Raw genomic sequence first — 144,179 nt, forward strand, 5'->3', positions numbered from 1 at the left:
AACAACTAAATTGAAAAATCAGCAAAATACTTGAACTGGCAATTTAGAAAAGAGGACGTCCAAATGCCAATAAATACAAACAGGGGCTCATTGGTCAACAGGGAAATGCATTAAAACTACAATGAGATACTACACAACTACAAGATAGACAAAAAATTATAAGTCTGATAAAACCAAGTATTAGCAAAGATGAGGAACAGTGGAAATTTGTATACCCTGCTAGTAGGAGTCATAAAAGGAGACAAGTTTGGGAAACAGTTTACTAATGTCTAATAAAGTTGACTGTGCACATATATATCCTACAGTCCAGCAATTTTACACCTAAGAATATACCCTAGGGAAAGTCTTGTGCATGGTCCCCAGGAGATATGTACAAGCATGTTCACAGTAACACTGTTTCTGACAACCGAAAACTAGAAACAGCTCATATGTTCATCAGCAGTAGAATGAATAATTGTGAAGCACTATTCATCAAATAAAATAAATGAGCCACAATTGCAAAGGTCATGGAGATGTCTCTCAAACACAATTTTAACAGAAGAAACAATCACCAAACTAAATACATAGTAGCTTTCTATTCTATATAAAGTCCAAAAAATAGACAAAACTAAATAATGTATTATTTAGGGATGCCCATGTAGGTTGTGCTATTATTTATTGCTGCCATTAACAAACCATACAAAAACTTAGTAGCTTAAAACAACCATGATTCTATTTGCTCACAATTCTATGGGCCAGGGATTTGCACAGAGCACACCAAGAATCACTCACCCCTGCTCCATGATGTCTGGAGCTTCATCTGGGTTGCCTCAAATATCTGAGGTCTGGCTGTAACAGCTTGACTGGGTCCATAAGTAAGGGGCCTTGGTTCTGGCTCTCAGCTAGGTTCCTCAGATCTCCTCCTTTCCACCTGGCTAGCTTGAGCTTCCTCACAGCATGGTGGTCTCAGGGCTCCAAGAGGGAATATTCCCAAAAAAAACTTATCCCAATGTGCAAGGACTTATCAAATCTCTCTGCCATGCTTGTTAATGTCCCATTGGCCAAAGCAAGTCATATGGACAAACTCAGAAGTCACTGTGAGAGGGGACTTCACTGGGGCAGAATAGAGGGAGCCATGGTTCATTTAGAGGGACCCCAAAGTAATGGTCCTCTACAGCTGGAAGAAAATAATATTCTCAAAAATAGTGGTCACCCTTCAAGCTGAAAGGGGGATTCAATCAGGTAGGAGCACAAAGTGAGCTTTCTAAAATATTAACAATGTTCTATTTCTAAACTGACTGGTAGTTAGCATACGTTATATTTTATTCTTCTTTAAAATGTCAGTTCCACCTGACTCAATATTATGCAGGTATTAAAGTTTTATTTGTATACTTGCGAATCATTTACAATTTTCATTACAAGATAAGAAACAGAGAAATATATATGTATTCTACAAAGATTCACACTATTTATTACAGCCGTTGGAAAGAGAGTTAGAAGTAAACCTCCATGAGTGGTTGTGTCAGAGCAGTAGTAAAACTATGATTAATATAAATTTTATTTTTATATTTTTCTATGTTTTCCAAATTTTCCATAATAAACACATGTCGCTTTTTAGAATCACTAAAACTTTTGGGGGGTAAAAACCAGACTCGCACCTCCCACAAAATGTTGTCTAGGCAATCTGAAGAAACATCGAACATAGTATCTCATGAGGAATTCCAGTAACCTCTGCACTTCTCCTGACTGGCTTCGCTTTGTCATTCCAGTACTTTTCCATTGTGGCTACCAGAAGTTAATTTCTGGAGCACAAGGTATCCCAGGCTTTTCAGAGTAGACTCTGATAAAATTAAATTAGAACCACTTGAATTCATTCTTGGACATGAATAGTATTGCTAAGCCCTTGATTCGGTGCTCAAATGGAAACTGTCAGTCAGAAATGAAAGGGGCAAAAGGGGACAGAGAGTGATGAATTGAGGTGTCTTGCAGCCTCTCTGTTTTGAATCACAAGATACTGAGAATTTGGCAGAGTGGACTTTTCCTGCAAGTGATCTACAAATGTTCCTTCTTCTCTGATTTAAAATCATAATTGGAGGAAGTTGACTCTAAGACCTGCGAGAAGTTACAGAGGAGGAGGGGAAAGCAACCAACACCTAAAACCTTAAGAACTTGGACTCTGCTGTCCACCTTACCGTACGACCTTGTACAAGTTCCTCCACCTCTCCAGGCCTCAGTTTCCTCATTTCTAAACTAGGGACTTAATAGTGCTATCCCTTAGGGTTGCTGTGAGGAGGGAATGAAATGAAATGAAATGATTTGCACAGAGTCCAGAACATGAAAAGCTCTCAATAAACTATAGCATCTCCCACTGCCAGGCCAGGTGAGGCACCCACACAGGTTGCAGCAGATGCCTAGGTCTGGGCCAGCACTCTGCTGAGCGCTTCACATATAGTCAGCATTTTATATCACATCTGACCCTCATGGTACCTAGAGATTAGATATTTTCCCCATTTTACAGATGAAAAAACAAACAGAAGATCTGAGCGTCTATAACCCACCCCAGGCCGCAGATCTCCTGAATAGCAGAGCAATAGTTGAAGTTAAAGCTGTTTCCAAGGCTTCTCAGAATCTAGTGGACAGGAGAGGAAGGCTATATGCTTTGAGAAAATACTCCCACTTCTTTTTGTTCACAGTACCCACCACAGAAAGTAAAACTCTGAAATGTTTTTGGTTGATGTGAATACATGTAAGTAACAGGCACTGTGGAATCAGAAGACTAAGAAACACTACTAATGTCTGCAAATTACAATTTTGAAGGTGGCCAGCCCTAAAGACTGAACTTCAGCGTGGAGGGGTCTTTAAAACCTCGAGGATCTGTTCCCAGACCTACTTACATGGAGAAAAACGCTGCCTGGGTCATCTCAGAATCTTGTAAATGTTTACATTGGCTTTGGACCTGATATTCCTTTCATATGATGGGATGGAGCGAGGAAAGGAGCACAGAGGACAGACAGAGGCAAAATTGCTCCCCTTCACCAAGGCTTATGGGGAGAAAGAAAATGAACTTGCCTTTCCCAAGGAGTCCCACCTCCTCACAGGCCAGGAACTATTCCATTCGTAGGCAGGATTTTATGAGAAACACGTCTTCCTGGAACAAGGTTGGGTACAAAGAAATAAAACAATGAGCACAGACCTACCTTTTTCTTTCTTTTCCTCATCCATTTTCAGTATGACTTCGCTGGCAATACAGAACTGGAAAGCAAGAACGTATGCAGCTTTGCACCATTCAAAATTGTTGTTAAGACTGCAAGCTGGCTCAGGCCCTTCTTTCTGGTGTTCTCTAGTGCCTCAGTGTGCTCCTGGGAGCTAAAGCCAGAAAGGTTAAACTGCCTCACTCTCCAGGCCTAAATGACTTCTCCCACCCTCTGCCATCAGTCACCCTACTGAGGGCAGAAATTGGAGAAGGGCATTTGCCCTAAGGCTCACAGAAACCCCACCTTTAAAAAAATTCTCCACAACCAGAGTATGATCCCTCCAAAAAACATTCATTTTACATCTTTAAGGAATTTCATCTTCCTCAGTTCCTTCGCTCAGCCTTAAGCACACCTTCAAATCCTTTTGCAAAGGACTTGGGGAATTCAGGTGAGTTCCCCTGAGCCATGGTTTCCTCTAAGGAGCAGATGTTGCACATTAGAACGAATAGGCTTCAAGTAACAGCAGCAAGACTAATACCTTCTGCTAATAATGCTATAAGTGACTTGAGTTTCCAATGAGCTATTATTTGTAGAAAGACATTGACTTTACTCTTGGATTCTCAAAGTACTTGACTGATCTGAGTTAAGCCACATAAGCCTCCTGAAGGGCAGAGAAAAGAACCAGGAACAAAAAGAGGAGGGAGAAGAACAGGAAAGCATTGACTAACACTGTGATGCACTTCCCTGCTGGTCCAATAATGTTATAGCAAGTGGATCTCACTACTGCAGCCAGTGAAACCCCACGGAAATTTACAGGTCCTTTGTAACAACAGAAATTGACAGTGATTAAAATATTAGAATCATAAAATACTTAGAGCTCAAAGTGTCCTTAGAGACCATCTGGTATAATGCCTCATTTGAAGACTGAAAAAAGACAGCTGTTTCACTAAGTGAGAAGGGAAGACAGCCCTGCTGACCCTCAAGACTCTTTCTGGGCTGCTGGCAATGAGCTAGCTGGGACCTTGGACTGATACTCCTCGCAGTAGGAGTGGCTGTGCCCAAACCAACTTCCCCCAGGACCAGGGGAGCCAAAGACTCCAGGGGCTTCAGTAAGCTCCCTAAAGAGCTGCACCTAAACATAGACCTGGTTTAGCATCTGAATGGAAAGTATTTGTTACTCAGTAACAAGGCTGGCCCATTAAAAAGGAGAGCAACAGAGGGTGAGGTTCTTTTGCTAGAGCTCAGTCCCCAAATGCATCCAGCTGCACCTTGGCCCAAGATTGGGTGCTGGAGATGAGTGGGTGCCTCTTCTCACCCTTCTCCCAGTCAGTTCCAGCCCCTGCCAGAAATGCTTGCTGGTGTTCACCTATAGCCTTTGTATGACACCCATTGACACATTAGCCCTTCCAGTCCTTTCCTGTGGTTTTCACTGAATACCTCATGACTATCTTTCTACATAAGTAACCATTACACAGGTAAACATTGCCTTTTAAAAAATGACTGCATAGACATACTAGAAGATAATCAACCAATCCCCACTGACCAGATGTTTCCAGTTTAGGTCCTTCCAATTTTTCACAATTAAATGCAATACAGTATGGCAGTAAACAATGCAGATGTTATAACGGACCGAGCAAGACAAAAGGATGCCAAATTGCAGAGTTTATTGCCGGCGACCACGGAGGACTCACGTCTCTCCAACCCGTGGCAGAGAAAGAAGGGTGACAAGACCTTTTTATGCCCGTAAAACCAACTTGGGAGTGGGGGTGAGGAGCGGGGTTGGGGATGAAAGGCTTCAAACATTTTGAGGGCTTAGTGAATTCTGTAAATCACCTCCTGGGCCAAAAGGAGGGTGTTGGGGGGGGGCTCCGGACATTCCAAGGGCCAGGGGACTTTTGTCATTCCAATTGTTACTTAAGTGGTTTACAGAAGTTAGGATAAACATTAGTTTACACATTGTCTGGGCAGAGGTGGGATCCACAGATTTTTAGTTACTTATTACAAGCCGTAGGAGCCAGGATGGAATTAACTTGGGTTGCTTATTCTGGTTATTACTGGTAAACAAAGGCCAGCAATTCTGGCAGTTACTGATAAGAGAAGGTAAACAGCTCTACCTCTTAGCATTCTGCAAAGTAAACTAGCAGTTTCACAGAAGCCAAGGTTAGCAGTCACTGTGAGGAGAATGGAGCAGCCTTCACAACTTATTTTAAAAACAGTTTTGTCTTTTATAAAATGGCATTGTTCAGGTTCTAACTCTAGGCCAGCTATATCACATAAGAGACATCTTTGCATGTTTTCTAATCATTTCTTTTGTAGAAGTTTTTAGAAGTGGAATTGCTAATTCAAAGAATATGGACTTTTAAAAGGCTTTTGATATGATCTGCCAATTTTTTTTTTTTTTTAGAAAAATGGTGTCAGGGTAGGTTCCCACCATGATTTTTGAGATAGATCATTATTGACTTCAAATAGGTTCCTTGTGTTTCATTCACTTGCATTCAAATAGAAGCTAATAGCCTAGTCAAATGCCAAATAGTACATTTCCCAGAAGTATGAATAAGTTGGATAACTTTCCTCACATTGTGACAATTTTGGAGAAATAAACCCAGGTCATGACTGTCTTCATAACTCACTACAGTGAGATAAAGGGGCTTTTTCTTTATAACTCATCTTAATTTTGATAAAGATAGTTTTGGATAGTGATAACTCCTGCATGGTGAAATTATGGATAATGGTTACTTTAGTTTATCTGTATTTTCTTTCTTTCTTTTTTTTTTTTTTTTTTTTGAGACAGAGTTTCGCTCTTGTTACCCAGGCTGGAGTGCAATGGCATGATCTTGCCTCACCACAACCTCCGCCTCCTGGGTTCAGGCAATTCTCCTGCCTCAACCTCCTGAGTAGCTGGGATTACAGGCACATGCCATCATGCCCAGCTAATTTTTTGTATTTTTAGTAGAGATGGGTTTTCACCATGTTGACCAGGATGGTCTCAATCTCTTGACCTTGTGATCCACCCGCCTCGGCCTCCCAAAGTGCTGGGATTACAGGCTTGAGCACTGCACCCGGCCTTAGTTTATCTGTGTTTTCAAATATTTTTTGCAATGTCCTACTAACACTACTGCAGTTTCTCAATCTCAGCACTACTGACATTTGGATCCAGATAATTATTTGCTGTGGAACTGTCCTCTGCAGCAGAGCTATTTAGCAGCATCCCCGGTGATATGGTTTGGATCTGTGTCCCCACCCAAATCTCATGTGAATTGTAATTCCTACTATTGGGGGAGGGACCTGGTGGGAAGTGATTGGATTATGGGGGCAGATTTCCCCTATACTGTTCTCATGATGGTGAGTTCTCACAAGGTCTGATGGTTTAAAAATATGTGGCACTTCCCTGCCCCTTCTCTCTCCTGCCACCATGTGAAGAAGGTGCTTGGTTCCCCTTTGCTTTCCTCCATGACTGTAAGTTTCCTGAGGCCTCTCCAGAAGCAGAAGCCTGTACAGCCCATGGAACCATGAGCCAATTAAACCTCTTTTCTTTATAAATTGCCCAGTCTCAGATAGTTCTTTATAGCAGTGCAAGAATAGACTAATACACCTGACCTCTGCCCACTAGATGACAGCAGCACCCCTAGTTGCAACAACCAAAATGTTTTGCAAATTTCCAAATGTCTCCTACAAAGTCATAATTACTCCCAGTTGAATACCACTGAACTAATGTAATAGACAATACTAAGTAATACAATAAGATATGATATAACATTACATGATAGTATATAGTAATAATTAACACTTGTAGTGCTCTGTGCCAGACACTCTTCCCAGTGCTTCAGAAATATCCTCTTGTTGATTCTCTTCAACAATCCTTTGAGGTAGCTACTATTATTCTATCCATTTTACTTAAAAGGAAACTGAGAACAGAGAGGTTGAGTAACTTGCCCAAGGTCGCACAGCTAGAAAGTACAGGATCCCAGATTGAAACCCAAGAAACTTGAGAGCCCATGCTCACAATCATTTCGTGCAGCTGTCTCCCATCAGAAGTCTTTTTACTTAATTTACTTAAATTTTCCAACAAATCTCATCATTTTTTCAAAGACACATAATAATCCAATGAATGTCTATATAGTCATCACCTAAATTTAATATTAGGTTGGTGCAAAAATAATTGCGGTTTTTTGCCATTGAAAATTTCAATTTCAGAGGAGCTGTACGTGGTCTGGGCTGCAAATGAAAGGAGAACACAGAGTTCCCAATAACCATAAGAACCTTGCTGTTGCTTTGGGATATGAGTCTTAACATGATAAGGAACCTGGTTGATCATTAAAGTCAATTTTAATAACAGCAGGGAACTGGGGCCAACCTTCCGAGCTCCTCAACTCAGCTTTCTCAATGCATATTTATGATTTCATTTTAGAGCTTGTTGATTTACTTCCATTAGCCCATAAAAACCCTGACTCTTTCTGTTGTCTTTGTTACACAGTGGAAATTTCTCATGAGTCTGTGGTTAAGGATTGGCCTCCAAGGGGGGTGAAGACAGCACAGATTGGTCCTATATTATTTGAGGACAGCAGGATGAGGAGTGAGCAGGATTCTCTGGAGACAATGGAAATTACTGATACCCCGTTCGCCCCACGCTGCCACCTGCTGGAGTTGGTTGGGCACAACAAGCAGGACTCCCCTAGTAGTTTCCTATGGCAGCTGTAAAGAGCTTGGTGACTTAAAACAAGACATATTTATTCTCTTACTGTTACAGGTGTCGCAAGTCCAACACCTAGATTTTGTCCAGTGAAAATAATTTTGCACTTCTGTTTGTTTACCTTTTCCAGCTTGCATGTCTTGAACTCCTTGCTGGCCACTGCGTCCATCTTCTAAGTCAGCAGTGCAGCATCTTGCTTTGGTCGTCACATTGCCTTCTTCTGGGTCAGGCCTCTCTCTGTCTCCCTCTTACAAGGACCCTAGTGGTTACATTTAGAGCCTACTGGGATAACCTATCTCATGGTTGTTAGTCACATTTGCAAAGCCCGTTTTGCCCTATAAAATCACATTCACAGGTTTGGACATGAGGACCTGGATATCTGTGGGGATCATTATTCAACCTACCACACTTCTCTTGAGAACAACTCATGCCCAGAGTAACGCCACTTATATTTTTAGACTCAAAGCCTTTTGTTAGTGTTTTTCACTTGATTATCCCAACAATCTTTTAAGGTAGGCAGGATCTGGGTTCCCCAGAAGCAAGGCCCTAACGCAGGGAGTTAAGTGCAGGTGGTTTATTTAGGAGGTGACCCTAGGCAGGGTATGGGAAAGTAAGATAGAGAGGGGAAGGAAACCAACCTGGGGTAGGAAATCAGCCAGTTACCACTGGGAAATGGGAGCACACATTCCCCTGGAGAATCTGAGATACAGTATAGTAGCCTATTTATCCCAACCATGGACTGAAGAAGCTGGGGTTTTATCCACCGACTCCCCCCAATCCTTGGTTGAGGGCAGCTCCACGACCCCCATTCACTCTGGCACATCCAGCTTTCCTTGCCCTCAAGGCCAGTGTTCTCCCTCAGCCAGAAAAAGAGCTCAGAGTGACAGGAGTTTTCAGGAAGCAGCCTAAGTGGAGAGGCGAATGCCAAGGGGTTAGCCCGGGCACCCGCAGTGTCTGCTAGGATCCCCATATACCAATGAGACTCACTCATTCTTTCACCAAACACGTATTGAGTGCTTGCTTACTGTGGGCCAGACAGCATGTCAAGTGCTGGAGCTCACACACAGAGGAGGCCCTGAGCCTGAGAAGCTCATGGTCTATACAGATGTGCAGAGAGATTAAATTGTCATACACTATGGTAAGTGCTATGCCAGAACTCTAAGTATTTGTGCCAATAAAGGGTGAGCAATTAAAATGAGTTTTTAAAAATAAGGCCTTCTAAAACATTATCATGGAAGACCTATAAATAGACCATAAATAATATATGGAAAACCTCTGTCTAGAGGAGTCAGACAAATTCCCCTCCATCATCATAGCCAGACACCCAAATAAGGCACTTAAGTAAAACAAGGTAAAATACCAAGTGACAGGGTCAGGTCACCTGGCTGGGCAACAGCAGAGCCAGGAGAAGCAGCTGCATTTTCTGACTCTAATGGCCTCTTTTTTTCTGACTCAGGCTAGCTCTCGTTACATTACTACAACCAAAAGAGCATTCCTAACACAGCGAGAAGGTAGGCAGCGTCCATGTTTCACGGGTTTTCAGGCTCCAGAACTAAAAATTCAAACCCAGATGAGACAGAAAGGCTAGAAGAGGGCACAGAGAAGGAACAGGCTAAAACAGGCCCAGGCTTTATTTGGCCATCACACCTTCCATCACACTAGGAAAGGACTGAGCCTACACTGGGGAGTAAGACCTTTGATGCAAAATGTGAAACATCTGTCAGTCTCAGAGACAACAACCACAGAATTTTTATGGCACTAGACAAAAATTCCCATCTTTAGCCTTCAAAGTTTCAGGAGTTCCAAAGACTACTCTCCTTGGAGATGGAATCTCACTCTATCACCCAGGCTGAAGTGCAATGGCACTATCTCAGCTCGCTGTAATTTCTGTCTCCCAGGCTCAAGCGATTCTCCTGCCTCAGCCTCCCAGGTAGCTGAGACTACAGGCACATGCCACCACACTCGCTAACCTTTGTATTTTTTGTAGAGACAGGGTTTCACCATGTTGGCCAGGCTGGTCTCAAACTCCTGATCTCAGGTGATCCGCCCATCTGAGCCTTCCAAAGTGCTGAGATTATGGGTGTGAGCCACCACGTCTGACCTCTATCATCCCTTTAAGGTTAGATAGCTGAAATGAAGAAGTGAAGTAAAAGGAAGAGGAATCTGAAAGATGGGGGTGATGACAAAGTCTAGGGAATACGCTTTACCCTACAGCATGCAGTTTGCCCTGTTCTTTTGTCCCTCTGTTACAAGATTGGCCATGTCCCAAATGGAAGCTGCTCTGTCAATCTGAATGTCAGAGTGAAGATGACATGGAGAAGGGCTGCAGCTGGCCCATTACAGACATGTATAATACTGTGAGCATGTAGTTTTTGCAGAACTGGAGGCCTTTTGTTGTCACCACATAATCTATCTTATCCTGTCACACACACAACTGGCTCTGAGAGTGTGAGTTCTATAAAGGCAGACCATGTCATATTTGACTTGTCCCCCTGGCACCCAGCACAATGCCAAGCACACAGTAAATACTCAAGTAATATTGGACGAATGTAACCTTTCTGGATTTCATCTGTACAATAAAGAAGTTGAAGTAGATATTCTACAAGGTATCTTCAAATGCTAGCATGTCATGATTTCCATAATTTCAGAAATAAAAGGTTCTGCATCCTTCTGAAACATCCACAGGCCAAAGTCTCATTTCAGCCTGAATTTTGCTCTTCTAATAAAAACCCTTGTACTTAGCTGTATATGCTTATGAGTTTGCAAGAACTGCTTAAGGTTTTAAAATCCAAGTGCAATCAGTCTGTACAGGCAAGAATAAATACTAGGAATGCCTTATCTGTCTCTGAGTATTGTGACCCTGAGTGATGTCTCCAATCCCTACCCTCTGTTGCTGCTGACTTGGGCAAGTATACCTGCTGTTCAAAGACCATCTGAAATTACCTCTAAGAAGGAATTGCTTTGAAAATGTGGCTTATAATTAAACAGTAATTGAAGTTTCCTGTGGTTTTATGCATGAGTATTATATAATGCCTAAGTAGATAAACTGCATGGCTTAAAAATCAGAAAAGAATTAGATGTTTGTATAAGTAAGAAGAGGTCTCCACTCAGCAATCTTCCTTCTTTAGGACCCAATTGATTTCCAGCACTATTTTCGAAACACCTCCACAACACTGACATCAGCTCAACCCTGCAGAAGTAACAACTAGAGAACCAAAGAATACTAGAGCTAAAATGAATCTTACCCAGCACCTCATTCAAAGTCTTTGTTTCATTAAGAAGTTGAAATCCAGGAAGGTAAAGTTCTTTTCCCAGGGTCACCACTAGAAGAGGGGATAATAAAGGGACTTAGGAGGTAAAACTATAATGACTTGGGTGACTTACTGGATATAGGCTGCCAGGGAGAGAAAGGAGTAAAGGACAATTGCAAATATTCTCAGTTGGCAAATGGAAGGAATGATGGGGTTGGGTTTAGAACATAATCCCAAAGGACACAATCCCAAACCCCATATCCCTAATGTTGAAATCCCCATAGATCAAAATAGCTAAAGTCTAAATCCCTGAAGTCTAAAATCCCTAAAAAGTGTGAAGTGTCTGCATAGCATCCACATTAGAGATATCAAGCAGACAGCTGGATATTATAGATTAATAATATCCATATTATAATCTATGGGCCAAGGGAAAAGGACAAAGCTAAAGAGAGTCATCAACCTACCCAGGCTGTTTGGGGCTGTTATAGAATGAGAAGGAAGAGAAATCAGGAAAGGGGGAAGCAAGAACAGAACTCACAGAAAATCAGTATCTAAGAGGTTTGTTAAAATAAAAAGAAACAAAATAGGAGTATACAAAGTAGGCTACAAATGAGTGACCAGGGAGATGGGAAGAAAACCAGGATAGAATGGTGTCAGTAAAAGAGAGGGTTTTAAGAAGGGAAACATTTTCAATACTTGTAACACATGCAGCGAGCTGCTTCCCCAGTATTCATTCTCCCTTTCTCTTTATTAACAAAACCCTTTTTTCAGAGCATCAGTGGACCTGGTAAACAAATAAACAACAATTTCCCAGGTTCCTTTGTATCCCAAAGCTCATCCATCTTTTGTCGATTATAAGCAGATGCCTATCTACTTGGTGGGGCTGCCAGGAAAATTATTATTGTCCTCATACAAGTGGCCAAAGAACTGGCACCCCACTTTTACCCTTTGCATTTTCGCCTTTCTTCCCTCCTAAATTATTCTGTGCCTAAAGGTGCAGCAGCTGTTTAATGATCATGAGTACAAAAGACACAAAATAAATGATGGAATGGAAAATGACAAGGATTGGCCCCTGATCCACCCCTTTGAAAGTGAGAAAGCTCGGAGTAGACCTTGGCTTCTCCCTTCATCTCACTTCACTGTGCTCCAAGACACTTCAACCCTTACATACCCTCAGATCTGCTTTCTTCTAACCTCCCCTTCCAGTCCGACTTTTTTAAGGCCACATCCTGTCTTGCTGGGCTCACTGAACTGCTCAGCTTACTGAACTGCCCTCCTAACAAGACTCCAGGCTTGCAGACTTACCACCTCGGACCTGTTCTCTCACCTGCCTTCCCTTTCAGTCAAAAACAGAATGTTTTTATATTGATCTCTGCTTAAAATACTTCCAGGGTTCCTAGTAGATTAAAAGTCATTAGTCTCACAGCTTTTATGATTTGGCTCCTGCCGTACCTGATGAGGACACTAATTATGATGACAAACATATATACATATGCATGTGTATGTGTGTGCATGTGTGTGTAATTTTTGGACATGGACTATGTGCCAAGCATTGTGCTAGAAACTTTACATTTATTTAATGCTCACAATGTTCCCTCATATATTTGGCATCAATCTCATTTTACAAATAGGACAACTGATTCTCAGAGACGTTAAGTCACTTGCCCAGCAACACACAGCTAGTTTAAGTGGGGAAAGCCTGGATGTGAACCGCTCACCACCCTCTTCCCCCCACCCCCACCCCCGCCTTCCTGTATCCTAAAGGGTAGCCCTGTTGAAGAATCACAGCCAAAGCCAGTCTTGCCCCCGGGGCCAGCGGAACCCATCTGCCTCTACCGACAACCAGAGCAAGGGAGGAGAGAATCGTTCAGAGTTGGAGCCGCGCTGCGGGACAGTGGTTCTGACAGGTCAAGGCCCCTTCTCCTCGCAAACTAGGAGACAGGGAGCCCTTCTCCCTTGCCCAGTCTACCTGGCACCACGGCGCTGTGGAAGTGAAATCCAAGCTCCAAGGTCATCCTTTCCTAGGCTTGGAGCTGGAAAGCCACTGGGACTCCGGTGACCCCTCAAGGCCCGGACTAGCCCGGCACCCGCCCCTCAACACTAACCCACTCCGCCTGGGCGCTGGTTCTGTGCGCTCCCGAGGCGCAATCACTCCGCTGCAAGAGCGCTTTGGCTTAACGACACCGCCCAGCGCCGGGACCAGCGCAGTTTTCCGGCACCGGCTTCCCGAGGGAAACTCCCCTCCGCGCCCTGAGTCGAGGGGTGGAGAGAAGGGCGCCCGGGGAGCCCCCTGGGCCTGCCGTCAGTCACCCGGATTTGTAATTGACGAAGGGTGCGGGTCCCCGAGGGACACCTCCAGCTGGCACCTAACCTTTCGGATCCCAGACTGGAGCCCGAGCTCCGACATTCCAACGGAATCCCCGTGGGCAAACCGACCCTGGTTCCCGACTCCGGCCACCAGCAGCCTCGCGCCCCAGACCCTCCCCGGGCACCGAAGCAGGTCAGGTCGCCCTGCTCAACCTCCCGGGCGGCGGCGGCACCAACCCCGGCGGCTCCCAGCAGCCCCGACGAGATCCCGCGCAGCGCCTGCCTCCGGGTGGCCTCTCTCCGGGACTGACCCCCTCGCGCCCCCGCGCGTCCTCTGCATTTCTGAGCCTGCTCTGACAGTGATGTAACGAGGCCAGGCTCTCGCCGCGTCCCCTCTTTCCCAGACTCAGTGCTTCCTCCCCGCGCGCCCCGCGCTCTGCGCCCTGAGCTGGCGCCGGTCTCCGCTTGCACAGCACCGGGACCGACGGGCATCGCTAGGAGAGCCGCTTTCCCCCGTTCCACCTCCCGGATGCAGAGTTCGTGGGGGAAACCAGGCTTTCCTCCCAGAACCAGGGAACGAGCCGAGAGGGCAGCTGCTTTAGAGGCTTCTGAGGAGACAGCCTGGCTTCTTTCCCTACTTCCTGGAGAGGGCAGGAAACCTCAGGTACCTGGTAACCCCAGCCGGTGCGTGTTGATTTGAGAAAGAGGGACAGAGGTTGCAATAGTGAGAGGGAGGGAGGAAGGGTACGAGGGAGAAAGGGAGGGAGGTAGAAGGGACGGAGAGGAAGAGTGAGAAATAGAAACAGGGAGAGATTGCAAGAGAAACTCGGAGAGAGACAGAGATTGCAAGAGAGATACAGAGGCAGAGACCAAGACTGTAAGTCAAGAAGAGTGTCAGAGACAAAGAGCAAGAGAGAGACAAGAGTTGGTGGGTGGGAGCTTGACCTGGATTTTTTTTAAACGCGCTGTGGTTTCACCTCTACAGAATAGAGGAAGGCTGCTCCCTGGCCAGCAAGCAGCCCCCAACCTGGATGGAGTGAAAGATGCGGCCTGATGACATTAACCCGAGGACTGGGCTGGTGGTGGCCCTGGTCAGTGTCTTCCTGGTCTTCGGTTTCATGTTCACCGTCTCTGGGATGAAAGGGGAGACTTTGGGAAACATCCCCCTCCTGGCCATCGGGCCGGCCATCTGCCTACCGGGCATCGCAGCCATTGCCCTGGCCAGGAAAACCGAGGGATGCACCAAGTGGCCGGAGAACGAGCTGCTGTGGGTCCGCAAGTTGCCCTGCTTCCGGAAACCCAGGGACAAGGAGGTGGTGGAGCTGCTGAGGACCCCTTCAGACCTGGAGTCCGGCAAGGGGAGCTCAGATGAGCTGGCTAAGAAGGCGGGCGTCAGGGGGAAGCCTCCCCAACAAGGCCAGGGTGAGGTGTCTGTGGCCAGCTCCATCACCGCCCCCACACCCACGGAGGAAGGAGAATGCCAGAGCCTGGTCCAGAGTGGGCATCAGGAGGAGACGTCCAGATACCTGGACGGCTACTGCCCCTCAGGGAGTTCCCTTGCCTACAGTGCCTTGGATGTCAAATGCTCAGCCTGGGACAGATCTGAGTGCCCTGAGCCTGAGGACAGCATCTTCTTTGTGCCCCAGGACAGTATCATCGTTTGCTCCTACAAGCAGAACAGCCCCTATGACAGATACTGTTGTTATATCAATCAGATACAAGGCAGGTGGGACCACGAGACCATCGTCTAATCTGTGCATACAAAGATCACTGGATTGACAGAAACATGACTATGCCCAGCTCCCCATGGAAGGAAATTGCTCTGCTTGGAGAGCCTTCACACTGTTAGAAATTGACCTGGTATGTGATGGGTGTGATAACCTCCGGTGCCCGAGAGTCATGTAAATAGGCATGTTAGGGACACATCCCCTTTAGGGAGGGGTGATAAGAGTTAAGGACACTGGAAGAGGCAGTGGGTAGGAAAGGAAGCTACTCCAGTTGCTTCTTAACAATTTACACAATGTTGAATGTTTTGTAAAATAACCCAAAAGTGCTATCCAGGACCAGCTGAAAGCAAGATAAATCTAGAGTGGGCTGCAGATGTGAGGCATCAAACGATGCGTGAGCTGTCCATAGGGCAACTGAGCTGCTTTGTTTTTGAAGAAATTGAAAAAAAATTAATGATCTGTTACAATTGATCATAAATGATCTGTGATAATCTGAAATAATTTTTGTCTGGCGAAAAGCTTATCTTACTTGGTATTTGCTGAAAGAAAAAATCAAGATAGAAGAGTTAAACCCTCTTTAGATGGGATGGCTTTTGGGAAAAGAGGAGTAAAAGAGAGTTGGATTATGTAACTGAGTCTTGTGGCATTATTATCAGACAAGATCATGGTTTCTAATAAAGTAAAATAAGTGTGACCAGCTATGTGAAGAGTTAACATATTTACATGGCTATGTTACTTCTTAAACTCTTTGTTTAAATTCATTTATTGTGTCTTTATCTGAAATGTTTTTTTTTTCAGATTTTTACTATCATTCATTATTTACTATCATTCATTATTATTTCCTTACCAGGTGCAAAATTACTTGATATGATACTTTCATAGATTAGAATTTGTTTTCATCAAGAAAAAATGAATTTTACATTGGCAGCCATGTACTGATAATTACCATTCCTATAGACCTTTTAAAATCTGACAACTATAAAGTCTACACATTAGCCCTGAACATTGTGCATAATTTGTATGAAATGCAATGATTAAACCTTTGGAAGTGTCATTATTTGTAAATTTGTTCAACTCCTCTCACAAATAGTAAATGCCAGTGAAACAAGAGCTAATCTACTAAATTTAACTGAAGCCTAGATTTTATTAAGTTAATCTGATCAGTGAACAAAGTCTGTTAAAAAAAAAAAGTTTCTTTATTTCATACATTTTTGCTGCTGAAGAAAACAACAAATCACAGTGATATCCTAAAATGTGCTTTCTATTTCACTTGCTCAACTGCAATAGACAAGAAGGCTACCAAGCAGAATGCCATTTGATCCCTGGTAAAGAAAAATATTGAATTATATATAGGAATGATGAAAGAGTTCATCTTGAAGATCAGAAGTATTCTGTATCCTTCAAAGAATAATCATTTTAAGTAATCATAATCTTAGTCACTTTCTCCCAAAAGGGGAATTGAGGACAAAATTTGGACATACTTTTTTTGGGTATTTCAATACCAACTCTGCAATTCTTTAAGTATAGCAATTGTGTTCTGTCTTAAGAATCATGCTCTTAAAAAAAATCATAATTTTCAAGTCAAGTTCAAGATCAAAAATATGTATTTTAGGAGGGCTTAAATGTCAGAAATGATACGCAGGATCTTGGGCAAATTTTATCTTCTTACACCTGAGTTTCTCACTCTGTGAAGCAAGGGGGAACTGATTTACACTCAATTATTTCTATCATTCATTTTCAGTTTAAATATTCTATGGTATTATGTCAAAGGCACTTTATATATTGCCAGGAAATGAGTTACAGCAAAATGCATGCCAAAGTTAAGAAATTTATGATAATTATGTGAAATAGATTGCATTGCTACTATTCAAAAAAGAATTTTGTAGATGTATGAAACCAGATGTTATATCACCAAATATTATTTATTCAATACAACACATTCCTGAGAATACATTAACATAATCAGAGTTTTTGAGGAGAAAATTTAACATGTTGGTATAACTCAAAGTAATCAAATACATAACCTTGCACTAAATGTGATTGACTTTGGATTTGGGATGGGAAGAGCTAGTTCCCTAAAATCACAATAACTTTTAATATACTTTGAAAACAGGAAATCATATTTTTATAATGGTGACAACTATTGGATGACTCTTAGGAATAAAAACTTTCTTTAAAATGTTAGCCACTGTTAGAGGTGAGGAGATAGTGAGACACAGAGGTTTTCACAGAGACTCAGCAAATCTTACACAATAATACTGTAATTTTCTGAAGAAAGATGCCTGCAGAGTCAGGTATGGTTTGGCGGTTGGAAAAGTTACTTTCTGACTTCTTGGAACCATTTCAAACTTCTTCGTATCATTCTCTCTCTTTCCCAATTGAGGGTCAACCACTAGTTTAGAGATAAAAGGTATTTTACAGATAAAAGGTTATTTCAGAAAAAAACCTATTTCATGTTTCTTCTCCCATCTACCTTCTTTAAGGCATTTAAGTATGCATTTGAGGAAATGTTTTCCTGTGCTAAAATAAAGGTTTGCAAATGTTGGTGTGAGAGGTTTTAACTTTGACCAGTGAGAATAAAACGTATGATTCTGTGTGTGAATTTCTCTTAACATATTAACAAACCCCTTTCTATATACAACAAGGTAGCCTGGTGCCCCAAATCAGTACTTGTAAGTACTATTCAGAGTAAAACTTCCAAAGTCTAAAAAATACACACACAAAAAGGGTAAAACCCACAGTCTTTTGAACAGAGGTAGAAGAAAAAGAGAAAAAAAGTATCTCAGCCCTTTAGAGGAAAAGACAGCAACTCATTCCAATGAGTTGGACAGTTTTAGCAAATTGTTCATATTAATATAATAGACATTAGGATTGTTCCTGGAAGCCTAGACAGATATAAATTTATGTAGGCATTACTGTATTTTGCTGTTAATCCAAATAGACCTTTCAACTTTATTTTAAATAGGCATTTTATTTTCAAAATTTCTCTGTTGAATTTCTCTTGCTCTATATACTACTTATTGTGCACATGGGTTATTTTTCCAAACTGCTTCTTGATTCTTAAGTGAGAATTCAGACAAGATACTCAAATGAGAGCACATTGGACATATGTTTAAAGATTTATTTTCTGTTGCAGTCATCTGGGCAAACAAAATCCAGATACAGTTAAGTTCAGGCTCTCTTCCAAACCCTACTAAGCAGCTGCTTTGAAAATGTTTTCAGTACTATAGATCTTAATATCCATTGAGATGACAAATGTAGGAAAGGAACATTCATTCTTTCAAGTATTTTTTCTCTTTTGCAATGTCCAATCTCTAGTTATTTCTTAATAGCCTCCCTCTGTACTCACAACATCATTTATTTGGTGAATTCACTATTATTAATACTAGTATTTTATCATATTAAGGAAAATGTCTCTGAAAACTTACAACCTCACTATCCTAAAACAACTACTGTGTTTCTATTTTGTATATTATCTTCCAGGCCTCCTCCACATGCATATGCAGTGTACATATTATAATAGTGTGTTTTTCTTTTCTCTTTTAATTATATTCCAAGCATGTTTCCATGTTACTATGTAGTATTCCTGATTATCAATGAACAATTATGCAATTTTAGTGATGTTCCATAATTTATCATGGCATTCCTTATTGCTGGTAAGATATTAAGTTTTATGGATGGCTTTGTATGTTTTGATCCTATTGTTAGTTATGCTGCTATATTATTTGTTATATGCCAATAGAGAGGAACTTTTACTGTTGAACAGCTATCTCCTTGTGGATGAGAGAGAGGCGGCAAAAATGTGTAAACGAATTGAACTCTCCACACCGTTGTGTGGGTCTTCCCTTCACTCATGTGGATATAAGACCCAGGGTGGGAAACAAAACAATGCTTCTTCAAAAAGGTTCTCCCATCAGGACCAGAACTAGTATGTGTTTAAGAGTAAGACAGAACATTTTCCCAGCTAAGAACAGTGGTGTGTTTCTGATGATCAGATATGATGGTGATGTCAGTTCTCAAGAGCATCACGTTCAACAAGCAAAATGATAACTAGATGTAAACAATAATGACTTTGTAATATGCCAAAAGCATTTTCTTAAAGTACCTCATCATATATTTTATAATAGACTGTATTTCATATGTATATGTATTGTCACCTATCAGTGACTTACAAATGAACTGGAATTTCAGGAATCTGATAGACTCTGCCTGTGAGTTTTCTGTGTTTCAGTTTCTTACTGGGAAAAACTAAAATGAGGATGGAAATGGGGACAAATGCTTGGATTGCCCAAATATCTCAATAAAAGACTGGATTCCATTCAACCTCTTGTCCAGTTAATATAAAATCATGTAGACATCATTGAATCTGAGATCATGACTTTAATTTATTATGACCTACCACGGGGTCCTCACTCTATGGGCACCAAACCAAAAGAAATGTGTACAGATACCGAACAGGCAGGCACTGATGTTAGATAGCCACAATCTTTGGCAAGTTGTTCCTGGGACTGACCCTTATTAGGGATTCTTTCTTTATTTTTCCCCTTTATTCCTCCTCCTGACCCCAGATTAGTGCCTGCAGACTTTATATCCTCGGTGACAGTATGAAGCTTTGCGTGCTTTATCCCTAATGAGGTACAGAGTTACAGAATGAACTGATTACAAAAGAGTACATAAAGCTATTAAAAATCTCCTGTGCTGCTCTTTGACAAATCTATCTTTAGAAAGTTAAACATAAAAGATATTTTTGCAATTAATCACTTTCTTATTTTTCACGGTAATGAACTATTGTACGTAAGACAACTCTTCAGTAGGAGGTAAGACGACATTTGTTTGAAAAAAACTAGGCTTTTGAAAATGACCTGTCTATATTTTAACATGAAAAGTATGGGCAATTTTTTTTTTAAACTGAGTCTCATTCTGTCATCCAGGCTGGAGTACAGTGGCACGATCTTGGCTCACTACAACCTCCACCTCCCGGGTTTCAAGCAATTCTCCTGACTCAGTTCCCCAGTAGCTGGTATTACAGGCACCTGCCACCACATACAGCAAATTTTTGTATTTTTAGTAGAGATACACTTTTGCCATGTTGGCCAGGCTGGTCTTGAACTCCTGACCTCAGATGATACACCTGCCTCAGCCTCCCAAAGTGTTAGGATTACAGGTGTGAGCCACCACATCTGGCCATTATTTTCTATGTAAGTGATTAGACCAACAGACCAACTCAGAAAGGCCCACTCTTCCCATCTGCTTTTCCAAACTACCTCCCTTCCTCTACAGCAGCTTCTTGAATATTCCTGATTATGCCTTGCAGCTGGCTATCCTAAGGCTTTGCCCCAACCATTTTCTGTGCCTCAAATGCCCTGTCTTCACCCTTCTGCTGTGTAAGGCCCTAACATCCTTCAAGGAGAAGCTATCACATCTTCCACAATCTTCTGGATTTTCTGACTCAGAAAATTCTCTGGCCTGACAACACCCTCTGCCACTATCATCACATACATTAGTTGTGTAGGCATCTGTCTCTCCAACTGTAGTGTGAGCTCCTTGAAAGCGGGGACCATATTTTATCCATCTTTCCAACCCCGTATTTAACCCCTGACACACTCACTTACTCCATCATGCTCTGTGAAAACTCTAAATTGCACCATTTAGGTGACCCTCAAAGCCTACTTTCCCTTTCAAGTTGAATATAGTCAGCAACAATGTAGATTAAAATTGACTTCTGTGGGTTGGGACCCTAACTTTCATTTTAGTATATTGTTTCTTTGGGAAAACCACATCTTATGTAACAAGAAGAAAGAAATCCTTCCAGAACATTTTCCCGTAACTCCATGATTGACCTAGCTTCCACTCCATGAGTCAGAGACTGCACCAAACACGTGATAAGTACTGGTGGTTCTAGGAGCATGTGACAACCATTGAATTCCTGACCAGAAATAAGGTGAATCAATGTAGTCGGGTTAATACTGCAAGTAGGTCAACAAAATATAATTCCCCAGCTTTGACTATTGTTCTTCTAATAAGTTTTTTCACCAATAATTCTTAACAAGACCTTCAAGACCACCTGGGTATTCCCTCGGGTCAGTATTGAGGGGCTGAGTTGCAGACCCTCTCCTACCACCCCCAGTGATGCTCCCCTTCGCCATAAAAGCTGTAAATACTCAGAGACCATGGTTTGAAATTCAGAGAAGTCCTGGCTTGTTCTGAAATAAGATGATGGCATTGTTCAGCAATTCCTGTCAGCAGTATTCGAGGCCAGTATTAGTAACTTCTGACCCATGTAATTTTTCCTGTGAATTTTTCCAACTGTCTACCTTAGTAAAAATAGAATTTAATTGGAATAACTCTTTTTCTTGACTGTGGTGAATATCAGGGTCTCCTTTAACAATAACAAGAAAGACCTCCTTTGAGCATTATATGGAAAGAAGCATAGGGAAAGAATGAGCAGAATTGTGGGCATGGGGAGAAAAGCCAACAATCCCTGATTAAGCCAGTCACTGTTGCGGCATCCACCCCCTCCATCCCCCTAGCGTTACCACTTCTCATCTCTAATTTAGAAGCAAATGCTACAAAATGGACTAAGAGGACAAACCAAACAGAAAATGTTTTAAAAACGTAAAAAGTGAAAGGAAAATGTTAGAGAATTTTAATATATTTTTAATGGTGTGAAAAAAATATGTACTCAATTTCCCTTAAGTCTATATTCCAATAAGGGCAATATTTAGCTAGAAATATCCTGCTGGGCAGGGTTAAAAGGAATATAAAATAGCATCCAATAAATAAGATCAAATGTGTTAAAACTATTCAATAATAGACTAAAAAGTATAATGAAAACTAGGAAGCTAAAGGAATATAAAGTGAATAGATTAGCTAAAGTATTAGAAGGATAAAGATCGTAAAGTTAAATAATTTTAAATGCATAAAGTCAGCCCAAATTTTCCACTGAAAGGAGAATAGGGTATTAAATGCAAGCAACAATGCAGAGGCCGGAACTAAGACCCCAGCATGTGTTGCAGGCTGAGGCAAGAGCAGACAAGGGACACAGGTTGTGCTCAATTCTCCTCCCAGGCGAGATTCCCTCAAAGCAGGCTGTCACCCTTCAGGTTGCAAAAATTCAAGGCCCAAATGATTTTTTAGATATGACACCAAAAGCACAGGCAACAAATGCAAAAATAGACAATGGGATTCTATCACACTAAAATACTTAAGCACAGAAAAGGAAACAAACTATAGAGTGAAGACAACCTACAGAGTGGGAGAAAATACTTACAAACCATACGTCTGATAACAGGAATATTAGTCTGTTCTCAGACTGCTAATAAAGACATACCTGAGATGGGTAATTTATAAAGGAAAGAGATTTAATTGACTAACAGTTCCACATGGCTGGGGAGGCCTCACAATCATGGCAGAAAACAAAGGAAGAGAAAAGGGGACATCTTACATGGCAGCAGGCAAGAGAGCATTTGCAGGGGAACTCCCCTTTATAAAACCATTAGATCTCATGACACTTATTCACTATCATGAGAACAGCATCAGAAAAACCTGTCCCCATGATTCAATTACTCTCCCACCCCTGGGTCCATCCCACAATACATAGGAATTATTACAATTCAAGGTGAGATTTGGGTGGGGACATGGAACCAAATCATATCAACATGTTAATATCCAAAATATACCAGGAGTTCAAACAATTCAATAGCAATAAAACGACCCAATTTGAAAATGGGCAAAGGACTTGAATAGATATTTCTCCAAAGAAGACATCCAAATGGCCAACAGGTATATGAAAAAAAATGCTCAAAATAATTAATCATCAAATAAATACAAATTAAAATCACAATATCACCTCACACCTGTTAAAATGGTTATTATCAAAAATATAAAAGATAAAAAGTTCTGGAGAGGATGTGGAAAAAAGGGAACCTTTGCACACAGTGGGTGGGAATTTAAATTAGTACAGTCAGGGAGCTTCCTCAGAAAACTAAAAGTAGAATTATCATGTGACCCAGCAATCCCACTACTGGGTATATATACTAGCAATATGAAATCAGTATGTCAAAGTGATATTTGCGCTCCCATATTTATTGCATCACCATTCACAATAGCCAACATATGAACCTAAATCTTCATTAACAGTTGAATGGATAAAGAAAACACTGTATATTATACACAATGAAATATTTGGACTTTAAAAAGAAGGAAATTTTGTCATTTGTGACAATGTGAATAAACCTGGAGGATGTCAATACTAAGAGAAAAGAGTCAGGCACAGAAAGACAAATACTGCATGATCTCATATTTGGAATCCAAAAAAGTTTGACTTATAGAAGTAGAGAGTAGAAGGGTGGTTACCAAAGCCTGGGGTAAGGGAATGAGGAGATGTTGGTGGATAGGTACAAAGTTTCAGTTAGACAGGAGGAATAAATTTTCCAATTCTCTTGTAAAGCATTGTGACCATAGTTAATAATAATGTGTGTTTCAACATTGCTGAAAGAATAAATATTAAGTGTTCTCACTATAAAAACATAAGCATGTAAGATGATGTATTATGTTCGTTAGCTTGACATAATTATTATATGATGTATACAGGTATCAAACCATCATATTCTACCCCATAAATATATAAAACTATTATCTGTCAATTAAAAATAAAAAGGTAAATTAAAACATATGTCTAACATGTCCCCCAAAGTTCAAGCATTGGAAACTTAATTTTGAATGCAACAGTGTTGAGAGGTAGGGCCCTTTGGGAAGTATTTAGATCATGAGGGCTCCACCACTATAATTGATTAATGCTTTTATAAAAGAGCTTAGCAAAGGGAGTTTGGCCCTTTTTTGCTCTTCCACTTTCTGCCATGTGAAGACATAGTGTTCCTTCCCTCCAAAGGATGCAATATGCAAGGCACCATCTTGGAAGCAGAGAGGAGCCCTCACTAGATGCTGGTGCCTTGATCTTGGACTTTCAAGCTTCCAGAATGGTGAGAAATAAATTTCTGGTTTTTATAAATTACCCAGGATGTGGTATTCTATTATAACAGCACAAAAGGACAAAGACAGGAACTGAGTGTATAGTATCCCATGGGGCTCTTCTGAAGACTAGCATTCAAATAGCTATACTTTGTGAAGTCTTCCCCCAATTCCCAAATCTAGAAGCACTAATCTGGAAGCCGAATGTCCAGAAGTCAGAAAGATTGAAGAATCAGAAGAAAAAAGAAAAAGGGATATAACCCCCAGAATTACCCTTATTTTCTTGGCCCTTGTCATTCACTGCATAGCAATCTCCCAACAAATCATTCTTCCCTCAGCAGGGACACTTGGATGATCAGAAAAAATATGTATCTGCTGAACATATTTTACTTCCGGATGTTAGATTTTGAGGTCCCTAAGTTTACCCAACAACAGTTGCTAGGTCCTGCTTCATCTTAGGCACCAAAATTGGTGTGGAGTTTTTATAAGAGTTCTAAGGTTTATAATGCAGATTTAATATATCTTGAAACCAGCAACCCATTAGAAAACATAATCCTTGCCTTCCCTAGTCTTACCCTATGAGACCTTGAATGACCATTCTTAGCTCTACCCAATGTCTGAGCAAATGTCTTTAAGTTAGGCCAGTAGTTCTCATGCCCTAGCATACATCAGAATCACCTGTAGCGCTTGTTGGAATACAAATTTCTGGGGCCACCTCCAGAATTTCCATTTCTAAAAACTTATCAGATTATACCAATGATATGGGTCCCAGGTCTCCTTCAATTGGTGCATGTGCATTTTTTCAAAGGTAGGATCTGGCTATGTTGCCCAGGATAAAGTTTACAGGCATGATCTACAGCCTCAAACTGCTGGATTCAAGCAATCCTCCTACCTCAGCCACCTGAGTAACTGGAACAATATGTATGCACTACCATGCCCAGCTGCTTTTAATTGGTTTTATATCCCAGAGTCTGGTAGAGCCCATAGGCCCAGCTATGCCCATGCAGCAGCATTTGGATCCAATGTCTGGCACATAATAAATACTCAGTAAATAATTTAATTGAATTAATGAATGTATTAGTCTGTTTTTACACAGCTGATAAAGACATACCTGAGACTGGGCAATTTACAAAAGAAAGAGGTTTATTGGACTTACAGTTCCATGTGGCTGGGAGGGCCTCACAACCATGGCAGAAGGTGAAAGGCACATCTCACATGGCAGCAGACAAGAGAAGGGAGAGCTTGTGCAGGGAAACTCCCCTTTTTAAAACCCTCAGATCTCATGAGACTTATTCACTATCATGAGAATAACACAGGAAAGACTGGTCCCCATGATTCAGTTGCCTCCCACCAGGTCCCTCCCGTAACATGTGGGAATTCAGAATGAGATTTGGGTAGGGACCATATCATTCCTCCCCTGGCTCCTCCCAAATCTCAGGTCCTCATATTTCAAAACCAATCATGTCTTCCCAACAGTCCCCCAAAGTCTTAACTCATTTCAGCATTAACTTAAAAGTCCACAGTCAAAAGTCTTATCTGAGACAAGGTAAGTCCCTTCTACCTATTAGCCTGTAAAATCAAAAGCAAGTTAGGTGCTTCCTAGATACAATGGAAGTAAATTCAGCAGTTCCAAATGGTAGAAATTGGCTGAAACAAAGGGGCTACAGGCCCTATGCAAGTCAGAAATTCAGCAGGCAGTCAAATCTTAAAGCTCCAAAATGAATTTCTTTGACTCCATGTCTCATATCCAGGTCATGCTGTTGCAAGAAGTGGATTCACATGGTCTTGGGCAGCTCTGCCCCTGTGGCTTTGCAGAGTACAACCTCCCTCCCAGTTCAGCTGCTTTCATGGGCTGGTGTTGAGTGTCTGCTGCTTTTCAAAGCACATGGTGAAAGCTGGCAGTGGATCTACCATTATGTTGTCTGGAGGATGGTGGCCCTCTTCTCACAGCTTCACTAGGTAGTACCGCAGTAGGGACTCTGTGTTGGGGCTCCAATCCCACATTTTCCTTCCACACTGCCCTAGCAGAAGTTCTCCATGATGGCTCCACCTCTGCAGCAAACTTCTGCCTGGGCATCCAGGCATTTCCATACATCTTCTGAAATGTAGGTGGAGGTTCCCAAACCTCAACTGTTGACTTCTGTGCACTTGCAGGGCTCAGCACCACATGGAAGTTGCCAAGACTTGGGGCTTCCACCCTCTAAAACAATGGCCCAAGCTGTACCTTGGATACTTTTAGTCACACCTGGAGCAGTTGTGATGCAGGGCACCAAGTCCCTAGACTGCACACAGCATGAGGACCCTGGGTCTGATCCACAAAACCATTTATTCCTCCTGTGATGGGAGGAACTGCTGTGAGGACCTCTGACATGTCCTGGAGACATTTTCCCCATTGTCTTGGAGATTAACATTCAGTTCCTCATTACTTATGCAAATTTCTACAGCCAGCTTGAGTTACTCCTCAGAAAATGATATTTTCTTTCCTATCGCATTATCAGGTGGCATATTTTCCAAACTTTTATGATCTGCTTCCCTTATAAAACTGGATGTCTTTAACAGCACCCAAGTCACCTCTTAAATGCTTTGCTGCTTAGAAATTTCTTCTGCCAGATACCCTAAATCATCCCTCTCAAGTTCAAAGTTCCACAAATCTCTAGGGCAGGAGCAAAATGCTGCAAGTCTCTTTGCATAGCAAGAGTCACCTTTGATCCAGCTCTCAAAAAGTTCCTCATTGCCATCTGAGAACACCTCAGCCTGGATTTCATTGTTCATATTGTTATCAGCATTTTAGTCAAAGCCATTCAACAAGTCTCTAGGAGTTCCAAAGTTTCCCACATTTTTCTGTCTTTTTCTGGGCCCTTCAAAATATTGCAACGTCTGCCTGTTACCCAGTTCCAAAGTTGCTTCTACATTTTCAGGTATCTTCAGTAGCACCCCGCTCCTGGTACCAATGTACTGTATTAGTCCATTTTCACACTGCTGATAAAGACATACCCAAGACTGGGCAATTTACAAAAGAAAGAGGTTTATTGGACTTACAGTTCCACATGACTGGGAGGGCCTCACAATCATGGCAGAAGGTTAAAGGCATGTCACACATGGTGGCAGACAAGAGAAGAGAGAGCTTGTGCCAGAAAACTCCCCTTTTTAAAACTATTAGATCTTGTGGGACTTATTCACTACCATAAGAACAGCACAGGAAAGACCTTCCCTCATCATTCAATTACCTCCCACTGGGTCCCTTTGACAATGCATGGGAATTCAAGATGAGATTTGGGTGGGGACATAGCCAAACCATTTCAATGAATAATTCAGTTTATTTCATTCCTAAGACTGAGATTCTGCTTTGGGGCAGTGTACTCTACTTCCCTTGATGGAACAGAAGTCTAGCCTCTACCCTAACTTGCTCAACTGGGCTCATAACTCCATACCTGTCTCCAGACCTTGCAGGGACTATGTGCCCAAAAACCAGACCTTTTGCTTAGTGAGGGAAACATGAGGAAACCCAAATGGGACAGGCCCTCTTTGGAAACTGGAATTTAGACTCCTTGTCTGTCTGGTAAAAGCCTACTCCATCAGGATCAGGTTTCTCTCAACCATTCCTTGTCAACTCTTCTCCCTACCAAACCATTCCTGAGATCTCAGCAGGATCCTGGCTACAGGTGCACAGCTGCATTGGAATCATAGGGAAAGTATCTGAACCAAGTTCTGATGGCAAATTTGAAATGGAGATTTGCATTAGAGATCTTGGAAGCTTTCTCAAGCTGCCATAATAGAGAATGATTTACTTTATAATTTTCTTTTGTACTATTTTAATCATGCTCTTAGTGCATGGACTGCAGTGGCTAATTTCCTTCTTTCTTCCCTGTGACTTGAACTTGTGAACTGTGCAAAAGAGAAAACCATACTATGGCCCTGGGAGAGAAATATACGCAGGCTTTGATGGATTGCAGGGAAAATAGATTTTAAGAATGAAGATTTTCCCCAAGAAATTCAGAAAGAAAAATGAAAATCTGTTGTTTATTAATATCTCAACACTTTAGTATTTATATGATCCAAGGACTCTGAGGAAGTCCAGGTAACTGCCTGTATAGAGACACTTGGTAGAATGACCCATCTGTGCTAAACTGCAGCCTTCCCACTCCTTTTCTTTTACAGCTTCCACCACTGTTTCCCTTGGAAACCAAAGTAGCAGCTGCCTACAAAGACATATCTCTCTCTCCTCACTCATTAGCCCAAGGACTGAAGTCTGTTTTCTTCCTCACTAAAAACATTTGATGTTAGGGAATAGTGTACATATGGGGAAAAATATAAAAATGGTACCACACTGGGTCAGACACATTTGTGTATTCCATCTAATATTCTGTCTTGGATAGTTTCATTTTCCCTCTTCATTTTAGATGATATGCCATCAATTTCTTCTCTGTGTTGTAATGGCTTGTGTACACAAATCTTCTCTATTAGCTATTAAACTATTTAAAGTCTACGGATGCCAAGTGCAGTGGCTCATGCCTGTAATCCCAGTACTTTGAGAGGCCTGCTTGAGCTCAGGAGTTCAAGACCAGCCTGGGCAACATAGCAAAACCCCATATCTAACAATAAAATAAAATAAAGTCTAGGGAGAAATCACCACATAAAAGAGACACCTTCACTCCCATGTTTATTGCAGCCCTATTCACAAGAGTCAAGATATGGAATCAACCAAAGGGTCTATCATCAGATGAATGGATAAAGAAAATGTGGTACCTATAGACAATAAAACATTATTCAGCCATAAAAAAAGAACAAAATCTTGTCATTTGCAACATGGATGAATGTGGAGGACATTATATTTGGTGAAATAAGCTAGGCACGGGAGACAGATACTTACACGTGGAAGCTGAAAACATTGGTCTCATGAAGGTAGAGAGTAGAATAATGGTTCAGAGGTTGAAAAGGGTAGAGAGGAGGAGAGATAAAGAGTCACTGGTTAATGGGCACAAAAATACAGTTAGATAGAAGGAATAAGACCTAGTGTTCAGTAGCACAATAGGGTGACTGTAACTAACAATAATTTACTGTATATCTCAAAATAACTAAATGAATGCATTTGGAATGTTTCCAACACAAAGAAGTAGTGAATGTTTGAGATAGTGGACATCCTAATTATCCTGATTTGATCATTACATATTGTAAAATTGTATCAAGCTGTCACATGCACCCCGTAAATGTGCACAACTACTATGAATCCATAAAAATTTAAACTTAAAAAAACTAACAAAACATTTTAAATGAAGTCTTGGGAGATCATGGTCTTTTTTTTGAGACTGGGTCTCTCACTCTGTCACCCTGGCTGGAGTGCAGTAGCACAATTAGGGTTCACTGAAGCCTCGACCTCCTGGGCTCAAGTGAACTTCCTGCCTCAGTGCCCTGAATAGCTGGGACTACAGACATGCACCATCACATCTGGCTAATTGTATTTTTAGTAGAGACAGGGTCTCACCATGTTGCCCAGGCTGGTCTTGAACTCCTGGACTCAAGTGACCCACCCACCTTAGCCTCTCAAAGTGCTAGGTTTACAGGCATGAGCCACCAAGCCTGGCCGAAAGAACATATCTTCTGTTTGCCATTCCCCAGAGAGTCCCAACAAAGCCCTTTGCTTGATAAAGTGAGTTGGATTATGTAAGTTTTGATTACATAATTATCGATGTAATATGATTATAGCTCAATGATGAAAGTTTTAGCATCCATTGATGATTCTTGCTTGAATCAATTATTACTCTAATGACTACTATTCATTTTTCTTCACTCATTCTACATTTATCAATTGTAATTCTACCCTAATAAAGAAATTTTCCTTCTCCTTCCTTTATTTGTTCACTTATTTATTTATAAATGAGTATCAATTCATGGACCATTATATTGCACAATGGATTATCATTTGTTACTATCATTTTTCCAGCTTTATTGAGGTATAATTGACAAATAACTATATATATATACATATATATATATATATATATTTTTTTTTTTTTTTTTTTTGCCAATCAGTTTGAGCTTATATCGTTGCTCAGGTTAGCCTTGAACTCATGACCTTGCCTTTGCAGGTGCCATGACTTCCGGCCGGAGTCACTTTGGACCCCAATAACTATATTTTTATTGATAAAATTGTCATAGTCATTTTATGCAATGGGTAGAATATTCTGTCACTGTCATTTTTTAATGATAAAATTGTCCCAAATTTGGCCAAGGAGAACATTTTCTGGCTTTCTCCTGCTTCTCTTTAACTTATCTCCTCTTACTTTAAGCATTTCTTTACTTTTTGTCATGAGATTTTTCTATCACTTATTAATTATAAAAAAGAAAAATAGTGACTTTACAGCAGATAAACCTGGTAGACGACACCTTAACAAAGTGATCAAGTTAATATCATCAGTATTGGTGCCTTTAGATATTATGTGCTGAGAATAATACATAATCACTTTGATAGTATTTCTGCCAAAAAAGTGGATAACCTCAAAATAATCATGAGGAGACATAAGAATAATCCAAACTGGGGGACATTCTACAAAATAACTGGTCCATAGTCTTCAAAAATGTCAAGATCATAAAAAACAAAGACTAAGAAATAATCCTGATTAACAGAGACTGAGATATTACCCTAAATGCAATGCATAATCCTGGATCAGATACTGAACCAGAGGGGAAAATTTGCTATTAAACAATATTGGGACAATTAGAAACATTGTAATAAGGTTTTTAGATTAGAAAGTCCTGTACCAATGTTAATTTTCTGATTTTGATCATTTTGCTATGGTTATGTTAAAAACATGCCTTTATTCTCACGGAACAGATACTGAAGTACTTAGGGAGAAAGGAGCATCATATCTGCACCTTATTCTCAAAAGATTCAGAAGAATGATGCTGCAGTTTGAGTGTGTCCTCCAAAAAGCATGTGTTGGAAACTTAATCCCTAAGGCAACAGTATCAAGAAGTAGGACTTACAGGGATATGTAGGTCATAAGGGCTCCACCCTCATGAATGGATTAATGGCAATTATAAAAAGGACTTGAACCTGCAAGCACACCCTCTTGCCTTCTCTTGCCCTTTTGTCTTCTGCCATGGGATGATGCAGCAAGACGGTCCTAGCCAGATACTGGTTCTTTGACCCTGGAGTTCTCAGCCTCCAGAGCTGTGAGCCAATAAATTTCTCTTCATTATAAATTACTAAGTCTCAGGTATTCTGTTATAGCAGCAAAAACAGATGAAGACAAATAATAGGCAAATGTGGTCATCTAGGTGAAGGATATGGAAGATTGGATGAACAGCATATGGCATTTTTTTGTGCTGCTTTTGCGCCTTTTCTATGTTTGAAATTGAAATTAAAAGTTATAAAATTAAAAACTACGAAAACTGAGTTGGATAAAACTCAATTACTATGGCTTTGTTTTTATTCATTTAAATTTTACTACATTCTAAGTAGGATTAAAGCAATTTAAAAGCCTAACCAACAGGATTTTTAAAAATTCAGTGTCTTCAGCTGGGTTACCCTAGAGGCACCTAAGCCAAAGATTTTAGTGCACGTAGCTTATTTGGGATGTGATCCTAGAAAGCATCAGTAGGGGGTGGGAAGCAAAACCAGGAAGAAAAAGAAACAATCATGGTGTGTTATTGAGCAGGTTAGAGCTGTGGACAAATGGGGCTCTATTTTGTCCGGGAGACAGTGTAAAACACACCTCAGAGTCAGCTCCTTCCTGAGGAACAAAGAGACTGGGGTATTAACCTATCGATTCCCAAGAGCCATTAGTTAAGAGCTGGTCTCTGGAAGTTATTAACTCCAAGGCACTGCCCTGTACACAATTTTAGTAGGCTACAGTGGCCAGAGAAAACCCTCAGGAAAGAGTCACAGGTTCTGCATCTGGAAGGCTGTAGGGTTGGTATGCACATAAATAGTAAGGACCGAGTCTGGGTGGAGCCCAGCCACATCTGCTGCAGTAAGTGAGCAATTCAAAGCTAAGAAAAATAGATGAATCCAGGTGGGCTTAGTGTATAAAATGCATACCCTTAGGTCCTATAACACAGCAGTCCCTAACCTTTTCTGCACCAGGAACTGGTTTCTGTGAAAGACGATTTTTCCATGGATGGGGGAGGGGGTGGGGTGTGTGGTTTCCAGATGAAACTGTTCCATCTCAGTTCATCAGGTTCCATCTCAGTTTATCAGGCATTAGATTCTAATAAGGAGAGCACAACCTAGATCCCTCACATGCACGAATCATAATAGGGTTCACGCTCCTGTGAGAACCTAATGCCACCGCTGATCTGACAGGAGGCTGAAGCTCTGGTACTAAATACTCCCTCCCCCTATGCTTACCTCCAGCTGTGCAGACTTGTTTTATAATACCAGTCTGTGGCTCAGCGTTTGGGGACCCCTGCTACAACATAAATATGTGCTTTTATCAGAGGCCAATAACATTAAGATTTGCGGGAGAATATGCCTACCCTCCCTGTCACTAACTTTTAAGTGTTTTCCATAATAATCCTCAAAATCTCATTGCCAATTCATGTCACTTCTTTATAGAAAAAGAGTTCTAGAGGTTTTTAGACCACAATTCATGGAAAAGTGGTCATCCTTTTACTCATACAAATTTACCTGTTTTAAAATTCAAGAGCTTAACAGGATTTGGTAAGTAACTTGGTTTCTCCTACCTGCACCCTCTACACTTTTTGAGACTTTGAAGATGTATTCTCTTCATTTATATCTTTTTAGACTGAAAACATTTTTAATTAGATTCTCACTCAGCAGTTTATTTTATGAATCATGGGAAGCCGCTCGTGTAGACTTCTCACTGACAAATGTCATAAGCCGGGCTTCTCTTTGGGATTCATCTGCCCTTGACCCTGAACCCCTCAAACCAACTCTGGCATGGACTCACAAGGGAGAAGGACTTGGGGAAATGATCTTTAAAATGGGTTTTTCACACCACACGAAACTACAGGGTCTAGTTTTCAAATGATCCTTGCCAGTGGCATGTTCCCCTCATCAACAAAAGAAACCCTATCGTAAAAACACGGGTGAGGAAAATCAGGTTTCGCTTTGAAGAAAACATCACTCAGTTTCTGGTCCAGCATGTAAGGAGCTTCAAAGTCACCACTCCATTCAAATAACAAGTAAAAAGTTGAACAAACTGAAAAATAAACAACTCTCAGATCTATCAGAGAAGTGAGGTCACCAGGCAATCTGCTGCCTCCCAGAATTGAAGACAGAGACAGAGAGGGTACAAAGAATCAAAATACTGGAGCAGAAACACAACACAAGCAGAAACATTCACAGGAACCAGTAGCAGGATAGAAAAATCCTGAACTGTAATTGACAAATTACTAGAGGCTTAGTGTGGACAAATCCGAGAATTTAAAACTACAGGGGAATTCCTACACTTTTGTAAGTCTTGTCTCCTGGTTCTCAAAGTGAAACAGAGAAAAATCCCTTGTGCTTCCAGCAGGGAGAGAGGAAATATGACAGAGCATTGTAATATGCCAGAGCATTTTATTTTTAATAAGGCCTGCCCTCAAGAAAATCTACTTTATGAAAGCCCAAACTATTAGGGTTTTATTTGAGGCTAACCAAGCTGCAGAGAGGGAAATACCCACTCCAGCTGTTTCTAGCCACGCTGTCCCACTAAGGAATGTGAGAAACTGAGAGGCACTTGTGAAGTTCACAACCCAGGGGCACAAGCTCACTAAAAGACTGAGTCCCAATCATAGGACTAGAGACCACTTTTCCTCCCTTAACACCAACCACCACATTACTAAAGGCCTACTCACCAGAGTTCCTTTTACCTGGTATCTCATGTCTAGCTTTCAACAAAAAATTACAAGGCATACTAAAAGGCAAAAAACACAGTTTGAAAAGACAGAGCAAGCACCAGAAACAGACTCAGATACAGAAAAGATGATAGAATTATCAGACTGTGAATTTAAACCAACTACGATTAATACACTAAGAACTTTAATGGAAAAGGTAGACAGTATGCAAGAACAGATGGATAACACAGGCAGAGAGATGGAAGTGCTAAGAAAGAATAAAAAAGAAATGCTAAGTATTAAAACAATGTAACAGAAATAAAGAATTCTTTTGATGGGCTCATTAGTAGACTGGATGTAGCTGAAGGAAGAATCTCTGAGCTTGAGGATATGTAAATAGAAACTTCCAAAACGGAAAAGCAATAAGAAACAATATTTAGGCCGGGCGCAGTGGCTCACACCTATAATCCCAGCACTTTGGGAGGCCGAGGCAGGTGGATCACGAGGTCAAGAGATCGAGACCATCCTGGTCAACTAGGTGAAACCCCGTCTCTACTAAAAATCCAAAAAATTAGCTGGGCATGGTGGTGCGCACCTGTAGTCCCAGCTACTCGGGAGGCTGAGGCAGGAGAATTGCTTGAACCCAGAAGGCAGTGGTTGCGGTGAGCCAAGATGGTGCCATTGCACTCCAGTCTGGGTAACAACAGCGAAACTCTGTCTCAAAAAAAAAAGAAACAATATTTTAGAAGAAAAGAACAGAATATCCAAAAACCGTAGAACAACTGCAAAAGGTGAAACATATATATAACGGGAATATCAGAAGGAGAATAAAGAGAGGAAGGAACAGAAGCAATACTTGAAGGAATAATAACTGAGAATGTTAGACACCAAACCACAAATTCAGGAACCTCAGAGATACCTTAGAGAAGACCAAGCTGAATAAGTACCAAAAAAAAATTTATGTTTTATGCATAGGCCTATACTCTTCAAACTGCAGAAGATCAAAGGTAAGAAAAACCAAAGGTAAGAAAAAAGTTGAAAGAAGCCAAAGGAAAAAAATCCTTACCTATAGAGAAGTAAAGATAAGAATTATATCCAATTTCTCAGAAACCATGCAAGCATAAAAAGAGTGACGTGAAATATTTTAAGTGTTGGGAAGAAAAAAACACCTACTAGCCTAGAATCCTTCATCCTGTGAAATTATCCTTCAGAAGTGAAGAAGAAATAAAAACTTTCTCAGATTAAAAAAAAAAAAACAAAAACGGCTGTGTGTGGCAGCTCATGCCTGTAATCCCAGCACTTTGGAGGCTGATGTAAGAGGATCACTTGAGGCCAGGAATTTGAGATCAGCCTGGGAAACACAGTGAGACTCTGTCTCTACAAAAAATTTTTTAAATTAGCCAGGAGTGGTGGTACTCAACTACAATCCCAGATACTCAAGAGGCTGAGATGGGAGAATACCTTGAGCTCACAAGGTTGAGGTTTCAGTGAGCTATAATTGTGCCACTGCATTCCAGCCTGAGTGACAGAGCAGAATGTTGTCAAGAAATAAGAAAGAAAGGGAAGAAAGGAGAGGAGAAGGGAGGAGAGGAAAGGAGAGGGGAGGGAAGGGGAAGAGAGGAGATGGGTGGAGAGGAGAGAGGAGGAGAGGGGAGAAAAAAATGAGGGAATTTATAGCCAGTAGACCTGCCTTACAAGACATATTTTTAAAAGTTCATCCGAGGGAAGAAAAATGATAGGAGTAAAACTAGGAACTGCATAAACAAAACAAGAGTATTAGAGAAGGAATAAAGTAAAATAAAAATGTTCTTTTTTTTATGCTTAATTGACCTAACCGATAACAGTTTGTTCAAAATAATAACAGGAACAATGCACTTGATGATTAGATATTATGTTTAAATAAAGTAAATGACAGCAATGGGATAAGAGGAATCAATTAGGAATATTTTATTATATCATAAGGTACTTGTACTACCTGTGAAGTCGTATAGCATTATTTGAAAGTAGACCTGGATCCATTGTATATTTTTATATTGCAAATTCCAAGGCAACTACTGAAAGAAGTAGTTTCTTTATATGCTAAGAAAAGAAAGAAAATAGAATCATGTAAAATGCTGAATTAAAACCACAAATGGCAGAAAAAAAGAGTAGAAGACAAAATAGGAGAAAAGAATGAACAAGGGCAATTAATAGCAAGCCATAACAAATATGGTTGATATTAATCCAACAATATCAATAATTATTACTTTAAACATCAGGAGTTGAAATACAGCAATTAAAAGAGATTATCAAAGTAGATTAAAAACAAGATCCAACATTATATTATCTACAAGAAACCCACTTAAATATAAAAATACCTATAATTGAAAGTAAAGGGATAGAGAAAGATGTATCATGCTAACTAATCAAAAGAAAACTGGAGTAGCTATATTAATTTCAGACAGAGCAGACTCTAGAGTGGGGATAATGATCAGGGATAAAGAGGGTGCTGTGGACTGAACTCAACTCCCCAAAATATATATGTTGAAGTCTTAACCCCTAGTGTGACTGTATTTAGAGATAAGGCCTATAAATGAGATAATTAACGCTAAATGAGGTCTTAAGGAAGGGTCCCTGTTTTACTGGAATAAGTATCTTTATAAGAAGAGACACCAGAGAGCTCATTCTCTCTCTACACACACACCAAGAAGAGGTCGTGTCAGCACGCAGCAAGATGGCAGCCATCCAGCCAAAAAGAGAGGCCTCACCTGAAATGTATTATACTGGTACCCTGATCAGTCTTCCAGCCTCCAGAACTGTGAGAAAATAAATGTGTGTTGTTTCAGCCACACGGTCCATATGGGCATTTTGTTATTTGTTTTTGTTTTTGTTGAGACAGGCTCTCAACAAAACAGGTTCTCATCACTCAGGCTAGAGTACAGTGGCTCAACCACAGCTCACTGTAGCCTCAAATTCCTGGGCTCAAGTAGTCCTCCCATCTTGGCCTCCTAAGTAATGGAACTACAGACACATGCCACCACACCCAGCTAATTTTTTATCTTTTTGAAGAGGCAGGGTATCACTATGTTGCCAAGGTTTGTCTCAAACTCCTGGCCTCAAGTGAACCCCTCTTCTTGACCTCCCAAAGTGCTGGGATTACAGGTGTGAGCCACTGTCCCCACCCTTAAGATATTTTGTTAACACAGCCTGAGCTGACTAAGACAAAGGGGCATTATATAATGATAAAGGGGTGAATTCTCCAGGAATACAGAATAATCCTTAATGTGTGTCTACCTAAAAACAGAACATCAAAACACATGAGGTAAAAACATCACACTGCAAGGAGAAACAGATAAATCCATGACTAAGTTGGATACTTCAACACCCCTCTATCAGAAAATGGGCAGATTCAGAAAGCAGAAAATCAATAAAGACACAGCTGAACTCAACAACACCATTATTAAAGTGGATATAATGAATATCCGTAGACTACTTCATCCAACAACAGAATATTCATTCTTCTTAAGCTCACATGGAAGATACACCAAGATATACCATACTGTGGACCATAAAACACACCTTAAATTTTAAAGAACAGAAATCATACAATGTATGCTTTTAAACTAAAATGGAATTAAACTAGAAAACAATGATAGAAAGCTGGAGAATCCCCAAATACTTGGAGATTAAGCAACACACTTCCAAATAATGCATGGGTCAAAGAATAAATCTCAAGAGAAATTTAAAAATACTTGGAACTAAGTGAAATATAAAATAAAACATATCAAAATTTGTGATATGCAATGAAAGCAGCACTTAGAGGAAAATTTATAGCATTGAATGCATATATTAGAAATGAAAAGGCCGGGTGCAGTGGCTCACGCCTGTAATCCCAGCACTTTGGGAGGCCGAGGCTGGTGGATCACGAGGTCAAGAGATCGAGACCATCCTAGTCAACATGGTGAAACCCAGTCTCTACTAAAAATACAAAAAATTAATTGGGCATGGTGGTGCGTGCCTGTAATTCCAGCTACTCAGGAAGCTGAGGCAGGAGAATTGCCTGAACCCAGGAGGCAGAGGTTGCGGTGAGCCGAGATCGCACCATTGCACTCCAGTCTGGGTAACAAGAGCAAAACTCCGTCTAAAAAAAAAAAAAGAAAAAGAAAGTAGATCTAAAATCAATAATCAAGCGTACAGCTTAGGAAACGGGAAAAAAAAGAGCAAATTAAATCCAAAGAAATAATAAAAATTGGAGCAGAAATCAATAACACTGAAAACAGGAAATCAATAGCTGTTCTCAACAAAACCAAAAGCTATTTCCCTGAAAAGATAAAAATTAATAAGCCTCTAGCCAGGCTAAGAAAAAGAGGTAACACGAACTACTAATATCAAAAATTATTTCTGCTGTCTTGTAACTTCTAAAGTTTAACAGGCCAGGCTCTTGTCATCAGGCCAGCAGAAAGAACTGTAGAAAGTTAAGGGTTTTGGTTGTCAATTTGATATATATAGATCCCTCTTCATTTTTGTTGCTTGTGAATTTTGTCCCCAGAGATTTGCTCATTTGACATGAGATAATTATGATATTTATGTAATCCTGTTTTTATCATGCAGTTCAAGTTTTATAATTGTCCTTTTAAATATTATGCCTACTGAATCTGTTTCTTTCTGAAAGAGGGCACTAAGTGTCCTAATGTAAATTTATTAATTACTTCTGTGCTCCTTCAGATTTAATGCATTAAATTTCTCAGCTATCTTGTACTTCCTAAAAGAAAAAAAAAAGACAGGATATCAGTACAGATCCCATGGACACTGAAATGATAATAAAGGAATATTACGAACAACTCTATGCCCACAAATTTGATAACCTAGATGAAATGGGCTAATTATTTTAAAGACGCAATTCTCCAAAACTTACACAAGAAGAAACAGACAATCTGAATAGACCTATATCTATTAAAGAAATTAAATCAATTTTAATAACCTTCCAAGACAAAAAGCACAAGGCCCAGATGGGTTCACTGGTGAATTATTGCAAATATTTAAGGAAGAAATTATACTAATTCTCTATAATCTCTTTCAGAAGACAGAAGAAGAGGGATTATTTCCTAATTCATTGTATTAATATAAGGCCAGCATCACCCTAATTGCAAAACCAGAAAAAGACTTTAGAATAAAACTATAGATCAATATCTCTCATGAACATAGATGCAATCCTCAACAAAATATTAACAAATCAAATCCAACAAGTACAAAAAGAATTACATATCACAACCAAGTGGCATTTATCCTAGGTATGCAAGGCTAGTGCAATGTTTGAAAATTAAATAATGTAATCCATCATATATCAATAGGCTAACGGAGAAAAATCACATATCATATCAACAGGTCCAAAAAAAAAAACATTTGACAAAATCCAATATCCATTCATGATCTTTAAAAAACTCTCAGAAAATAGCAATAGAGGATAACTTCATCAACTTGGTAAAGAAAGAACATTTACAAAAAACCTACAGCTAACATCATAATGGTAAGAAACTAAAAGCTTTCCCACAAAATACTGGAACAAGGCAATGATATTCCCTCTCACTACTTCTTTTCAACATCAAACATGAGATCTTAGCTAACGCAGTAAGACAAGAAAACAAAAGTGTACACATTGGGACAGAAGAAATAAAACTGCCTTCGTTTACATGACATAGACATTATTGTCTACATAGACATTCTGAAATAACTGATTTTTCAAACTAATAAACAATTATAGAAAAATTGCAGGATACAAGGCTAACATACAAAAGCCAATCACTTTTCTATATATCAGCAATAAACAACTTAAAAATACAATATCATTTCTATTAGCACCACCCCAAAGATGAAATACTTTAGATATAAACCCAATAAAATTTATACAAGATCTACATGAGGAAAACTACAAAACTCTGGTGAAAGAAATCAAAAGACTAAATAAATGTAGAGATATTCCATGTTTATGGAGAAGGAGTCTCAATACTGTCAAGATGTCAGTTCTTTCCAACTTAATCTATTGATTCAATGCAATCCCAATCAACATCTCGTCAAGTTATTTTATTTGGAGAGACAAGAGAACTAGAACAGCCGAAAAATTAATTGAAAAAAAAGAACAAAGTTTGGACTGACACTTCTCAACTTCAAGACTTACTATAAAGCTACAGTAACCAAGACAGTGTATTACTGACAAAAAAAAAAAAAAAACAGTAAATAGATCAATGAAACAGAATAGAGAGCCCAGAAACAGACTGACATAAATATATCAATTGATCTTTCACAAAGCAGCAAAGGCAGTACAATGGATAAAGCTTTTTACTATATGAAACAACTGGACATCTACATCCAAAATAAATGAATCTAGATATAGACTTTATACCCTTCACAAAAATTAACTCAAAATTCAGATCATGGGCTTAATGTAAAGCACAAAACTACAAAACTCCTAAATTACCGAGATATAGTTATGACTTTTTAGATATAACACCAGAGGCATGATCTATGAAAGAAATAATTGATAAGCTGGAATTCATTGAAAGTAAAAACTTCCATTCTGCTAAAGACAGTATCAAGATAATTAGAATACTAGCTACAGATCAGCAGAAAATGTTTGCAACAGACAGATATGATAAAAAGTTGTTATCCAAAATATGCCAAGAACTCTTAAAACTCAACATAAGAAAATGAAGAACCCAATTTAAAAATCAGCAGAAGATCTGAACAGCCATATTACCAAAGAAGATATACAGATAGAAAAAGAGCACAAGAAAAGATATCCTGCTTCGTATGTCATCAGAAAACTACAAATTGAAACAATGAGATACCACCACACACCTATTAGAATGGCCAGAATCCAGAACCCTGACAACACCAAATGCTGTGGAGCAACAGGAACTCTTTAATCATGGCTGGTAGGAATGCAGAATGGTACAGCCACTTTGCAAAACATTTTGACAGCCTCTTACCAAACTAAATATACTTTTATCATACAGCTCAGCAATTGCAATCCTTAGTATTTACCCTAATGAGTTGAAAACTTATGTCCACACAAAATTCTGCAGATGGATGTTTATAGCAACTTTATTCATAATTGCCAAAACTTGGAAGCAACCAACCAAGATGTCCTTCAATAAGTGAATGGATAAATACTGTGGGACCCAGACAATGGAATATTTACAAAGCTAAAAAGAAAACAGCTATCAAGCCATGAGAAGGCATGGAGGAAACCTAGATACATATTATTATAGCCTTTTCAGATATATAGTTAGATCTGTATAATTCCAACTATATAATATGGAAAAGGCAAAACTATGCAGACAATAAAAAGTCAGTGATTACTAGAGGTTGCTAAGAGGAGTGGGAATGCATAGAAAGGGCACAGAGGATTTTTAAGGCAGTGACTCTATTCTGTACGATACTATAATGGCGAATACATGTCCTTATACATGTGTCAAAACCCATAGAATGTACAACACCAAGAGTGAACCCTAATGTAAACAATGGACTTTGGGTGATAATGATGTATCAATGTCAGTTCATCAATTATAACAAATGTCCCACTCTGGTAGGGGATGTTGATAGTGGGAAAGGCTGTGCATTTGGGGGCAGACAGTGGGACAAGGAAGATACGGGAACTCTGTATTTTCTGCTCACTTTTGCTATGAACCTAAAACTGTTGTAAAAAATAAAGTCTATTTAAAGGGAAAAAGAAAAAGAAAACATCATTGATTTTAGCTGAATGGAGGTTATTACAAAGTATTTCTGCCCTCTGAAAGCTAATAAGAATACAAGCTCTAGAAAGGATGTCCTACATAACAGAATCTTAAACTCCATGAAAATATATGCAAATGTATGAGCGTGTGTGTGTGTGTGTGTGTGTGTGTGTGTGTTTCTTTTCTTTTTTTTTTGAGACAGGAGTTTCTCTCTTGTTACCCAGGCTGGAGTGCAATGATGTGATCTCGGCTCACCACAACCTCCGCCTCCTGGGTTCAAGTGATTCTCCTGCCTCAGCCTTCTGCGTAGCTGGGATTACAAGTATAGGCCACCACGCCCCATTAATTTTGTATTTTTAGTAGAGACTGGGTTTCTCCATGTTGGTCAGGCTGGTCTCAAACTCCTGACTTCAGGTGATCCGCCCGCATTGGCCTCCCAAAGTGTTGGGATTACAGGCATTTGAGCCACCACACCCAGCTGTGTGCATGTCTTCAAACATGCCTTTCTTCCCCTGGGAGTAATTTCAAACCTTTCATTATGATTCTTAGTGCTTAATCACTATCCCTTCCCAACATTTTAAGGATCTCAGGCCTACAACAATCAATTCTGACTATCTGTTTCTGACATCTTTCATTTTTTTCCCAGTGGCTGATACACAGTCAACTAATGTTGCAGTAGCAAGATCCCTCCCCAGCTTCACAAAAGAGATGCAACTTGTAGGCTGCCTACCATGTTTGGATGTCAGCTGATTACCCATGACTGATGATCAGCTAATATCCCTTCACAGGAGAAACTGCCATGTGCTCCATGTCCAGAGGTGCAGAGGAAACACACTACAACACTCAGAAATAGAATCTTCTCAGACACAGACATGGTCAGTTGAAGGACATACCCAGCCCCCAGGAGAAAAGAGAGGGCAGGGGAAAATGTATAGCATATACTCATAATTACCAACATGGTTACAGCTATTCCTGTCTCTCCTTCAACTGCTTGACTTTTCCATCTGAAGGCTAACCTGAAACTATTTGGAAAAAAAAAAACAGTCCAGGAATGGTGGCTCACACCTGTAATCCCAGCACTTTGGGAGGCTTAGGCGGGCGGATAAGTTCGAGATCAGCCTGACCAATATGGTGAAAGCCTGTTTCCACTAAAGATACAAAAAATTAGCTGGGTATGATGCCGCATGCCTGTAATCCCAACTACTCAGAAGGCTGAGGCAGGAGAATTGCTTGAACCCGGGAGGCAGAGGTTGCAGTGAGCCAAGATCGCACCATTGCCCTCCAGCCTGGGTGACAAGAGCAAGACTTCATCTCAAAAAAGAAACAAACCCAGATTCTTCAATGTACTTAGGTGGTTTCCTCTTCCCGCTATAAAGCAAATACAAATTATAAGAAAATTCTTCACTTACAATACAGATTATAAGTGAAGTCTGAAATTTTAGTGCACTCAGCTGGGCGTGGTGGCTCACGCCTATAATCCTAGGACTTTGGGAGGCCAAGGTGGGCTGTTTCTTGAGGTCAGGAGTTCAACCAACCTGGCCAACAGGGTGAAAGCCTGTCTCTACTAAAAATACAAAATTTAGCCAGGTGTGGTGGCACATGCTTGTAGCCCCAGATACTTAGGAAGCTGAGGCAGGAGAATTGCTTGAACCTGGGAGGCAGAGGTTGCAGTGAGCTGAGATTGTATCACTGCACTACAGACTGGGCAACAGAGTGAGACTGGTCTCAAAAAAAAAAAAAAAGAAAATTCTGAGGGAAAATCTATTTTCTCCCACTCTCTCCCTTGGAGAAGACATCCACTCTTCCTCATCTGGTCACCAGCCTGCCCACCCCACAGCTCCAAGTCAACAGTTCCATCATTTGCTTTTGTAATCAGATTTGACATGTCGACTGTCTTCTTGTCTTTGACTTTCTCACTCTTCACACCTCCTTATCTGGCCAGTCCCCAGGTCCTCTCAGTTTTCCCATAGCCACAATTATCACTGATTATTCCTTTGTTCCAGCCCTGGCATGGCCCAGAGGACTCAACATGATAATGTCAATGACATTTTCTACACCCATTAGTTTATCCTATCACTTTTCCTGACAATAACTACTTCTCTTTTATTCAAAAATATTAAGTCCTTATTGTGTACCTCATTGGGGTATAAGAACTTTAACACAACTTCATGAGATAAGTGTCATCTTCCTTCTTACAGAGCAGACTACTGAAGCTCTCTTCACATAAATTCTAAGCTGCTATGATCACCAAAGATAAGATGATGAGAAAAAGAAGTGTACAGATTGTATTGAAGGCACCCGTCTTGAGTGTCCTTACATCCTGCCTACATGCTGAGGTAGGAAACCTGAGTGGCCACACAGAACTCCTGCCCCATGATAACTGTCCAGTACTGACGCAGTTAGACAGACAAGGCATATACCCTGGCAAAGGTAGAGCACAGCCGAGAAGTCCATTTGACTTTGTCTTGGGACAGGCCTCCCAAGGATTGGCAAACCCTCTCTCTACTTTGACCTGTAGTCTATAACTGAGGAGTTAGAGCTCTTTCATTGTTTCTTAAAACTTGAAAGAAATGGTACATTCTTCTAAGTAAAACCACATTGGTCAAAGTACATATGCCCTTTCCTGGCATTATCCCTCCTCCCTGGGGTAACAAGGGTTTATTCCTACTTATCTGAGCCTCTGATTGGCAGTAATATAGACTTCCAATTAATAAAAGATTAAGAAATATGTTAAGCATACTTAATAATACAATTTTACAGGTGAAAAAACCTCTCAAAAAAAAATTCACAAGGTCCTTCATAGTGACAAGAGGTAAAATCATTGGCCTCGATCTTTTCTTGCCATTTTATGTACTGATCCTTGTCAATATCAGCTTCACAATCAGCACAGCCATGCTAGTGCCTTCTGTTTGGCCTGACTAGGTGTTAGGCTGACCCCTCTACAGCCTGCCCTTTGGGTGCTGGTGTTACCAGCGAGCAATGCTAGCACAGCCAGACCACTGGCCCTGTGTGGTCAGCACTCCCAGCTGTGGCCCCTGCTACAAAGACCTCAGGACAACAGCCAAACCTGTGGCCCAAGGGACAGTGAAAACGGGAGTTCAGCACACCTACATCTGCCACTGTTGGGGCACAGAGAACAATACCCCCAAGTACAGCACTGTGGCATGCTGAATACTTTTGGATTAAAGGAAATTGGAAGACCTTAGAAGCTGTCACTTAGAAGCTCTCCTTGAGCCCCTTCCTCACCACCATCAAGCACAGAGAGGGGTTCTCTCTGGAGGTTCCCTTGTCTGACTGGGGAAAACTTCTTCCAAAATAAATGCAAGAAAACCAAATACCACATGTTCTCACTTACAAGTAGTGGCTAAATGATAAAAAGTTATGAACACAAAGAATGAAACAACAGACACTGGGGTCTACATGAGGGTGGAGGGTGGGAGGTGGGAGAGAAGCAGAAAAGATAGTAATTGAGTACTGGGCTTAGTACCTCGGTGATGAAATAATCTGTACGACAAACCCTGTGACATGAGTGTACCCGTTTAACAAACCTTCACTTGTATCTCCTTTTAGGATGAACCCAAAGGATAAAAAAAAAAAAAAAAAAAAAAAAACAGGCCAGGCACAGTGGCTCATGCCTGTAATCCCAGCACTTTGGGAGGCTGAGGCGGGTGGATCAATTGAGGCCAGGAGTTCAAGACAAGCCTGGCCAGCATGGCAAAACCCTGTCTCTACTAACAATACAAAAATTAGCCAGGCATGGTGGCACAAGCTTGTGATCCCAGCTACTTGGGAGGCAGGAGAATCACTTGAACTCAGGAGGTGAAGGCTGCTGTGAACAGAGATGGCACCCTGCACTCCAGCCTGGGTGACAGTGCAAGACTCTGTCTCAAAAAATAATAATAACAAAACAAAACAAAAACAAAAGAAATGCAATTGTCTTAAGACTTCCTTCCCAGAAATCACATCAAAATAACAAGAAAAGATTAACTACTGGAGAAGAGAAGAGACTAAAAGTCGTCACCATGCCCAGAGAGACTTCCATCTATTCTTCTGAAGGCAGCTCTGAGAGATTACTGAAAAGATTTCACATGCACAATAAGACAACCTTTGCTCTTGGTGCCCCAAACCTTCCCATAACTTGTTGTATTCCACTTTCAAAGGGGATCATTTACAAACTACTGTCTGCTCTTTGGGCTCATTCAATTCCCCTGGAAACGACTCACTATGCCTCAAAATTGTTTATACCTCCATTTCCCTGTCCCTCATGAAGAGGGTGCTATTTAAGCCTCAGTTGTCTGGCCCTTTGTTGAGTTTCAGATTTGTGGGACTCCTGTGTCCACGTGCATGTTAATAAATTTGTATGCTTTTTCTCCTGTTAATCTCTTGTATTTATTTAGCAGATTTGAACCTGTGGGGGCATGGAGGGTATTTTTGTTCCTACACCTGTTTCATAAAGTAAAAAACAAACCAGTAGACTGTTTAGGCCTTAAAAGTTGTCCTTCCAAGGACTGAAGTGAGCGAATTTGCACCGTGGCAAGGAGAGACAAATAGCATGGCACTCACCTAAGAAACATAAAATACTTTACACAAACAAAACAGTCATGCAGGATAGAAGTGCCGGTCACAAGTTACACCATTTAAAATTGTCATGGTAAAAATTCATTCAATACAAAAATTATCTTTTGATTGGCCACAAGGCACTGGGTATACCAAGGTGATTAAGACACAGTCCTCGCTCTCCAGATGTCTAAAATCTAAATAAAGAATGATTGGTAAGCATGCACATGACTATCAGGTGAGAGGACTGAGGTGCTCCTAAGAAGTCACTTGGGTCCACTGGCCCAGCACAGCAAAGCCAAACACTGCCATTGGACTACAGTGAGAGAAATAAGGCATTTATTGCAGGGTGCCAAGCAAGAAGAATCAGGTAGCTAAATGCTTAAGAATGAAACTTTCAGAGGGCTTACAGGTAAAGGTGTTAAAAGGCAAAGAGGAAGAGGGTTCAGGCAGAGTCATAAATTCACACGTGAAGGCTATACATTGGTGTGACCTCAAAAGGCAGGACATCTTGAAGCAGAGACCAACAGGTCAGAAGTGGATTCAAAGATGTTCTGACTTGCAATTGGTTCAGGAGGCAAAACTTTGTCTAAAATTCTGGGATCAGCAAAAAAGAATGTTAGCTCTGGCTCATAGGCATGGCCTCCTCCAGGCCCCTCAGGAAGAAATTTAGACCAAAGAATGGTGGTCAGAGTTCAGTCTCAGCTCCCCCTTGCCTGAGGTCTACAGAACAGTGAATTTGTTTAATGGGTGTCCAGGTTTCTGAAACACAATTCAGGAACATTTGTTATCTTTAGTTTCTGTGGGAACCAAACATTTCATCACTCGAATTTCCATGGCTACTGTTTTAAGCTATGATTACCTCCTTGCTTATCAAGTTCTCATTTGCTTCTCAAAGCTAGCTAGGTGCCTGAAATTTCTCTTGAAGGAACTCAAGATTTTTATTTCCATGCTTGGCAAGGAGCAGGGTGGGTTGACGGGTGGGGAGCTGCAGGTCCCTAAGAGGGGTCCCTGCTTTATCTCAGTATCACCAGGGTTAATGAAGGAGCTGGTGTTTGAGAGCATGAGCTGGGGAGAGCATGGTGAATTAGAAAAGAAAAGCCAACATGTGAATCCCAGGAAGCAGGGGAGGTGTTCTGGGAATAGTGAGCCATTCGGGTCCCTGGGTACACGTTGAGCAGCAACAAAAGAGGATGGAGAGGAACTCCTTGGAGCCCCAGCTTAGAGAAGCAGGGACTCTGCTGTCACAGAGTGTGCCTTCCCAGGGCCACACTGCTTAGTTTCAAATCCCCACTCTGCCTCTTGCTAGCTTTATAGCCTTAAGAGTAACTTCTATGTACCTCAGTCTCTTCAGCTGCAAAATAGGGTAATAATGCCTGCATCATAGGGTTGTAAGAATGAAATGGATTAATATGTGAAAAGTGTTTAGAACCATGCATGGCATGTAGTAAATGCACTGTGAGAGACGGCCACCAAGATCATACCAAGTAGGATTCAAGAGGTAAGGATGAAGCATTTGTTCAGTTTGGAGAGAAAGCCAGGGAAGCTTTCAGAGCTGGGACAGGAAAAAATTGGAACTGGACTTTCAGACAATGAGTCTGGCAGGAGGTAAGGAAGGGAATGAAATGGGAATGGCAGTTGGGAATTGGAGAAGTGAATCCACTTCTGACCTGTTGGTCTCTGCTTCAAGATGTCCTGCCTTTTGAGGTCACACCAATGTATAGCCTTCACGTGTGAATTTATGACTCTGCCTGAACCCTCTTCCTCTTTGCCTTTTAACACCTTTACCTGTAAGCCCTCTGAAAGTTTCATTCTTAAGCATTTAGCTACCTGATTCTTCTTGCTTGGCACCCATAGCTCCAGGCTATGGCAGAAGGAGTTCTCCCCCTGAAGATAACGTGGGCAGCTTCCAAGAGCTTCTCAGCATTCAGATGCCTGCATCCCTTAAGGCTCCTACTCCACACTCAAACCACCTGATTAGAACGTAAAGGATCATGAAAGTGGTTTAATATCTGTGACAGGAAAAGCTTCTCTCCAAAGGGTGGAAAGCAACTCTTGATATATCAAAAGGAAAACCGACCTCTAAAAGCTTCCAGTTTTCTTTCTGTATCCCGAACTAAGACTGAAAGAAAGCTAAGGATGTCTTCTTTAAAAGGACACACTGGTCTTCACAAAGAGAGAACAGACATTTCCCTCTTGGGATGGTGTTGAGCATTACTTTAAAATTCCCTTCTAAAGGCTTGTCCCAAAACCTATGTTCTTATTGTGTGCTACTTCCATAAGGTAAAGTAACCGTGATCCTTCTTAAAATGCAAAATATCACCTGACCCATACACATTTAATATGGCAACATGAGTAATGTATTCCATTAACCAGAAGCTAGTCACTAATGAGGCCCCACAGGACAGCTGGATTTGACTGGGACCCCGGAGGAAGAATTGGTCTAGAGCTCTGAAGCAGATGTTGGCATGGGTGAGGATCCAAGCGAAAGCACAGGACAGGGAGAATGTGAGAAGGAAGCCACATAAAGGAAGCAGATGCAGAAGGAACAAAGTGGCTTAGGGAATGAATTTGCCAATCACAAAATTTTGTTGTAAACCAGCCCTGCCCTAACATGTTTGATGAAACTTACATCTGCCACCAAAATGGAAAACAGTCCTCAGTGCCACCTAACGCTCTCTCCTCTTGGCTGCATGTACACCCCTGCCAGGGACCACTACTCATTCATTTTCCCCAGGAAAAAGGAAAATGAGAGAATCTTTACAGTTTTTACAGTTTTAATCATCAGTGGTTTCAGATGGTCTGAAGGGAGCAGGTGTTGCCCCTTCCATGCAGCCCAAAGACGCCATGAAAATGCCAAAGTCTAGGCTCCCTGCATTTTAGGAGAAGAGTGTGACAGCCTGATACATGGCCAGAACAAGTCAAAACGCAGGTACAGAACAAATATATGACTTTAAGCTGAGCTACAGAGCAGTTCATTGTTAATGACTCCAGAAATTAATCAAAAGAGCTTCTCTCTGGTCCTATAATAGGGACAGCAGTGCCACAGACCTTTTTGTAGGGTGCAGCAAACTTCTTTCCTTCCAGCCAATAGGTGACCATTTCCCTTTTCCCAGGGGAGGAAAACCACAAGTGTTTAATTAGGGGAGAAATAGCCAGTTCAGCCAGAAAGGGAGTCATCTGGAGATAGACTCACCTACTCATTGGACATGACAGGGCACATTCTCAAGTCTGCCTAGGGAACCCTGGGGTCCTGAGGGACTGGAATCCCTGAGAGACAGCTCTTAAATTAGTTTCCCATTTGCTGCTGAGTGCACACCCTGCATTCAGGGCAGAGACCACTGCTTCATGGCACCTGGAGACACAGGCAGTCTAATGAGTCACAGTCACCGGCTCATACTCACCTATGCTGCCATGCTAACAAATCCCACGTGTACTGCTAAGCTGGGAGGGGTGACACAAACTTGGGCGCTGCAGCTACTTAGCTCTTCCGACAAAGCTAAAAGAGTATAATGACCCAGTAACTCTGAAGAACAACATCTTTTCAGGACAGTTACTAAACAGGCATCTCCCCACATGAAAAATTAGTGCCCTTCCAACGACTGTGGATAGTCACAGCCTCCTCCTAGCACAGGGGTCAGAATTTCTGCCTCTCATTTACATGGAAACTGGCATTTGAAAGCTATCACTCCAGATTCATTTTGACACACTCTGCAAGAAAAGCATTATCTGCTTGTATTTGCTGACCAGATCCAAACAAATTAATTGTGATTCATTTCAGTTGGGGAACACTCATGCTGCCAGAGCCCTGTGCAAAACAAATTTCAGAGTTAACAGTGTGGTGCTTTTCCTGGGATTTTCTATGTAGGTTACCATGGTATTCTCTCTGAACATATTTCATATTTAAAATATACAAAAATACCACAGAAACTATTTGGGCAATGTCTGGAGGGAACCGCCCACAACTAATGCACATGCATCTCACATTATTTTACAGCTGGTTGGATTGCCTTCCAGCAGAACTCGTTTATTTAGTCTTTTTCTAAGTCACACAATTATTATTTCTGTGACTTTCCATCTGAGGAAACTGGAGCAGAGTGAAGTGGTCCAGTCACACCACAGCTAGTGTGAGCTGAGAAAGAATCAGGCTCTGGTGGCAGGAGAGCCAGGACTGCATCTGCCCCATGGATGGATCAAGGACAAGGGGTCTGAAAATCTCTCCCACCTTCAGCTCACATTCGCCCCACCTTCTGTTCCAGATGTAATGAATTTCAATTACTTTCACATAGTTAATTTCATTGCCTTTTCTAGGAATTGATTCTCTTTTAAAATAACGATGCCTTACATGGGAAACAACCTGGAGTACCTCACTGGGAAGAGTTCATAAATGAATCTCTTCTATTATAGGAAGAATGTCAAGCACTGGGAGAAGATTGGGTTGAGTGGCTGGAAACGAGAAGGATGCTGAAATTAGGGGGAAGAATTTGGAAAGAGAATGTGTAAAAACCAAAGACATATTTTGCCTGTTGCACAGTTTTTCCAAGGATTATTGTCCCTTTCTCTCTTTTCTCTTCCTTGTCCTTAAGATGGAACATTTTTAGAGATGTCCCATCTGCTCATAAAGGTCTGGGGATGGAAATATATATATTCTTTATGAGCCAAAACAAACATGTGCAATTCTTTAGCAGATGTATATCCAAACCTTACATAGGTTAATATTTTTGCATGGGTCTCCCTATGTTGCCCAGCTTGGTCTCAAACTTCTGGCTCAAGCAATCCTTCTGATCAGCCTCTGGAGTAGTCAAAATCAAAGAATTTCCAGTTTTGTTTGGGATTTTTTCACCTGCCGCAGAGACAAAATATGCAATGCTGCAAATGTTTCTCATGAGTTTACTGGGCGCAGCGACTCTTATAGGAAGAATGTCAAGCACTGGGAGAAGACTTGACATTAGGACTTGAATGGTCAGAGTTCCCTTGTCGTGCTTCTCTCCCATGCCTGCATCCACACATACAGGTAACCAATATCTACCTTGACTTGCACATTCCTAAGACATGCCAGTATGTAGTCTCCAATTTGCTCCAGGATTTGATATGCACTTGAACTGCAGTGGATTTTCAGAGCTAGAGAACAGAAGAGGAAATAACCCAGTTACATAAGTCCAGACAGTATCCTTTGCTTTGCCTTGCCCTGAAAAACTGAGCAACTCTGAAACATGACCAAGAAAATTCAACTTCAAGAATCTCACCTAGTGAAGAGGCACCTCAGAGCACATCCCAGCAGACATCCCCCAAGTGCTTCACATATAATAATAAGCTGCACCTGATTAGCTTTTCCCATCAAAATTATGTGGTGGGGGCTGCTGACCTGGGGAAAAAAATCTTGTATATTCTAGAGCAAAGTTGGTGTGTACTCTTTTTGGAGAGTTTTTCAGGGATATCTGCACATTCTTACCACATACCTGAGATAAAAGTGGTCAGAGCAAGATAAAGTTCTGAAGTCCCTGAAAACCCTGCACTCTCACTCTACCCGTTTCTTAGAGCAAGATGGTGGGTCTGCCTTCTCAGGTGCATCCCACATCACGACCTTTTTTTTTTTTTGAGATGGAGTCTCGCTCTGTTGCCCAGGCTGGAGTGCAGTGGTGCCATCTCGACTCACTGCAACCTCTGCTTCCCAGGTTCAAACAATTCTCCTGCCTCAGCCTCTGAGTACCTGGGATTACAGATGCACACCACCATGCCTAGCTAATTTTTTTTGTATTTTTTAGTAGAGGTGGGGGTTTCCCCATATTGACCAAGCTGGTCTCAAACTCCTGACCTTGTGATCTGCCCATCTTGGCTTCCCAAAGTACTGGGATTACAGGTGTGAGCCACCATGCCCAGCCCACATCATGATTTTTGCCACAGCCATGCCCTCAACTGTATTATCATTGAGTTAACATCTTTGGTTAAATGAGCTCATTTAATCTTTTTAATAAAGAGTAGGAAAGCTTAGAGAGTCAAAAGCATCCTACTACCAAAATAATTCCCATTTTTCCCTGACAATCAGAAGTGCTGAAAGAAAACAGAAAAACATATAACTTTCTCCTGATGTGACTTAATGATAAGCTCTTGTCTCTTGACCATCTAAAATCACCTACTAGCTGATCCAAAGGTAGTGAGTTATCTCAATCGATTGTTCAGTCAGTTACAGATCAAACTCCTTGTTCTACGCTTTCCCCTCTTGTCATTACTGCACTTGACTAGTCTAAGAATAAATATTAATAAGTAAATAAATAAAATCACCTAGTAGTATGACCTCATGTTTGGGGGTGAGGTGCTTTAGGAAAAGCCCAAGCTCCCTCTCCCACACCTGCACATGCATACGCATGCACACATCCACACCCCACCTTCCACACACGTATCACCACAAAGAACCTCTGATCCTTCATCAAGTGTCCCATGGGCCATAGCCTTCAGCAGAGATTGAGACCTTGGATGGTTAAACCAAAAGAATTAAGTCTAGATGTGATGTGGTACCCTTTCTGGATCTCTTCCAGATTGCCCCTCCTTTACTTCTTCCTACTCGCCTGTGTGGCCAGATAGCCCAGAAGCTGCCTCCCACCTTTGGGGCCCCAGCTCCCACACTCAGGCTTCAGAAATAAACAAAATTGGGGGATCCAGAGGAGGCATGGAGAGAACTGCTGAAGGTAGCCTGTTTGGGGCCTCCAAGAAAAGAATTCTGAGCTCTACATAGGTCTTTTTGGACCTTCCTTCATCCAGAGCCTCAGGATCCTGGAGAGAAGGAAAGGGGCCCAGAAGGTCTCACCATGCCTCTGCCTCATCTAAGCCTTGAGCTTCGGGGCAGAGGAATTTCTCTTGCTCAGACGTGGTACTGCTCAGTCAGCAGGATCTGAATGTTATTTCCTCCGACAGTCAACCCTAAACCTTATTAACAAGTGATAACACTGAGTGGCCAACCCTGTGTTTTTGTTACCCTGCCCACCTAATTAAGCTTCATTAAGCTGGAAAGAGGCAAAATTTGGATAATGCCAACCAGAATAATTGTTCCCTGAATAACTATATTAATTATATAAGCCAATCGTGACTGAACAGAAATAATGGAGAGTATATTACTTCTGATAAGGCAAGTAAAAATAAATTTGAAGAGCACTTACCATTTATTAAATTTTTATACTAAAAATTCTCTTTTGAAGCCCCATAAAGACATATTTTCTACTAATAGTTATTACCATTTGTTGGCCCTGACTATATACCAAGAACTGGGCTAAGATTCTAATAAGTACTATGCCATTTAATCCTTATAGCTTCCCTAAGAGGTAGCCAAACTCACCCCCATTGTATGTGTTAGGTAGCCAAGGATAAGGGAGGTGAAATACATGCCAAGGAGAACACAACTTTACAGTGGCTCACGCCTATAATCCCAGCACTTTGGGAGGCCGAGGCGGGTGGATCACGAGGTCAGGAGATCGAGACCATCCTGGTCAACAACCTGTCTCTACTAAAAATACAAAAAAATTAGCTGGGCATGGTGGTGCACGCCTGTAGTCCCAGCTACTTGGGAGGCTGAGGCAGGAGAATTGCTTGAACCCAGGAGGTGGAGGTTGTGGTGAGCTGAGATCGTGCCATTGCACTCCAGCCTGGGTAACAACAGCGAAACTCCGTCTCAAAAAAAAAGAAAAAAATAACCCAACTTTATAAAATGCAGAGCCAGGATCCCAAATCCCATACCTCAAACACTTTAATAATATCACCCTAGATCCTAAACTACCTCCCCTCATACAGGTGAATCATGGAAAGCAGAAAATAAGTGAGTTAAATACCATTGTCTATAGAACAGAGGGTACATTTTCCTTAAAGAGAGCCCTTATTTTGAGCTTTTACCAACCCAGTCAAGGTTTGGAGAAAAGGCTTTTTGTTGAAATCTAATCTTTTGCTACTTGAGTCCTTTAGGTAAAGAGCCTCCATTAATGAATGAAAGTGGTTTTTAAAAGGTCATGGCTTAGGACCTTTGAGTATTTTTTGTTTGTTTTAAGTAACACATATAACCTGGTTGGTAATGCATCATAACCAAAAGTCCAGATGGAAATTTTCCACTTGGTGGTTGGCTTTTGAAAGATGGCCTTAATGTTCCCTTCAGCATGATAAACCTTAGACAGCTTTCTCTGCCGTCCCTTTCTTAGGGCATTTATTTGAGAAAACTTGCAATTGTAAATTATTTCTGATCCTTTAAGATGTACATCTTCTCCCACACTCTTGCCACTTTTATAACCCAGGAATATCTTTCTTAAGGCTCTGGGAGATATCCCTTTGAAATGTAATTATCAAGAAAGACAGTGCCCCTATCTCTCAGACTTTGTAGGAGACTAAGAACCTAACTTCAATAAAGACCAACTAGCAAACACTGATGGCCTAATTACATTGACCAGCCTACTCCCTAACATACTCTAGTACTTTTTCACTAGCTCACCCAGAGCTTTAAAACTGCTCCCTTTCTTGTTTTAGTGGAGTTGAGTTCAATCCCTCTCCTCTATTGCAATCATCTTGAATAGCCTTCCTTGACTGTCTAACTCCATCTGGTGCAATTTTTCTTTGATGTTTTTGATTTACTGTAACCCAGGCCAACATATCTTCTCACTACTGGTGATGACTCTGTGCTTGCAGCAACCCAGGGACCACAGATGCTCTTATAAGATGATGAGGTGGAAATGAGTACTTGGGGATTTGTGGGTCATTTCTGATCCATGTCTTCTACTCCCCTGTGATAAGCTAGGAGGGAGGCTATTGGGAAATCATCTCAATATTGGCAAAAATCACCATATTCAGCCTGGCTCGGACCTCCACCTCTACCTGTGCCCCTATCATCACGGCTACTCTCCACTTGTTGGAGCATCACTTAGGTTCACATGAGTTTCTTCAGGGAAGCAAACACCCACTGAACTGAACTCAAGTAGAACACACCTGGAAATGCTGGGAATGTGATGGTTAATATTAAGTGTCAACTTTATTGGATAGAAGGATGCAAAGTATTGTTTCTGGGTATATCTGGGTGTTGCCAGAAGAGATTAACATTTGAGTCAGTGGACTGGGAGAGGAAGACTCACCCTCAGGAAGACTCACCCACACTGTGGGTGGCCACTATCCAATCAGCTGCCAGTAAAGCTAGAAAAAAGCAGGTAGAAGGTAGAAGAAACTGTCTAGCTGGGTCTTCCAGCCTTCTTCATCTTTCTCCCGTGCTGGATGCTTCCTGCTCTCGAACATCAGACTCCAAGTTCTTTGGCTTTTGGAGTCTTGGACTTACACCAGTGGTTTGTCAGGGGCTCTCAGGCCTTTTGCCACAGACTGAAGGCTGCACTGTCAGCTTCCCTACTTTTGAGACTCAGACTGAGCCACTACTGGCTTCCTTGCTTCTCAACTTGCAGGTGGCCTATCGTGGAACTTCACCTTGTGATCATGTGAGTCAATTCTGCTTGACAAACTCTCTTTCATATATACATATATTCTATTAGTTCCTCTAGGGAACCCTGATTGCTACAGGGACCCCACTATCTTTAAGTCCATGAAGAGTGTGCAGATCACAAACAACTCACTGAAACAATTATATTTCCCAAAAAAGAATTATGTGTAAATATCCTTATATAACCAGCTGGATTTCTGTCGTGAACCTTTGGTCCAGATTTTATATTGATTATTCGCTGCTTTATTAACAATCTGCTTAGAGATTGGAAGAGATTGTTCATGAAATGCTCTATAGGAAGTTGTATTATTGAAGAAATACTTAGAAATTCCAAGAGTGCAGTCTCAGGGAGAAAGTAGAGGTGAAAATATCTGAGTAACACCACAGAGACATGAGAGAAGAGCCAATAAAATACCTACTAGGCTTATGATGAAAGCAGAAAGAAATGCAGAGAAGACAAAATCTGTAACTTCCTTGTGTTTTCTTCTATAAAATAAATAAAATGTCATCGATGGCTATACAAAAAAAAAAAAAAGATTTCCATCCAGCTTGCAGTCTTCTGTGCAGAGCCCCAGTGATGCTTTCCCCTCCCCCATACCCTCCCCCTCCTCATCAGGCAGTGCAAGTTCTCATCTAAGTAGTTGTGATGTTAATGCCCTGTATTGGACCTATTTGGATTCAACAAATAGAAAGTTAAAAGAAAAAAGGTTTTAAGCGTTCTTTTTAGAAGGCAGCAGACAGAGGAATTACCACGTAATTTGATGTGTGGCTGTGATCTGAGAGACCAAAATAAAAGCCCCTTTATTGACTAAGATGAACCCTAGGGTTAAGAAAACAGAAGTTACCTGTGGGTTGAGGGTTCAGGGATCGGTGGGCATGGCAATTTCCTAAATCCCTAAGGCTATAAGAAGAACCATATTCTTGCTAAACTCTGTAACTAGGAGCTACTGGGAAAATTATCAGCTGATTTACAACCCAGACCACTACAACACTGATTGGACAGAGGACCAGCCCTACAAACATTCTTTCCTGATAAGCAACTACAGACTTTAAGCCAATGACAGCAGCTTATAAAGACTTCACACAAACTGTCTTTGTGGCCTACAGTTCATCTTTTGATATAAAGAACCAAATTCCACCTCATTTTAACGCTAAAACCTGGCTCCAAAGTGAACATGCGATGTATGTGACATATATATTTGCCCATTGAACATGCATTCCACTCCCCTCAGAAATATGTATAACCTTTCCCCCAAATCTGCTGGATATGTGTGAATCTACTTGTGATACGGGCCCTGTGAGGCATAAAACCCAACCTGCCCTTTCCCTCTTTGAAGAGAAAGCACCTCCGGTCCATACCAGAGACTCCCTTCACTGTGTGCAAACTGATATTGCCAATAAAACTCTCCTTTCTGTTATTTAGCCATCCTGGTGGTCTTTTGGACAACATGGGAAAGCACACAAACTAGACCGTTGGAAAAGCAGATCTTTCACCCTGTGCCAGAGGGGGCATCTCACCTTAGCTTGTCACCTGCATTCAGGAGGCTGTGTTCATAGTGCAACAGTGAGAGAAATATAACATAGCTGATTTCATCTTGCTTCTACTCTCAAAACCTAACTGCCTTCATTTATTCCGCCTGTAAGCCAAGCTAACCGTAGGAGGAATTCAGTTTAACTTTAAAGCAAGGATGATAATAATTCTTTCCCAAAACTAACCCCCAAAGAGAAAAGAAGAGCATATACACAAGTAACAATGTTTTTTTTTTTTTTTTGAGACGGAGTTTCGCTGTTGTTACCCAGACTGGAGTGCAATGGCACAATCTCGGCTCACCGCAACCTCCGCTTCCTGGGTTCAAGCAATTCTCCTGTCTCAGCCTCCCAAGTAGCTAGGACTACAGGCTCGCACCACCATGCCCAGCTAATTTTTTTTTATATTTTTAGTAGAGACGGGGTTTCATCTTGTTGACCAGAATGGTCTCAATCTCTTGACCTCGTGATCCACCCACCTTGGCCTCTCAAAGAGCTGGGATTATAGGTGTGAGCCACCGCGCCCAGCCTAACAATGTTATTTTAAAGATTTATAGGAGCATTGTGACCTGACCAAGGACAAAGATGTTTTGTGATCCCCTCGGACTCTGGTTGACACCCAGATGTCTGTGGTTACCTGTACATCCTGACCACAACCCCCTCCTTGTTCCCCCTTTCCCAACATAAAAAGAAGCCTGAGATTCATGCCTTTAAGATGTTTCTTTAGGAGACTAGTCTGCCATCTTCTTGGTTTGCTGTCTCTCCAAAATAAAGTCACCTTCCTTACCCCAACACCTTGCCTCTTGACTTACTGGCTGTCATGACGTGAACAGTATGAGCTTTGGACTTGGCCACAACTCTTGTCTCCAAATAGATAACATAGAGGCATTTTGGTCCCAACAACTCCAGCAACATTGGCCTAGTCAGTGAGAAAATTCATGGATTCAGAATCTACAAGCCTATGAAGGAAGTTATCAATTAAGTCTAAAGTAAGAAAACACGAAACTAACATTTAATTTGTGTGTCAAATTTGTGCCATGTGCTTTGCACTTTCTTTTATTTTATCATCCTAACAACCTTGACAGGTAAGCACTGCCATTCCCATTTTAGGTCACACAGACAGGAAAGCTCAGAGCTATGATTCAAAAAGGTATCTGTTTAATTTCAAGGCCTGTTCTCTTTTCACTGTACAATGCCACACTTAACTCTGAAGAATAACTAATCAGCTGTTAACTCTTCTTCTTTATGCCCTAAGGGAATGTAGCCATTTGTTTAGCATTCAGAGGATTTGCTCTGTGGTTCAGGCAGCAAGCATTTTACAAGGGGTGTGTAATTAAATGAGACAGAGACTGATGGAGGAGATTATGCTTCGAGGTTAACATACCTCATTTAAATATGTTGAATGTGGTGTCCATGTAGGATATGCAGATGGGGGGTCTAAAGGACATTTGTCATCACTGCCCTATAGCTCATAAGAAATGTAGGATAAAAATAGTAACTTGGGAGTTTTCATCAGCAAAGAGTTGTTTGCAGACCATATATGTGGATGAAACTGCCCAACTTGAATAGAAAGATTGAGAAAATAGAGAGCCAAAAACAAAGTCCTAAAACCATCGGAGAAGAAGGAAACAGTGGAAGAGACCTGGAGAAAGGTCAGCCAAAAAGGTGCGAAGGGAGAAAAGAGAATGATGAGTGGAGAAGAGGGGAGAGATGTAAATGACATCCCATGCCTCAGCAAGATCAAGTGAAGTGAGAAGTATTACAAGGCCCCAAAGCCAGGTAATGCTTCAGGGCAGAGGATAATTTATAATGGATTGAGGAGGAAAAACAATCAATGGAGATAACTTTAATAAGAATAGCTAACATTTCAAGTGCTTAATAGAAGCCAGGCACGTTTTACATATGGTACCTTACTTTATCCTTATGGCAACCCCATGAGTAAAGTACTCTTACCATCTCCACTTGATAGATGAGGAAAACAACGCACAAGGAGGTGACACAATTTACCCAGATCTCAAATCTAGTACATAGCAACAATCTGATTGGAATCCAGGCAATCTGACTTCCTTATCCTGAGCTAAATTGATTCTCTAATTAGAAGAAAAATGACAAGATTAAAGTTAAGTAAGAGAAGGTGCCAAAGGAGGTTTTCTATACATGTTTGATTTTGGATAGGAAAGTTCTGAGTACGTTTTTAGACTCAGATCAGTGGAGAAAGTCTGAAGATCTAAGAAAAGAAAGTCAATAGAACAAGGTCCCACAGGAAGAAGGCAAGATCAGAAGCAATTCTTTATCTAATATTAACTCCTCAAATCCTCAGCGAATGCCTATGTGCCAGACTCAGGATGGCACTGGGGAATCAATGGCGAACTACCTCAAAGAGGCCCTGACATCAGGAAGCATCCAGGCTAGCACTAGGGCGACAGGTGAGAAACAAGGAAAGAGACAAGCATAGGCCATGGTGTGTGCAGTGAAGGAAACAACCCAAGTTCTGGACAGAAAATGATCTTCCATAAATGGTGACACTAAAACTGAAACCTGAAGTTTGGGAAAGAGACAGCCTTAGAGAGAGTGGAGGGGAGAGGTCAAGGTGGGGAGTCACGGGGAGAAGGGAATGATGTGCTGTGAAAGGGAAGCAGAATCCACTGGGTGTCTTTTAAAAATATTGCTGAGAGGATGAGGGATAAAAAGCTACAACCTGGGTACAATGGACACTACCCGGGTGATGTGCGCACTAAAATCTCAGACTTCACTATACGATTCATCCACGTTACCAAAAACCACTCATAACTTTAAAGCTATTAAACTAAAAAGAAATAAACGAAATTAAATAAATTAAAAACACTGTTGACCAGATCTTACCTCATACAAATGTGAAAGAAAGAAAAATCTCAGGACCCCAAATTCACTATGCCAAAGGGAAAGTTAAACTTGGGAACTGAGTCATGCAAAGGCTGCCTTCCTTTTGTTCCCAGATAGCTGTAATTTTGCATGCTTCAGCTTATATAAAATGTAGATTTCCTGAGCGCTAATCAGAGCCTTACAAGAATGTAACCACTGGCCTCATTGTCTGCTCGCTCCTTTTTTTCCCTTCCCTTCCTGCTTGCTCTTTCTCCTTTAAATATTAATGTTCCCAAAACCATCTTTGGAAAAAGTGCAAGTCACAGGTCCTACTGTGATTTTTGTTTCTTTTTCCTGGGTGCATCCTCAACCTTGGCAAAATGAACCTCTAATTACTTGAGACCAGCTTCAGTCACTTTCTGGGTTGCACCAAGTCAGTCAGAATGCCTCCTGGAGGCACCTGGGCATGGTTATGCTTTTGAGCTTCCCAGTGCAGTCTGGGAAGAGAACTACCATTTTAGGGCAAGCATTTCTTGAAGACCACAGTAAGGAGTTTGCTCTTTAGTGAGGATGCAATTGCAAGTATCTGGGAGGTTTGAAGCAGAAAAATGACACCCTTGCCTTCACCCTTTTGAACAGTCAAAAGAACTAATTACCAGCTTTATGAAAGAGGCAACTCTTTTTCTAAAACAAGAACAAAAGGAGAGAGATGTGCTTTTATACATAAGCTTAAAGGTGAAAAGGAAAGTTTACATGTAAGAACTTGTGTTTTCTCTAAGAAAGAAAAGACTTGGCCCCACCTACAATGATTGAGGGGCACGTAGGTGTGGCTCACAGGAGAAATGGGAGATCAGAAACAGCCAAGGAAGGGAACAGGAAAGGAAGACATCCGGTTAATAAGAAGAGCCTCAGCCCTGAAACCAGCTCCTTGGGGATTTTATCCTAGGTGGAGCCCTCATCATCAGGTGAGGTTATGTAAGCATTTCTGCTGTGCAGAAGGAGAGTCTGAGGCCTGTTAGACTGACCAAAAGACACAGACTGTAGAGCGAGTGGAGATTTTAAAAAGAGGTGGCACACAGTTGAGCATTAGTAAAGCACTCTAGAGATCGATCATGGATTCCAGGTTGCATGACGGGGAGCTCGGTTGCTGAGGCAGCTATGCCTGCTGCAGCTCCCTGCCAAATAAAACTACCACTTCCTTCCCTGTTTGGTGTTGGTGAGATTTGTTCACAGCCACTCCTGCTTCAAAAAAACACCAGGAAAGCTTGTTAGGCTGGAACATTTGAGATCCTGGAGGCTTGGAGCAGCTAAAGAACAAATAGATTTAGTGAGACAGAGAGGAGAGATGGAAGGATGTGGACCCAGGCTGGGACTGTTTTTTAAAGGTGCAGTTTTAAGCAAAGATGAGGTCTGGAGTATGACATCAGGAACAGCAGTAGCAGCATCTACTTTAACAACCACAATGTTCAGAGAACCCTACCAGTCAACTGACTTTGGTTTGTGGATTGAAGGGCTTGGAATATGACACGCCAAAATATAAAGATTATTTTGGTATAAAGAGTATACCAAATCTTTATAAAGATTATTTTGAGAATCAGCAGACACAGAAAAAAAGCTCTCTACCCTCCTCCCATTTGCCTAAAAGAAGGGCATAAACTTCCTAGACTCTTATCAACCCAGAGGAGCACTGAGGGAAATCTGCATGACAAACGTTACTTAAATAACCCTTATCTTCCATTAGTTTCCGCCACATATTTGTCTTCCCACAATGTATTGCCACTAAAAGCTCTAAACCCCTTTCCTTTGTCTTGTCAAGTCTCTGCAAAGGTATTGCCCTTTGTCAAAATGGTATATAAACCTCCTGGTCTAACTACCTCTTTGGGTTTTTATTTCATTTCTGTGAGCCCTTCCATATGCATATAAAATAAACCTTTTTCTCCTGTTAATCTGTCTTTTGTCAGTTCAATTCCAGTATTGAACCTAAGAGTGTAGAGGAAAAAGCCTTTATTCCTGTCTGACAGGACGTTATTTAGATTCTGAATTAAAAGTACCCTACAACCACTAAGCATTAGAGTATTATTGTTAAGAGATACTGGGGAGATAGCCTTGGGTCATATGCCCGATGGTGTTCTGGCACCTTCCTTGAAGCACTTAAATCCTGAAGACCAACAATTATTGACCTATATTATCCCAGTGGGCAGGAAAGTTCTTTTTGTTTAACAACAATTTTCACCATTATATCATCAAAAAACTAAAATCGATGACTCAATTCAAAACGTCAATCTGAAGCTGACACCCAGTTCTGACAACCCTTGGTTATTTCTGTCTTGGAAAAGAGCTTATCAACATCTTGGTTGGCCAATTGCAAAATTTTTCTCCCCAGTCAACTGGAAGTTTGGTTGTGAAAGTCAGCTGAAAACTTAGGAACCATTTTGGAGAAGTGAAGGTGAGAAATAAGAACTAAAGCCCCAAGTACCCAGCTGGGAAGAACACCAGAGTGAAGAGTTAAGATTAACGCCTGTAATCCCAGCACTTTGGGAGGCCGAGGCGGGTGGATCACGAGGTCAAGAGATCGAGACCATCCTGGTCAACATGGTGAAACCCTGTCTCTACTAAAAATACAAAAATTAGCTGGGCATGGTGGCACGTGCCTGTAATCCCAGCTACTCAGGAGGCTGAGGCAGGAGAATTGCCTGAACCCAGGAGGCGGAGGTTACAGTGAGCCAAGATCGCACCATTGCACTCCAGCCTGGGTAACAAGAGCAAAAAAACTTCGTCTCAAAAAAAAAAGAAGAGAAAAAATTTACGTGAAAGATCTATCAAGCTTGACACATCTGTGTCATCACGCACTGAAGACAGGAAGCAGTTCACTGAGTCAGCTGGTTCCCAGGCTTGCATAGAAGGCGATGAGTTACTACCAAAAGCCAGTGAGAATCTTCTCATAGAATAACCGGGGTCCAAGTGATGTTAGTAGAAAACTCCCCTGTCTTTGTTTTAATTTTCTAGTGCTTTTTAGGTGCGAATCCAGATATGTAGTTTTAATTCCCCTGGAAAATACACAGTTCTTTTAGTTATTGTACATTCTGTTTGTTAAATAAACTGCAAATCAACTTCCCGCAAAAGCTGACTTCTTTGGGTCTCTTAACATATCTTTAAAGTAGATCATTGAATTGATATTTTGGAGGTATCTCACATTGGTCAAATTCTTCATGTGTGGACTCTTGCCTTACAGGCTTGTTTCTCTTAAGTCAGCATCAATACAATGGCCAGAGTTTCTGTTTTTGCAACAAGAAGGTGTTGGTATTTTATGCATGGTAAATGTGATTGGAATAAACCTTTGGACAGAAGTCTTTATTAATAAAGTTTCACAATCCATCCCTCTTCCAAAAAAAAAAAAAAAGAATTAAGATTACTGGCTCAGTGATGAGATCTGGCATCAAGCTGCATCTCCACCTTACCAGCTGAGTAGACTTCCACAAATTTGAGTCTTAGAGTCCTCTTCTGTAGAGTGGATTCATAATACCTACAAAGACAAAGTAGGTATTATGAATCCACTTCATAATACCTATGAATGAACCCTTTGTTACAAAAGTTAAACAAGATCAAGTACATAAAGCATTAAGCACAGGGTTTGACGCACAGTAAACCTTCATTAAACTGTAGCTACTTTTATTATTATTATCATTATTACTCTCATTACTATTATCAGGTTCCCAAATAGTATGCAAAGAGCGATGAACTGCTTCCAAGTCATTGCTGAGGCATTGTAGCCTCTTCAAAAAGCTCTCCAAAGTGATTATACAGCAGTTGGAGGTTGCAGGTAGGAGAGCCCTGATTTTTGGCCACAAGCAATTTCATGCTATTACATGATATCACAGAGTGCACATTTTGCTCTCAGGAGCCATATAACTAGCTCTCATTCATTTCTCGATGGCTGTCTGAGAATTCCTCTCAAAGGTCTTTGGAAATTCATTCATCTGTTCACTTAATGCATGTAGATATGAATATATAGAGATATGTAGATATATCTCAATACCTACTCTATTGTGGGTCAAACATCTACCAGGCAAAGAGGATTTAAAAAATAAAGAAGACTGCCCCTTCCTTCCCCTGGAGCCTGTAGTCAAGGAGGGTTGGGCAGTTAGACAGCCATTATAACATTGAGAGGCCATGAGGGAAGAGCAGCATGGCAAGGAGGTTCAGGGAGGGGCACCTCATCTACATGAGGGTTTAGAGAAGGATCCTAGTCTAGACGCTGAGCAGTAGGTAGCCAGGTAAGATGAGAGCTGTGGATGTGTTGAGCAGAGAAAGAGTGAGTGCAAAGGCACTGTAGCCTGAAGATGTGAGCAGATACTGAGAGGTTAGTATGAGTGAGCATGGCACAGATGGTGGGGCAGGGCAGAAACTCCACCTAGGTCGTGCAGGATCTGTGAGCAGTGTTAGGGGAGGCAACATGGGGTTTTAAGTAGAAGCATGAGAGGGTTGGGTTTGCCTTTCAGGAAGATCGCTCTGATGCATTAAGTAATTTAAAACAATTTTTTTAAGTGGAGAAAATAAAGATGAGCCTGGTTATAGTGTAAATTAAAAGTAGTGGCTGAGGGGTGGGTAAGACTGGAGGCAAGGAGCCCCACTTGGAGGCTGTTACTATAATATGAGCAAGGGACAATGGTGCCCTGCTCCAGGGATGCGGAAAAGGACAGTGATGAAGCTGCAGGACCTGGTGGCTGACAGGAGTGTTGGGAGAGGGAGAAGGAGGAGTCAAGAGTGATGTCCAGGTGTGTCTGCCTTGGTGGATAGACATGCCATTCTCTGGAAAACTGAAAGTAGGAGGAAAAGAAGCAGTACTGAAGGAGGAAGAGTATGGGGTTCAGTATTGGACATGTTGAGGTGGAGGTGCCTGAGGGACACCCCTCAGGGATGAAAAGCAGGAGTGAAATAATTCCCCCTGGTGTGCAGGAAGAAATCCAAGCTGGCATTAGCATCTTCAGGGTCTCTAGAACAGAGGTCTCAGCATAAGCCATGGGAGCAGCTTAGAACATCCACAGAGAGGGGGTCATTAGGAGAGAGCAGGGATTAGGGTAGGACTATGAGTATCATCAATTTTGCACATCGAGGAGAAGCACCTGTAGGAGCCTGTGAAGGATCAACCAGAGACCTCAAAGGAAAACCTGGAAAATGAGGAATGGTGACACTCAAATAAAAACTGTTTCAAGAAGGAGAAATGAGGCCGGGTGCAGTGGCTCATACCTATAATCTCAGCACTTTGGGAGGCTGAGGTGGACAGATCACTTGAGGTCAGGAGTTCAAGACCAGGCTGGCCAAATGGCAAAACCCCTCTCTAAGTTTACAGAGACCTGATAGCAGTAAGTCAGTAGAGAGCAGGCGGCTGAGGGGACAGGAAGAAGAGGTAACATGGGCCAGGCTGAAAGCTGAGCCCAGGCTTCCAGTCACTTCTTCATGGTGGAGACAGCCCTAAGGATCTCAGATCACCCCAGAGTTCACCATCCCAATTAGGAGGAAAGGGAAGACAGGGACAAAGGGACAAAACAACATGTAAGTTTGTTTGACCACACCAGTTTGTAAGTTACTAGTACCAGGCCCCAGTTACTTAAAGCTTTACCATTTGGGGATAATGTAACTAAAACTTATTTTTAAAGTTATTGCATGAAACAAAGTTTTTTAGTTTTTTACCAAAATAAATTTTTAGATACTTTAAATGCTTAGAAAAGGGAATCCCAACTGGCAGCCTGTACATCCAATCCAGCTGGCATGTAAGTATTTTGCCTAAACAGTGTTAGAAAATACAGAAAATTTCACTTAAAAATCTAGACTGCTAAATTCTTTTGAAAATGAAGATCTGGCAACACTAGCACTGCATGGCCTACCTCAGATGGCTGAGTGGCTGCTCTGCCCCTATTAAAAAGGGGCAAATGCACTCCATCCAGTTTGTCATTGCCTCACCAAGCCTCTTTCCTGAACTGCCTGGCCTCTAGAGGGGAACTATTCTGCCCTTCCACAAATGTGGGTCCCATCATGCTGTTGTCTGTCCCAGACCTATCTTATGATGGAGCAACTTCCATGTGCCAAGAAGAGTTTGAAAGCACAAAAAATACAGCAGTAGCTGCTACAGTCTTCCTGTTCACAGAGCTTAGAAACCGGGGAGGCCAATAGAGCTCTAATCTCAGCAGGATGGGACTGCTGGCATCCTTTAATGCTGCAGATTTAACTTTGCATGTAGAAAATATTCCAGTTGTCTGCTCATCCCACACACCCACTGATGAACAAAAGCACATTCAGAATGGATGCTCAACTTGCTATAGAAATTTTGACACGAATTTCCTGGAGTTTGACATTGTATTGTGACACATTGCTTTAGCAATCAGGCCAGACCACTGCCTGAAGAGGGCAGGGAGGAGAATAGTTCAGTGTAATACAAGAGAACTTAAAAGAGCATCGGAATGTTTTTAGCAATAGCAGTTTCATTGCATTCCTTCCTTTCTCTTTACAAGCTGGAGTCATTTCCAATATTGTGCCAGTATCTGGCCTACTCTTTGCCAGAGTCAACTGAAGATAGAGCAGGTAAGATAAAACAATAGAGCAGGTATGACCCGCAGGGCTCAGAGGATTTGTTTTCCTAAATCTCTTGCAGCTGATCATTTGGCCAAGGTAAGCATCTGCCTTCCTGTGTCCCTTGAGGGTACTATTTTAAGAAGAAGGTGCTTTGTGGAACAGAAGGGATTTTTCACTGCTGAGCCTTCCTCTATTCCTTCTGTAGAGATAATGGGAAAAATAAATTTGATAAAGTTTTAGTGGGAACTGAAAAAGCCACATCACATAAAAAGATGACCTTTATCTTTTGCAGTAGAATTAATTTTCATTGAATAAGAAGCAAAGAAAGATGAAAACACCTAAGGTCCCAAAGAACTTCATACAGTAAAACAAAACCGTAATATTCCTGTTCTGAGAAATAGTACTAATAAAAAACTCTGAAGGGGCATGGACATCGAGGTAAAGGAAGCAGGTTGTTCTAAGTTTCTGGCAAAGACAGTAACAGGATTTGGAAGTGAGCTCACCAAGGCTGCTCTGTTGACCCAGTGGGCCTCCCTTCCTCCCTCTGTTCCAAACCAAGGTGACAGCATAGCACAGTGAATTACAGATTAGGGATTGTTTGCCTGGGACAGACCTGGATTTGAACCCCAGCTCTGCTACTAACTAGCTAGGTAATCATTTTACCCAACCTCCCTAAGCTTTAGCTTCCTCACTTATCAAAGGGGATTATTAACACACATTTCAGAGGATTGTGGTGAGAATGAAATAAGAAGCGTTTGCAAAGCAGCTGGTCTGTAGCAAGCATTTAGTAAGGGTCACCAAGAAACAGACAGCTCTTCTGAGTGTACAATAAAATATAAATAATATTGAGGACCTTTTCATAATATCACTTATCAAAATTTGACATCTGAATTCCTGTGTGCCTAATCTAATTTCCAACCTATTCAAGTGGCCATTATGTAAATCTAAAGAACCACTAAAAAAGCTAAGGTGGGAGGGAGCTTGAGGGCAGGAATACCGGGAGGGAAAAGGGATAAAAGACAGATGTGACAGGGAGAATTACTTTTTACTGTTCCCTTTTACATACTTAGAAATTATTTCCATCTTTATTATGGTATAATTTACAAGTAATTAATTGACCCATTTTAAGTGTATAGTTTAAAGAATCTGGAAAATGAATATAATCATGTCATTATGTAACCACTCACTCAAGATACACAACAGTTCTAACACCCTAAAAATACCCTGTGCCCCTTTGCAGTCAGAAGCCTCCTCCACATAGGCCCGGGCAACACTCATCTGCTCTCTGACATGATCTTTTTGCCTCTTCTAGAATATCATATAAATGGAATCATACAGTACGTAGTATTTGGCCTTTTGCTTAGTATGTTTCTGAAATTAATCCACATTGTGGCCTGTATTACTATTTCCTTCCTTTTTATGGCTGAGCAATTATCCATAGTGTGGATATGGACAATCTGTTGATCCATTCACAGAGTGATGGACATTTAGGTTGTTCCCAGTTTGGGGCTCTCATGAATAATGTTGCTGTTACAAATCTGTGTTGCACCATTTACATTTTGCTCCAAATGCATGTATTCACACTTTAAAGATCAGAGTGTGGGAAGAATCACCTCTCTGAATAACTAGAACCTGGAATAAATGAATATAATTACAGTTTGGCTGGCCAAGATTTATATAACTTCTCTCCACATTCAATACTCAGTGACTTTTTATATATTATGTATGTAAACATATAAGAAGTATATGTCTTCTGCTAAGCAGTATACATCTGGTTGATTTCCCCAACAGACAACATGAATCAAATCACTATAATGATGTTAAATGTTTCCCTATGGCATTAAGAGTGTTTGATTTTCCTTGAAAACTAATCTTTAACAACTGCATGCAGCAACATGCAGGAGATATGAATACTCACATTTGTAGCAAAAGAATAAGTTAGTTCCAATACAGGCTGCTATGGTTTGAATGTGTGTTCCCTCCAAAACTCATGTTGAAACATAATCCCCAAGGTAGCAGTATGGAGAAGCCTTTAAGCAGTGATGGGGACATGAGAGATTTGCCCTCATCAGTTAACTAACTCATTCATGGATTAATGGGCTATAATGGGAGCGGGACTGGTGACCTTAGAAGAGCACACTCAGCCTCTCACACACGATGCCCTGTGCAGCCTTGGGACTCTGCAGAGGGTTCTCAACAAGACCCTCATCAGATGTGGCCCCTTGACTTTGAACTTCTCAGCCTTCATCACTGTAAGAAATAAATTGATTTTATTTTTAAATTACCCAGTTTCTGTTATTTTATTATAAGCAACAGAAAACAGCCTAAGACACAGGCAAAATTAATTTGTGGAGATAAAAAATTAGATAAGTGGTTACCTCTGGCAGGAGTCAGAGGTATTGACTGCTGCAGGGAGGGAGAGGTGAGGAAAGGAGTGTGATCGAGTCTTAGGGTGCTGGAATTGTTCTTTATTTTCATCTGGGTGCTGCTTCCATGTTTATATACATAGATAAAAATTCATAAAGCTGTGCAGTTGAGTGCACTTTACTGTGCGTATGTTTACCTCAATAAAAAAGTAAAAAGCTAATAATAATCATCTTTCCACCTTGGATCAAAAGAGACTGTATGTGTGACTGCCTGGCATTATTCCTGGAATATAATAAAGGGGATTAATAAATATTCATGCTGGGCATGGCAGCTCATGCCTATAAACAGATTGGGCAGATCACTTGAGGCCAAGAGTTCAAGACCAGTCTGGCCAACATGGCAAAAGGCTGTCTCTACTACAAATACAAAGATTAGCCAGGCATGGTGATGTGTATCTGTAATTCCAGCTACTAGGGAGGCTGAGGCACAAGAATCACTTGAAGCTGAGAATTGGACATTACAGTGAGCCAAGATGGTGCCACTGCATTCCAGCCTGGACGACAGAGCAAGACTCTGTCATACATACATACATACATACATACATAAAATGAATGTATGTTCATTTATCTCTCTTGCTTTCATTTCCAAAGAAATTATTTGGCAAAATGTTAACATTACAAACATAGAGTTTAAATATTCACCCTTCTTTTGGCCTGCACAGACGAGGTCACTTTGTCTCCTCTGAAAATTGGTGCAGCATAGAGTACAGGGAGGAGTGCAGAGTGGGCTGTTTACACATCCTATCAGAGTGGGTGCTTTCTACATCCTATCAGAGTGGTCGCTCTATACATCCTATCAGAGTGGGTGCTTTCTACATCCTATCAGAGTGGGCTGTTTACACATCCTATCAGAGTAGGCGCTTTATACATCCTATCAAAGTGAGCTGTTTATACATCCTATCAGAGTGGGCTCTTTATACATCCTATCAGAGTGGGCGCTTTATACATCCTATCAGAGTGGGTGCTTTACACATTGTATCAGAGTGGGCGCTTTATACATCCTATCAGAGTGGGCGCTTTATACATCCTATCAGAGTGGGCTGTTTATATATCCTACCTTGCCTTACCTGAGTGGATCCCAGCACAGATTTTCAACTGGACGTTGGGCTTATTTGGAATCTTGAAGGTTTTGCACACAGGTACTAGGTCCAAGGCCATGCTATTTCTCTAGCATGGAGGATTCCATTGGCCTTGGGCACCCCAGATGCCACCCTATTTGAAAATATATGAGGGCTGGGCGCAGTGGCTCACGCCTGTAATCCAAGCACTTCGGGAGGCCGAGGCAGGTGGATCAAGAGGTCAAGAGATCGAGACCATCCTGGTCAACATGGTGAAACCCCGTCTCTACTAAAAATACAAAAATTAGCTGGGCATGGTGGCGCGTGCCTATAATCCCAGCTAGTCAGAGGCTGAGGCAGGAGAATTGCCTGAACCCAGGAGGCGGAGGTTGCAGTGAGCCGAGATCACGCCATTGCACTCCAGCCTGGGTAACAAGAGCGAATCTCCGTCTCAAAAAAAAAAAGAAAATACATGAAAAAATGGCATACTTAATGAACTAAACCAAACTGTAATTTTTTTTTAAGGCTGCTGGCAAGGGTTTTCTATCCAAACCTTTACCTGGATCTTCCCTGGCAGCTTGGAAAGCTTATTTAGGGCAGAGCATTCAAAAAACATCTCAAGGAGAGAGCAATAGTCACTACAAGGTGGGGTGCTCTGGATATGAACTGATCCAATAAACATTTCTGGTCAATGAAGTAAACAGACTGCCTCTTGACAACTATTAGTATTTCTTATGTTCAAGCAACATTGATTTCCTTGTCTTTCTGAAAGAAACTTGTTCTTAATACTCAGTCTCAAGACAAACAAGAGAAACAGTTTGAGAGCAGCCAGCCATGTTTGAGTCCATTTCTTATAGTTCTTTCATACTGAGAATAGGAACTCTGGCCAGAGCTATCGAGGGCCACAAGAAATAATAACATGATGTCTTGAAAGTTAGTTATTTGACTTCCACAAGATTTAGTGCAATGAGAGAGGTACTTATGGAATAGCAGTCCAATCGCATGCAAGAGTCAAAGGACTTCCAGAGATTTGGAAAATTCATAAAGATCGAGTCTTGGCCTCAGTGCTCCAAGCTATGAACAAAATTCCTAGCTCTAAGCTGAATGATGTGTCTTGAAAAAACTGGCCTTCTTTAAAGATGCATGACAAAAATCTTAGAAACTTGAAACTATAATTTTTTTTTTTTTTTTTTGAGACAGAGTTTCACTCTTGTTACCCAGGCTGGAGTGCAATGGCGCAATCTCGGCTCACCACAACCTCCACCTCCTGGGCCCAGGCAATTCTCCTGCCTCAGCCTCCTGAGTAGCTGGGATTATAGGTACACGCCACAATGCCCAGCTAATTTTTTTGTATTTTTAGTAGAGACAGGGTTTCACCATGTTGACCAGGATGGTCTCGATCTCTTGACCTCATGATCCACCCGCCTCGGCCTCCCAAAGTGCTGGGATTACAGGTGTGAGCCACTGCGCCCGGCTGAAACTATAATTTGTAAGAGATTCCCGAGAGTGGAGATACAGCAAGTTAGAGGTTTCTGCAAGAGATGAGACTAGAAAGAGCAGAAAAGGTTAACAGAGCAATAATAGCAGGATCAGAACACTGCTGAATCATAGTGTGCATTGGAACAATAAAGAAAAAAACTCAGATGCCCAGACACTAACCTTGACTGTATGAACGTTGGAATAGCTGATTGTTTGGGAGTTTAATTGAAATTATGATGCTGAATGACATCTTCAACCTTTTCTGACACTGTTGCTTAAATGAGTGGGTAGAGACTCCCTGTTCAGCACATTCCATCTATTTCTGCTTCAATGCTGAAGGGGCTGCTTCCATCCACCATCCAGCAGACACACGTGCATGTGCACACGCATATACAAACACACATACACAGTTCTTATGACAATTGAGGCATGAACATTGAAGCCATGTCTGAATTGAGCTAGTAATTCAGACAGTTGGTAAAGGTGTTTTGTTTTGGTGGGGGTGAGGGAACTTGTTTGTCTACCCAGCAGTAGCAAAAACTCATCTTTCTATGCTGCAGACAGTGGTCCTACCTAACTGAGTGCTCAATCCTGGGATCTTGGGATACTAAAATAAGGCATCAATTATTTCTCAAAAGAGCTCCCTGGATGAGATTTACCCAGCTCTTCTAGGTTCTAACCCACAAGTGATCACAGTAAAAATAACTGCCAAGGCAGTCTCACTCAGTGTATTGGTTTCAGGGGAACATTTTTTGACCTCTTGGGGACCACATATGTCAATGCACCACTTGTTTTCATTCCCAAACATTCTGAAGGCCAATTTGAATTTTATTATTTTAGGGTCTAATAATTCACTTAGATAGTGACATATCTAAATTAAAGCCCAAATCATCAGAAAGAGTAAAATACACCCAACAAAGATGCCAAATTTACAATCACAAAGAAACAGTTCAGTTCATGTCAAGAGATTAATCGAATGCCTTAGACACAAGGAAAATTATCATCAATAATAAGCATTTTCTAAGCAATTACTTTGTGGTGGACACCTAGGCTCAGAAATATAAGGCTCAGAGAAGTCTCTGAATACCAGCCACATTGCAAAGCCACACAAGACATACACCAACTATTTAAGAAAGTGAGTGATTAGAAAAGCTTTGGGCAAAGTTTCTAAGGATAAGTAAGATTTAAGCTGAGTCTCAGGGAAAGTGAAGTACTTATGCATTTTAGAAGTAAAGGGAGAAGTATTACAGGTTTAAAAAAAAAAAGACATGGTATGGGACTGTAAGTATTACCTTGTTTGGCAATAGATGTCCTATAGAAGAGCAATGGGAAATAAAGTTGTGTAGTAAAGAATTAACCAAAGAGAAGTCTGGTTTTTGCCCTCAGATATTGGGAGTTGGTTCCTGGGCCCCAACGATGCCCTGCCTGAGTCTTTGTTGCTGGGGAGCTTTGGCTACTGATAGCCTAGCAATGTGATTTGTGATTGTGGCCTTAGGGCCATGCAGTGTCATTTACGACCTCTGGAGGAACGACTAAAGATATTAGCTTGATCGCCAATCTCCAGAAGTGGCTGGAAACTAAAGGTCATCCACTCAGGGAGGATGTGATCAAGCCCCAATGAAAACTCTGAACACCAGAGGCTGAAGTGATCTTTCACAGCTGGCAACACTTTGTGTGTCTTGTTGCACATGGTGACCAGGAGGAAGCAGTGTTGTCCATGACTCGATAGGGAGAAAATGACTGGCAGCTGGCACTAGACCCCTTCTGGACTCTGCCCCATGTGTCTCCTCTTTTAGCTGATTTTAATTTGTATCCTTTTACTGTAACAAAACTATGATCAGAAGTATAGCAATTCCTTGAGTTCTGGGAGTCATTCTAGTAAATTATTGAACTTGAGGGTGGTTGTGGGAGTCCCCAGATTTGTAGCCAGCTATTCTGAAATAAGGATGGTCCTGGGCATCACCAAACTTGCAGCTGATGTCAGAAGTGAGGGAAGTCACGTGACGACTGTTCCCTCAAACTGTACAGTTGTCTTAACTCATCGCAAAGGCTGAAGAAGTTAGTTATGTGGGGCATTGAATGCAAGCCTGAAGAGTCTGGATATGATGACATAGACAGTTATATTCTTGAGCAAGAGAACAAGATAAGCAAAGTATAGCTTCATCTTATAACAATGTAAGAGACAGGATGCTTAGAGGACTGTGTTTTGTCCAGATGTGGGAAGATGAAGGTCTGAACCAGCCCTGAGGCAGAAAAGGAAAGGTTGTATAAATAATAACATTGACTGAGCATATGCCATGCCAGGCATCCTAAGCGCTCCATATGCTTTTAATCCTTCAAATAATCTTATATGGCCAGCAACATTATCCTCTCCATTTTACAGACAAAAAAACTGAAACACAAAGAGACTAACTAATTTGCCCAAAATCATCCAGCAGGAAGTGGCACCGTGAGATTTGAACCCAGCTAGAATCTAACTCATAACCATTCTTTTACACAAGAAGACACCCGTGGTGAAAGGATAAACAGGATTTGTTAGGTGGCCATCTGGATAAAAGATGAAAAAGCCAGAAAGAGGACAGGACAACTCTGCATTTATTAGCTATGTGACCTTGGGCAAGTACTGAACCTTGGCATTCCATCTGGGAAATGGGGATTATAATAATATCTGGGTTATAGAAATGTTGTGAAGATATTTACTATAATCAAATAATCTATGTCAAGCCCTTAGTACAATGCCTGATATATGACTATGTACTTGATACATGATGGTTTTAGTGTTAGTTTTCATGCAATGACATAAGATAGAACTTAGCCCTAAAATCACCATTCCAGATAATTCCATCGGCAAAACTCGGAGGTGAAAATTAATTTTTCAGTCATTATTAATAAAGACACGAGAAAAGCTTACCGTGCTTTAAAACCGTCCTTGATGCAAGTATACCATTATGTTATTCTACTGTGCGAGGCATTGTTGTCCAGTGCTGTGATAATACACACCAGAAGCTTCACATGATGTGTGACAAAACTGTGCAGCAGCAATAAAACAGATAACATTAAAGGATGAAGATTCAGCATCACTTCAGATTTCCACCAAAACACAAGTTAATCAGCACATCCATAAAGCATAACAAATCAGAACTTCAGTTACAATCAAGTCCTAAATGTCTAAGTACTTAATCTGTTTTTCCTCAACTCCAAGCAAAATGTAATTCAAATTTAGCCAAAAGATTATCTCAATTTTCTCTTTTTTTTCCTTCAGCGGTGGCCATGAGAGATAGTGTTGTGACCCTCACATGCATTTCTGTATAATGAGCTTGGCTTTGGAGAATAAAGGGAAATCCTTTAAATCTGAGAGCTATTGAAAATCAGAATCCCTGCTCGCTATGTAGTGAGTGCCCTGTATTCATCCATTAATTGTTAGATATATTAAAAGTTGTTATCTTTGCTGGGAGCAGGTTTGGGTCTGAACACCTGTTCAATGGTTCTGAATTAGAGGCAAGGGGAAGAAAAGCCCAGAGACAAAAGTAAAATGCAAAGCAAATGTGGTTTAATTACACTGTCATGTATGATAGCAACTTTAATTTCATGATGCAGTGTTTCATGGTAATGAAAGGAAACATAAGGAATTGTAGGAGCACAATAGTTTCATCAACATTAACCTCATAATGCAGTATTTTTCAGTAATGAATAGAAAGAAAAGGAACTGTGTGGGTTGCAGTGACTCATGCAGCAATCTTCATGAGCAGCAGGTGGAGTAATGAAGGTGATGGGAGTAGCATCATCTCCTCTTCAACATGTTTATTGATCTCAGATCTTCTGTGTGTTACTACACTATACCCTGAAGACAGAGATCCCATCCATCACATTCAGTCTCATGTCCTTTAGCGCTCCAGTGCCAACACAGTGCCTGGCATAAACAGGGTTCTCAATCACTGTGCATTGAAAAAATGAATTGTAAATACTTTTCTTCTTTTCTTTTTTTTTTTTTTTTTTAACTCACAGGTACTGTTTGTTACAGTGAAAGGATACAGATTAGAAGCAGCTAGGAAAAAGGTGCACATAGCACAGTCCAGCACCAAGGAGGTAGGCACAGGCTTCCAGTTGTACACCACATGACTGACCTTAAACACTCAGTCTCCAGACAGCTGTCCACCACCCCCAGAGGTCAAAGTGACACCATCTGACCCAAAGCCCAGGCATACGTAAACAGGTATTCACCATAAAGCACGTTAATAGCATCTGGTGTGACCCAAAGCTTCAGGTTTACAAAGGCACTCATATCACACAGAATATTACAAGGGCTCAGAGGTTATCTCCAGGAGCTGCCAGGGACTGTCCTGAAGCCCTTTGGAATACGCAGGGTTTGGGCAACCCAGGCTGCTGAGTTAATACTTTACTGCACAGTTCTTCTTTTCCAAAGTTGTTTTTTTTTTTTCTTGGCCCTATACACTTTTATATAAGTTTTATATTTAACTATTTTCAATGAAATATCCTGCTGGTATTTATATTTGAATTGCATTTATTTAATTATTAAATATCTTCATAATATTTAGACCTGTGATACAAAAGCTTTGTCTATCTTCTCATTCATTTTTAGTTTATTTTCTATTTGAAAGACAATGCTACATTTTCTTCTGCATAAAAATTTTGCATATCTATGTTAGATTTCATTTTAGGTATGTTGCTTTTTGTGAGAACTGTAAAGTCCTTACTTTATTTTTTTTAATTCAGGATATTTGCATCCCTCTCCATCAATGATCTTGGACTATAATGCTTTGTTTCCACATATTTTTATTTACTTATTTCTAGTTCTTATTCTATTCTTTAGTACAGATGACATAAGACTAGAAGTATCTGTACCTTGAATAGAATTTATTAGCAACATATCTTTGGCACTTTGTTGAAGTTAATTTTCAAGAGTTGATATAATTCATTTAATTCATGTAGGACCATTAAAGTTTTTTCTCTTCTGTAATTACTTCAGCTGCTATAAACTTTTCTAGGAAACAGGGAACTGCAGTTTGCCATACTGTAGGTTCTCTAATGGACCCGTAATTTGCCAAACATGGCTTCTTCCTGGCTCTCCCTGGCTCTTAGATCTCTCCATTTCTGGAAGAAGTCAGCCACCACCCTGAGAGGACACTCAAGTAGTCCTGGGGCAGGAGGCCAGGTGGGAAGGAAGGGACTTATAAGAACCCACTTCCCAGAAATGGAGAGATCTCCAGTTCAAGTCTTTACATGGCCGCCACCCCAGATAGCTTCCTGAAGCCTCCTGAAAGCTCCCAAACCAGAAACACATATTTGAGCTGCTCCTAAGTACAAGACCCACTCACAAATGAGAGATGATAAAAGATTATTGTTTTTGAAATCACTAAGTAGAGGGGGCAACCTTTTATGAAACAATATATTATTAATACAAATGTTTTCTTATCATTACAAATAAAAATTGTTATTTGACTAATAACCTATAAGGATTTTAATAATAATAACATAGGCAGGTGTTGAACAATGAGAACACATGGACATAGGCAGGGGAACATCACACACTGGGGTCTGTTGGGGGGTGCTGGGGAGGGACAGCGGGGGAATAGGGGAGGGACAGCAGGGAAATATGGGAGGGACAGTGGGGGAATCGGGGAGGGACAGCAGGGGGATAAGGAGGGTGGGAAGGGATAACATGGGGAGAAATGCCAGATATAGGTGACGGGGGATGGAGGCAGCAAACCACCTTGCCATGTATGTACCTATGCAACAATCCTGCATGATCTGTACATGTACCCCAGGACCTAAAGTACAGTTAAGAATAAATAAATAAAAAAAATTAAAAAGCTCTATGTAATCTTGAATTGTAAATACTTTCTAAATCTATTTTCAGTTTGCCTGATGGCTAACAAAACATTTTATTGTTTTCTTCTCAATTTATACAATTAAAAATCAAATCACAATTGGTAATCATTATTGAGATAATAATTTTATCTAAGTATTTGTACTGCATGTCTTTCAAGATTCATTGCCTTTCCTCACTGGCCATGAGGAAAGAAAAAATACCTATGTGAGTAAAAGGCTTGGAAATCATTGGGCTATCTGAAATCTGACCACAAAAATATACATATAAAACCAGTTTGTTTCCCTTATTATTGAAAAAGATGGCTCTCAAATCAAAGCAGTAGACATTTCCTGGGGCCCAACAATGAGAAAAGCCATGGGCACAATTGAGGCTACTAAGTTTGCTTTCTAAGAGCTTAGGACTTAGAAAAGTTAGAATATTTATATAAATGGTTACTTTCCATTAATTCTCAGCTTTGTTTCCACTAAAAATTAATACTATTCCATCTCTAAAAAATTCCTGTAAGGCCGGTTGCCTCGGGGGGGCAAAATGGACACACCCATTCCTCTCCATACCTGAAAACTACGTCATCATTCTGAGAGCATTACTCAGCATCTGGCCTCTCCACGCGGGCTCCCCACACCCATTTCCGCCTTCCAATCTCAGTCCTGCACTTATTAGCAAACTAGGCACTTGGCCCTGCTAAAATTTAAAAATTCCGCCAAGACCTGCCCTATGGCAGCTTGCCCCGTACGTCCTCAGCCAGCCCACTTGCCAGCAGCCCCGCCTGACTGCCAATGGCGGCTCGCCTCGTCCGTGCCCGGTCCCTTCATAACCAATGAGACTACCTCCGCTTTGTTTCCCCCGCAGCCAATCAACGACCTCCACTCCCTATACAACGCCGCGCCCTAAGAAGAGAAGGGAAGTGCGACTTCTCTGGCCCCTTTCCCGGACCATAGAACCTCGCCCAGGAGCTGAATAAATTGGCTTTTACCTTTTTACTCTGGTCTCCGTTTCCTCATTTAACTCGGCAATAAACCTTACAATACCCACCCATACATCGACAGTCACTCACATGTACTTCCTATTGTCTCTATGTTGTAGACATCATAATGGTATATAATTTTCCCAAAGGTAGTGTAGAGCTTGTCCAGGAAGTCCACTACCTGATACAGGGTGCTGGTGGGAAAAGCTACCGGAAGCCCACCGTGTCACTGCAAAGGAGCAAGGAGGTAGAAAAAAAGTAAAATCAGGCAAAATAATTGGCAAGACCTAATTAAGCAGTGGTACTTCCTTGTTTGGCACTGTTTTTTAAAACTCTCAGAAATCTGAGCCAGGGAGACAAGAGTGTCATGAGTCAGTTAATTGCTTTACAAAATATCCTTAGTTGTTTGTAACATGTTTGGTTGGGATTTTGTTTGGGTTTGCTTTTGGTATTTGTGTGTTGGTTTTGTTTGTTTGGGTTTTGCTCAGCTTCCTTTTAGACAGTGTTGGCATATTCAAAGCTGGGGAAGCTGGGTGCCTGAGAGCTCTATCCCCGAACATCTGGACTCCCCCGTCTGTTGATCAAGTGAGTGAGTTTATATAACAAGAGATTTACATGGATTGAGACAGCTGTGCAAACTCATTTGGAGAAGTCCCAGGTCAAGGTTAATTTGCTTCCCAGTTATGCTGATTCCTGCCTATATTCTAGATTTTTTTTTTTTTTTTTTTTTTTTGAGACATTGTCTGTCTCTGTCATCCAGGCTGGAGTGCAGTGACTCAATTGTAGCTCACTGTGACCTTGAACTCCTGGGCTCAAGTGATCCTCCCACCTCAGTCTCCTGAGTAGATAGGACTACAGGCACTTGCCACCATGCCTGTCTAATTTTTTGTATTTTTTGTAGAGACAGGTTATCTCTCTGTTTCCCTGGCTGGTATTGAACTCCTAGCTTCAAGTGATCCTCCCATGACGGCCTTCCAGATCTTTTATTTTTTGGTTGTTAGTGGTGCTTCCTCATCTTCAGATAGATTTCTTTGAGGTTATACTAGCCTCTGCTGGATAGAGGCTCTTTTGCCTTTTTCCTCCCAGGAGGGAGTCTCTATCAGTGACATCGCATGGCTTTAAACTCTAAAGAGCCGGTCTTTAAACTCTATGCCTCAGTTTATCCATCTGTAAAACAAGGAAGCTCCCTTGGCCCCCAGTTAGAAACTGACTGCTTTGAGTAACTACAGTAAACTGCAGATTATTTGCAAGGCTTCAACCTCACAGCTTACAACTTCAATATATGGGTTTTTCTCAGAAATTTCAAAACTTTTCCCAGGCAAGGCAGCCCTGGTTCTGCCTCATCACAGATGGGGCCATTTTATGTTTTGTTATGTCAGGGAAGAACTATATGGCCTATTTACTTCAGATTTAAAAATAGAAAATAAAAAACGATATCAAGCAATTTCCTGCTGTTTTTGCTAACCTGCGTGCCCTTTAGCTCTAAGAAATTGATTTAAGTTAAAAAAGAACAATAAAGTGGTGTGGGTAGAGGGACTTAACCAAATCACTCCATCGCATTTTATTAACATGCGTAAGTGGTAAGCTTGCTGCCACTTGAATCAAATGCCTGCATTTTCTTCTTTTGCAGGTATTATTTACTCTCCCCCTACTGCCTGCCATGCACAAACTGTATAATACTGTAGATTGCTCCAAATCTCTGCCTTTTGAGCTGAAATCCTAACGCCAGTCAAGTTAATTTACCTGAAAAGATGGACACACTCAGGTATCTCTGAGCCAAGCAAGGCTGGCCTTGTCTTAGATCATCAGCTACTTGTTTCAGTAGGATGCCTGCTTTCAGGTATGAATCCGAACAATTAATTACCCTTAAGGAAAAGGGCACACGAGGGCCCATTGTCATGCCTGCAGCATCATTTGTTGCCATTGGCACTCTCAGTTGTTCTGTCCTCCATACACGGTAAGTAGGGTGTTGTTTATATGCCTTTTGCCTGGCCATAGTGGATTTGTACCAAGTCAAGTATATTCCCTAACCCAGGTTTCCCTAGGACCAATGTTGAGATGGGGTCAGGGGTGCCGCTAGGTGTGGAGAAAGAAGAGAGTCAATTGGAGGAATGGAAGCTAGGCCTGCAACCCCATTGGGATCAACCTTTACTCATCTAGCACTTTTGGTCATTGAAATTGATGCCTCCCCTATCTTAAAAAATACTTATTATGGGAACCAGGACCTCTCAGGGTACGTTAAGCAGGCTCAGCTTCCACCCTGCAGTGATTTGCAATTTCCTTGTTGTGAGCAGTGGCAGCATTGTTAGTTCAGAGAGCTGGGCTTTTTGCCCTTTTGGGTGGTTGTAGGGCCTTTTGCTCCCAAGAAGTGGCTATTAACTTCCCCATGGGCACGTTTTCCTAAACAGGAAGTGGTGCGGGAACGATTTTACCATGTCCTCCTCTAGTCTTGGGCATTAAAAATCTTAAGTTATTTGAATCGTTAGGCTGTCAGAAGAAAAAAATCAACTAAGATCTCCATTCTGTCTACCGGGTAAAAACAATCAGAGTGATTTACTGGGAACATTTAGGACTCATTTCACTGCAGGAAGCTTGGGACCCCCCCTGGAGGGATAAAGGATGAATATTTATTTAATGGTGGAAAAACCTGATTCTGTATTTTTTTTTTCTGTGAAAGAAATAGGGTGATATTTATATATTTCCCTCAGGAATTTCTGTCTCAATAGCATTTTTGCTATACATATTCATAATATATCCTGGTATGCTAAATACTTATAAATGCAGCATGTTTGGGCTATATTGTTTCATTGTTAATTGAGGAATATAAAATGCAGTCCAATCAGTATTTACAGAGCACTTACCATGTCCCAAGCACTGGACTAGGCACTGAGGGATGTAAAAATAAACAAAATTTAGTTATGCCACATAAGAATTACATAATCCTGCTAGATAAACAGAAATGTATACAATTAATCACATATGTATACTACTTGAATATGAAAGTCAGGCTTCCCCTGGCCAGGAGAAGGTTTGAAGGGTTACACAGGAAGTATTGACATGTTTTTGCCCAAAGGGGGATATCTTTTATTTCATATAGATTTAGAAAGCTATTCATCTCACCAAAAGGAAGAGATTAACTCATCCAATCTACAAAACAGGACTGGCAAAGACCCCAAAGGCTCATGAAAATGAATCACACTTGGATTAGCTTGGCTTTTCATTCTTGAGCTGCCTTTGGGAATATGGATGAAAACATGCGTCCTCTCCCAGAAAAATGCACATATATACCCAGTCTTGCATGTAATTTCCGGGATTCATGGGCCACTTGAAACTTCTACATGTACTGTCTAGAACACCAAATTTAGATAAGCAGACAAAAGAGCGAAAAATGACATTCTAGCAAACATCAATATTTAGAAGCAAAAAGGCATTTAGAGGTAGTCAAGCAGAGAAGAACCATTGAAACAAACTATGACATTGTCAGAATTGAGTTGGACTATGGAGGCTATTCATCCAGGGCAGCTCTCTGGGTCAGCAGGCACCACTGGTTGATAAAATATCCAAGCCAGTGCAATAAAAGGGATATATTAGTGTATTCTCATTCTGCTAATAAAGACATATCTGAGACTAGGTAATTTATAAAGGAAAGACATTTAATGGACTCACAGGTCCATGTGGCTGGGGAGGCCTCACAATCATGGCAGAAGGCAAGGAGAAGCAAGTCATGTCTTACACGTATGGCAGCAGGCAAAAAGAAATGAGAGCCAAGTGAAAGGGATTTCCCCTTATAAAATCATCGGATTTTGTGAGACTTTTCCACAAGAACAGTATGTGGTAACAAGAACAGTATGGGGAAACCTCCCCCATGATTCAATTGTCTTCTGCTGGGTCCCTCCCACAACATGTGGGAGTTATGGGAGTTACAATTCAAGATGAGATTTGGGTGGGAACACAGCCAAACCATATCAATGGAGAAAAATGTATTTATCAAATACTCCTTTCGAGGGTCTTACCATATATGACTGAAATGGAATACTTGGATAGCCCACTGGGGAAAAAAATGATACCTCTAAAGGACATGCTCTCTAAAGAGTCACAAAGTGCCCTCCTAGGAAGAGAGGTCAGATTAACTACATTGCTTTTGTTTTGCTGAGTAGACTCTGTAGGTTTGGAGCTAAAGCTGAACTGCTTGGGGTAGGGCTGGGGTGGTAGAAGCTGGGAGGCTTTTTTGCCTTTAATCCTACATAGTCAGTACTCATTTCCCTCTCTCCATCATCCTCACCGCCATCATCATGGTCATTATCAACATCATCACTAACACTTGTTCTACTCCAGGCACTGTCTAAACACTACATAGACTAACAATGAATCCTTACAACTCTCCTATGATGTAGATATTATGATGCCCATTTTATAGGTAAGTGAGAGTGCAAGAGATAAAATTTAAACACAGGGAGTCTAAATCTAGAGCCCTCTTTCTTAGCCACAACACAATACTGGTAACATTCAAAATAAAACAGTTTTAAAGAACAGAAAACTTTGGGTCTTCCCAGGTTGCCCAAATGCCTTGATTTTGTTATACCAGACCGAGCATAGAAAGTCAACACCAAGACAAAAGTATGCCAAATTGCAGGGTTTATTGCCGGCGACCACGGAGGACTCACGTCTCTCCAACCCATGGCAGAGAAAGAAGGGTGACAAGACCTTTTTATACCCGTAAAACCACCCTGGGAGTGGGGGTGAGGAGCGGGGATGGGGATGAAGGGCTTCAGACATTTCGAGGGCTAGTGGATACTGTAACTCATCTCCTGGGCCCAGAAGAGGGTGAGGGGGCGGCTCCGGACATTCCAAGGGCCAGGAGACTTTTGTCATTCCAATTGTTACTTAAGTGGTTTACAGAAGTCAAGATAAACATTAGTTTATACATTGTCTGAGCAGGATTAGAATCCACAGATCTTTAGTTACTTATTTGAGTCAAGTTGCAGGAGCCAGGATGGAATTAACTTGGGCTGCTTATTCTGGTTATTACCGGTAAGTAAAGGCTAGCAACTCTGGCAGTTACCGATAAGAGAAGGTAAGCAGTTCTACCTCTTTGCATTCTGCAAAGTAAACTAGCAGTCTTATTTACAGAAGCCAAGGTTAGCAGTCATTGTGAGGAGAATGGGGTAACTTATTTTTTGGAAAACAGCTTTTGTCTTTTATAAAATGGCGTTGCTCAGGTTCCAGCTATAGCACAATTTGAACCCATATGTTTTAGACCTTCCTTGAGTCAGAAAAGATAGAGGAAAAACAAAAGAGCATTGTGTCCTAGAAGCCAAGGGACGAAAAGCAAAGAGTGAAAACTTTCACAGGTTTTAGAGACGTGACCCAGGGTGAGGACTGAAAAGTAACCGTTGGGACAGTTTCTGTAGAGTGGTGAGGGTGCAGATTGCAAAGGGTTGAGGAGCAAATGAGAAGCAGAGAAGAATCATTGTATAGATACTACTTTTTCAAATTCTTTAGACAAGAGGTTAGAAAACAAATTTACTTTGGGATGAGGAAGTTCAAGTTAAACCCCCCTACCAGCTGGCCATGGTGGTGGCTCACACCTGTAATCCCTATAAAGCACATTGGGAGGCTGAGATGGGAAGATTGCTTGAAGCCAGGAGTTCAAGGCTACAGTAAACTATGGTTGTGTCACTGTACTCCAGCCCGGGTGGCAGAGTGAGACATCACCTCTAAAAAAATTAATTAATTAATTAAACCTCCCTGCCCTGCTCTTTCATAGGATAACTCACATTTGTGGCACTCCTATTAAAAACTAGGCACTAATTGCTTCTTGGCCTTTTGGCTAAGATCAAGTTTAAAAACTAGGTGCTAAGTTTCTTATAGTCATTATCTCATTTAATTTTCACAATAGACTCTTTGGGGTTATTTCCCACATTTTATCAGATGAAAATAAGGAGGCTCAAAGGGATTTAGTCACACAGCCAAGAAAGTGGCAGAAGGCAACTCTGAACTCAGGATGGGCTGGTTCTGAAGCTCCTGAGATTTCACTTAATTAAAAGAAAGGAAGATTATACATATTAATAAACTGAGTAAATAAAAGAGTAAGAACCAAAGGAGACACTGGGAGTGTGGGGTGCAATGGAGAAAGAAGATAACCGACGGGGCAAGACCCACTAATGTTTTCCTTTCTGCTGGGTCCTTCCTTCAGCTACTGCATCTCCTAAACCTAATAAAAGTCTGTTGACTACTCAAGCTACAGCTTCATCTCTCTACTCCTCTTTAGAGCTAAACTCCTGAGAACAGCCACCCATACTTGCTGTCTCCCTCCACTTCCTCTTGCCATATTGTCCCCTGGACACATGCCAAAGCAGATTTTTTTCTTCTTCACATGCCCCGGAAACTGCTTTTGTTAAGGCCACCAGGGATCTCTCAATTGTCACATGCAGAGGTTGATTTAAGAATCAACTTTACCTTGCTTGGCCAGCCATGGTATTTAACACAGTCGACCACAGTTCACTCACTTCTGCAGGAGACGCTTTCCTCACGTGGCTTCTAGGATACTGTCTAATCCTGATTCCTGCCACCCTGTCACAGTTCCCCCTGTTGGCTTGTCTTCTCTCTCTCCCAGACCTCAACATTGAGGGAACACAGAGCACAGTAGGCAGATCTCTTCTCTTCTGTATCCATAGTCATAGTCCTAGAGAAGCTCATGTGGGCTCATAATTTGAATATACAATCTATCAGTACATGTTGATTACTCTCAAATTTATATACCTAGCCTGGAACCCCTTCTTGAACTTCAAATTTATATAAACAATGCCTAACTGACATCCCCACTTGAATAGCTGATAGTCTTGAAATAACATATCCTAAGTCTTGATTTTTCTTCCCAAAAGTGACTTATCCCCAAGATTAAAAAATTAATAAACAGTAACTCAATGGCTTAAGCCGAAAATATACAAAGCATCTTTGATTCCTTTCATTCACATTGTACAACCAAGAGCTAATCCAAGAGCAAATGTGATAATATCTAACTCTAAAATAAATCCTTTATTAGATCACTTCTCACTAATTTATTGCCACATCCCTAGTTGAAGCCAGCATTACCCTTCCTATGGACTTAACCTCCTAACTGGGCACTCTGGCTCCACATTTACCTCTCCTACCATCTTCTTTATTCAGCAACTAAAGCATTCATTATAAAATAAGTCAGATCATATTTTCCTTTGCTCAACTCTCCAAGCGCTTCTCACAGCATTCAGAAATCTGCAGTCCTTACTAAGGAGTCCAAAGCCATACTTAAGCTTGTCCCAACTATATCTTATATTTTATCTTCTACTTCTTTAACCCACCATCCCACTCACCAGCCCCCTTGCCGTCCCTCAAACTTGCCAAGCATGTTCTGACCTCTGCTCCCCTGCTTCTCTTCCCCTAGAAGTCACTCACTTCATTTAGGGTTCTGACCACACCATAGAAAACAGCCCCACTCTTTTACTTCTTACATGGCTTTATTCTCTTTGCATTTATCATCGCCTGATGTATCACGTATTTATTTACTAGTCGGTGCCTTTCCTGTCTTCCTCCACTAGACTATCAGCCCTTGTGAACTGCTGTATTGTCTGCCTATTACAATACCTAACATATAGCAGATAATTAGTAAGTATTTGTTCAATGTCTAAATAAAACAAAGAAGGATGAGTTCCAGAACCCAAGTGAAGACATTGGCCTCAGAAAGAGGATGGCACAGCTCTTGTTTGCAGAATAAGAAACGAGGTAGAGATGGACCTTTATTTGGTAAGTTTCATAATCGTTGGAAGTCAGTTTCATACTTTAGAACCTATGAAACATGGTGGTGAAGACATACTTAAAACCTATAAGACGTGGTGGTGAAGCCAGATGATTCGCTGGGAATGAGGAGAGGTGAGATTTAAAAGTGATGTAAGGAAAGCAGTAAAGATTAGTAATGACCATCTTGGCAATTACAGATAGATTAAAAAAAAAATTGCTGAACAGCTATAGTTCTGGTGGCTCAGAAATATCCAATGCCTGGAATGACATATCTGGATCCCAAGATAAATGGAGGCTTAAAACTTCAAGTATGGAAATCATTGGCATATATAGGTGGTGGTGGAAACTGGGAGCTGAACTAAATCAGAAAGTTTGTTTGTTTGTTTTGAGATGGAGTCTTTCTCTGTCACCCAGGCTAGAGTGCAGTGGTGCAAGCTCAGTTCACTGCACTGGGTTCAAGCAATTCTCCTGTCTCAGCCTCCGAAGTAGCTGGGACTACAGGCAAACACCACCATGCCCAGCTAATTTTTGTATTTTTAGTAGAGACTGTGTTTCACCATGTTGGTCAGGCTGGTCTCGAACTCCTGACCTCAAGTGATCCGCCCACCTCAGCCTCCCAAAGTGCTGGGATAACAGACTTGAGCCACTGCACCCAGCCTAAATCAGAGTTTAGAATGAACAAAAAGCATACCAGAAACAGACATCCCAAAAAAACTGTCAATGTACAAGGTGTATGAAAGATACAAAGCTGCTGACAAGACTGAGAAGGAACAAGCTGAGCAGTAGGAGGTGAACCAGGAGAGATGGTGTAGGAAGTGAGAGTTTCAAAAAGAAAACAGAGGTCAGCCATGTCCAGTGCTGGAAAGAGGTCAAAAGAAGAACCAATTATCCCTATTGGTTGCTAACCAATTATGGGTTTGGCAATTACTGTGCTACCAGATGTTTACTAATTTTATTGCATTAAAACAATGCTGAGTTTACTTATTAAACTGCTAGTCAGTAGTTATCCAAGTTGGTTGCACATTAGAATCCACCAGTGAGCTTTTAAAATACTAATGCAGCCAGGCGCGGTGGCTCAAGCCTGTAATCCCGGCACTTTGGGAGGCTGAGGCGGGTGGATCACGAGGTCAAGAGATCGAGACCATCCTGGTCAACATGGTGAAACCCCGTCTCTACTAAAAATACAAAAAAATTAGCTGGGCATGGTGGCGCGTGCCTGTAATCCCAGCTAGTCAGGAGGCTAAGGCAGGAGAATTGCCTGAACCCAGGAGGCGGAGGTTGCAGTGAGCCAGCATTGCGCCATTGCACTCCAGCCTGGGTAACAACAGCGAAACTCTGTCTCAAAAAATAAAATAAAATACTAATGCCTGAATTTTCTCCCCAAATAATAATAGCAGAATATCTGAGAGGTGGGGCATAGGCATTAGTTTATTATAAAAGCCCCCAGAGGATGGTAATGTGCAGCCAGAATTGAGAAATTCTGTGCAAGGAGGAGCTGGGCATTCTGCAATAACACATGAGGAACCTCTATGCCTGGTCCATTCTGGGCAATCCTAGCCCACCCGACAAGATTATAAACCAGGGCAAAGCACAGAAACTTTGGACCTGGAGATAATGGGAACAATCTATTGAGATGCTGGTGGACCTTGCCTAAGTACCTGTGTTAGTCTGTTTTCACACTGCTGTAAAGAAATGCCAAGACTGGGTAATTTATAAATGAACGAGATTTAATTGACTCACAGTTCTGCATGGCTGGAGCGGCCTCAGGAAACTTACAAGCATGGCAGAAGGCAAAGGGAAAACAGACACCTTCTTTACAAGGCAATGAGAGAGAGTGAAGGAAGAAGGAACTGCTACTTTTAAAACTGTCAGTTCTTGTGAGAACTCCCTAATTATTATAAGAACAGGATGGGGGAAACCACCCCCATGTTCCAATCACCTCCCATCAGGTCCCTACCTCCAAAAACAGTGATTACAATTCAAGATGAAATTTGGGTGAGGACCCAGAGCCAAACCAAATCGTCACCTAAGCCTGGGGCTGTGACGGCCACTCTCTCTGCCAGATACCTTTACTGACTTTCTTCCTTGGTTTGGCAGATCATTAAAGCAAAGATCCAGCCAGGCGTGTTGACTCACACCTGTAACCCCAGCATTTTGGGAGGCTGAGGCAGGTGGATCACCTGAGGTCAGGAGTTCGAGACAGCCTGACCAATATGGAGAAACTCCATCTCTACTACAGAAAATTAGCAGGGCATGGTGGTGCATGCCTGTAATCCCAACTACTCAGGAGGCTGGGGCAGGAAAATTGCTTGAACCCAGGAGGCAAAGGTTGTGGTGAGCCGAGATCATGCCATTGCACTCCAGCCTGGGCAACAAGAGCAAAACTCCATCTCCAAAAAAAAACCAAACAAACAAAAAACAAAGATCCTAGTCAATTCACTTACAAATAATAATAGTAATAGTATCTATTACTCTATTTGTACCAGGCATTTGCTAAGTGTTACATGCATTAACTCATTTAATATGAATGATACTCCTATGGAGTAGATATAGTTTCAAACCCTATTTCATAGGATAAAGAAACTGAAGCTCACAAAGTGACTTGCCCAAGGGTCATGAAGCTAGAAGAAAGCAAAGCTGGGATACTTGTCCAGTTCCAGTTCACTTCAGAACCCAAGCTCTGATCCGTGTCTGTCATAGGTTTTCCTTCCACCACAAGAGTAGGAATCCTCAACCAGCCTGAGCACCTGCCCTGCAGCCTCCAAGGAGGGCTGCTTTCCCAGTTCCACTTCCTCAGAGTCTGGACACTTTCTTGCAAAACTCATGCACAGCTGCCTGAGATCCAGGGCTGATATTAAATTATTTCCTTGGCATTCGAGGTAAAGATTTGTCTTTTACCTTCACCGTTTGACACACACTAACTTCTGCTAAAGGGACTGAGAATTACTGAAATCCTCGTACAAATGGGAACTAACCCTTAAAAATCCATGTAAGCAGAACATAAAATTTTAAAACTAAGATATAAAATTGTCATTGCCATGGCTTCAACAATTAGCTCTCAGAAAAGAACACTTCAGAGAAACAAGTTAAGTAGAAATGTGTGAACTAACCAAATCAGATTTTATTATTGACATTGTAACTTCAATATGGCATTACTTACTACAGAGCAGGTGGTCCGTTTTGTGTTTTTCATGCATGAAGTCATGGGTCCTTTCTGCCACAAATGCTTTCAGGTGTTTGCTGTACCATTAACCACAAAGGGAAAGTACTTCATAGGAACACATTGTTCCCTGTATATTAATCTCTGACTCTTTGAAAGCTCCTAGAAGGCAGGGGAATTTCAGTAGGGAGCTTCTGGGTTTGTAATTATTATCTGCTTGGGACCAGCTGAGTGCTCCCTGTGAGGGGGCATATACCACTGAGCCTTGCCCCAATGCTATGGCAAATCCATACCTGAACAAATGAGGCTCAATCAGCTACTCGTGTACAGTTCATGAGGAAAGCATCATCATGACTGCCACACTATCTTTGTTGGGATTCATTTGGTTTAAAGTTTCTTTACTTGCTGAAACACAGGTCTTTGGTATGAGCTGTTTTTCCTGCACCTCCTAATAAAGTGTAGTGATTAAAAATAGCAATCAAACACTGATTCATCAGTATTCTAAATGGAGTAGCAGAATCGAACAATTTGTAAATCATCTAGTCCCAGGTTTCTCTGTCTCTTTTGACCTTAGTCCCATCAGTGAAGAAAAGTTGGTTGAGCTTTACTTTCAGTAACACCAAAATCAATGTGTATGATTTTTGTTTATTTTACAAATACAAAACTTGATGATAAAATCCAGTATGCTTTTTCAGATGACAGATGATGCATGCTTTTATGGGGGATTGTTCCCAATTCTGATACGCTACTTATGTCTGCCCTTGGACTCACTAATGTAGTAACCAGGTTTTTAATTTTAAAGATAAGAAAATTGGCCAGGAGCAGTGGCTCACACCCATGATCCCAACACTTTGGGAGACCAAGGCAGGAGGATTGCTGGAACTCAGAAGTTTGAAACCAGCCTGAGCAACATAGTGAGACCCTGTCACTACAAAAAAACATTTAAAGATTAATTGGACATGGTGGTGCATGCCTGTGGTCCCAGCTACTCTGGAGACTGAAGTGGGAGAATCACTTGAGCCTGGGAGGTCAAGACTGCTGTGAACCATAATCAGGCCACTGCACTCCAGCCTGGGTGATAGAGCAAGACCCTGTCTCAAAAAATATAAAACTAAATAAACAAAGACGAGAAAACTAAGGTCCAGAGATGCTAGAATGCCAGAGGCCTGGGATTTGAGCTCATGAGGGCAATTAATGCCATGGCTGGAGCTAGATTAAAGGGCTTTGTAAGGTCAAGGCAGGAAGATTGCTTGAGCTCAGGAGTTCAAGACCAGCCTGGGTAACATGGTGAGACCCTGTCTCTACCAAAAATACAAAAATTAGCTGGGCATCATGGCACCTGTGGTTGCAGCTACTTAGGAGGCTCTGGTGGGAGGATCACTTGAGCCAAGGAGGCAGAGGTTGCAGTGAACCAAGACTGCACCACTGCACTCTAACCAGGGTGACAGAGTAAGACCCCATCTAAAAAAAAAATAGCCTTTGTAATACCACTGGCTGGCCTTTTCCACTCCACCCCGCTCCCTTTCAAAGTTACAGTTCTCATTTTGTTTTAGCAAATTAATTCTTATCAATTAGGCAAATTACAGTAACCTTTTATGTATGTCTAAATCCCCAAGCAACAGGTGTTCAGCATCATAGCTGTGTCTGTGACGGAGCATGCTGCATATGCAGACGTGCTTGCTTTGTTTCATTATATGTCACCTTGTCATCGTGTTTTGATGGCACCAGAGCTCTCTCTCTCTGGGAATGCTGGGCTCACGTCTCAGGATTCTGCCATGGCTCCTGTCTCTGCTCTTTTCTTTATAAACATTCTCCCTGAGAAGGTTACATCTTTATCCGCATCTGCATTATAGCCCTACAGTGCTAATTCCCAAATTTCTCCCTCCAGCTAAACCCCTATCCCAAGCTCCAATTGCCTACTGAATCATCTGCACCTGGAGGTAGATTCCAAAAAGCCAGAAAGACACCAAGAAGTTATTACTTAAGGCAACAGTTTACTCTCTTTCCAAGACATACCATGAGCTGTGGTTAGACATTGGGATGGCTTCTGAATTAGCACCCATCAAATACCCTTTCCCTCCTTACCACCTGCTCTCTGCATACCCTGAGGGGCAAGTACAGTGATTCTCAGGCTTCCCTATGATCAACTCCTCAAAGGGAGACACAAGGAATGCTCTTTGGAACAAGGCTCTTTTTTCTATGGGAGGGGAGAAAAGAAAAATAGAAATAACATAGCATTCAAAATAATTGAAACAGAAGCATGTGCTCAACTATTGTCGAACAAAAATGTAATTTAACCCCTCTGAAAGGCACTCTCACCTTCACTGATTTATTTATTCATTCATTCAACTAATATTTATTGAGTACCTACCTTGTGCCACCTATGTTCTGGGCACTTGGGCTACAGCAAGGAGCAAAGAGTGTATAGTCCGGGGTTGGGTGAAGAAAATAAACAGCAAGCAACCAAACATATTTAATGCTACAGTTGATATTAAGACAATAAGAGAGCATAGGCTAGTGAGTCTGTATCAATCATGGACCGTGGAATCTAAGCCAGGTGAGGAAAAGGAGGCATGGGAGAGAGTGAGAGGCAGTCGAGTGAAGGGGTTGAGCGTCCAAGCCTGATCCATTGGCGGACCTGGAAAACTAAAGGGATTTTGCTAGAAAAATAGAAGCAGGAGACCAAAGAGTAAAATGTTGACATTGAGATTGTGAAGAGGATCCAATGATGGGTAACAAAACTATCTCACTGTTATACAGAATGAGTCTCTGAGGCAAAATGAAGGACATGATCACAGGAAAAGATGGGGTCAAAGAACTGATGGGCCAGATATTGGACACATCATCCTTAGGGTTACTGACATCACCCAAAATCATAATGGAAGTAGTGTTGGAGAGAGAGGAATGGGGAGCCCAGGGCTGAATTTATATTCTTCTACCAGAGAACTAAATGGGAATGAAAGAGTGACCTGGAGTCTTAAACAGGGTCTCTTAATCTCCATTGCCTCATCTGAAAATAAAATGGCACAAATCAATAATTTATAAGGTGACTTCCAGATGTCCCCAAAGGGACAAGCTAAGATGGTTGATTCAATCCCTGAGTCTCCTCCTGACAGGAAAAAAAAAGGGGTGGGGGGTGTCAAATTAGCAAGTGCCTCCATTTATCTGTTAAACAGCACTAGGAATTACACTGCGAATTAGGCTTCCTTATATGAAATTCACTCTAGAGACTTTCTTAAGTGCCTTAATTAACCATGACAGAAAGAAAAGTTAATTCTGCCACCCATGTGTGTCTCCTTCTTTCCACTGTGTCATTCCCACCATTTAAGAGGTATCAGTGCTCCTTTCTAATCAACTGTGACTTCCACAACCCAGCACTTATGAATCTCCACCAAAAGGTCCCTCCTATACATCCAGCCCATCCCCAGGGCTCCCCAGCACAGACTGATGGCTTCTAACAACACTGGTTGGTCCCTTACTCCCCACACACATACTCAGCTCCCTCCTGTGGAGGACAGGGTGCAGGCAGCCTGGGCCCTGACAGACTAGTTCCATATATGCTTATTGCTCTGTATAGAAGTGACCTCACTCATTTGCACTTGTCTGAGAGAGTCCACTTTCAGATGCATACAACAAATGGTGACTATTATGATCCAACCCTCATGAAGAATGGTAGATTTTTGTTTGGTTTGGTTTTGGGTCTCTGTGGAACTACACTTAAATTGCAGCTATAAGATTATTGAAAATTAATTTACTTAAACATATATTGCAGCTGGTGGTAACCAGATGATTGGAGGAAATTGAAACAGTATATGAACCCAAATAATGTCATAATTGCCATAAAGTGAATTCTCCATTATGGTCAAAATGTCATGATTTTTCTGATCTGAACATTGAGGCAGATTTTTTTTTTTTTTTTTGAGGCAAGTTTCACTCTTGTTGTCCCAGGCTAGAGTGCAGTGGTGTGATCTCGGCTCACTGCAACCTTCACCTCCTGAGTTCAAGCAATTTTCCTGCACCAGCCTGCCAAGTAGCTAGGATTACAGGCACGCGCCACCATGCTTAGCTCATTTTGTATTTTTTAGTAGAGATAGGGTTTCAACCATGTTGGCCAGGCTGGGCTCAAACTCCTGACCTCAGGTGATCCACCCTCCTTGGCCTATGAAAGTGCTGGGATTACAATAGGCATGAGCCACTGTGCCCAGCCATATTTTTCTTATATACTTCATCTCTCCTTCTGCTCCTCCTTGCATTTATTTAAAAGCAGCAAGATAAGACCAGCCTGGGCAACAGAGGGAGACCTTGTCTCTACAAAAAATAAATGAATCAGCCAGGCACAGTGGCATGTGCCTATAGTACCAGCTATTCAGGAGGCCAAGGTGGGAGGACGGCTTGAGTCCAGGAGGTTGAGGCTGCAGTGAGCCACAATCACACCACTACACTCCAGCCTGGGTGACAAAGTGAGACACTGTCTCAAAAAAAAATAAAAAGCAGCAAGATCAATCAATAATGTTAGCTTGTGCTGTTTGACATTCCCACATCCCTTAATTTATCTGTTAAATGGCAGTTAGAAGTACATGAAACTATTGGTTAACATACACAATTCCCAAGGGTTTTACATTTTAAATAATGCAATGAAAAACAATTTCAAAGAACCAGGCCCTACCTCACTCACCTCCTATTTCTCTTATAAATAATAGCTTTATGACAGTTTTGATCTGTATTGAAAATGTGTATATTTCTGACCCATAAGAATTTATAAACCTGGAGGTAAATTTCTTAAAATAAATAAACAAAACCTAACAGAATTTATTCGATGATTCACATCCTGGGGAACAAAATCCATGCTCAAAATCACTATGATTGCAATGTGGTCAAATGAAACAAATCCCAAAGGATCCCATGTTTCAGATGCAGCCAGACCATTTTTATTTTATTTATTAGTTATGGTCTCCTTCAACTCAACATACTTAAATTTGGATAGGGGAAACTCATCCTAATACCCAGAAGACTTTTTAGTATGAGACTTTTTCAAACCAAAAGCATATACTATTCTAAATATATACTAACATATAGATTATGTTTATCTATGGATGTATCTATATATCTGTGTATGCATATATAAATATAAACATATATATCTTATTCTTTCTCAACCATATATGAACAAATCAGATACAATATAATTCTCTGGCTAGGGCAGGGCACACTGTTCACAGCTGAACAACTGAGAAACAGACTCCTTGATGGTTCACTTGAAAATGTGTTTAATAGAGTCTTACTGGGTCACTTGATGTGGCAATCTCCAACAAAATGACAGCAGCTGCAAAAAGATGCACAGCTCATTTTGATGCAAAATCTCTCATCCAGAGCAAATTAAAAACCCACACATCTTACCCTTCCCCTGTGAGAGCAGCGCCACTGCTGGTAGACAGTAGGAGATAGGGCCTAGGTGAGTCTGGCTATACCCACATGTCTGAATTCTACCAGGTCATAATTATAAAGAAAAAAAGGGTAAGTATTTCTTCCAAATAAATCAGATTCATTTGTACATATGTCACATTTAAAAATAAATTTAATTGTCCATCAATTTGTCTATGATTATAGATTAGAAGTTATTCATTATGACATTTACATTATTAATATTCACTAGACTATGGATATCAGCCTGAACTTTTTTGTTAGTTATACTAATAAGAGATAATGTTAAAAACAACTTTTCCCAATTACTCATTTGCCTGTTAATTTTCATCCTGGTGTTATATAATCACATGTGGGTATTTCCTTCTAGTGCTTCTATACTTTCACTTTTCTCATACTGAAAGTATAAAGCTGCCCCAAATTAATTTTGGTGAAGGGACCTGATGTTATTTTTGCCAAATGGTCAGACAGTTGTTCTGAATCCTTTATTTAAACAATCTCTTCTTTTCTCGCTTACTTGAGATTCCATTTTTTTCCATTTTTATCAGATCCATTTCAGGATTATCTATGCTGTTTGTTTGTTTGTTTGTTTTTGGTGATGGAGTCTCGCTCAATAGCCCAGGCTGGAGTATGGTGGCACAATCTCGGCTCACCACAACCTCTGCCTCCTTAGTTCAAGCCATTCTCCTGCCTCAGCCTCCTGAGTAGCTGGGACTTCAGGCATGTGCCACCACACCCAGCTAATATTCATATTTTGAGTACAGACAGAGTTTCACCATGTTGGCCAGGCTGGTCTTGAACTCCTGACCACAAGTGATCTGCCCCCCTCTGCCTCCCAAAGTGCTGAGATTACAGGAGTGAGCCACCATGCCCAGCCAGGATTACCTATTCCTATCTCTTTATCTTTCTGTCTATCCTGGTAATATTATTATACTAATTTTTTAACTTTTCATTGAAGTTTATATTAAAAAGTGCACAAAGCATAAGTGTACCACCTGATGAATTTTTATAAACTAAACACACTTATGGCACCAGCTCCCAGACTCCAGCCCCCCAGAGCCCTCCTCAAGCTCCATTCCAGTCACCGGACACACACAAACATACACAGGGTAACCACTATATTCACTTCCAGCAACTGAGGTTAGCTTTGCCTGTATTTGTCCTTTATGTAAATGGAATCATGCAGCAATATCAAGCTATTGAATTGTAATTTTCCAGTCCTTTCCTAACTTTCTCATGATTATTCTCACATAATCTCGTCCTGACAATGTGAACTTTATCTGTGCCCTCAGCTCCTGGAAGACAGCAATAGTCAGCTTCTCAGAATCTATAACATGGTCCCAAATCCAGTTCTTTTTTAAATGCATGTTTGTTTTGTGCGCTTGACTGGTTTGGTTTTATGGCAAGGACAGAAAGAAGGAACAAAGCAAGTCATGGTTTGACTCCTTTCATTCATGTCCAGTCCTCTGAGCGTTGTCATCCAACTGGAAAAAAGGTTCTTAGCGACCAAGCTGGGAAGGCACTGGCTCCGGTGTCTCCCAAGACCCATCAAGTCTTGGAGCGTCATGACACTAACATTCACACCTTTACCAGATGTCAGCAGGGGCAGCTAAGAAGTAATTCCCATTCCTAAATGGTGGGTGGCGAGGCTGTTTCCTCTGGCAAAAAAGGCTCATCAGAGTTTACAGGCTCATTGGTGCCAGCCTAACCAGGGTCCTCTCACACGTCCCCATTCTGAGTTGCAGGGTCCCATCCTTTTCCAGTCAATGCCCTCACTTTAACAGTAGACACCTGGTGAGAATGGGCATGCACCTTTCTTGGCAGGTCAGCCATTGCATGATAAAAGCTTGTGTGTGATTTTCCACAATCTCAGCCCTTTGTCTGAGGGATAAGACTCTCACTCAGGGCAATCTTAGAAGACTTAAGGCTCGGTATGTGCTTCTGGAGCTGGCAGTTAGAATCCAAGTTCAACAGTTTATTTCATTACTTTGTCGAGCAAACTTAGGACCAACCAACCAACTTCACTACATTCCTTGGTTCTCCACATATGGCCAAAGGTATTATGTATAGTCACTAAACTCCTTGCCTCTCAAGAGCAGTGAATCAGGAGTATCAAATACGTTTATTTTGCATAACTCTCTAAACAGTTCATGCCAAAGACTATCAGTGTTCACTATACTATTAGAAGTAGAGTCCTCAGCATTTTCAGTCTAATCAGCTTAAGCTGCCAACTTCAGAAACCCAAAACCAACTAAAGAAATTCATCCTTAAGACTCTGTTCTTCTAGAACCATTCCTGAAACCAAAATCTGTATTAGTCCGGGTTCTCTAGAGGGACAAACCAATAGGATATATGTAAATATGAAGGGGAGTTTATTAGGAGAATTGACTCACATGATCACAAGGTGAAGTCTCACGATAGGCTGTCTGTAAGCTGAGTAGCAAGGAAGCCAGTCCGAGTCCCAAAACCTCAAAAGTAAGGAAGCTGACAGTGCAGCCTTTGGACTGTGGCTAAAGGCCCGAGAGCCCCTGACAAACCACTGCTGTAAGTCCAAGAGTCCAAAAGCTGAAGAACCTGTAGTCTGATGTTCAAGGGCAGGAAGCATCCAGCAGCAGAGAAAGGTGAAGACCGGAGGACTCAGCGAGTCAGCTCCTTCCACCTTTTTCTGCCTGCTTTTCTTTCTGAACTTTTAAAATATTTCTACAAAAGAGAAGATTTTTAATTTGCCTGCTAAGTGTTCATCATGAATAATTACACTAATGCTAAATGCATATGTATATATAATATTTTCTCTACTTACAGACAATATAAGATCTACTAAGCTTTCATCTCTAAGATTCCCACATTCAACCTAGTAGAGTAACACTAAGTCTACTCATCTCTCCCTTAAAAGACTTCAGTTTCATTCTGCCCATTTAATTTTTCTCTGGGACAATAGACAGAAATGAAAATTAAACCTTTTTTATAAGAATACACATTCTAAATTTTCAGTCCTCTGTTTTTTTCTTCAGACTTGTCTAATAACCTGAGATTGTATCTGTAAGAGATCAAAATTGATGTTATACTATAACTAACTAGTTTGAGTTTAGAGATACTTTTTTTTTTTTTTTTTGAGATGGAGTTTCGCTGTTGTTACCCAGACTGGAGTGCAATGGCATGATCTCGGCTCACCACAACCTCCACCTTCTGGGTTCAAGCAATTCTCCTGCCTCAGCCTCCCGAGTAGCTGGGACTACAGGCGCGCACCACCATGCCCAGCTAATTTTTGTATTTTTAGTAAAGACGGGGTTTCACCTTGTTGACCAGGATGGTCTTGATCTCTTGACCTCGTGATCCACCCGCCTCAGCCTCCAAAAGTGCTGGGATTATAGGCGTGAGCCACCATGCCAGGCCTAGAGATAATTTTATTATCTTACAATAGGAAATAATAACCTTACATTTCTCATGCTTAGCCGATCTTGTATGAATTCCTAAAGAGGTAATGAGCACTATACTGCTAAATCTCTGAGTCTCTGCCCAGGAAGTTCCTTCTGTTCTGAGTGCTGTAGCACATTGGGTAGGATGGCTTTGACCTGGTTTTGAATCCCCACTCTGCCACTCATCACTATGTAACCTATAGATTCCTGTGTGATAGAGGTGGAAACAGTATATGCTTTGCAAGTTTGCTGTGCGGATTACATAAAGTCATGATACAGAGCACTTAGCAAAGTGCCTGGCAAATACATGCCCAATAATTGTTAGCCATTTTCATTATTATTATTTCTATCACTTCCTTAGCTTCCCTACTCATCTCTAGCACCAGAATGCCTCCCTCTTAGCACTTACCACCCTGGTCTTCACTGGCTTACTCCTCTGGTTCCATCTGTTCCCCAAGGGAAGAACCAGTCTTAATTTTTTTTTGTTTCTAGTGCCCAGAACTATGCTTTGCTCATAATAAGTCTTCATCAAGTATAATTAAAGAAAGAAGGGACAATGAGAGGAAGAAAAAATGAAGAGACAAAGAGCTACTTGTACACATCTCCTGAAGCAGGAGGTTCACAATCCAACATGAAGTAAGTTTCTGGGGCCAGATGCATCTATTTTGGGCACTGTTGGTATGAACCACATCATGCATTGAAATCTTATTCTCTGTACAATTGCAAAACAAAATTTACCATTAAAGAGAAGAAACACGTTTTTCATTGAGGATGTATGACCTCATAAAACTAGAAAGCACTGCAAGTATCATCATCATCATCATTGACCTAAATGTTTTTGTGATTTAGCTCCATGTTAAGTCCATGAAGGATGACAATGACAGAATTGATCAAGTAAAGAAAGTGGAATCATAATCACCTGAGATTTTTCTAAAGAAAAAGTGTGTTCCTAACTAAACTTAGATATAAAGCTTATGCATATGGAGAGGAAGCAGATAATGTGAAAAAAAACTAGTCCATTTTCATTCAAAGGGCACTGCCCAAATCGAAGCACTAATTCATGAACTCCAGATTATCTGCATGATTGTATTTAAGAGGATTACTGTGACAATCCTGGTCTGCCCACCAAGCTCCTGTTGGACTTAATCTTTATCCATCACTGACCCATGTCTTTTCTTTCATCTTAACTTTTTTTATTATAAAAGATTTCAGGCCAGGCACAGTAGGTCATACCTATAATCGCACATTTTGGGAGGCCGAGGCAGGTGGATCACCTGAGGTGAGGAGTTCAAGACCAGCCTGACCAACATGGCGAAAGCCCATCTCTACTAAAAGTATAAAAATTAGCTAGGCATGGTGATGGACCTCTGTAATCCCAGCTACTTGGGAGGCTGAGGCAGGAGAATCACCTGAACCTGGGAGGCAGAGGCTACAGTGAGCCAAGATCGCACCATTGCATTCCAGTGTAGGCAACAAGAGTGAAACTCCATCTCAAAAAAAAAAAAGATTTCAAACATATGTAAAAATAAAGAGATCGTATAATAAACCCATGTACCCATCATCTAGATTCAACAATGACAAAATTCCATCATTTGTGTTCTACCTACGTGTCCCCCACAGTTGGCATGCTTTGTTTTGCTGCAGTATTTTAAAGTAAATTTCAAGCACCCTATTATATTGCTTATAAGCAACTTTAGTCTATGCCCAACAAATGTACATGGTCAATGCCAGGACCACTGCACAACCCCAGTGAGCGCCATTCACACTAATCTTCGTGCAGTGCACAACAGTCGTATGTGGCAACCAAGTACAACACTTGCCATAGAACAGTAGTCTGCAAACTTTTTCTTTAAAGGCCAGATGATAAATATTTTAGGCTTTGTGGGCCATACCATCTCTGTAGCAACTACTCAAATCTGCTGTTGTAGCACAAAAGCAGCCACAGACAACAGGTAAACAAATGAGCATAGCTATGTTCCAATAAAATTTTCTTTACCAAAACAGGCTGCAGAACAGCAACAACAAAAAAGGCTGTGGGATGTAATTTGCTGACACTCTGACCCCTCCCCAACACTGACCTTTTGTATAGTTCCATAAATGATAGCTATCGTCAAAACTGAACAGACCACATCTAAAAAGTGATTCTGGAAGGAGACATACTCTGTTGCTAAGAAAGCATGTATACCAATATGATGCTTTTCCCTTTGCCTGAAATTTTACAAACCCAGCAACCATCAATCACATAGTTAGTAGATTTTAGCTTCCCACGGTACATCTTGCACTGATGAAGACAGGCCATTCCTTCTGCAACATCCAAGGCAAAGGAAACCGTGGACATGCCGAAGGATTCCATGTGAGCTGAGTACAGGACTCGGGCCTCCAGTGTTCTTAGAAAGGTCATACTTTAATCAATTCCAGAACAAAAAAAACATAAACCTTTGCAACAAAAACAAAGCTCCCTACGTCTTTTAGGAGGAACTTACATAGCATAAATAATTGACTTCTCAATGGTGCTCTCTCAACAAATATGAATAGAGAAAAGGAAAAGGAGTTAGAGGAGGAAATTAAGAAAAAGAAAGAGAAGAACAAGGAGGAGAAAGAAGAGAGAAGCATAGTATCATGCACATGTATGTTTAGAAACTCCTTGAATTCTATTTTCTTAGAGTTCTATTAGGCTCCACCTCATTTGCTTCCTGAACCTGAAAGTGTTTTCAAAAGGAAAGTGTCATCCAGAACAATAGGCAACAGGATCCAAGTCTGTCTGCCTTACCTCCCCACAGCTACCACCGAAGTGCCTTATCCAGAAGGTTCTAGTGCCAAACCCAATCCAAGGCAGAAGGGATTTCAAGACCTCCAGCCTAACACTGTTAGACTCCGTGAGGATTACCCCAGCTTCTGGGCCATCCTTAATTTTGTGCCCAGATAAATTCTGGCTTGACCTGCTGGCCTGGCTTGACCTCCTGGCCCGTTCTCCACTTGTATCCCAGAGTTCAGGTAACCAAATCTCTGTCACTGATTATGATTTGAGAAGAGGAAGGGAAATGCTAATCACAACCATAGTGAAATACCATCTCACCCCAGTTAGAATGGCTACTGTCAAAAAAACAAGAGGAAATGTCTCCCCTTCTCCAGCTTACCTCCAGTAGGAAATCTTCCAAGCCTCATTTCCCATCCCTAGTCTGGGCTCAGTGCCATTTGCGTGCACCTGACATATCCCTAGGAACTCTATCTCTGTTCTATAACTCTGTTTAGTTGCCTTCCCCAATGGACCAAGACATTATTGAAGGCAGAAAATCTTTCTTATTTATTTTTGTTAACTACAGTGTCCAGCACAGTGTTTGTTAGATAAATTAATAAGACCCACCACTGCTCGTCTTGTCAGGACTATTTGCTGTTGCCTATTCTGTATGCCAAACAGAATGTTCTATTTAGCCAGGTCTTCCCTGGGCACCCACTGAAGGAGAGGGACCTCATTCAAAAATCCTGTTCCCTCTAGTCTTCCCTGTCTAGATATAACAACCCACCTATCCATGCCCCAAGATATAACACAAGATATTGCATTCACCTCCAGAATAATTCATTCAAAGATAATGCATTCACATGGCAATAAGCCTTAGGAATGTTGATCAAAGAAGAGCTTCACTGGTTGTGACTCCTATTACTCAAATGCCTGGCTCTTACCAAAAACCCCAGTTGAGAGAGGTGTCATCATTGAGCAGAACATCCATCAAGCTTCCCTTTGGGCAGTATTCCATCACAATAACGACATCTGGCAGTGCAATGCAGCCTCCAGTGAATCTGCAAATGTTTGGATGATCTAATTCTCTAGAAAAACCAGTACAGATCAGAAAGGATTTCTCTGGGACATGATCTCCTAATTCCTACTTTAAAATCTGACCTAGTTTTTCTGACCACATAAAGAAACAAATATCCCCCTGGATTTAGTTTTGTGCAAAAATAAAGCTTGCAAATCCACCCACTGTGATACAGGGTAAAGCATTTAGAAAAAAAAAAAACATAATAATCATCAAAATTCATTCTGGGCCAGAACTTTACATTAAATATCTGTAATTAGTGCAACAACCCTGATCGGTGGCTATAACTGTCCTCACTCTAAATGAGGAAACCAAGGTTCAGAGAAGTGAAGTAACAGCCAAGGTCCCCCCAATAGGTAGCAGAGCCAGATCCTAAACCTGACTTGGCCTAATTCCCAAATTCATTCATGGTTTTTATCAAACATTGCCATAGTGATTCCAATACAAAATACAAATACAAAAAGAAAAGTTCTCACACTGGGAAAAGTTTCATTTTCCTCACAAATAATATTGCTTCAGAAACAAAAGGCAATTTTCACAAGCCAAGTAGTCACAGATTTTTCAGTCTCTCCACACCAATCTTTCATATGTTTGTTTTTTTTAAGCAGGATTTCCCCCACCCCTACTCCAGGGAGGACGTAGGCTCCCTAAATCCCAGGCTTGCAGCTGGCATTTCAGCATGGTCATTACCACATCTGCACCATCAGCACAGAGGCACAGGTGCTGCCTTACATAATCCAAAGAGTGACTTGCAGATTATCCATGAGGAGCTTTCCAGTCATAACATTTTTCTCCAATCAAAATTCCAACATTTTTTCTGTAAGTAAACAGGCAATAGGGGAAAAAACCCAACATCTTTTTAGCTCAAGTTTGCTTCCTCATTCATCATTTCTCAAATTACATCATAAGACATTCTCCAAGGGATAACACAATAGCAGTACTTTTCAGAACCAATGCCGGGGAGGGGAGGAACATTTATGCTTGTAGTAAGTCCCAACTAGTAGATGAAGGGCCTTCTCCCCACTCTTCAGTGTTGGACAGAATTCTCTGGTGTCTCCTACCCTTTACTCACTTCCCACTGAGGAAAGGGATCATGGATGAGTGGGAGCTCACACTCACTGTGTCACCATTACTGGTGGGTGGCATCAATGTGGTAAAGACCATCTTTTCCATTATTGCTCCTACATGGTAAGCACCCCTGAGCAGTCCCTCCTCGGTGGGAAGAGCTGCCATTCTTCTTGTTCTACTTACAGCTGGGGTGGGTGAGGTAGGCCTGTATTGCTGCCGTGTAGATGGTCAGAGAAGTGACTTTATGTGTGTTCTGCAGGCCAAGCTACTCACGTGCCTACTCGCTCATCTGGCTGAGCACATGAGTCTAATGACTGGAATGTGGGCTCAGTGGTGGAAGCACCCACATCAGCATCTGGCTCTCCAACCCAGCTTTTAGCAGAGTTTGCTTTGAGTATGAGGAACTTATCCTCAGGACAAGTGTTACTTTCTTCTCTTTCTATTAGTCATTATGTGTGCTTCCCATTGGTCAGAAGCAAAAAGGGAGGAGAGAAGAATAGCAACTTGAACATCTAACAACTGTGAGCTCTTGGAAACCAGGCACTGAAAATGTTCTGTCAACATTAGAATGGCACCAAGTCAAGGGCACATGAGGAAACCCCTCCCAACTGCAGGATGAGATGCCTGAACTACCTAAACTAGGGCATATTAAAAGAACAGTTATCTGTGTCCAGCTTTATCATCTATAATAGGCATTTTATATACTCATCGAGTCAAAGATGCTTTAGTTTACTGAACCTGGTGAATCACAGAGACTTTTACAAATGTGAAGAAATAGTATGTAGCTGCATACTGCAGGATACTGCAGGCTCCTTTGCTAGAAGATTAGTTTCTGTACCTTTGCAAAACCCTAAACTTCAAACCAACCCCATTCTCTCCTAACCAAGATAAACTGCTGTCAACCCAGTGTCTCCCTCTTCCATTCCCATTCCTTTCTATTTATAGAAGAAGGAATTGAAAAGTGATATTAATATATTGCACATGAGTTTTTTGGAATAAGAGAGGAGGAAATATGCCTCCTCCCCTTCTCCCTTCCCTCTTCTGAATCAAAAGCCAGCCTGAAGTGATAGTGAAGAGTGGTGGGAGCAGAAAGAAGCTGAATCTCGGAGGGGAAGTGCAATAGTGATTTCCTCTAATAGTTATGTTTTTGGCATAACCTGTGCACAAAATAAGGCCTTAGCCTGTACGAAAATAATTACTTTTTCTAATAAAAGCCATTGTACTTTCGCTGCAATCAACTTTCAAGTTCTCTAAACGCTTGTGATGTTAAGTCTATCAAGTGCTAATGCTTTGACTATCACCAGTCTTCTTGTTCTTAAGAACCTGTATTAATCCTTTGCCATGATGGGTTAAATGTGAAATAAAATATAATACAAGTCAATGGAAATCAAGGAAAACTATGAAATTTGTACTCAACTCTGAGAGATGATCAGCAATGACCAAAGCACTGTGTTGGGAAGGATGCTGAGGACTGATCTGTACTTGGAGGAAAGATTCTAACATTAGAAAGGTCCATGTGCATGAGGAATGCACATTTTTGTCCATCCTTGAAAGATGTAGAGTCTTGGGAGAGATCCAAGATGGCCCCTTTAGCAGCAGCTCAGGATTGCAGTTCCCAGTGAAAGCGCAGAGGGTGAGTGGATGCCGCATTTCCAGATGGATCTTTATTGCCAGGAGATTCCTAGGTGGAGGAGTCCTGTGGGTCACCAGTATGGCAGTTTTGGCTGGCGCAGCTGTTTTAGCCGGCACTGCAGCGCAGCAGCTCTCTGTACAAAATACCACTGGTCTGGTTGCCCTTTTAAGCTGGCCAGGAGATTCCCGGGCAGTGCTGTTATTTCAGCCAGCGCAGTGGGTCACTGCATGAGAAATTATATAGATCCCCGTGCCCTTTCAGTAGGTGACTGGAACACCTAGGAGAGAGTCAACAGTTCAACTTAAAAAAAAAAAAAAGGCTCTGAGGCAGGGAGCCAGGTGATCAGGCTCGGTGGGTCCCACCCGCATAAAAACAAACAAAAGAAAACAGAAATTGGAAACGCTCAGGGTTGAGGGTTTCACGGCAAGCACAGCTGAACTAAGCGCAGTGCAGCTCAGTGGGGGAGGGGTGTCCACCATTACTGAGGCACTCCACCCCTATGGAGGTAGTCCGCCATTGCTGAGGCAGCTTGCCAATGCTGAGGCAACCCACCATAACAGACAAAGTCCGCCATTAGACAGGTGGGCCAGCATTGCCGAGGCAGTTCTAACCACACCCATATAAACAGGACTACAGGGAAGCTCAATGGCAGCTGGGCAGAGCTCAGAAAAGCCTCTGAAGGCAGAAAGTGACTAGGCTGCCTCCTTGCTGGGCAGGGCAGCCCTGAAAAAAAAAAAAGGCAGCAGTCAACAGACACTCATAAATAAAGCCCTAACTCCCCGGGACAGGGCACCTGGGGTAAAAAAGGCGGTTTATGAGTTCTGCTGCAGCAGACTTAAACATACCTGCCTAGCAGCTCTGAATGAACAACAGAGCTCACAGCTCAACACTTGAGCTCCTATAAAGAACAGACTGTCTCCTCAAGCAGCTCCCTGACCCCTGTATATCCAAAGAGTCAACTCACAAAAGACTGATCAGACTGACATTTGGCAGGCATCATTCTGGGACAAAGATAGCAGAAGAAGAAACTGGTAGCAACCCTTACTGTTCTGCAGCTGCTGCAGGTGATACCCAGGCAAGTAGGGCCTGGAGTGGACCTCAGCAGTCCAAGAGCAGAGGGGCCAGACTGTTAGAAGGAAAACTAAGAAACAGAAATACTTCATCATTAACAATCTGGACATCCACTCAGAGACCCAGTTGGAAAGTCAGCAACTACTCAGACGACAGGTGGATAAATCCACAAAGATGGGAATAAACCAGCACAAAAAGGAGGAAAACACCCGAAACCAGAACACCTCTCCTCCTACAAGGGATCACAACTCCTCCCAAGCAAGGGAAAAAGCTGGATGGACAAGGAATGTGATGAAATGACAGAATCAGACTTCACAAAGTGGGTAATGAGAAACTTCCATGAGCTAAAAGAACATGTTCTAACTCAATGCAAAGAAACTAAGAACCTTGAAAAAAGATTTGAGGAAATGATAAGAATGGACAACTTAGAGAGGAATATGAGTGAATTGATGGAGGTGAAAAACACAACACGAGAACTTCACAAAGCATGCACAAGTTTCAACAGCTGAATTGACCAAGCAGAAGAAAGGATAGCAGAGGTCGAAGATCAACTCAATGAAATAAAATGAGAAGGCAAGAATAGAGAAAAAAGTGAAAAAAGGAATGAACAAAGTCTCCAAGAAATGTGGGACTATGTGAAGACACCTAATCTACGTTTGATGGGTGTACCTGAATGTGATGAAGAGAATGAATCCAAGCTGGAAAATACTCTTCAGGATATTATCCAGGAAAACTTCCCCAACCTAGCAAGGCAGGCCAATAATCAAGTCCAGGAAATACAGAGAACACCACAAAGATATTCCTCAAGAAGAGCAATCCCAAGGCACATAATCATCAGATTCATCAGGGTTGAAATGAAGGAGAAAATGCTAAGGGCAGCCAGAGAGAAAGGTCGGGTCACCCACAAAGGGAAGCCCATCAGACTCAAAGCAGATCTCTCAGCAGAAACCCTACAAGCCAGAAGAGAGTGAGGCCAATATTCAACATCCTTAAAGAAAAGAACTTTCAACCCAGAATTTCATATCCAGCCAAACTGAGCTTCATAAGTGAAGGAAAAATAAAATCCTTTGCGAACAAGCAAGTACTCAGAGATTTTGTGACCACCAGGCCTGCATTACAAGAGCTCCTGAAAGAGGCACTACACATAGAAAGGAACGACCAGTACCAGCCACTCCAAAAACACACCAAATGGTGAAGAGCATCAACAAAATGAAGAATCTGCATCAACTAATGGGCAAAACAGCCAGCTAGCATCAAAATGGCAGTATCAAATTCACACATAACAATATTAACCCTAAATGTAAATGGGCTAAATGCACCAATCAAAAGACACAGACTGGCAAATTGGATAAAAAACCAAAACCCATCAGTGTGCTGTATCCAGGAAACCCATCTCACAGGCAAGGATACACAAAGGCTCAAATAAAGGGATGGAGGAAGATTTACCAAGCAAATGGAGAGCAAAAAAAGCAGGTGTTGCAATTCTCATCTCTGATAAAATAGACTTTAAAGCAACAAAGATCAAAAGAGACAAAGAAGGAAATTACATAATGGTAAAAGGATTGATAAAACAAGAAGAGCTAACAATCCTAAACATATATGGACCCAATAGAGGAGCAGCCATACACATAAGGCAAGTTCTTAATGACTTACAAAGAGACTTAGACTCCCACACAGTAATAGTGGGAGACTTTAATACTCCACTGTCAATATTAGACTAAACCAGACAGAAAACTAAAAAGGATATCCAGGACCTGAACTCAGACCTGGAACAAGCAAACCTGATTGACATTCACAGAACTCTCCACCCCAAATCCACAGAATATACATTCTTCTCAGCACCACATCATACCTACTCTAAAACTGACCACATAATTAGAAGTAAATCACTCCTCAGCAAATGCAAAAGAACAGAAATTATAACAAACAGTCTCTCAGACCATAGTGCAATCAAGTTAGAACTCAGAATTCAGAAACTAACTCAGAACTGCACAGCTTCATGGAAACTGAACAACTGGCTCTTGAATGTTGACTGGATAAACAATGAAATGAAGGCAGAAATAAAGAAGTTCTTAGAAACCAACAAAAACGAAGACACAACATACCAGAATCTCTGGGACACATTTAAACCAGTCTCTAGAGGAAAATATATAGTAATAAGTGCCCACATGAGAAGAGTGGAGAGATCCAAAATTGACACCCTACTGTCAAAATTGAAAGAGCTAGAGGAGCAAGATCAAAAAAACTCAAAACCTAGCAGAAGACAAGATATAACTAAGATCAGAGAAGAACTGAAGGAGATAGAGACACGAAAAACCCTTCAAAAAAAATCAGTAAATCCAGGAGCTGGTTTTTTGAAAAGATCAACAAAACAGACAGACCACTAGCCAGATAAAGAAAAAAGAGAGAATAACCAAATAGATGCAGTAAAAAAACGATAAAGGGGAAATCACCACAGATCCCATAGAAATTAAAATCATCATCAGAGAATATTACAAACAACTCTATGCACATAAACTAGTAAACCTGGAAGAAATGGATAAATTCCTGGACACTTGCATCCTCCCAAGCCTAAACCAGGAAGAAGTTGAAAGCATGAATAGACCAATAACAAGATCTGAAGTTGAGGCAGCAATTAAGAGCCTACCACAAAAAAAAAAAAAAAAAAAAAAGCCCAGGTCCAGATGGGTTCACAGCTGAATTCTACCAGACACCAAAGAGGAACTGTTACCATACCTCCTGAAACTATTCCAAATAATCCCAAAAGAGGGCATCCTTCCCAAATCATTTTATGAGACCAACATCGTTCTGATATCAAAATCCAGCAGAGACTCAACAAGAAAAGAAAACTTCAGGCCAATATCCATGATGAACATAGATGCAAAAATCTTCAATAAAATACTGGCAAGCCGATTGCAACAGCACATCAAAAAGCTTATCCATCATGATCAAGTAGGATTCATCCCAGAGATGCAAGGCTAGTTCAACATACACAAGTCTATAAATGTAATTCACCACATAAACAGAACCAAAGACAAAAATCACATGATTATCTCAATTCATGCAGAGAAAGCCTTTGACAAAATTCAACAGCCCTTTATGCTAAAAACCCTCAATAAACTTGGTATTGATGGAACGTATCTCAGAACAATAAAAGCTATTTACAACAAACCAACAGCCAATATCATACTGAATGTGCAAAAACTGGAAGCATTCCCTTTGAAATCTGGCACTAGACAAGGATGCCCTCTCTCACCACTCCTATTCAATATAATACTGGAAGTTCTAGCCAGAGCAATCAGGCAAGAAAAAGAAATAAAGGGTATTCAAATAGGCAAGGCGGAAGCCAAATTGTTTCTATTTGCAGATGACATGTTATTATATCTAGAAGACACCATCGTCTCAGCCCAAAATCTCCTAAAACTGATAAGCAACTTCAGCAAAGTCTCAGGATACAAAATCAATGTGCAAAAATCACAAGCATTCCTATACACCAATAACAGACTTAAAGAGAGCCAAATCAAGAACAAACTGCCATTCACAATTGCTACAAAGAGAATAAAATACCTAGGAATACAACTAACAAGGAATGCAAATGAACTCTTCAAGGAGAACTACAAACCACTGCTCAACGAAATCAGAGAGGACACAAACAGATGGAGAAACATTCCATGTTCATGGTTAGGAAGAATCAATATCGTGAAAATGGCCATACTGCCCAAAGTAATTTACAGATTCAATGCTATCCCCATCAAGCTACCTTCTTCACAGAACTGGAAAAAACCACCTTAAACTTCATATGGAACCAAAAGAGAGCCTGCATAGCCAAGTCAATTCTAAGTAAAAAGAACACAGCAGGAGGCATCACGCTACCTGACTTCAAACTATACTACAAGGCTACAGTAATCAAAACAGTATGGTACTGGTACCAAAACAGAGATATAGACCAATGGAACAGAACGGAGGCATCTGAGGCAACACAACATATTTACAACCATACAATCTTGGATAAACCTGACAAAAACAAGCAATGGGGAAAGGATTCCCTGTTTAATAAATGGTGTTGGCAAAACTGGCTAGCCATGTGAAGAAAGCAGAAACTGGACCCCTTCCTGACACCTTACACTAAAATTAACTCCAGATGGATTAAAGACTTAAACATAAGACCTAACACCATAAAAACCCTAGAAGAAAATCTAGGCAAAACCATTCAGGACATAGGAATAGGCAAGGGCTTCATGACCCAAACACCAAAAGCATTGGCAACAAAAGCCAAAATAGACAAATGGGACCTAATCAAACTCCACAGCTTCTGCACGGCAAAAGAAACAGTCATTAGAGTGAATCGGCAATCAACAGAATGGAAAAAAATTTTTGCAGTTTACCCATCTGACAAAGGGCTGAAATCCAGAATTTACAGAGAACTCCAACAGATTTACAAGAAAAAAACAAACAAGCCCATTCAAAAGTGGGCAAAGGATATGAACAGACACTTTACAAAAGAAGACATACATGAGGCCAACAAACATATAAAAAAATGCTCATCATCACTGGTCATTAGAGAAATGCAAATCAAAACTACATTGAGACACCATCTCACACCACTTAGAATGGCAATCATTAAAAAATCTGGAGACAACAGATGCTGGAGAGGATGTGGTGAAATAGGAATACTTTTACACTGCTGGTGGGAGTGTAAATTAGTTCAACCATTGTGGAAGACAGTGTGGCGATTCCTCAAGGACCTAGAAATAGAAATTCCATTTGACCCAGCGATCCCATTACTGGGTATATATCCAAAGGATTATAAATCGTTCTACTATAAGGACACATGCACACGAATGTTCATTGCAGCACTGTTTACAAAAGCAAAGACCTGGAACCAACCCAAATGTCCATCAATGATAGACTGGACAGGGAAAATGTTGCACATATACACCATGGAATATTATGCAGCAATCAAAAACGATGAGTCCGTGTCCTTTGTAGGGACATGAATAAACCTGGAGAACATCATTCTCAGCAAACTGACACAAGAACAGAAAATGAAATATCGCATGTTCTCACTCATAGGCAGGTGTTGAACAATGAGAACTCATGGACAGAGGGAAGGGAGCACTACACACTGGGGTCTATTGCGGGGAATAGGGGAGGGACAGTTGGGGGTGGGGAGTTGGGGAGAGATAGCATGGGAAGAAATGCCAGATATGATGAAGGGGAGGAAGGCAGCAAATCACACTGCCACGTGTGTACCTATGCAACTATCTTGCATGTTCTTCACAGGTACCCCAAAACCTAAAAAGCAATAATAATAATATAAAAAAAAAGATATAGAGTCTTACACTTGATGTTCAAAAGGACATCAGTATAGAGGGTTGGTGTTGCAATAATACATAGGAAGATTTGGAATCTGGACCAACTACAAGCTCAATACAAGCCAGCAACATGAAGGCACTGCCAGAGATGTACTCATGTGTGGAGGCATGTTGTCCGAGGCCAGGGGGTGTGCTCTGCTCGTACTGACAGGATTGTGGTAGGAGTGTTGGGTTTCATTCCAGATGCCATGCTTGGAGAGAAATGTTAGTCAGTAGGCTGGAGAGCAGAGCACTCGATAAAGTGCTCTGGAATCTATGCTTCATGGGGAAAAACAAGGATGTTGTAACTGAAGAGAAAATGTTCAGGGAATCTAGATACCCACTGTTCTTGGTAATGCCTATTGCCCCCAAGGTGAGCTGCCCAGGTTCTTAGCAAACACTACCTTATCTAATTAGGTAACCCATAGAGCTCTCCAGTGCATTTACCTGCCTGCCACTATCCTGGCGGGCCTGCTGCACTCCGATGTGAAGCTGGTAGGCTGGGATCAATTAGCAATTGTAATTAAAACCGAATGTAATTAACCACATAATAGTGAGAAGTTCTTGTTTAATTTCCTGAAGATAAGAGACTATGAAGTTCTAACAGAAGACAATAAATATTTCAAAACTCCTAAATTTGGTTATGCACTTGAGTTTCTTCCAAATAATTATTCACCAAGCCATTGTTACCAAATAGAAGTGCATTGGCCCACACATATAGATTAACAATCTTAATTAATAATCTTGTGGCCCACTACCAAGAGACTTGAACGGCCCTGCTGTCTTTAAATCCTTAAAAAATAGATGGCTGCTGGCTGTAAAACAATGTGAATGTGCTTAAAACCACTGAACTGTAGACTTAAAAATGGCTAAAATGGTAAATGTTATGTCACGTATATTTTACCACAAAAAAAAAAAAAAAATGTTCAGGCCAGGAACAATAGTTCATACCTGTAATCCCAGCACTTTGGGAGGACGGGGCCAGAGGACTGCTTGAGGCCAGGAGCTTGAGACCAGCCTGGGCAATATAGTGACACCTCGTCTCTAACTTCAAAAAATAAATGAAGTTTAACACATAGCACAGTGCAGTGGTAAGAGTACAGGCTTTTGGGTCAGGCAGAGAGGTATTCAAATTATGACTGGGTTACCTACTGGCTCTGTGACCTCAAGCAAGTTGCCAAACCTTTCTGAATCAATTTCTTCTTCTGCAGAATGGGAATAATAATGCCATCCCATCTAATGAACCGGAAGTAAGGAGTACAACTGGTACATAGAAAGCATCCAGTGGGTAATGTGGCAGGTGAGGACAGATTAGACTCAGCATAAAGACCAGTGGGTAGAAGTTACAGGAAGACCTACTAGTGTTCATGATAAGAAAAATTTGCTTAAAGCAGTCCAACAATAGAAGAGGAGCCTCTTCAGAAAGACCATCACACTGCAAAACTAGCCCCATAAACCACAGCAGAGGAGAAACAATGACCCAAGAAGCAGAAGTTCATGATGATTCACTCTCCAAGACGGAGGCTCCTAATCCATTCCAAAGGTGGAAGGAGCCACCTGTGAGCAGCAAACTATCTCCTGCAGCTCAGGAATCGCACAGGGGTCGTTCCTCAAGGCCACCAGCCCATGTTTTCTGTTCACCTTAAGCAAGCAAGTAAGCTTGCTGCACTTCCCTACGGATCACTTTGGAGAAAGTAAATGTCTTCTTCTTGATCCTGTTTATGGCCACAGTCCTCATCACTGTAATAAGATAAGCTACGTACACTCTTATTTGTGTGAGATCAGAACTATGCTCCCCCTCTCACCCATGGGTAAAGTTGAACCGGTGTCCTCCCGGGACAAGCTAATTTGATAGGCAATTAGCTAGGAATTTGATAGGCTAATTTGATAGGCAATTAGCTAGAGAGCAGGAGACAGTTGCTGGGGAGGCTCAGGAAGCAGAAAATGCTACCAGCTTTCTTAACAGTGCTGCAGCCCCTTACTGAAAACCTTCCCTGTGGGTTCCAGTTGTTAGCTTCAGGCCTCTGAGATGAGAAAGAAATGAGGAGACAGGTGAGGGTTCCTGCATAGTATCTGGAGCCATTGATTCCTACAGAGTTTTGAGAATAACCTTTCCTCGATTGTTTTCTCAGCCTCTCCAGGAACTGCCTTCTTGGAGCTCCCCAAAAAATTGCAGTAATCCTTTCTCATCACCTTGCTTTGGACTTATCTGCTTAAGCGCCCATATCTGTATTGTACTGTGAGCTACCTGAAGACCTGAGCTACGTCTTTTTCTTTCTTTTTTAGACCTGTGGTCTCACTATGTTGCCCAGGCTGGTCTCACATTCTTGGGCCGTCCTCCCCACTCAGCCTCCCAAAGTGCTGGGATTACAGGTATGAGCCTCCATGCCCGGCCTTATGGCTTTTTTCTTGATCATATTCCCAACACCATTGCCAAGCGCAGACCCAGCTTTCAGGGTAAGATTGTAGAATATATTGGATAGAGAGCTGGGGCCAAATGGGCTGGAAGAAGACAAAGAAAGGAAGGAGAAAGGAACCCCACAGGACACTGACTCCACACTTGACACACTTTCCCTGCCTTGGGATGATCATTTAATCCTTGTGAGAACCCAACCAGAGCAGGCACTATTATTACCTTCTCTGAACAGAACAAAGAAATTAAGTAACTGGCCCAGAAATATTCATTTGTGAGTGAGGGGTCAAGATTCAACCTGCATCTACCTGTTCCAAAGCCCAGGCTGTTTTCCCTAAGAAAACACAGCTCCACCCAGTCCCTTTCCCTGGTTCCACAGCTATTCCCTGTCTCCATTCTGTAGGACCCCCTCCCCATAGCTGAAACCTCACCAACTCCAGAGAGCTGGCAGTGTTACTGCAATTCCAAGTCCTATGGATCCACACCAATGCATTCCCGTGTTCTTCAGGTAGGAATTATTTAAGAGAATGAATTCATATACATTAGCTAGGTGCTACTTTCATTCTCAAATTAGTAATGAATATCTTTGCTGTGAAACTATAGTAGGGAATAAACTACTGTTTATGCTTTTGTTAAAACAGCTCTAAAGCTGGGTGCAGGGGCTCACACCTGTAATCCCAGGACTTTGGGAGGCCGAGGTGGGAGGATCTCTTGAGCTTAGGAGTTAAAAACCAGCCTGGGCGACATAGGGAGACCCTATCTTTAAAAAAATTTTTTTAATAAAAAGTTTTAGAAAACAGCTGTAATGAACTAAATTCTAGCATGCTCAGGTGGAAATTGGGAGAAAGAATTTGGATTGTGATCACCAAATGAAAAAATTACATTCTCCTATCAACGGCTCCCAATACTTTATGTTATTCCACTTTGCAGTGCAGAGCATTTTAATACAAATTACTCTCATTTGGTCTTCCCAGAAAAATAAAATAAATTATATACCTTCATCTTTTAATGCAGATAAATCTATCAATATTTTCCTTTCAAGATTATTCTTTGCTTTTCAGTTTGTAAACTCCTTTCTTAAAATGTTTTCCTTTCATTTTTTACAATGAATTATTTAAACAACCTAGAATTAATTTGAGAAATAAGGTAAGGTAAGGATATAATTTTATTTTTTGCATACTAATCTATTTTTAATTGTTCATTTTTTCTTCTTTTAGAGACAGGGTCTACTATGTTGCCCAGACGGGTCTCGAACTCCTGCTCAAATGATCCTCCTGCCTCGGTCTCACAAAGTGCTAGGATTACAGGCATGAGCCACCACACCCAGCCCTCCATACTAATCTGTTGTTGCAGCACAATTTATTGAATAATCCTTCCTCCCTTCAGATATTTCAGCTTTGCCATTCATTTATCATACACATATCCATTTGTCCATTTCAAACTTATCTATTCTATTCCAAATAGATTTGTTAAGTATTTTTTCCAAGTCATGCACTCTTAATTACTTTAATTTTCTATTATTTTTAAAAATATCAAATAGTGAAAGTACTCCTCTTGGGTACTATTTCTTACCACACACCACCACCACCCCCTCACACACACACACACACACACACACACACACACACAAATCCCTGAATATTCTCATCTCTTAATTTTTCCAAATACAATTTAGAATCATATTGTTAGCACAGACCCGAGCCCTCCAGGGCAGGGAGCTATCAATGGGGCAAGAACTAGCCATTTCCTACCTTCTCCTGAGCAAACAATACTGCTCTTTTATGCAGGGTGAAAGAAGTATAGTCTGCAAATTGTTTTTTTCAACCCAGCTTCCCTCTTTGTACAACTTTTGAAAATCTGTATTTTCAGAAGCTTTTCACGTGTCCAGCAGAATTTGTTAGCAAACCCTGTTCTAGCTGAGCCTACAGTGAATCTGTTAGAAGGGGATGCATGGCCATGCTGTGTGCAGGCGCTTCTGAGAAATAGCGCTGCTTAATCCTATTGCCTCTCACGCTTACAGCAATCACAAAATTACTTAGACATAAAGGGAAAAAAATTGTCAGAGATGTACCTTTTAGGTGAATTGTTTTACCATAAAAACCTGACTGCCTTGTCTTGGGTTAAAAACACATTTTAAGTTACATAGACTTCCTCCCCAATAATTTTTGGAATATTGGCTAAAGAAAATATTCTTCATAGCAGATTTAAATCACACCCAAAACTGTTCATTTGGGTTACGAGTATTCATCATTTTCTTTGCATTTTAGGCATTTTCTTGAGACACTGGGTGAAGATGGGGGGCTGTTAAATAGATGCTATTTAAACCACTTTAATTGTTATTTCAATGGGGAGTTGGAAGGAACCATATTAGGTGCACTGCTAAGTAATCTACCACTGTGTGACCCACAGGTACAGGCATTTTCTAAGTTAAATTTGTACTACTTTTAACTAGCGCTGGGAAAAGGTTGGCTTAAGAGTAAAACAGAATGGCTGAGAATCCAACAGACTTGGGTTCTAATCCTAACTCCACTTAATGCTATTTGAAAACCCTGGGCAAGCTTATTTCCCAGCTCTGTGCCTCAGTTTCCTTGAATGTAATGTTAGGAAACTAAAACTTACCTTGTAGGATTCAAGACAATGCATATACAGGACGTTGTATAATAGTTTGCACAAAGTCAGTACCTTGTAAAAAGCCAGTTATTGATGCCACCAAGAATGTGAATAGTCTGTGTGTCCACATCATTTCTAGTTTAAGAACTCACCCAAAAAAAAGTGAAAGGATAGGAGCTCCATTGAGTGGCAAAAAAAAAGATTCTAGAGGATTCTCTTAGTTTACAGAATTTCTGCCTAGGAAATCAAATTCTTGCCTGTGGTATGAAGGGCATCCAAGAGCCCACTCACTGCAGCTCAGGCTTGGCACAGTCGTGGGAACATCCCCCCTGCCCTGCACTGAACACACCTCTCTCGGGAACCAGACTACAAGATCCGTTTAGGTGAAGTGCAACTTCCCAGAAACCAAGAGCAGCCATGCAGATGCTGCCCCTGGTGCCCCTGCTGACATGAGAATCCTTGGCCACTGCCAACCCGCTGCCCAGGCTCCCCTCCACAGTTCACAGACCCATGTCTCACTGGAAGACACAAAACGGCCTACATCAATGTGTGAGCCAACAAAGGGAACAAGCCGATCAGCAGATACCACTGAACAAGAATCCCTCACAAAAATAATGGCTACCGTGCATATGCCAGACAGCCCCACCTGGCACTTTACATGTGTCTTCTTGTTTAATTATCACAGTAACCCTATGAGGTGGGTATCGGAACTGTATCTTCATTTTACAGAGGAGGAAATGAGGTTCAGAGAAATTCAAAGTATCTTGTCCAATATCCCATAGCTGATAAGAGTCAGAGATAAGATTATAAACCAGATCTATGTGACTCCAATGCTCAGACTCATTCCACCATACATGCTGGCTCTCCCAAGAGCCCACATACAGAGTTCTCTGCCTGGGATTCAGAATCTGACTCACAGACTCTGACCTAAAAGGAACCTCTGAGATTCTCAGTTATTACACTGCTTTCTCCCAGCTCCAACTCCAAGCCCACCCTTGAGCACTCCACCTTGTGATACCAGGGAGGGGGCCCTGAACAGCCAATTTCTCCTTTGCCAGCTGCTCTCTTGAGGTATTTTCTAGGGGTGGGAAGTGCTAAAGGGAGACCTAAAGGAGGGAGCCACTTCCTGCCTGCTTCCCATTTAGGTCAGCATGGCTCCAGCAAGATTTCTTCTTTAGAACTTCTATAGCAGTCTGTTGGTCACAGCACAGTGATTCTGTTTGCAGTTTTCTCAGCACCAGCCAGGTTGTACTACTCTCCCTTCCCTCCCCAGAGGCAGCAGAACCCATCTGAGCTAGGAGGTGCATCCCCTTCTCCAGGTTTCTGAGGTTTTTTTGTTTTTGAGACGGAGTCTTGCTCTGTCACCAGGCTGGAGTGCGATGGCGCAATCTCAGCTCACTGCAACTTCCACCTCCCAAGTTCAAGTGATTCCCTGCCTCAGCTTCCCAAGTAGCTGGGACTACAGGGGTGCACCACCACACCTGGTCAATTTTTTGTATTTTAGTAGAGACAGGGTTTCACCGTGTTGGCCAGGATGGTCTTGATTCACCTGCCTTGGCCTCCTAAAGTGCCAGGATTATAAGCGTGAGCCACTGCGCCTGGCCAGGTTTCTGAGTTTTAACAGTCACTGCTTCTTCCATCTGTTCCCAGCCCCAGCTACTTCCTGCAGCTGCTACCTCTGTGGTTCCTTTGTGCTCCCTGATTGCCTTTCCATTTCTTTAATACCTGGTTAAAAATGAATTGTATTAACGTCTATGTTAAAAAAAACTGGCATGACTTGTCTCCTGACTGGACCCCATCTTACACAAGGAATCATCACCTACCCTAATGCCTTTCAACTGAGGAGACTGAGGCCCAGAGAAGTTAAGTGACTTGCTTAAGCATGCACACTCAGTAAGAATTTTAAATAATGTTGCTACCATTTGTCCCCTTAGAATGTTCTATAACACCATGAGGTCCATACCACCATCCCTATCTCTACCCACACTTTCTTAGAATGTGCTATAACCCAATTACCCTATAAAACAAATGCAGAAGTTGAGGCTCAAACATTATGTGATTTCCCTAATGTCACCCACCTAAGGAGTAACAGAGGTACAATTTGAACTGAATTAACCTAACTGTGAAACCAGGGCTCTGAACCACTAAGTGTGTTATCTCCCCATCCTCTGGATTGGATAAATGTCTCTGCATCTTCAAGGGCCGGTGGAGCTCCTGGCTGTGGTTCCTCAATCTCCTAGCACTGCTCACTCTTGAAGCCAGTAATCTTTTCTTAGCACTACTGGCACAGAATACAAAATCTAAATATTGTCCATCTACTAACATTTCTTTAACAAGTCCCCAAACCAAAAGGGAAGAAAGCAGCTATCTTTTACATGACATTATTGTCTCCCAAGCTATCTTGGAATCTTTGGGATGATTAAAGCCCCTCTTATAGCCAGTTGTAATGACTCTAAGTCCTGGATGATTTATAGAAAAAAAAGAGAGAGAGGACTACTTGGCAATTAGGAAGAGTAAGATCACAGTTCTGCAAGCTGTAAATATCTTTCACATGCCTTCTGTAGACTGAGCCGCAAAATGAGAAAGCTCCAATGTGCTATTTATTAGTTATCAAAAAGCATAAAGTTGCACTTCAAAAATATCAATAAATCTCTCTATTACCTCTTGACAGGTAGAGCCCAATTAGGAGCTTCCAAGAAGCTGGGTTTGGAGTCCAGTCACTCCCTGACTGAGAGCTCTGCTAAACACTGCAGCCAGTTAGTCACAGAAGGAAACTGGATGGCTCCCATGTCAGGCAGGCTGCAGGCCCAGGGCAGGAGGAAAGGCTGCTCGTTGTCTACTAATGAGTCAACGTGGATGCCCAGCAGAGCCCTTGTTTGTAGGAAGGATCCTCAGGATTGATCTTAGTTCCAGCCCAGATGGCTTCCTCTCAGGAGCCATCAGAGAACGTAGGAGGCCTTGTCACCATGTGAGGGTTGAGCCTACCTATGATTCCAGGAGTCGAGAAAAAGACATCAGCCTTTTCAGGCATCCTGAGCTTTTGTGGGCAGCTCTGTTGAAGCTCTTGAAAGCTCTGCTGCTTTCAATCAGCAACTATTTATGGACTATTAGTTAGGTACCAGGCTGTGATAGTATTGCTCTGTTCAACTCAATAAACATTTGCTGAGTACCTATATGTACAAGCACTTTACCAGGAAGAAAGGACCTTCACCTAAAAAAGGTGGCCTTCCAGACTCATGTGTGACCTCCTGCTCATCTCAGCACCCTGGGTGTCATGGGCTTTCTCAGTGCCCTGCAGTGGGAGACAGTCCAATTTACCACAAAGAGCACTAGACCAGGAGCCGAAGTTTATGTCTGGGCTCTGCCACTCACCCCTGTATGATTTAGCCAAGTCACTGAACCATCCCACCTCAGTAGTTTCATGTGCCAAAAGCAATCTGACAGGCTAAGGTCCAACAAGACAAATCCAAGGATGATTATTATTGAAATGTGTGGGAGGAGGGAAATGAAAACGGGTATTTCCACCCTATTTAATTTAACTTCTACATCAGACAAATGAAATTCCCTGTGATTATTAAGAAAGACTGGCTGGATGCCATGACTCACACCTGTAATCCCAGCACTTTGGGATGCTGAGTCATGAGAATCACCTGAGGTCAGGAGTTGGAGGCCAGCCTGACCAACATGGAGAAACCCCTTCTCTACTAAAAATATAAAATTGGCCAGCATGGTGGCGCATGCCTGTAATCCCAGCTACTCCGGAGGCTGAGATTGGAGAATTGCTTGAATCTAGGAGGCAGAGGTTGCCGTGAGCCAAGATCTGCCATTGCACTCCAGCCTGGACAACAAGAGCAAAACTCCATCTCAAAAAAAAAAAAAAAGAAAAGAAAGGAAAAAGAAAGACATGGGGAAAACTGAAACACAAAATCAGCCCCAGGAAAATGTGACCATAGATAGATAGATAGGTTTATTTTCAGGGCTACTCCATATAATTGTTTTGGTATCCCCCTCATTCAGTGCCCACACCCGAAATGCAGTTCCTACCACAACCCCTTCCAGAATCACTGGATCTCAGCCATGGGAGGGCCTGCGAGCCCATCTCATTTGGACTTCTGCACCCACAGGATCCCAGGCATCAACATCCCGGGAGAGGCCTTCCAGCCTTCGCTTGAATATGTTCAAAGGTGAGGTGCCCATTGTTTGGTAATATAACATTTATAACGTTCCATTTTTCCCATCTCTGATGAGTAGAAAATGTGAAATCCAAACCCTCTCCATGTAGCTATCACCCATTGGTCCTAGTCCAGCCCCACTGATGCTACCTGAACTCATCTAACTAATCTTCTCCAAGGTAGCCTTTGACCCAGTCCCTCATTCTCCTCTCCTTCATAAGAACACCTATAAACTGCTTTGGGGAAGGGGGTGACAGTGGGGGGTGAGGAGTGAGGGGAGCATTCTGTTAATAGGACCCAACCCTGACATTGTTTGGGTCCTATTAACCGAAGTGAGTTCTTCCTCCTACTTGTTCATAAGTTGACACCAGGCATAAAAAGATAGGCATGACCTTTTCAGCCAGACACTAGGGAGGAGATTTTAAAAATATCTCTATGTCCGCAGGCATCATGGCCAGAGTTGACACTATGAATAACCCTCTGTCCTCCCTGGAGACTCAGACAGGCAACAAGAAGGGACCAGCAGGCCAATTTGCATGTCAGGGTGCAGGGGGAGTCATCAGCCAGGACTGGCCTTCGTCTTCTAACAGCTGAGGCATGGCCCAGGGCAATGGAGGCCCCATCTATCCCTGAGTCATGAGGTGGCCCAGAGGAGAAGATGAGAGAATTAGGAGAATGGGGGCTTTGTCCTTACTATAATCATAGTAATTCCCCTCAATATTTGAGAATTATAAGCAAGGACTTGGACTCAAATTAATTTAGGATTAGACTCAGATTATGTTATAGTGTGTTGATTAAAATGAAATATCGTATCTGGCTATACTAAGCCCATGTCACTGGGTAGTAGAAGGGCTTAATTCCAAAAGTATCATCAGTTAATAATAAGAAGAATAACTAACATTTATTGAGCCAGTCACTGCTTTAGTTATAGTATCTCACTTAACCCCCACGACAACCCTGTGAGGAAGTATATAATAAGTCCGGGACAAACAGGGTCTCCACTGTCCCAGGCCATGCCTCAGCTGTTAGAGGACCAAGGCGAGTCCTGGCCGATGACTCACCCCATACCACCACATACAAATTGGCCTGCAGGTCCCTTCTTGTCGCCTGACTCTCCAGGGAGCACAGAGGAGAGCATGATTCATAGTGTTGGCTCTCGCCATGGTACCTGCAGACATAGAGGTATTTTTAGTATCTCCTCCTTCTCATTTCATAGATAAGGAAACAGAAGCTGAAGGCAGGTCAGTAACTTGACTAAAGTCACACAACAGTAAGTGGGCCCATTGACTCAGAGCCTGAGCTCTGAGACAAAAACAGAGAAAGAATTAATCCATCTTCCATAGCCAACAACTTATTCAGACCAGACCAGGGTCTCTGTTTTAATGCCATTCACCCCTACATGTCTGCTTCCCTGAGAAGGAAGCATGACAGGCTCTCACAGATGTGGAGCCTCTAGAGGCCTCTGGTCCCAACAGCTTCGCCACCTGCAATGTAGGCTTTGGCAGCTGCCCAGTCATTATGCCTGGATCCCCAGGCTCCCTGCCCCTGCTGCCACCTGTGCCTGCTGACTGTGCATAAGCACTTGTCCCTCCAAGCCTGGGCTAAGCCCCTGGGCCCTCAAATCCAGCAAGTCCACCTGGTGATTCCCAAACATCAGTCAGTCACATGCTACCATCACAATTTTTAGAATATCTATGGACCACTATTTACTTCATGTGTTTCTGCAAAATAGCTTATTTATTTATTTTATTTATTTATTTTGAGACAGTTTCACTCTTGTTGCCCAGGCTGGAGTGCAATGGCACGATCTCAATTCACTGCAACCTCTACCTCCCGGGTTCAAGCAATTCTCCTGCCTCAGCCTCCCGAGTAGCTGAGATTACAGGCGTGCACCACCATGCCCAGCTAATTTTTTGTATTTTTGCAGAGACAAGGTTTCACCATGTTGACCAGGATGGTCTCGATCTCCTGACCTCATGATCCACGCGCCTTGGCCTCCCAAAGTGCTGGGATTACAGGCTTGAGCCATGCGCCCGGCCCGGTTTTACTTTTAATTTCCCATCAGCAATACATACCACTACTGGCACACACTTCCTTATCAGATGCACAAATCTCTTCTACAATACTGTAAACTGTGATCAACCAGCCACCCCTCAAAATCTCTGGTGAGGGGACTCACCACTCTCTGACTCTTACCTAAACATTTCCTGTTTAGGTAACATCTGGGCCATCCCAGCTAGATGGTCCAACAGCTATGGAAGGGGACCAGGCAGAGCTAACCTATAATTTTTGCTTTATCTTTTTCAGAAAGGACCTCATGAAAAAGAATGAGGCATCAAGGTCAGAAGCAGCTAGAATTTCAGCTCCACTACTTATGTTAAGTTCCTGAGCAAGTAACAACATCTCTGAGCCTCAGTTTTCTCATTTCCAAGGGGATTATAATACCCACCTCAAAGATTGTGCTATGGGTGAGATAAAAAATGTGAAGTATCTAGTGCAGCTTTTGGCACACCACAGTCACCCAATAAATATAAATTCCCTCCCTTTGCACAAGAAGAGTGAGTAAAATAAACTAGAAATGCTGACTACTGGCTTTCCTTGATAAGAATTTTCCTGGCTCACCTCCTGGAAGCATTCCAATCATTTACTGCTCTGCATATGAATTTGGGGCAGTATTTTTCTTCAGACTTGGCTGAGAGCCTGATGATCTTTCCAAACCGTGAGTGAGGACCTGATCATTCTGAAGATTAAGACAGTAAGAATTTCTACCTTAAACAGCAGAGCCCTCACTATTGGTTTTCTGAGGATAACAGAAAACGAGTTATCCCAAAGGGAAAGTTTCCATGATCCCAAAAGGAAAGACGACCTGCCTTCCAGGGGCACATGAAGGGGCAGGGTGGGTTCTAACCTAGGGGGGACCAACCCTGAGACTGGCTGGATGTTTAAGCTGACAGAATTTCAACAGAAAAGCTTCAGCCATCACTGTCAAAAGCGCTGGAGTCAGGTTGGGCATGGTGGCTCATGCCTGTAATCCTAGCACTTTGGGAGGCCAAGGTGGGAGACTCACCTGAGGCCAGGAGTTTGAGACCAGCCTGGCCAACATGGCGAAACCCAGTCTCTACTAAAAATACAATAAATTAGCCAGGCATGGTGGCGGGCACCTGTAATCTCAGCTACTCAGGAAGCTGAGGCAGGGGAATCACTTGAACCCAGAAGGCAGAGGCTGCAGTGAGCTGAGATCACGCCACTGGACTCCAGCCTGGGCAACAGGGCAAACCTTCATCTCAAATAAATAAATAAATAGCACTGGGGTCTTTGAGTAGAAGCTACACAGCTCCCAGAAAAAGTGAAGCCCGCACATAGCCCTAAAGAGTTGGTGGTCAAAGCCTTATCTGCATCCCTTTTCACTCACTATTATGTGGCATTAAGGAAATTTTCTGCTGAGCAGAGTGACCTTGACAGGTGATTTCTTGTGCTCTTCTGGGTATATGCAGAGCATTATAGGAAGTAACGATTCCCAAAGAGCCCATCTAATCTGACAATTTTCATCAGCCTCCAAAGGGAGATTTTACCTTTTGCTCATTTCTCTTTTTTTTTTTTAGTGTTACTATAAAAAAGAGAGGGAGAACAAGATCTATAACCTTTAATATGTCCTTGCAAAAGTTAGAGGCATGAGATAAATGTTCTCTTTCACTCATCTTTTCCACCAGTCAGCATTTCTCAGCAGGTGGATCAAATATACACCTGGTCGAACTTTCCTCTTTCTCTAAATCTTAAGGATACTCTCCAGGCGTCTCATGTGAGTTTGGCCAAAAAACCATGGGTACTAGACTCTTAGACTGCTGGAACCAAATAACCTGAACCTAGGAGGATCCTGACCAGTCTAATCTCAACCAATGTCGAGTTCACATTTGGGAACATGAGTTGTAAGAACTCTTGAAATGAAATTCTGATTCTGGTCATTTCCAAACCTTGTTTGATATGAACAAAATCTATTATCCAACTTCTATCCTAAAACATCTTTTGTTTCTGATAGTAAAACCACTAAGAAAAAAGGAAAAAATTAAAAGATAATTTAAATGCTTTACAGTAAAAATAACATTCAGCACAAAATCAATAATTATTCATCATTAGCTATAGTAAGACTATAAATAAGATGATGGTACTCAGTAAAGCCAGTTGCAATTGGTTTAATAAGGACCTCAATTAGAGAAAGTTGTAAAAATGAAAAATCAAGGATTTGATCATTCAATACAGTTTTTTTATTGTACTTTAGATTCTGGGGTACATGTGCAGATCGTGCAGGATTATTGCATAGGTACATTCACAGCAAGGTGGTTTACTGCCTCCATCCCCCATCATCTATACCTAAATTTCTCCCCATGTTATCCCTCCCCTAGATCACCCCCAACAGACCCCAGTGTGTGATGCTCCCCTCTCTGTGTCCACATGTTCTCATTGATTAACATCCCCCATGAGTGAAAACATGTGGTGTTTGATTTTTCTGTTCTTGTGTCAGTTTGCTAAGAATGATGATAACTAGGTTCATCCATGTCCCTACAAAGGACACGAACTCATCGTTTTTTATGGCTGCATAGTATTCCATGGTGTATATGTGTCACATTTTCTTTGTCCAGTCTGTCATTGATGGGCATTTTGGTTGGTTCCACGTCTTTGCTATTGTAAAGAGTGCCACAATGAACATACATGTGCATGTGTTTTTATAATACAATGATTTATAGTCCATTGGGTATATACCCAGTAATGGGATTGCTGGGTCAAATGGAATTTCTATTTCTAGATCCTTGAGGAATCATCACACTGTCTTCCACAATGGTTGAACTGATTTACACTCCTACCAATAGTGTAAAATTGTTCCTACTTTACCACATCCTCTCCAGCCTCTGCTGTCTCCAGACTTTTTAATGATCACCATTCTAACTGGTGTGGGATGGTATCTCAATGTGGTTTTGATTTGCATTTCTCTAATGACCAGTGATAATGAGCATTTTTTCATATGTTTGTTGGCTTCATATATGTCTTCTTTTTGAAAAGTATCTGTTCATATCCTTCGCCCACTTTTGGATGAGTTTGTTCGTTTTCTTCTTGTGAATCTGTTTCGATTCTCTGCAGATTCTGGATATTAGCCCTTTGTAGATTGCAAAAATTTTTTCCCATTCTGTTGATTGACAGTTCATGCTAATGATTATTTCTTTTGCTGTAAAGAAGCTGCTCTGAAGTTTAATTAGATCCCATTTGTCTATTTTGGCTTTTGTTGCCATTGCTTTTGGTGTTTGAGTCATGAAGTCCTTGCCTATGCCTATGTCCTGGATGGTTTTGCCTAGGTTTTCTTCTAGGGCTTTTTTTTTTTCTTCTTCTTCTTCTTCTTCTAGGGTTTTTATGGTGTTAGGTCTTTTCTTTAAATCTTTAATCCATCTGGAGTTAATTTTAGTGTAAGGTGTCAGGAAGGGGTCCAGTTTCAGCTTTCTGCACATTGCTAGCCAGTTTTCCCAACACCATTTATTAAACAGGGGTTCCTTTCCCCATTGCTTGTTTTTGTCAGGTTTGTCAAAGGTTAGATGGTTGTAGATGTGTGGTGTTGCCCTGGAGGCCCCTGAACATCACCTAACTATTTCAGGTTTATCAAAATCCTTAATTTTGACACAGTGCACATTTCAGCTTCAAAATAAAGACAAATATTTTGTTTTTTAAGCCTTTAAAAACTATTGTTGTGCTTCCTCCCTTCTTTGCTCCTACTTCTCTGAAATCATTCTTCTTTTTTTTTTTTTAATAGGATCTTGCTCTGTTACTCAGGTTTTAGTACAGTGGCGTGATCATAGCTCACTGCAACCTCAACTTCCTAAGCTCAAGCCATCCTCCCACCTCAGCATCCCAAGTAGCTGAGACTACAGGTGCATGACACCACGCCTGGCTAAATTTTTAATTTTTGTAAAGACAGAGTCTTGTATGATGCCCAGGCTGGTCTCAAACAATCCTCCCACCCCCACCTCCCAAAATGCTGGGATTATAGACCTGAGCCAACAAACCCATACCGAAATCATTCTTTTACTTTTTAATTATTTTTTTCATAAAGATGGGGTCTCATTATGTTGACCAGGTTGGTCTCAAGCTCCTGGCCTCAAGTGATCCTCCCACCTCAGCCTCCCAAAGTGCTAGAATTATAGCCCTGAGCCATGCCCAATATGGAACCATTCTTTATCAGTCTTGGGAATTCCTCTCCATTCTCTTATTAAAGTCTGCAAGGAACTATCTCTCCCTCACACATATACACACATACACTCTGCCCCCACAGTCAATAAGCTCTATTATCAATCCCAGGGAGAAAATCCCATGAAAGGCTCTATTATCAATCCCAGGGAGAAAATGCCAAACCATGGGCTTTTTGTTTCAGAATACGGTAGCTCTCCCTTATCTGCAGTTTTGCTTTCCAAGATTTCAGTTGCCCATGGTCAATCCTGGTCTGAAAATACCAAATGAAAAATGTCAGAAATAACAATTCCTAAGTTTTCAATTGCACACCATTCTGAATAGCGTGATGAAATCTCGTCCGTCCCACTCAGTCCCACCTGGGATGCAAACCCTCCCTTTGTCCAGCATCTGCACACTGTAGACACTCCCATTAGTCACTTAGCAGCCAGCTCAGTTATCAGATCAACGATCATGGTATTGCAGTGCCTGTGTTCAATATTTTACTTAACAATGGCCCCAAAGCAAAAGAGTAGTGATGCTGGCATACTATTATAATTGCTCTATTTTAATCTCTTACTGTGCCTAATTTATAAATTAAACTTTATCAGCGGTATGTGTTAGAATGTTAACAAGTTCTGCCTGGCATTGTCCGTGTATTTTGTTCTTTTAGCATAGGTTGCACTCCTCCCTCCATTAGTCATTAAGGTCTTTGACATTAGATGTATAGGGTAAAAAAACAGTGTACAGAGGGCTTAGTACTATCCTTTGTTGGGGTCTTGGAAAGTATACCCCACAAATGAAAGGGGCTACTATATACTATGTAAGTTTTGGGGGGTAAATGGACTTTTCTAATAATAGTTTCTAGAATAATGTTTAGATGCACTTTGTCAGTCTTCTAGCTCTACACCAAGTGACATGAGGAGCAGGATCCCACACATTAGAGCAGGAACTGGTAAGAATTATTAACTTCTGAGTCAGCTCCTAGGCCTTTTTAACTATGAAGAATCAAAATAATGGAGAAAGAAGGAAAATTAAAGTCACCAAAAAGGTTAAGTTGACTTACATAATGAAGAGCTGAGCAAAGACCGGAGAGTGGAGAAGAGACAAACCAGTTTCCGTGACTTCAGCTGAGTAAAGATTTGGGGAGAGGTTCAGAGTATGGGACAAGAGAGACAGGAGCAGCTGTAGAGTTCAAATTTTAAGAAGTTCTGCCATGGCATTTTTCAGGAGAGACAGCAAGAATCTTTCGATCTGCTTAAAATTATTATTTACTGGTCTGTTATGTATTAAATGGGACTCTGTGCTGGACTGAACTGAGAGTGGTTATCCTTATCTGCATAACATCAAATGTTCACGAAGTTCCAAGTTACCAGATTCCCTGGCAATCATTGATATGGTTGTGTGTCTGGGTACTTTGTCCTTTTAGCATAGGTTGCACCCCTCTTCCTTATTAGTCATTAAGGTCTCTGATATCAGATACTCTGCCTTTTGTAAAATAAGATTTAAAAGTACAGAGCTCCACACATAGTGTGGCAGGAAATGCTCATTAGACTTTACTGCTTGGGGCAGAGATAAGATTGAGGCCATTTAGCTAAAATAGAATGCGCTGCATGCTCCATTCCCTTCATTAAGGCCCTGGCAGAGGCAAAGTCCGAGCTGTCAATTCTGAAATTCCCAGGTGCACCAATCCCAGATTCCTTTAACTATTATTAATTACTGACACCTCACAACTCATTGCCCCACACCAGTGCATCTTAATAGCGTGGCTGAGAACCATGGATTTAACCTACATGTTTAAGATCAATCAAAGAATGCATTTGAAATCTAGAAATGTCTAGAGATCCAGATGCCAGTGGCCAAAGAAACAAATCCCCAAAAAGCAAGACAGACAGTAATGTCAGGTTCAATGTGAACCTTTCTAAATCCAAGACGACCTGCACTCCTCTCCAGCCCAAGAGGAATTGGGGCCTGAGATGGTCTTCTCTGATCAGAACTAAAGTATAGTGGGAAGAGCAGTAGACTCAGAGTCCAGAGAACTGAATTCAGTCCAACCTCTGTCACCAACTCACCAAGAGCAATGCTGAGTGGAGAGGTCGTGCAAAAAAAAAAAAAAAAAAAAAAAGGACTTTGGAGCTAGACAGAACTGGGTTCAAATCCCAGCTCCCTCAATGGACTTTGGAGCTAGACAGAACTGGGTTCAAATCCCAGCTCCCTCAATGGACTTTGGAGGTAGACAGAACTGGGTTCAAATCCCAGCTCCCTCAATGGACTTTGGAGGTAGACAGAACTGGGTTCAAATCCCAGCTCCCTCAATGGACTTTGGAGGTATACAGAACTGGGTTCAAATCCCAGCTTCCTCAATGAACTTTGGAGCTAGAGAGAACTGGGTTCAAATCCCAGCTCCCTCAATTACTCTTCTTGTAACCTAGGGCAAAGCACTTCAGCTTTTTGTGCCTCATTTGTCTCAACTGTGGAAGAAAGGATAATAACATTAACTTATCAGAGATTCATTGTAAGAACTAAATGAGACATATGTAGGCACTCAATAAAGGCCAGTTGCTGCTGTGTGGCCTTAGACAAATCACTTAACATCTCTGGACCTCAGTTTCCTCTTTTTTAAAGTAACAGGGATGGATTACATAATTTCTAAGACTCTGAACAACAGGGAATTCTGAGATCCTAGATGTCAGATCCTAGCAAAGAATAAACATAAGGAAGAAACAACTAAGGAAAATTTGGCATGAGGTGTTGATTAAATCTTGCCAGAATGGTTATGGTGGAGGCAAGACAGACCAAGCAGAGTGGAAAGGCAGTCATTGCCCAGGCATTTACAGAAAGTAGACATTCCCCAGGGAGCTGGGTACAGGGAGTAGCTCCCACTGCCCTCATGCAGGCCATTTCCACAGACTGAATCAATGGAGAGAAAGAAAAAGAACATTACACCCAAAAATATTTTTAAGACCATAAGAAGTAGATTCAATTAAAACAAATTTTGTAATGGAGCAAAAAGGAAACTGGACTAAGAATTTTGATGCTTCTGTCACTAACTTGGTTTGTGGTTTTGCTTTGGCTACTAGGAAGCTCACAATCAAATTTGTTGTTCATGTTTGGTAACCCTTTAGAAGTTCTTATAGCCTACGTGTTATGACTGCAATTCTACTTACCCTTTCACTCAGCCATTGTACTTGATTTTCCATAATCACAGCTTTGTTTCTATTTTAGATTTTCTTATTTCATTGTATCTATTCTTGTAATCCACTTGAATTACTTTATGAAACAAGGCAGAATATAAATAAATAGAAATCATTTTGTGAGTCACTCAACTATTTTACATGTTCTTTTCCTGTGTTTAAAATAAGTGTTGGGGACTCTGTCCAATATTCATTTCAGCTCTAACCTTGTTAATTCTGGTGTTTCATTTCTGCAGCTCAAACGCCATATTAGGTGGTCTTCATAGAGCCTTGGCTTAGTAAATGTAGACAGCACTGGGTTCTCCAATACATTTCACTTGTCCCTGTACTTTTATTAGGAGTCACTTTTGCTCTGGAAGATTATTGTTGGTAGCATTAATGAATGTTAATGACTCATTTTGAAGATCTCCTTCCATCCTATTACTGTTAGGTGCTCCGTTAGTATCCTTAGAATTGGAGCTATCACTGTAACACTGGAATAGGGCTTCATGTTTGTATAGAACCTATTAACTTGACTAACAGTTTGAAATGATCCCACTTTTATCTTCAGCAACATATGTAAAGCTGAGAACACATCTGCATTTTGTAGATAAGGAAAGAGAAATACAAAGAGATTAAGTGACTTGCTCAAACTCACAGGGCTAATGATTAGCAGGAGGACTTGAACTCCGATCTTCTGACTCTACTCTTTGGCCCTCTGCAACCTCCCAGCCTCAATAAAAGACTGGGAGGGGACTTGTCCAGGTCGCACATCTCCTGTGACAGCCTCTCTGGTATGTTGCCCTGGAGAGCCACCTGCTCCAGTCCCATGGAGTGCCATAGAATTGTTCTTATCCCTTTTTCACATACAGATCTTCTACTGTTTGAAAACAGTAATCGGGTACCCTTTAAATCTTTTATTCCTGAGCTAAATATCAGAGTCAAATTCCCTGAGAGCTATTTCATCTGTGAGGGACAAGAAACTCAGTGGCTAGGGTCCACTGGTTTTCAGGGGTCTATGAAAAAAAAAGAAGGGTTCCAAGCTACAGATGACAAAATTGAAATTAATAGCCATTAAATTAACTGCCTGAAAAATGTAACATTATGTCAATGTCTTTGTTAAATTTATTATTCATTTATAAATTTATTACAGGTGAGAACATTTGTAGATTAGATTCTCCTGTTTTGCAAGAATTCCTGAGTCGGCACACTGATTGATTAGTGCCTACTCAGGAGAGTAGGCAAAGCCAATTGTAAATTGAATAATTATTCACGGGCAAATAACTTCAAAGGCAAAATTATAAACATCCCTTCAACATTTTATGGAAAATGTTACATTTAATTCAAGATGTGGGTGCATTTTAATGCGTTTGATCTAAGCGTTGATGCCTCCAAAAGAATCTACATAAAGCTTAAAATGGTCTTGAGTCTTCCACGGCCTAAATTTCTCCATGTAGGCCAAGATACCTTCTAGTAAAATTGCTTCTTGTGGCTTCACAGTTTATGTAGTTTCTTCTAGTTGCAAAATTTTAACCAGTAAATTAAACTCCATTTACATTTGCTTGGAAGAAAACGAAGCTTCTCGGAGCACTCTGGGTCCTGCCACAATTCCAACATGATTTATCAGGTGTCAGAAGCTTCCTCTCTCCACACCACACAAATCTAATCCCTTCCAAACCTGATGAGAAACTGCTCTCACTCTGGCAAGAGCCACATTGCCAAAGGCACAGTTTTAATTGCCTCAAGGAGCCCTGGGGTGCACAGGCAGCATCCTAAATATATTGTAGGTTAAAAACCATCTGCATCCAGACACAGACTGTTAATTCTGTTAAACTTCTTATATTCAAGTGATATGCCAGGCATCAAAAATGGGCAGTTCTGTAAAGGTGCAACGGCTCTGTGAGTGCTGCCTTCACAGGGCCTAACATGAGACCATCTGGCACGAAGTCTTCACCAGTGATGCCCTCAGAAGTCACCAAGAGGAAAAGCTGGGAGGTTCTGCTTATGAATTCCTAGGGCTGGTAATGATGACAAACAGGCTTCCTAGAGGGCTGGGCGTATGGGTCTTGGCTTCAATCCCAGGCCTGCAGGAAGTCGTGGGGAGCTGGATGATTGAGGCAACAATACTGATGGTCTCTGCCAAAGTCACAGTCAATTCTAGAACTGGCTTCCCTGCTGGGAAGATGAAAGCCTGAGGACCTCTGGAGTTCCTCTTCCTGAGGCAGGAAATAAAATAAGCTCTTAAGAGGGGTGGGGTAGGAAACATGGGGCCCTGCATCAAGGTGTGTATAGAAAAAGCCTCTACCCAAAGCTACTCTGTTCTCAGAGGCTCAGCATCCTGAATGAGGATGCATTTGCCTCATAAAAGCCCTGTCTCCATCAAGCCTTTCGGTGTCTATCAAGGGTGACCATCTGCCCCATCTTCTAAGTCCACTTGTTCCATCTTTGTGCTTCAAACCTGAGTTTGCCTCTGTCCCAGTCCTTCAGATTGATATTCAGATCAGCTTGGGTCTGGCCCCTGGCTTCCCTGATACTGTCTGCAGGCTTCCCTTGCCTGTACTCCCAAAGCCAGTCCTGACTCCAGAACCCAGCCAGCCCTGCAGAGCTTTGCCATCTCCAGTTGTCCAGGCAATATCTGAATGCTGTAATGCAGAGATTACTAGAGCTTCTATGTAGAGACTCAGCCAAGACCCTTGAAGAAGGGAGACAAGTTTGACCATGAAGCTGCTATAGTGAACCCCAAGTTTCTCTTCAAAGAATCAATATGTCAGTATATTCTGCTCTCTTATTCTTTAATTCTCTATTTTAAAGTTTAGCTTCCTTGTAATTCCAGTAAACAACCTCCTCCACCAGTTCTGATCAGTAGTTCACATCTGTTCACCTGCCCCCTGGCTCCATCCTGACTCATCCCAGTCACCTGCTCCAGTCACCTGCTTTGACCTAGGTCACCCCTGGCTACCTGCTCTGACCCACCCATAACCATTCTTCCTGCCAAAACACCCACCCGGCCACTCCAGCTCCGACCCCTGCTCTCTTTAAAATAGCCAGTTGGGATTAGTCTAGCTTGTGAGGTCTAACCCTACCCAAGAGGGGAAAGACACAGCAGTAGGGACAATCCCTGTCAAGTACCTTCTGCCCCCTTGTCCAAGCACGCAGTCACCATTGCTCCATCTGTGAGCTGCACTTCTATAGAAGTAAACTGCCTTGCTGAGAGGACTTATCTTCAAGTGCTATTTCTTTTGCAGCATTGAAATTTTACTTATAACAAAGCAATAAACCACCTTTAGAAACTTAACTGCACTTATTAGGTGCCTGTGCTATGCAGGAGCTGTGTTGGACACTGTGGGTACAGCAAGCTGTGCCTTCACAGAGCTTAGAGTCACCTTCTGACCTACTGAACAGACACTCTGCTTCTTTACCCTCTGCTGGTAGCATGGTGTCTTGGCTTCCAGGGCAGCTTACATCTTTCCAGTTCTGATATGGGCAATAAAAGAAGTCACACCTGTGTGGACCAACACCACCAGGAATAGCAATAAAAAAAGGGATCAGACAGCAATGTACATTCCATCCCTTCCACCTGATTCTCTTTCTAGTTTATGCATTGTTGCTCTGGGAACCCCAGGATCTATGGGTACCTCCAGCATAGATCCATCAAGTTGTAGCTGTGGAGCAAAAGGAAAAAATATAAAAGACAAAAAATACCCTAGGGCTGTTTGGTGTACTAAACATTGAAGTTGATATTTCCACTGGAATAAGGAGAAGAAATTTACCTCATTGGAGAATATATGACAGTAAGAAAAATACAGCTCATGAACCGTATTTATTTTCAATTAATCTTAAAACAACATCCCTCATCCAGATTAAAATACTCAAAATCAAGGGCATATGATTGTTTAAAGAAAAACATTCCTGAATCATGGGGTTGATTCCTGGAGGGGTAAAACAAGGAGACAGATTATTTGCTCTCTGAATGCAGATCCCAAGATAAAAATCCTTCCACCTATGACCATGGATGGATACTGGCATCTCTGAATCTCTCAAAGCTTGGAATATCTAACTTAAATCCTTCCAAAATATCATTTAATCCTTATTCTCTTATGCTACCCTCAGTGACATTAAATTTTATCAATACATATCATTTAGGTAGTAGACCTTAAAAACCAAGAGTTGATTTAACATTTTTCAATTGTAAAATTATTTTTAAATTTGGTGTTTCATGGTCTTCTCTATATTTACTGCAAGCAGGTGTGCCTCACTTTGTAGAATAAATGCATCCCAGGAGATTCACCTTTAGAGTGAACTTCCCCCTCTGAGAGTCATGTAAAACCAGTCCCAAGACAAAATGAAATCATCTTCAATGATGAACTCCTTTTTTAATCATGCATTTAAAGGAGAAATTTTGATAAATAATAATACACATATGAACATTAAAGTTTCTTTTGTTTGTCAGGATTACTTCTAGAGATAAAGGGAAAAACAGCAATTATAGCTTAAGAACAGAACATCCTAGACTAAAAATTCACTCAGGCTTTTATCAAATCTCTTCACTGTCATTGTACAAGAGAATAACAGAAAATTCTCTTTGGGTGCTCAGACCTTGTTTCCTAGCAATTTGTGGAGGCTGAAGGCTCTTAAGAATAAGCAATCGAGCTAAGACCAGGGAAGGGTGGAGACGAAGGTCCCAAATACCCAAGGAAGTGGACCAATAAGGCAATTATGAGAAGGGGGCCTCCTTCTTATGTGTTCAGTGTTACCTGTTACCCAATTTAAAGTCAAGCTTTAGATGTCATATAATAATTCCTTTAATCAACCAGAAATCACATATATCCATAAAGGTTGAGAAGAGAGGACAGAACAGGTAAGAAAAAAGTAACTGTCTAATAAACAGGAGCCCAAATGTTGAGTGTTATGAGTTGGGTTGTAGAGGAACCAGGAGTTCAGCACCTGATCTACCTTAAGATACCAGTTAGAAAAAGAGAGAAAGTGTGTGTGTGTGCATGTGTGTGAGTGTGTGCACACACGCACACACCTGTGTATGGCACACACAAATAACAATGCAATAACAGCCTTATGACTTTGCCAAGAGTTGGTACAGACTAACTCAGAAGTAAAGATAAGGGAGAATCAGAATGCAAATCTAAACATACAGCATATTTTCACCAATGTAAAAGTAAAGAACATTTACCAAACTTTAACTGTGGTTATTTCTAGGATTGTGGATAATTGCAGTTTTTCTTTGCAGGTTTTGTGTTTTCCTGCAAAGTAATTTCTACAATGAGCATGCATCTTTGATGTCCATGTATAAAGAAGAAATGTTTTATTTTTAAAAAGAAAGAAAAGGTTTGAGATCAAGGAACAGCAAGCAGAGGCAAATTCCCCTGAGAAGAGAAAACCATAGAGGAAAGAACTCCAAATTCCATCAAGAATCCGTGGAGGAAGTTGGTAGAGAAAATGTCAAAATCCACCTGAGAGGCTGAGCCTAAACGGAGGCTAGGGTTGGACTTAAAGAGGGCTCTAGGAGTGAAACAAAGCAGGAGCCATCAAAGTGGTAGGACTCATTAGTGCAGCTCTATAGCTGTAGTTTAACCTGCCTGTGTGTACTGGTGTCCTCTAAATTGCTTTACACTGTAATAAAATATACCTTAGACCTATATTACCAACTGAATGTGTGAACTCAAGACCCACTCCAGAAGGGCATATGAGGAATGGAAGAGAAAGACAATCACCCAAAAAGGTGCAATCTATGGAGGATGGCCCCTGATGCCAGTGGAAAGAGGCCATGACAAACACATCCCAGGAATACATTGCTAGGGACCCAGAGCAACAGCTCCCAACCCTGATAGACACCCAGGCGCAATCGCATCCTGAAGGCAGACCCAGGTCTGGAGTGAAGGAGACTCTGCATAGCCCACCACCCCAGTGTGATAACTGAAATCCAATCTTTCTTTCCCAGTGACTGTAACGCAATCCAGGATACAACAACCTAAAAGTGAACCTTTAAGAGATGTACATGATGTACATGATAAAAGAGAACAAGTCTTGTATGTTAGCTCCCACCTTTCTCCTCCTCCCATGCTTAAGAGAATTTTGTCTTGACCCTTCTCACCCAACTTACAGCCATGGAACATCCTGCTCTGTGAAATAAGCCCTTTGGAGCCTGGTAATGCAAAGGAAGGAAATCAGGGAACAGGTAACAAGCATAGGGTATACAGCTTGTGGGGGCTGCTATGGAGGGTTTTGCTGGAAGGAGGCTTGGTAAGGGAGATGGAGCAGCTTCAGTGTGAAGAAAATAGATGAAAGAGAAAAGGATATGTGGAAGATACATTGCTGTGGTTTCTTTATTTCCCCTTACAGAGTTCAAGAAAGGTAGCTAGATGGCTGAGATCTTTGGAAATTACTTTTGAAAACTGGACTGTATCACTTTAACTACAGCGCTCTGAGACCGTCCCATGAGGAACAGCCATTTCAAGGATTGCACATTAATGAGGCACATCTCATTCCTGTAGGGACCTTCAGGTTCAGGGGTGAAGGTAACAAGAGTCCAATAAAACCACAGCAAACAGAATTACTTCCTAAGGTTCTTGTGTGTACTGGCTAAAATAAGGGTCTTTAGCCCTTACTGTTTCCCCCTGGGATTCTTTTTCTAACAAAATTGTCCCTGAAGCTCCTAACTCCAAAAGCTGCTCAAATTTCTCTGACAGTACAGAAAGTATAAAAGTGCATAGTGTTGAAAGTGACAGTGGAAAAACGATAATATCTTCTCTAAGCTTGAGCTCTACAGAAATGTCTACTCTGAGTATGTTTTAAAGAATGAATAACCAAATCTGAAATATTCTTGTGTCTAGAGCATGGTGCTTGACAATTTCATACCTTGGTACTCCCTAATGTAAGCCCTTTAATAAAACCAGGCATATCTAGCTGTATCAGTAGGAATAATGTGCTATTCTTTGTACACTAAGACGGTGCTACTAATCTCATATGAATTTACTCATGTATAAAAGGTGAGCCCTGGTACCTTCTGGAGGTCCTAAGGGCTCAATAGTAAACCCTGAGTCTTGGTGAACAGTCAAGAGCTGAATGGTAACAGATGACTTCCTTGATGTGGTACAGGAATACTCACTGCATGATACAATCAAGGAAAAAGATAGCAGCAATGTGGTGTGTGTGCTACCACCACATCTCCAGTGACCCTGACAGACGTCAGGAACCCATTGACACAATCTTTCCTGCTGAACCAGGTATGTCTCAGAAATCTTATTGCAGTTCCCCAGGTAGTCACAGCTGGCATGTGAGAGGAAATCTATTTGCCATTCCTACTCGATGGGATGATTAAGGCCAAAATGTTAATTTGGGAATGAGTATCCAGAGTTCCCATCCCAGGACACACAGGGGTTTTAGTGTTGATAATGCAGAGATAAACTGATAGCAGAGTTGGCCTTCCGCAAAAGTCATAGACAAGGCATGTACAAGTGGCAGAAAAGGTCCCCCTGCACATAATCATCCCTCAAAATCCACAAACCTCTCCCACTTCACCTCTTGGTGTTAGGCACTGAGTGCTGCTGTTCAAACAAAGGTGTTTTCTGGAAAGAGTAATTGTTTGAGCTATTGTCTTTCATAAACACCTGAGTTCAAAGTAAAGTTTCACATCAACAAACCAGATACCTGGAAAGACCCTGAAGGATTAGGGTTCAAGCTGGATCTGCTTTGAAGAAGCAAATGAGCAGGGATTAGTCAAAGAAGGTGCCAAGGGCTGGGTGCAGAACATCGCTTCCCACCTACAGTTCTCTGGAGGGTCAGCCTTGGAACAAGGATGCTCTCCTCTATAAACCGAGCATTGGATACTCAGGTGTCTAGCAAAATTCCATAGTCAATAGCTGATGAAAACATTTGATTAGGACTTCACCTTTAGTAAATGAAATTAAAATCTAAGACAATAAGTTTGTTTTATCTTACTTTTTAATTAGGTTATAATTGGTGCAACCATGTATTAAGTCTTTGAAGAACTCAAGTATTTATGCTAGGAGGCCGTAACCTTTCCAACAAAGAGGGCATAATAGTAGCAGAACATGTCTTTCACTTCACACTCGATTTCTGTAGTACAATAATAAGGAAGTACACCACTCCAAAAATAGTCAAGGGATTACTAATTTACCAATATTAATACCTTTTGGCATTCAACTAGGTCCATCTGCTTCGAAGACTGCAATGTCATAATCCTTAATGGCTTTCTCTTCTCTAGTTGTAATTTATCTGACTTTCCCGATACTCATGAGCAACACTCCAACATCATTTTCTTCAACTTCATGAAATCCTGAAATGTTTGCAAGACAATTTCACTTCAGAACCTATTTATGGTGATTTTGCATTTATATTAACAGACGTTACAATATCCATCAGTAAAACTGACAGGAAAAATGTGTTGATAGGTGAAGAGACGGAGGTGCTAGCATTAAGCAAAAGGGGTATTTGAGAGAAGACAAATTTTACAAATTAGTGAGTGATTATTTTTATGTGATGGTAAATTTTGCTTCCCCATGAAACCAGGTAATCATTGTGAATGAGACAATAAACACTCAGATACTGAGGATGCCTGGATTATGCAACCCTCCTTCCTGGGCTACAGCCCAGCTGACAAACTACTGGGCATGGTGGCTCACCCCTGTAATCTCAGCACTTGAGAGGCTGAAGCAGGAGGATCACATGAGCCCAAAAGTTCAGGACCAGCCCGGGAAACAGAGTGAGACCCAGTCCCCATGAAAAAAAATTTTTTTTAATTAGCTAGGTGTAGAGGCACGAACTTGTGGTCCCAGCTACTCAGAAGGCTGAGGTGGGAAGATTGCTTGAGGCCAGGAGGTTGAGGTTGCAGTGAGCCAAGATTGTGCCACTGCGCTCTAGCCTGAGTGACAGAGCAAGACCCTGTCTCAAAAAACTTAAACAATAAAACCAGAAAAATCCTAGAAGAAAATGTAGGAAACATTATTCTGGACATCAACCTTGGCAAAGAATTTATGACTAAGTTTCTAAAAGCAATTGCAATAGAAGCAAAAATTGACAGATGGGACCTAATTAAACAAAAGAACTTCTTCACAGCAAAAGAAACTATCAACAGAGTAAAAAGACAACCTATAGAATGGGTGAAAATAGATATACACACATATATATACACACATACACACATATATATCTGTGTTTTGGTTGGGTGCAGTGGCTCATGACTGTAACCCCAGCACTCTGGGAGGCTTAGGCAGAAGATCACTTGATTCACTTGAGGCCAGGACTTTGACACCAGCCTGGAAAACATAGCAAGGTCTCATCTCTACAAATAATGTAAAAATTAACCAGGCATGGTGGCACACACCTGTATACCTGGCTGCACAGGAGGCTGAGGCAGGAGAATACTTGAGCACAGGAATTTGAGGCTGCAGTGAGCTAAGATCATGCCACTATTCTCCAGCCTGAGTGACAGTGAGATAAAAAAACAAAAAACTGTATCTCAATCCCAAATATATATACTATATATGATCTCTGAACTTTTTTTACTATACATCTCTATCAGTAAAAAATTCAACTACATACTTTTAATAGATATATTTTTATTTATAAATTGTATTAATAATTATATTTATTGATAAATTATATTTTAAAAATTTAAATCTTTTTTAAAAATTTAGAATAGTGAAATTTTTTTGTTTTTTATTATTTTTTCTTTGAGTGAAAGTATTTTTAACATTTTTAGTTTATAACTAATGAAAAACATTTTTATTCTCTATAACAAAATTATAAACATCTTAATTTTAAATACTAATATATTATTTAATAACATGAAGTCTTAGAAGACTTCATTTCATTCTATGATGCAAAAGTTCACATTTGATGCTGCATAGGTTCAGTTTATTCTAAGAGTTGGTTTTAATGGCTATAAAACTGAAAATCTAATTCAGAGTGACAAATAGGTCCAAATGAAATAGAAGATACATCATTGCTCAGGATTGTGATTTTTTAATCCCAACCACTAACTATGCAAAGGCTTTTGTTGATATTAGGTTCATAAATTCCTTCTCTCTCGGGTCAATTAGATCTCAAAAATTAATTAAATCCACTGACTCTCCTGGAAAAGTTTACACAGTTAGAAAATTCTGTTTTTTAAACTACCACCATCATTTTTTACAGAATTTTTTAAAAAGCTTTTCCACACTTTATATGGAACAAAAAAGAGCCTGAATAACCAAAGCAAATCTAAGCAAAAAGGACATAACTGGAGGCATCACATTACCTGACTTGATTATACTACAAGGCTATGGTAACCAAAAGAGCATGGTATTGATATAAAAATAGACACGTAGACCAATGAAACAGGATAGAGAACCCAGAAATAAACCTGCACACCTACAACCATCTGATCTTTAACAAAGTCAACAATAACAATGAGGAAAGGACTCCCTATTCAATAAATGCTTCTGGGATAACTGGCTAGCCATATGCCTAAGAATGAAACTCTACCCATACATTTCACCATATGCAAAAATCATCCCAAGATGGATTAAAGACTTAAATGTAATATCTAAAACTATAAAAAAAACTGTGGGGTATGGTGGCTCACCCCTGTAATCTCAGCACTTGAGAGGCTGAAGCAGGAGGATCACATGAGCCCAAAAGTTCAAGACCAGCCTGGGAAAGAGAGCGAGACCCAGTCCCCACGAAAAAAACTATTTTTTAATTAGCTAGGTGTGGAGGCATGTACTTGTGGTCCCAGCTACTCAGAAGGCTGAGGTGGGAAGATTGCTTGAGGCCAGGAGGTTGAGGTTGCAGTGAGCCAAGACTGTGCCATTGCACCCTAGCCTGAGTGACAGAGCAAGTTCTTGTCTCAAAAAAAAATCGAACAATTAAACTAGAAAAATCCTAGAAGAAAACATAGGAAACATCATTCTGGACATCAATCTTGGCAAAGAATTTATGACTAAGTTTTCAAAAGCAATTGCAACAAAAGCAAAAATTGACAAGTGGGACCTAATTAAACAAAAAAGCTTCTGCTCAGCAAAACAAACTATGAACAGAGTAAAAACACAACCTATAGAATAAGAGAAAATATTTGCAAACTATGCATCCAACAAAAGTCTAATGTTCACAATCTATAAGAAATTTAAACAACTCAACAAGAAAACAAATAACCTCATTAAAAAGTGGGTGAAGGACATTAACATTTTTCAAAAGAAGACATATGTGTCTTATATTTTTCCTATATGAAAAATGAAAAAATGCTCAACCTCATTAATCATTCATTAAAGAAACGCAAATCAAAACCACAATGAGATACCATCTCATACCAGTCAGAATGGTTACTATTAAAAAGTCAAAAAATAACATATGTTGGCAAGGTTGCAGAGAAAAGGCAATGCTTATACATTGTTGGGAATGTAAATTAGTTCAGCCGCTAAGGAAGCAGTTTGGAGAGTTCTCAAAGAATTTAAAATAGAACTACCATTCAACACAGCAATCCCATTACTGGGCATATACCCAAAGGAAAATAAATAATTCTACCATATGCGTGCACTTATATGTTTATCACAGCACTATTCATGATAGCAAAGACATGAAACCAATCTAGGTGCCCATCAACATTGAGTACACATGGACATAAAGATGGAAACAACAGACACTGGAGACTACTAGAAGGAGGAGGGTAAGAGAGATGTAAGGGTCAAAAAACTACCTGTTAGGTATTATGCTCACTACCTGGATGACAGACTCATTCATACACCAAATCTTAGCAACACGTAATTTACTCAGGTAACAAACCTGCTCATGTACCCTCTGAAACTAAAATGAAAGTTGAGAAATAAATAAATAGATAGATACACAGATAACAAAGCACATAGGTTGTGTTTAAAATCTTTTTAAAAAACTGGTTTTTGAAGTGCAGAACTATCAAGATTTTTACGGATGAAACTCATTTTTCAACAATAAAATCACATAGTAATAGAATCAATGCCAAACATCTATTTTCAAGATGTTCTTTCCATAGGAAGAGTTATTTTGAAAAGCAGATATAGTACTTTCTCTCTCACTGACAAAACATCATCTTTTCCTTGAAGAAACAGAATACAGTTATTTTTAATAGCTGTTAGTATTACAGAAAAGGTCACTGAATTTAGAATACTTTTCTTCCTGAAAAAGAAAAATATATAACTAATCTTTAAGAAAAAGGCCATTCTGCCGGGCGCGGTGGCTCACGCCTGTAATCCCAGCACTTCGGGAGGCCAAGGCAGGTGGATCACAAGGTCAAGAGATTGAGACCATCCTGGTCAACATGGTGAAACCCCATCTCTACTAAAAATACAAAAAATTAGCTGGGCATGGTGGCACATGCCTGTAGTCCCAGCTACTCAGGAGGCTGAGGGAGGAGAATTGCCTGAACCCAGGAGGCGGAGGTTGCGGTGAGCCAAGATCGAGCCATTGCACTCCAGCCTGGGTAACAAGAGTGAAACTCCGTCTCAAAAAAAAAAAAAAAAAAGAAAAAGAAAAAGGCCATTCTTTTTTTTAACTTTTAGGTTCATGGGTACATGTGCAGGTTTGTTACACAGGTAAATTGCATGTCATGGGGGTTTGGTGTACAGATCATTTTGTCACCCAGGTAATAAGTATAGTATCTGATAGGTAGTTTTTCAATCCTCACCTTCCTCCTGGCCTCCACCCTTGAGTAGGCCCCAGTATCTGTTGTTCCTTTCTTTGCGTTCACATGTTCTCAGTGTTTAGCTCCCACTTATAAGGGGGAACACACAGTATTTGGTTTTCTGTTACTATATTAGTTCACTTAGGATAATGGTCTCTAGCTGCAAAGGACATGATCTCATTCTTTCCACAGCTATATAGTATTCCACGGTGTATATATACCACATTTTCTTTATCTAGTCTACCATCGATAAGTATCTAGGTTGAGTCCACTTCTTTGCTATTGTGAATAGTGCTGCAATAAACATATACGTGCAGATATCTTTATGGTAGAACAATTTATATTTCTTTGAGTATATATCCAGTAATGAGACTGTTGAGTTGAATGGTAGTTCTGTTTTAAGTTCTTTGAGAAATCACCAAACTGCTTTCCACAATGGTTGAACTAATTTACATTCCCACCAACTGTGTATAAGCATTCCCCTTTCTCCACAACCTTGCCAACATTTATTATTTTTTGACTTTTTAATAATAGCCATTCTGACTATGTGAGATGGTATCACACTGTTGTTTTGATTTGCATTTAGTGAGGTTGAGCATTTTTTCATATGCCTGTGGGCTGCATGTATGTTTTCTTTTGAAAAACGTCTGTTCATGTCCTTTACCCACTTTTTAATGAGATTATTTGCATTTTTCTTGTTGAATTAATTTTTTTGTAGATTCTGAATATTAGGCCTTTGTTGGATGCATAGTTTGCAAATATTTTCTCCCATTCTGTAGGCTGTCTAGTCATGCTGTGGTTTCTTTTGCTGTGCAGAATTGCAATTGTTTTGGGTATCTTCATCATGAAATTCTTGCCAGGGGCTATGTCCAAAATGGTACTTCCAAGGTTGTCTTCCAGGGTTTTTATAGTTTTAGGTTTTACATTTAAGTTTTTGACTTATCTTCAGTTGGTTTTTCTATATGGTGTAAGAAACAGTTCAGTTTCAATCTTCTGCATATGGCTAGCCAGTTATCCCAGCAGCATTTATTGAATACAGAATCCTTTTCCCATTGCTTTTGTTGACTTTGTTGAAAATCAGATGGTTGTAGATGTGCAACTTTATTGCTGGTCTGTCTATTCTGTTCTATTGGTCTATGTGTCTGTTTTTGTAACAGTACCGTGCTGTTTCGGTTACTGTAACTTTGTAGTATAGTTTGAAGTCAGGAAATGTGGTGCTCCCAGCTTTGTTCTTTGTGCTTAGAAATGCTTTTGTTATTTGGGCTCATTTTTGGTTCCATATAAATTTTAGGATACTTTTTTCTAATTATGTGAAGAATATCATTAGTAGTTTGATAGTAATAGCATTGAATCCGTACATTGCTTTCAGCAATATGGCCATTTTAACAATGTTAATGCTTCCTGTCCATGAGCATGGAATGTCTTTCCATTTGTGTCATCTCTGATTTCTTTCAGCAGTGTTTTTTAATTCTCATCATAAAGATCTTTCCCTTCTTTGGTTAGATGTATTCCTAGCTATTGTATGGAAAGACCATTCTTTTGCCACAGAAAACTTCTTATGATACAAACCACTTTCACAGTCAGTCCACTTCTTTTTACAAAATATTGGGGTATTTCTACTAATGTCCTTGTATTTATAAAATTAACCACATCAATGACTTCCTGTGGCTCTTTGTACTCTTTTGACTTCAAGTCTTTTCTAAACTAGATTGTCCATGAATAACAGTGAATGGATTTTACACAGGGAGTTTATGCTAGTCTTCTTGAACTATTTTTATTCCAATCATAGCAAGTACTCCATTAGAGGCTACACATCAGCATAAAACATTATTTTATTAAAGAGTTCATCTCTTGTGTAACAATGGCTGACAGTTGTGTGTCTG

General features: G+C 41.2%; 1 protein-coding gene and 1 long non-coding RNA gene across 5 annotated transcripts; one reads left to right on the top strand and one right to left on the bottom strand.

Annotated features, from left to right (window-relative positions):
- Positions 1 to 13,823: 13,823 nt before the first annotated feature.
- On the top strand, positions 13,824 to 19,471 carry TMEM215 (transmembrane protein 215). 2 transcript variants are annotated; one of them, XM_035307599.3, is made up of 2 exons: positions 13,824 to 14,105; positions 14,407 to 19,471. In XM_035307599.3, the coding sequence occupies exon 2, from the start codon at positions 14,465 to 14,467 to the stop codon at positions 15,170 to 15,172; it is 708 nt and encodes a 235-aa protein (XP_035163490.1). In that variant the 5' UTR covers positions 13,824 to 14,105; positions 14,407 to 14,464; the 3' UTR covers positions 15,173 to 19,471. The 2 variants fall into 2 exon arrangements, with proteins under 2 accessions (XP_035163490.1, XP_002743048.1); XM_002743002.7 differs by having other exon boundaries at positions 13,824 to 14,085.
- Positions 17,083 to 101,874, bottom strand: LOC103793528 (uncharacterized). Of its 3 annotated transcripts, none has more exons than XR_004745711.3 (4): positions 101,792 to 101,874; positions 74,434 to 74,550; positions 51,197 to 51,288; positions 17,083 to 17,540 (listed from the first exon to the last, which is right to left on the bottom strand). It is a non-coding gene; the product is annotated as an uncharacterized LOC103793528 (long non-coding RNA). The 3 variants fall into 3 exon arrangements; XR_013534704.1 differs by lacking the exon at positions 101,792 to 101,874 and adding an exon at positions 78,347 to 85,697; XR_004745708.3 differs by lacking the exon at positions 101,792 to 101,874 and adding an exon at positions 77,928 to 78,003.
- Between the last annotated feature and the right edge of the window lie 42,305 nt (positions 101,875 to 144,179).

Source organism: Callithrix jacchus, chromosome 1, assembly GCF_049354715.1.
Source record: "Callithrix jacchus isolate 240 chromosome 1, calJac240_pri, whole genome shotgun sequence".
NCBI classification, from domain to species: domain Eukaryota; kingdom Metazoa; phylum Chordata; class Mammalia; order Primates; family Cebidae; genus Callithrix; species Callithrix jacchus.

Coding starts and splice junctions, on each gene's coding strand:
- TMEM215 (XM_035307599.3), top strand. CDS start 14,465: ATGCGGCCTGATGACATTAACCCGAGGACTGGGCTGGTGGTGGCCCTG.